Source organism: Pecten maximus, chromosome 1 (genome assembly GCF_902652985.1).
Source record: "Pecten maximus chromosome 1, xPecMax1.1, whole genome shotgun sequence".
Lineage (NCBI taxonomy): Eukaryota > Metazoa > Mollusca > Bivalvia > Pectinida > Pectinidae > Pecten > Pecten maximus.
The window spans coordinates 53,817,349-53,961,527 of record NC_047015.1 but is presented as its reverse complement, the minus strand read 5'-3'; the positions used below and the strand labels follow the sequence as shown (position 1 = coordinate 53,961,527).

At 34.3% G+C, this 144,179-nt stretch overlaps 3 protein-coding genes and 1 non-coding gene across 5 annotated transcripts in view; 2 read left to right on the top strand and 2 right to left on the bottom strand.

The window, feature by feature from the left end:
• LOC117337971 (alpha-(1,3)-fucosyltransferase C-like) overlaps positions 1-10,313 on the top strand; it is a 12,567-nt gene extending 2,254 nt beyond the window's left edge. Inside the window, exons 1-2 of one of the 2 annotated variants that reach the window (XM_033899133.1) lie at positions 3,613-3,969; positions 8,949-10,313. In XM_033899133.1, coding sequence (XP_033755024.1) covers positions 3,920-3,969; positions 8,949-10,038 — 1,140 coding nt within the window. In that variant the 5' untranslated portion in view covers positions 3,613-3,919 and the 3' untranslated portion in view covers positions 10,039-10,313. Of the gene's footprint in view, positions 1-3,612; positions 3,970-8,948 lie in introns of those variants that run through there. The other variant, XM_033899141.1, reaches the window with a different exon arrangement.
• Positions 10,314-43,035: 32,722 nt separating this feature from the next.
• On the bottom strand, positions 43,036-80,351 carry LOC117337962 (cadherin-23-like). Its single transcript, XM_033899123.1, is given in 42 exon segments — positions 43,036-44,217; positions 44,623-44,651; positions 45,000-45,025; positions 46,682-46,687; positions 47,884-48,008; positions 48,495-48,645; positions 49,194-49,301; positions 49,997-50,085; positions 50,221-50,456; positions 50,890-51,138; positions 51,617-51,746; positions 52,393-52,503; positions 53,392-53,586; positions 53,964-54,184; positions 54,580-54,766; positions 55,588-55,716; positions 56,167-56,316; positions 57,181-57,338; positions 58,750-58,947; positions 59,089-59,110; positions 59,112-59,222; positions 60,080-60,222; positions 60,625-60,751; positions 61,217-61,401; positions 62,112-62,184; positions 62,729-62,798; positions 63,315-63,725; positions 66,219-66,292; positions 66,706-66,870; positions 67,636-67,794; positions 67,998-68,198; positions 69,230-69,348; positions 69,613-69,694; positions 70,360-70,473; positions 71,016-71,150; positions 72,451-72,567; positions 73,738-73,827; positions 74,221-74,283; positions 75,581-75,711; positions 76,911-76,991; positions 77,668-77,741; positions 80,260-80,351. Coding segments are annotated over 41 exon segments (5,562 nt in total). The 5' UTR covers positions 77,723-77,741; positions 80,260-80,351; the 3' UTR covers positions 43,036-43,881.
• Trnas-aga lies at positions 79,468-79,540 on the bottom strand. The gene has a single exon. It is a non-coding gene; the product is annotated as a tRNA-Ser (tRNA).
• Positions 80,352-80,737: 386 nt separating the features above from the next.
• On the top strand, positions 80,738-143,813 carry LOC117318875 (protocadherin Fat 4-like). Its single transcript, XM_033873834.1, has 45 exons — positions 80,738-80,894; positions 81,310-81,382; positions 82,242-82,268; positions 83,749-83,841; positions 84,260-84,405; positions 85,145-85,201; positions 86,274-86,366; positions 88,300-88,410; positions 88,983-89,129; positions 91,629-91,769; positions 92,952-93,027; positions 95,966-95,977; positions 100,863-100,990; positions 102,262-102,456; positions 103,058-103,075; positions 103,528-103,692; positions 104,169-104,330; positions 104,841-104,908; positions 105,724-105,970; positions 106,770-106,915; positions 107,295-107,373; positions 107,884-107,956; positions 109,106-109,284; positions 109,589-109,715; positions 110,417-110,541; positions 111,091-111,223; positions 111,678-111,905; positions 113,365-113,525; positions 113,999-114,145; positions 114,722-114,733; positions 116,636-116,647; positions 122,648-122,776; positions 123,008-123,188; positions 123,834-124,066; positions 124,430-124,606; positions 125,334-125,453; positions 125,926-125,974; positions 126,370-126,603; positions 129,760-130,040; positions 130,718-130,809; positions 131,946-132,032; positions 133,181-133,298; positions 135,871-136,001; positions 138,773-138,804; positions 139,553-143,813. The coding sequence occupies exons 2-45, from the start codon at positions 81,349-81,351 to the stop codon at positions 139,564-139,566; spliced, it is 5,220 nt and encodes a 1,739-aa protein (XP_033729725.1). The 5' UTR covers positions 80,738-80,894; positions 81,310-81,348; the 3' UTR covers positions 139,567-143,813.
• The last annotated feature ends 366 nt before the right edge of the window (positions 143,814-144,179 follow it).

The window sequence follows — 144,179 nt, the reverse complement described above, 5'->3', positions numbered from 1 at the left end:
ATACAGCTGTTTTGTCCTCTTTTATGACTCGTCAGTGGTACTAGGGACATCATACAGCAGTGTCGTCCTTAGGATTCGTCAGTGATTCTAGAAACACCATGCAACTTGTTAGTCCCTGTAAGAACCGTTAGTGGTGCTAGGGACAGCATGCAGCTGTTTCTTCCTTCTAGATGACTTGCCAGTGATGCTAGCGACCGAAAAGTGTGGAATTCAATATTGGTATAAAAGGTGAAAGGGGGCGGGCAAGCGTAATCCCATGATCTAATATGTTTGGTATTTTTGGGTTCCCCCCCCCCCCCCCCCCCCCCTTTATTACGTCAACCATTTTTTAAGTTGCAATGTCGTTCCCGCCAGTAAAACATATTACAAGCTTTACTTTTGGAAATGATTAAGAAAGACAAGCTGGCTTACAGTTCTATTTTAAACTGGTTGAATATTGAGTCAAAGACTCGTATCGCATATGATCAACAGCAAAACAGCATCTAGGATACAATGACATGGAGTTAAATTATGATAGACAACAGGTCATAATTGTATTGGGAAATCCATAACAGAAGTTCCCCCAAACGTCCCCAATATATACCAATTTTCATCGAAATCGAACAATATTTTAATTTCGACCAGTCAGAAGCCGTCGTGTGGTTGCCATGGCAACAAAACCCACTTGATTGAATTGGCAGTCCCTTCCCATATATACCGATTTTCATCGAAATCGAACACAATCTAAATTTTGACCAATCAGAAGTCTCCGCCTGGTTGCTATGGCAATGAAACTCATGCAGTACTTAAATCCTTTTAGCTGTTTTTTTATGTGTGTTTTCTATGCAAATTATTAAACTTTTGACTGCTTATTATCATTATTTAATCTCAAATAAAAAATACTAATGCGTTACATTGCTTCCAATATACATTAAAGAAGAAGAAGAACGGAACAAAAACAATATGCCTCAACTAATTAAATCCTACAGCGACATACTACTGGTCATTTCTGAAGATGATGTCCCTCCGATTCCGAAAGACATTCATTAGAAGCAGAATGGAAGCTGTACTTCCGTTGACGCAGATCCGGAAGGTGTCCGTTGACCATTGTTACATCCCAAGTCAATAGAGGCCTGGTTAGCTTGACTAACACAAATGTTTAAAAAAAAAAGTACCCTTTGAATTCGAACTATGTGTATCATCGTCAAAGACCCACTGTTGATTGCTTCTTATGAGTACTTGAATTCAAATGACCTATTTGAACACATATTATATATGTGTATTTCCACAGACGAATTTAGATATCTTTTGATATACGTCTTGTGTATAACCATTTTTACTAATTAAGCTTTGGAAACAAAGGTTTTAGCTAGCAAAGCCGTTTCCTGTTTAAACTGGCATCGCGTCTTTTCAGTAGATTCTGAGATTCATTCAGAAATAGCTGTAGTAGACAATTCTGGCCGTTTGATTCCTATACACACGGCGATAGTGATGTTAGACACAATTTTTCACGTTCGCTCAGATTTATTTATGAAAATGTAGATGTAGAATGGTAATCAGTTCTGTTTTGTAATATATCTTAGTAACCCTAATCTCTTAAGAAACGTTAAGAATATAGAATAAATGTAAACTTAGATTGCCATAAAATACACTTAAGTCTTGATCAATAACGGGAAAGCGAGGCGACAAACCATACAGACTAGGGCGTATCTCACTGGCGGAGACGTCGCCGCGATTGCGGCGACTGTGTGGCGACTCGGGAGAAAAAAATGTCGTGCACTCTCACCAAGACGACATCAAGGCGACTTCCGAGAAGTTGACGATCAATTTGCACGAAAAGTCGCCGGGATGTCGCGGAAACGTCGCTGAGACGTCTCCTTAGTCGCGGCAGTATCGGCGATGTGAGCTTGGGGTGTGTCACGTGGTCTCTGAAATACGTCAAGCAGCGTCGCGGACACGTTGCGGAGACGTCGCGAAGATGTCGCGGCAACGTCGCCGCAACGTCTCCTCAGTCTTATTAGTCTTTATTAGGTCTCGGAGACGTCGCGGAGACGTATCCGCAACGTCGCGAAAACGTCTCTCTAGTCGCGGACAAAATTAATCTCCATCAGTTGCGGCGACGTTGCAGGCCCGTCTCGGAGACGTTGCCGAGACTTGCTGGAGACCTAATGGAGACTAAAAAAGTCTCCTAAAAAATCGAACATGTTCGATTCTCCTTCGACTCCACGGAGACTCGGTTAGTCTCCTGGAGACGTCGCAGCGACGACGCCGCGACTAGCGGAGACTCGAGTCGCCAGTAGGTCGCCAGTTAGTCTCCAGGCCAGTGAGATACGCCCTATGTGAAGTGTTCCTGGACAAACTTTCTATATAGTTACCACATCCATTTTTGTTTTGTTTGTATGTTGTTGTTTTTTTGTTTGTTTGTTTTTTTGTTTTTTTTTTATAATTCAATCCCTATCGCAGAGACCTGTGTGTTTTTGAGCAGACAGTTACAAATTTTCAGGTCCCTCTGGTCCCAACCGATATGTATATAAAGGCAATGTGCCATTAATTCCGTCTTCAATTTTGGTAAGAGTTCTTCCCCTATAAAATATATATATGAAATGGTGCGTCCTTGTAGTAATAGATTTATTGTATATAAGATTACACACATAACCCACAGTCCATTTATATATCTATATATGGACAATGGGTCTGGGAATTCGTGCCAAACCCCTGTGGGAAACTCAACGCTATGCGCATAACCATGGCAATAAACCGCGGCTGACCGATTCCTACCGCCGTGGATAGGGAAAATTCCTTTAGTTCATTCGATATGGCATCAGACTACGAGTAAACCAGATCGATGAACATGATTCAATCCCTAGCAGAGATAGTAAAAATAGATACCCAACCAGAATATTATATGAGGCAGTGTGCAGGATAAAAAAGCAAGAAAACCATAAGAAAATTCAAGGTCGCTGGCTGGTTCGTAAAGACAGAAGAAACCATGCAACTATATGCGATACCTACAATGTAATTGTAATTATAACGTGGTAAATGCAATGCAGAAATAACTTTAGATTCCGTTAAAACAAATCTATTTCCTAATTTCAATTCCACTCATTATCAGATTCTGTCTAGAAATTGACTCGAGATGTGCGTTCCATTCAGCTGAAAACATCGACATTGCCAGGGTTTTCCGTAACGAAACATGTGTACATATCATTTAGTGGTCACAAGTGGCCGGCTTACACCAAAATTACAATATTGCTACTTCGTCTGGTTGGAATATACTCCACACAGATAGGCCAAATGCTGACCAGCAAAATGTAATAAATCCATTATATATTTCAAAAAGATGTGCAGGGTATATATATATGTCTCAGTCTGTCCAGTTAATTTCTTAACTGATCATAATGATAATGAACGCCTTCGCTATCCCCACCCCCAACTATATCACACGAAAACACAGAATGTCCAGATGAAGCCAGAAGGGTAAATCCACTTATGAATAATTGATATGCCCGACTGGCGGCTGTAGGGCTCACTGCAGCAGAAACACGGTGCCACATTGATCATAAAACCTCCAATGCATCACTACACGTGTATTTTTTTTATTTTAGGATTCACCCATCATACAGAAATCGTTTAAGATTGGAAAATCAACGCGAGGATTGGAATGCTCATCAGTGAACACATTTCCTGTATCGGGAAGTTGTCACATTGATGGTTTTGTAAATATATACTGGATGTATGTTAACTAAATATATGTACACGAGTTTTTATATCTCGACCTTCCCTGACGTGAATCAATTAAGATTGCTGCAGTGTGCTCGGCAGCGAGCAAGGGTTCCGTGTGCGGAGAATTAGCTTTATATAAAACAATAGCCACATTGGTTGATGGCTACCTAAGGTGCTTCTAGTATAAAAATGTGCTTTGTTTCATTCGAGGAGAAATATGACTACAGTACCAACGGAAGGAATACAAAGAACTTACGAAATCCACAGGTAAACGACTTTCTTACTTTTAAGGTCAAAGGGTCAGGATGTGGCCACCATCTCTAAATTGCCTCAAATGATCATGACATAAGTCTTGGCAATGTGTTGTTATTTTTAAGTTATCTGAAATCCAATAAGGCAACAAATTTCAAAACTCTTCTCGGGTTCTTCATGTTGGAAACAGGTCGAACTTGCCTAAAATGATTCTGAGATGGTTTTGACCAAAAGTTATTTTTTTGGGTTAAATTATAGAGTATTGCATAATCCCCACTATTGTCAGCACCAATATAAAGTGTACTGAGTATATGTAAACTACAATAGTACTGAGGTCTGTATATGTCAGATGACCATTAAGGCCCATGAGCCTCTTGTTTAACAATTTCTCATATTTATATGAAGGTATTTGTATCAAATTTAATCAGTATCAGATGTACTGGACACAATGTATTTCTGAATGGGTATATATAACGATATATTTGAGAGAAAAAAAATGATTTTCATGCCCTGTCGTGTTAACCTTGCTTAGCCATATTGGTTATAAAGAAACCCAACATTTTATATTCGTACGGGGACACACAAATATATATATAGATCCCTCATGTATATAAGTTTGGTTAAAAGAAACCCAACATTCTATATTGATAAAGCCAGAGTCTATTTTGCTTGACATGCTATTAAAGACGTGCCAGGTTTTTCGAGGTGGAGCAAAGCCAGAGTACCACCGGCCTACAGTCAGTACCTGGAAACTGCCTCATATGGGCTTATAACTCGCTACCCAGAGGTGGAGGGCTAGTGATATAGTGTCAAGACACCTTAATCCGTATGTATATCATAGATTAAAAAGAGAAAAAAAAAACAATAGATAAAAAAGCAAAACAACAAAACAAAAAACACACAAACACAAACAATTGCGGATAAAGAACCCCATGTAAGCTACTTGATACACTACATCATATTGTGAGCATATACGGAAAAGTCACATCCGTTTAAGCCTTCCTAGCACTTGTTTTATAGTTCCGGTACTGACCGTATCTACAGCGACCATATACAGACCCTAGGTGATGGGGAGTCGTGTCAAATCCCTATCACTATAGCTACTAAAGCCACAAAATCATTAAAAAAAATGCTTTCACAAAATATCTGATTGTTACAGGAAACCTAAGTGAGTGAAATCGATAACGAAATAACTTGTCAATGTGATGTATTAACCTGTTGTAATTGTATTGTAAAAGAGGTGAATAAAAAGTCGCCTTCAAACTGACAGTGCAGGATTAAAAGCTTTTGAGACGTTTCCCTAACATAACGATACCTTCCGGTAAATGTATCTGTCTTGCTTGGTAAGGAGTATGGACATCCGTGGTTATCTATAATACTCAATACTAACTTTCTCGATTTCTTGACATTTTTTACATCCTGGTAGCAGAGTAACTAACTGGAGATGGCATTGATATTGTAATTATCAGAAAATTATGCAATATGAAAAACAAAAACAAACAATTGCACCAGGGCCGTGTTACAAAATATTAAATTTTACAAATGTAATATATTAAGTTATAGCCATTGAAATAATAATATAAGTAAAGACCATTTATACTAGCTCATGGTGGTATAGGAATTTTCCTCCAGCCTACGTAGTGGTAGAGTGTCCCTCAGAGAGCGAGAGATCGCTAGTCAGAGTCCTAGAACGGAACAGGGATTATTTTTTTATTCTTTCAATACATCACCGACGTAGTCCAGAAGGGAAATTATATTATACTATCGAAGATTGAAATATTGTTATGTATTTCATCGGTTGATTGTTTACAGGAAGTTAAACTTACTAATCCGATCAAAGAGCAGATTTTCCGACTCCGGATGAAACACAAGTAAATTATCATATCAGTTAGGTGTAATCATAGGTTTAAGTAAATTCGATAATTAATCAACTCTGCGTTCAAAATAAGCAGTAGTATACGGAAAGGAAAAAGAAACTTAAATAGATAATTTCCGGTTAAGTACGGGAAATAAACAGATTTTATAGAATGTAATCAAAAGATAGGGAACCACTTTGTCGTCCTTGAACTTACATTTTGGCGTTTAGGCTACCCCTGGTAGAGCCACTTGACTCGTTGATAAGAGACTGAATTTTATGGTACACTTTATTGCAATTTCATAAGACTTATCTTAAACACGGCTCATTGCGATTTCACATTAAGTATCGATAATATTCATTTACCGCGCTCTGTAGTTTTAAGTTTAGCACGGTTCAAAACCATTTAGTTTCTTGGTGACGACCGATAGAACGAAAGGTACCAAACTTCACAAGCACAGGCCTTAATATATTTCAGTATTTTCATCTACACTGTATATGTGTTTAAACATACATTTAGGCTAATTTTAATATCAACACTTTTGCCCCCAAACATTACTTACGAGCCCTAGAAATACAAACCAGCTGTATGGTGCCCCTAGCATAATTGACGATTTCTAGAAGGACGAAACAGTTGCATGGTGCCCCTAGCATCATTGACGAGTCCTAGAAGGACGAAACAGTTGTATGGTGCCCCTAGCATCATTGACGAATCCTAGAAGGACAAAACAGCTGTATGGTGCCCCTAGCAACATTGACGAGTCTTAAAATGACGAAACAGTTGTATGGTGCCCCAAGCATCATTGCCGAGTCCTAGAAGGACGAAACAGCTGTATGATAACCCTAGCATTACTGGAGAGCATTAAAAGGACGAAACAGTTGCATGGTGCCACGAATCATTCACTAGTCCTAAAAGAACGAACAAGTGTTTTCTCAATTTGGTAATTATTAAGAAATAATAAAATGGTAAATGGAACATGCGGACACTGCAACAGCTAAACTATTAAATCAGCAGAAATACCTCAAATAATCTATATTTACTCTAAGAAGAAATTTACTCTGCGAGTGTTAATCTAGCTCCCTAAAACATCTGAACGGGTGTAACACACAAGGATAATTCCAGATACACCTAGACTGTTATCAATTCTCAGGTCCCTGTGATACACACAACTAGGATTATAATTACAAATACACATGGACTGTTATCAATTCTCATGTCCCTGTGATACACACTTGAATTATTCTAAATACACTTTGACTGTAACCATTTAGGTTTTTGTGATACACACTAGGATGATTCCATATAGAACTAGATTGTAATAAATCCTCAAGTCCCTGTGATACATACTAGGATTAATATTCCAACTACATCTAGACTAGCAAATCTTCATGTCCCTTTGATACACATTAGGATTATTCCAAATACACATAGACTGTATCAAATTCATTTTTTCCTTAGATTTTGTATTTATATCACCATCAAAAACAGTAACTGACTTCATAATCATATTTGTACTTAACTGGATTATCATAATGACGTGTTATAAAAATGTCGAATGGTTTGCATTTTTTCGCATGCAAAATATAAGAGCTGTACAATATACACAAAAATGTGCTGCACCTACCGACTATGGAGTGTGAGATACCGCGGATATTGCCTTCTAGGAATCCATAAAAAATGTTGCGGAAATAAAAGATGTCTATTGATTGTACCAAAGACATTAGCACATTTTTTCAAAACAAATTTAGAGTTAGATGCAGTAGAGAAATCTGTATGGGGAATTGTGAAAGACCCATATGTCAATTGATTTCATGATCTTCTAAATTGGATTTCTAAAGAACGCGGCAAGTAGGTTGCGGCAAACATTGAGGAATATATCTACCAGCAGTGTCTGTCAGTCCTTTAACTTATTCATCATTTAATTACGTATATGGTGAGTTTTTATTATTGGACGTTTAAAAAACAAAATGAAAGTCGTATTTTCTGAACAGGCGCCAGTTTATACAAGAATTTAGACATGTGATTCTTTGTAGTTCTGGCACAATCCTTTAATCATAAATGGATGCATAGTAATGGATATATTTCGTCAAAACTAAGTACAAAGTGTAAACTACATCGGTCAAAGTCGTACTGTCTCCAGAAAAAAAAAAGAAAAAAACAAAAAAACAAAAACTAAAAAAAAAAAAAAAAAACAGAAACAAAAATGACAACATTAAAGAGGCTTACCCGCAGACGGACCGGTAAACGGCACATCTCCGATCACTAAATAAACTTCAGTACACGTTTCTATGTGACAAAATTAGAGGCTTTCCGACTTTATTTCTTGAAAACAATTACAGAATATGTATTTAAAAGACGTTTTAAAACTCAACCTGAGAGGGAAATGTATGGAATATAACGGCAAATCTTCTTTGTAAATCGCCGCTGCCTTTGAAGTTATCACTGTGCGGCACTGTGCACGTGCTTGTTTCTTTGATGTGTCAATCATAAATTAGACTCCACTTTATAGCGGGGACTTATCGCGGGTTGCGATTAAATAAATAATATTAAAAAATGAGGTTTTAATATCACTTTTCAGCGTTTTATAAGGAAAATAAAATGAAAAACTCAACAATTCCAACAATCTGTCATGTGTAAAAAATCTTTTTCTATTAGCCAATTTTTCTGATCTCTCTGCGGGCAAGCCTCTTTAATTAAAACGTCCGGAAATATGACCTTAGTTAGATAGATTTTTTTCCGGGATTCATCTACTTTAAAAAGATAAAACTAGGTCAAAATATACAACCTATTGTATGTTTTCAATCTAGCATAGTTACTCATTGTCATGCTGACAAATAGTAAGCATCATATTGGTTGATGATGATGATGATGTTCATGATGATGATGATGATGATGAAGACGACGACGACGACGAAGGTGAATTGAAATCAGAGTGAGTGAGGTCTGTGTGTATGTGAGGTCTGTGTGTGTATATGAGGTATGGGTGTGTATATGAGGTCTGTTTGTTTATTAGCTACCTTTTTCTATATTGTACGTAATTGTCTGTCATATATATACCGTATACATTTGTACTGATAAACCGTAAGGTTTAAGGTAATAAATGAATTTAATTATTACAACACACGTTTTCTGTTTTAGGTATGGTGCGGCTAACTTTTTCTACGTCACACTGTTCGGCGTGGTATTGATGACTGGCCTGATATTTATTTCGCCAAATCTTGGTCCTGCAGTCCCAATAAAAGTTGCGTACCATCGAATTAAAGTCTCGTTACAACGGCCAATACAGGTGCACTATTACAATCGTCCACCATGGGTCAAAATGGACATATTTTCTGAGTGTGATAACAACTGTTACCTGACAGCTGACGACTGGAATTTAAACGCTGACAGCGAAGTAGTCATATTTCACACTCCGTATGTCAAGGAAGTTCACCCTCGCAAGAAACAGGGACAGATTTGGGTGTTTCACTCTTTAGAACCGCCTTGGCTGCATTGGTGTAAATTAAAAAACTGGACACGTGAGTTTAATTGGACAATGAGCTACAGAAGAGATTCAGATATTTTGTACACATATGCAGATTTTCAAACGCAAGAAATGAGCGAAAGCACTTGGGAAACCGAAACTAGAAAGCTAGGCAAAACATTGAGAAAGAAATCTACCGATATAGCATGGATGGTTTCTCATTGCGGAACGCCTGGGAAACGTGATGATTATGTGAATATACTTAAAAAGATGATACCGGTGGATGTGTACGGCAAGTGTGGAGATAAGAACTGCGATCGGTGGAAAGGTGCAGCGTGTCTAGAGCTTTATAAATTTTATCTGTCGTTTGAAAACCAATTGTGTGAGGATTATATCACGGAAAAGAGCTTCAGTCTTTACTACCCCTCGTTCAGTTCAATACCAATAACACGAGGTGGTTCTAATTATTCTATGTTCCTTCCCCCCGGATCTTATATAGACTCGTCCGAATTCCAACATATTTCTCATCTTAAAAATTACATTGATTCTGTGTCAAAGAACATCACAAAAATGATGGAATATATGAGATGGAGAAAACATTATCAGCTTATAGAGGATCACGCCAAACCCTTCTGTGAACTTTGTCGTCGACTTCATTTAAAGGATACAGAAAAATATAGACGGGTGTATCGGGACATTGGGGAGTGGCAAAGAAGAGACAAGACGGAACGAAAAATCTGTAAAGACCCTCACGACTTATCATAGATAGATAAATTATTTAAGGATATTGAAGCATGGCACTGATTTAATTATGTAAAAACGAAAGAACAATCCAGACACTGTAGGCGATGTCCATTAAGCAATTCCTTGTGTGTATCAATAAAATTTCCAGTCCGAAATAAATTATGTTACCGGGATCGAAAAAAAAAACGTTTCCGGATTTAATGAAATCAAGTAAAAAGTATGCATTCAATGCTTTTTAACAAGGTATCTCTACCGGTACGAATTCCCTTCAACATTGGCCATTACACAATAAAAGCTGGTAAGCATTGTCTAATCACAATGTCGACCAAAAAAAAATACAGTCAAACCTGTTATGTGACCTTCCAATGGAGGCAATAGAAAATGTCACATTTGACAGGTGGTCTCTTTATCCAGGTTCAGGTAACTAGTATAGTAAATAACGTTTAGAGGGGAAATACGGTTGCATTTGAGAGGAAGTCACTTAATTCAGGTGGTCGCTCAGACAGGTTTGACTACTACTAAATAAAGTATCGTAACAAGAGATGACAGTTGCGTACGAATTTGAAGTATAGGATAACATACAATGTATATCCGATATTTAAAGAAGACAAGAGAAGGACAATTAAAATCTATTTATAGTAATAGTGAGTACAGACGTTTTAGGACAATCAGATATATCTGATAAGGTGGTAGAGTGAGGACATCGATCGTCTATGTATTACGTAGCAGACTAGCAGCCTAAGAAGAGGCCTCAATTTTGACCACAGCATATTTAAACCCGAATTTGCCCAAAATGTGGCGGTGATGAGCAAGTCTATGTATTTCTAGGGACATGAGAAACGTGATGAAGTTGGTAGAGCTAGGAAATATATTTATAGTAACAGTGACCTCAATTTTAACACAGGGTGGGTGAAATCAGAACTCGTACACGAGATACTGGCTGTAATTTTGTGAAGTTTTTGATCAGGGCATCGAGTCATTAATGAAGGATGTTTGATTTAAAAAAAAACGTATTTATAGTAACGGTGACCTCCATTTGACCCCAGGTGGAGGAAATGTAATTTTGTACAAGCGATATTTGTATGTTACAAAATGTATTTGCATCCACTATGAGTTCTTGATGAACGTTTAAAGGTATTACAATAACCTGACTATAAAGGTCACATGTCTGGGTCCTCTATGTTATACAATTCATAGTATACGAATCTAAATATAAAAAAACACCTCCTTTAAATCCTACTTCACTCTGGTCCTTCCAGTGGAATTCATATATTGATTTGACAGTGTATATATAACACATACATCGAAAAATCTATATACAGTTAACTGGTGAATGCTTCGGAAAAAAAACCTCTTACAGGAACAATGGAATTTTGCCCACGAACTAATTTGACCAGAACCAGGTGTTATATTTATAACAACCCTATATGAGGTATGATTGGGTCTGTACTGTGGCCTAATTAGTGTTGCCCACCTGAGGTGTACGACAGGGGTCACTTTTTTTTATCCAAAACCCTGCAAATCACGAGCTTAAATATATGGGTTAGTATTACACAATGAATATGTAACACAATCCTAACGATAAAAAATGTTCTATTCTTGAGGCACATGTCAATATTTTACGGAAGATTTTTATCTTATTTTATATTTATTTATTTTTTTATAGCTGCATCGAAGTGTATTTAAATTGGGGTAATTACACAGTGCTTGTTGGGCGAAAGCTTACATGTTAAATATGTGCTTCGACGCAGCTACAAAAAAAACAAAACCAATCCTTATCTGTACACTTGATCACTGATATTTGTTGCAATGAAAAAAATCACCTCATACACATAATTGGAACAACCGCTTGCCTGATTGACAGCCAAATAATCGGAAAACACTACATGGCGCTACATGGCACGACATAAAGCAACCTTTCGGAAAGAAAACAATGCAATCAACGTTTTGCAAGATCTATTTAAATCTTAAGACATTGCCTTTTATTTTTGTGAATTGACAATTCATCATCAATGTATATTTCTTTGATCCTATTGCATACAATCATAATTTACCACTGCGCAGTTATACTTTGTCAAGTGCGTAACGTGGCCGCCCGATATCGATGCGCAAGCCTAATCACCATGCGTAATTGAAGAAAATTGATAATATTGGGCTTAATAAGCTTCATCTAGTGACAATGCAATGTAATTGTAAACATAGAGCAATGATGATCGATTAAATTTGTCATCTAAACGTTAAAATGTGGGAAGGTCTTTTTTTAAATACAATAATTGCAGTACTATGCTCATGTTTAATAATTAAACACATAAGCCATAGTTATTGTTTTCCAGATATGTTTGTAAAGTAAACATTTATGGTCGATGTATTTTTTTTAGCTTAACTATATAGCTAGATATTTCAAAACAAGCATGCGGGGTATTGCTAACGCAAAACATTCTTTTGTTGTTTTTCAGCAAAGTCTAATATTAAAATATAACACATACACTCGCACATGAAATCATTATTACATCACATGTATGGTATCTACATCATCATCATCATCATCATCATCATCATCAGCCACACTTGATATGTCCCCATTTTCATGATATACATTCAGATACATGCACTAATTAATAGTCTCACATTGTGGCCTGCGATGAAGATCGGTTTGCTGGTGGGTTAAGTGGTGTTTTCTGTTAAAACATTTCAGATATCATGGTTTTAAACTGTGTATTTCCTGTGTGGCGCAATCTCAGGATATCAGTACTTACTACAACGTATATTACATATATATGTTTTGTATTTATACTACATAACGTCGAGGCCATACAAAAGTGACACGTTTACAACGGGATACCACAGGCGTATGCATTGGTTAGTATTTTTAGAAAAAAAATATTAGCCCCTACTCTACTATATAGTAGGTGTAGGGGATGATATATATCTTTTATAAATACTAAACAGATGTAGACGCCAGTTGTACCACAGGTATTCGCCTAATCTGTCAGCACACACTATATATGATAGACTATCAGGTGCCGATCGATACTGTTTACATCCGAAATAAAAATGGTATATTTACCGGTACAAGACTATTTGACAAAGGTCACAATATCAATGTTATTTTGAAATGTAACTTAACATGTATTATGAAATATCATGTTTGATTTGTTGTCAGTGTGTTTGTACTGAACACATCGATCCATGCAGCTGTATAAAAAGGTACCACCATTGAGATGGCATCTTTATCAGTTCATATCACACTTACTCCATACCTATATATAGCCCCTTCTGCTTATATTCCCATCAGAGTTTTACCACCATTGAGATGGCATCTTTATCAGTTCATATCACACTTACTCCATACCTATATATAGCCCCTTCTGCTTATATTCCAATCAGAGTTTTACCACCATTGAGATGGCATCTTTATCAGTTTATATCACACTTACTCCATACCTATATATAGCCCCTTCTGCTTATATTCCCATCAGAGTTTTACCACCATTGAGATGGCATCTTTATCAGTTTATATCACACTTACTCCATACCTATATGTAGCCCCTTCTGCTTACATTCCCATCAGAGGTTTTACTCATCCAGTCATGCTAAAAGGCCAAATTGTCGTATATTTATATATAGATATTTAAACTTTATGATTACTGGTGATTATGACGGACAGGATGATATACTGCATATGATATACCAGCCGATTATGTTTCCTGATAGTGAAACCTGTCTATTAAGATCACCTTCCTGGGCCTGACTAAACGTATACCTATAATCTGATGTTACAAGAAATCCATGAGAAGGAATTAAAAAATAAAAAAGAATTAAATGCAGTTATATTTTTTGCGTAAAAAAATGATCTCGACCTAATATATTGAAGGTCAAAGAGGTCAAAGAGGTCAAATTTGTTCAAACTTTAAATGACTTCCTCTAATTAACCAACATGCTTAGAATAGTTATATGTGGCTGGTACTGGTTTCTTGGATGGAGCCAACAAAGTTAACATAACAAAAATACCTGGAACCATATTCGAGATAACAGAGGTCAAATTCATTAAATAAAAGACATCTGATTAACTGAAAAGCCTAGAATCAAGTTCGAATTCTATTGATTGGTAGAGAATCATCAAACAAATGAATACCAGCTGAATGAAGCAGGCCCAATGGGCCTCTTGTGATTACAGCTTCTATTATTTCCTATGAAATGCAGGAGGCATTATATGTACCGTAATGTCCACGGACTCTATGTTGTATAACATTAGAAAATGCCTTCTGCAGGTTATTTGATGAAGCGGTTTAACTATGACAAAATGTTCTCCAAAAAAACTTATAAAAACTGTGAGCTATACGATACTGGTCGAATCCGAGTTAACTTTTTTTGTTTTCTTGATGTACTATCAGGTTCCGATATTGTTGTTTACGTCCGAAATATGAATGGTACATTCACATGTACCTGTGCCTGGTAACGTCAAGTAAATACGTCTCCCGTTCTCTAGTCCGGGCGCGCAGTACATGTCTCAAATGGGAGAGCTAAACACACGTAGGGAGGGGTTTCTCCCATACTGATTAGTGAACTCTTTTTCAATGACATATAGATAACCAACCGCCGGACATTTCACCGGAGTGGACTATATGTCTGCAGATTTTGAATTATAGAACCATTATTTTTGCTTGTGCGGGCAATCTAACAGAGCCGGTGATACATGAGAAATTACGGTAATATGTTATTTTTACCTTTTTTCAGTGCTGATTTTCACACGATCATGTACCAGTCGCCATGTTGGCTGGGAGTATGGCTCCTGGTGGGTCTTCATGCAGGTAGGAAAAAATTGTGGATTGAAATCTCCATTTTACAAACTTGAATATATAATATTGAGCCATATTCGAGGATTAAAAAAAATACAACTTACTTGATAGTAAGGAGAAATTCAAATCAAGTCAGTTCGTCTTTAATTAATAAAGGTCTGATAAATTTAAGTGGGGGAAAATTTGAGGGCGGTAAGGGCTGCAATGCTCTAATAGCCTCCATAGCCATTGTAAATGACAGAGCTTGGTAAACATAATGATGCCTGATAGAACACAATGTCGTATTCATATACTAATAAGCCCTTGTCAACAAATAAGCCCCCTAATGTTTAAACAGCAAATGAATTATAAGTTTTCAAGGGAAGAAAGATGTTTGTTGAAAGCGACACTTTCTAGGTTAAAATGAAAATCAACTCATAGTAATTGTGTCTGCAGATTGCTTTCAATTTAAGAAGAAATGATAAAAAATTACAAAATAGGCCTAGAACTGCATACAGTCCTACTGAAAGTCATTCCTATAATATTTTCATGAAAACTTTTTTCTAGTTTGGGGACAACGTCGAGGAAAATTACATTTCATGCGGATATGAATAACTTTGGTATCAAAGAAAATGTGGACCCCGCATGTAAGTACATGTATCATAACATTATATATTACTTTTCTATATTCGATGGTAGAATTAGGTAGAGCCGATTTTGTATAAACAGTGGGTCTGACGCCCATGGGTCTGAGGGGCAAAGTTTATTACGGGAAATAAAGCACACTCTTTACAATTCTTTTTCTATAGAAATAACAAGATTTGATCTGTATTTTGTCTGAAGCATCGTTTAGTGAAGGGAAACCAATTTTGTATAAACAGTGGGTTTGACCCCCTGGGGGCTGAAAATTGGGGCCCGATAGGGGAAATATAGCAATTTGTTTGAAATCCATCTTTTGTAGAAAGTGTTTTGTCATAATCATTGCAATGTCCATGATTGAGAGACACAGGTTTTATGGGCCTCTTTTCGAAGTTTGAGATACGCTTTCTATCTTTAGTATGTAAATATGAAAATGGTTGTCGACATATTATTAGCTCACCTGCCCGAAGAGGCTCTAGATGTTACCTATAACCCGTCAGTCTTCCCTGTGGATGCCACATCATTCAATGTATTTTCTCTATGAAATTAAGATTCATGATTAAGTAAATATAACCGCCAAAGCCTTGATGTCACAAACTACATGTCATACATATCATTTTTACAATTATTGATTTGCTATTATTGTATACACATATCGATATATTTTTCCAGCTGAGGGAAACAATATTTGTATCTTAACTTTTTAACGTCAGGGTGCCTTTGGCACCTGCCGTTATAGGCGTGGTGGGGAAAATGTTGTTACTGACAGATCTGTTCCGGCTAACTATTCCTCTTTTCTGTCATACAAATGATATACATCCGAAGCCTAATTTAGTTCCTATTTTGATAGCAATTATTGACACAATTTAAGTGATGTAAACCGTGTTTACTGCAATTATTTAAAATGAAATGTGAATGTTTGGTTCTCTAGACTATTTTAGAGTATAAATATTAACCTTTCTCCTCGTCAGTATATGCAATTTTTTTTTGGCGTAGGATTACGTAGTTCTGTCTCGATACTACCTTGAAAACGAAAGTAGAAGAATCAGTTTGATCATCGTGGAAATCTACGTGCATTCACAGAGAAACTATCCACATCTATTCATCCTGAGTTCATATGCAGGAACATTTGATAGCTTAAAATCAATCCTATTTACTTATCACTAGTCAGCCAAAATGGCGGTTATGTCTACTGTAAGTAAACTAACGACCGTTCGCAGTTTCATATTCATTTGTATGTCGCTAGAATACGCAAGAAATATGACCAGCAATTGAGGGCAAGTTGTAACAAACTACATTGCCGTTTTTCGTGAGGATTTTATTAAATAAGGTTATTATTTGTTGTTTGAAAAGAATCTAATGATTATGATCCGTGACTGATTATGATGTACTGGCGTCGATGTCAAAACTAGATATGTCTCATCGGACAACGCGACCGCAGTTTTCTATCGGAGTGAAAATGTGTTACTACGGGTCATAAAATAGATGTTTGATAGGCCTTATTAATAACTTATAGTATAAATAAAATTTAAAAAACTTCGGCTGTGTACATCTTGGATTTTATCTTTAGTTGTAGTTACTTGAACAACGTGTTCTGTTAATAGACCGATTTGTCGTTCAGTTGATTCTTTTTTCAAAGTTTACAAGCAGCTTTACTGATTCAGGAGTACATCAATAATCTCCCACAAGCAAATGGGGAAAGAACTATACTCATCTATTGTAAAGTTGTCAGCTGATATATATATATGTTATACATGTTTTCCTGAATATATAGAACAGGAATACCAGGGCCAGATGAAGACATTTCATCTGATACAAATGTAACTGTCTGACTATAAAATCCAATTTTAAATTTCTTATAATATGACCTCAGATCCATGACGTTTCTCGGGGCCTTTGGCCCTTTGATTTTTTATTAATTTTCACTCTTTTTAAGTCAAATTTTGCAATGGTTGGCTTCTTATAGGACAATCTATGGATATGTGGGTTTATATCTGAGCATGCTTATTATCCAGCAAATATGGGGAAATCTTCATTAAATATTTTGTTGCTATGGAATATCAATATTCCAATCATATTCTGGTGTTTTAACATTAACAAAATTTCTGATGATTTTTGAATATGTGTTGAGACCTACACAAGAAAAACTCCTCACATTTAAGATGTTTGCTCCAGATCTATATATTTAAAGCACATATAAAGATTTTGCATTTAGAGTAGAATACACTTGTTTATGAGGCTGCTAAATGCATAAAAATGCTCTTGATAATTATTCAGGTGGCAATGAGGGGCAACGAATTTTTCATGAACAAAACAACTGGTGAGCTATCCCTGTCCAACACGCTGGACCGTGAGAGTAAAGCATCGTCTTCCTCGATGTCAACAATTTCAGCGACTACAGCGTCATTACCAATCGTCGACGTGCTGCCGATCCTAGCATTGTTATCGTGAAAATCCTTGTAGGCGACACCAAAGACGCTAAATCTACGTTCACCAAAGTCTTGTATAGCGGCTCTAAGTATATACCTTAATTCTCACTCGATTTTCAGTTATTTTCTTTATAACAATTTAAATGCTGTTCATGAGTATTATTTGGAGAACACTACATTTAGTCTGTTGTACCTGTTGTTTAATATCCATGTATAATTCCATCTGGTACAATACAATTTTTTTAAATGGAATAAAATGAAAAATAAGGAAATATTTGTAAAAAAAAATAATAACCTAGCTTTTTGTAATCCATACTTTTCATATAGTATTGTATAACATCAATAACTTGCAGCGACATTCTGTTAGAACTATCAATATAATATACTCCTATATTTGCAGTTTGCTCATACAATTACATACTTGTTTTCAATAACAGGAGATGCAGATTTAGATTCATGATCAGCTGTCACTTTGAATGGTAGGAGCCTCTTGATTGTTCTAATTGTAAATTTAATTACAGCACATCATTAACATTTATTTTTGAAAGTGTTAAATTATATAATAAAATAAAACGTTGATTGTAATATCATTTTTAGCACATGCCATATGCATTACACTGGTTTCTATATAAGATTTTAAATACAGACCAGGACTCGAGCCTCTACACTGATTTGCCTGTATCTTAAAAAATAAAACAATATGTATGCTAGCCAAAGGTAGACTAGACCTATTTCAGCAAGAAATCATTAAAAAGTTTTACACCAACAAACTCCGAGACATGATCAGCTGAGGTAAAGTAATTTTGCTCTTCATTAAACATTCATAGGAACTACAGGGCAATTTAACTTCCTTTGAACAGTTAGTAGTTATCCTTTCATCAGAGACGTGTATATAACTGACTATGGGCACTGTAATGAACAGGTTGCAAAAACGAACTGTTAGATGTTATAATGAAAACGAAATTTTAAAAAGTAAACTCGACGATGCAGACTGGGGAGATTTATTCTTTACTATCAATACTATACCACATCTTGTAATAATAACTGAGATCTTGTAATGACAGACGTAGATAAAGCATATAGCCTATACTAAATGATTACCTTGTTTCCATTTCTACTATTGACGATACAAACATCGACGAGCCAAGTGTCGGACGCTGATATACCAGACATACAATTTGAACTCAATGACATCATCGACATGCTTAATTCTGTATCTATATACAAAGCTGTAGGTCATGATGGAATTAGTCACAGTATGTTAAAAATATTGCAGTATCTGTTGCTTATCCTTTATCATTAACATTTAGATACTCGTTGGATACTGGTGTCTTTCCAGAATATTGGAAATAAGCAATAGTTATGCCATTATTTAAAAAGGGGGATAAACATGTTTCTTCAAATTAAAGTCTTATATCATTACTCCGTACTATTGGTAAAGTTTTTGAGCGCTTAGTTGCGATTTTTTTTGATAATTATTTTCTTGAAAACTCACTTATATATACATACCAGCATTGTCACTCTTACCGTTCATCAAATGATAGAAATTTGTCATACTGTTTGTGAAAATTTTGAAAAAAAAGCAACCGACGTGTTTTTTTAGTCTTCAACATATTTTATTCAATCAAGCATTTGAATTAATTTACATACAATATTTCATAATAGAGATAGATGATTTTAGATATAAAAATGGATTGGACAACAGGCTAAGCCTATACAGGTCCTTTCCGTACTTCCGTTATCATAAATATCATAAATATCATAAATATTTTTGTGGTATAGTTGTATTTCTAATTATTTAACGATATAGTAAAATGGAATACTTATTATTAATTAATGGAGGAAAAGAAATAATTGAGAGGAAAGTTTTGCTTTATAATAGAGAAGATAATTCATTGAAGAGAAAGTCTAACGGAGAAGAGAAAAGGCCAATAAAAAACAAATAAAAAGCAAACCGACGTGTCTAGTACTTTGTGATATCTCCAAAGCGTTCGATCGCGTGTGGCACAAGGGACTGAATGTAAAATTAGCAAATTATGGAATAAATGGAAAACTTTTAAAATGGTTAAAAATTATATCAGTAACCGGAATCAACAAGATTTTGTGGGAATTAGTAAATCTTCCGTCAGAACTACTAATGCTGGCGTTCCGCAAGGGTCAGTATTCATTTGACCAATATTTCATTTTTCCTGATATCATTCCACTTTGGAACCAACTAGATTTAGAAACTAGGCAAAGTAACTCATACTCAGTATTTAAAAATCTATCTTTAATATAACAAAAGTAACCTATTATTACTGTTGGAACAGAGACGTGTATATCAGAGAGATCAGTAGCATAAGTAAGTCTCGTTACATATCGCATGCCCCTATTATTATCTGGAGCGGAAGCTTTGTATCGTGTGATTTGGCTTTGCGCCTGCGACTAACACTGAACCTATTGTTTGATCAAGGCTCAGATCGTCCACTGACACAGTGACAGGCCGTAAATGATGTAAATGATATTAATTACTACTGTCATGTTCAGATAATTTTTTCCTAAAATCGCCGTGTATAACAAAACAAAAAAGAAAAGTTTTGACTGTCATAGTTTAAGACGTTTAAACAGTTTCCGGACAGATAATATTTTTACTATGACAAAGTTAAGAGGATATTTTTTAAGTGTGTCTTATCTAAATATCACACAGATGTACATACATTAATCGATCGTAGGATCTTTCTCCTAGTATTTATTTTCAATGCATATTATTCCTGGTTTTGATTTTCCTGAAAATTTAACATTTTATATTTCGTAATGATTACTTAATAAAGGGACATATAAGATATGTATGTCCTTGCTTGATAATACCGCTGATAATTGGCTACAGACAATTAAACAAATATCAGATTATTAGGAACATATGTGAATTTGCTTGTGTACTCATCACAGTTTGTCAACATGTCACTCGATCACAGCTAGGTAAGTTGTGAATTTTATCACAGGTATTTGCAAGGTCATTTGAACTGCAGCCAGAGAATCTACAGTCCTACCTGTACTGATATTGAAATTGCCCGTTATCTAATATAAAATAAAGCATTTTTTAAATGTCTGACTGATATGAAATTAAGAACAACAATGTATGAAATGTCATAGAAAATATAGCATTCAACATATAAAACTTTATTTCACTAGAAAAAATAAGAGTATCCTGGACCGTATGGGTAATTTTGACCCACAGCTTTATTAACATACTAATTAGTTTTGTGTCTCCCTCATCACGCGGAAGTGCCCTTTTCTAATATAGAATAATATGTTTCCTAAACGCCTGACCCATTTGAAAATAAGATCAACAATGTATGAAATGTCAAAGAAAATATATCATTCATCAGGTAAGATTTCACTTCACTAGGAAAAATAAAGTATTCTAGACCGTTTGGGTAATTTTGACCCACAGCTTTTTCAGAAATGCTCATACTGTGTAAATTACATAGTATTCAAAGAGAGATCATGCATAAAAATGAGGACTGGCAACTGAAGACAAGAGGGTTTAAGCATGTGATGTCATCTGCAAGTGTCACCACATATGTTTACATTGTTTATGGTATCGCGTAATCCTGGATATACCTGACAACATTTCCTCCCTGAAAGCAAAAATGTTATTGATTAAGTTTACTCTTTCAGCCATTAACAAAGAGGACAATATACATGAGAGTGACCAATTTGTCAGTTGGCATATTAAACAATTAATCGCAGTTACCTTCTTCGGTGTACCTGTGCCTGCCATGTTGGCCCATTTCAAAACAAACACCGCGGCGTAATATCTTCTGTGACCCCAACTCTGAGGTCAGCAGATGGAAGTACATAAGACGTTGACATTGGTGAATGTAACAGAGCGCGAGTAACCCTGGGAGGGATAGAGCCATGCTTAAAACATGTGCAGAAAACAATCAAAGGTATGTATATCATTTCCATACTATTGTATTTTCCTGTTTTATGTATAGTGTGTCGTTTTACCTGTTACCTGACATCTAAATTGCTTTGCATATGTTACAGAACTGTCTAATCTATCACTTGTTCACCACCAGTTCCAGTCCCATTCATTCAGACAAAACGATATCTTGTTGCGAAATAAAATGTTCTGTACAGTACAGTTATAAACGTCTTTGAAACACAAAATTCAACAAAATGCTATAAACAAAATTATTCTTTCTGTTGTAAAATTTTGAATTTGATAAAATAACTTTTAAAAAGTGTAAAGAAACATACCGTTAATTTTAAGTATTGCGTAAACAGATATTTATCTATATAGCATTGCTATAGAATTAATAAACCATATTTCACTTCGATGGTTGGGTCACAGGGATTCGGAGATTCGATTTTCTCCCAAAATATTCCTCGCACAGTCTATTGTGTGATTTGTTTTGCGATTGTTGTCGGCTAGACGTAAACTACTTCTGATTTAATCAATGATTAACTTAGTTATTTTACTTCTGAATGTGACTAATCGATCGTAACTTTCTTTGATCAATCATAGCTTGTTTATAGCAAGGAAACTTTCATGTGATTTGAGGTTAACAGTAGGCATAAAAGTGAGTAAACAAACAAAATGAACGATTTTGATGTAATCAAAATACATAAAAACAGTCATTAAAACACAGTTAGATCACATGCACTCGCCTCATATGTAAATACATCCATTAAACATAGGGTGCATTTGCAGACAAGGCGCGTGCCTGTGGCTAAATTAAATATGTACTCCAGAATATATTCATGACCTACCAAGACATCTGATATTTGTTAAAGGGTTGTGTTAAAAATACGAATTCAGTAATATTATCTGTAGAAGATAATGATGAATCATACAGTTTTTTTCCGTCCTTATATAACTCGTCAGTGATTCCAGGGACACTATACAGCTGTTTTGTCCTTGTATGACTCTTCAGTGGTGTTAGGGACATCAAACAGCCGTGTCGTCCTTTGGATTCGTCAGTGATGTTAGGGACATCACACAGCCGTGTCGTCCTTTGGATTCGTCAGTGATGTTGGGGACATCAAACAGCCGTGTCGTCCTTTGGATTCGTCAGTGGTGTTAGGGACATCAAACAGCCGTGTCGTCCTTAGGATTCGTCAGTGATGTTAGGGACATCACACAGACGTGTCGTCCTTTGGATTCGTCAGTGGTGTTAGGGACATCAAACAGCCGTGTCGTCCTTTGGATTCGTCAGTGATGTTGGGGACATCAAACAGCCGTGTCGTCCTTTGGATTCGTCAGTGGTGTTAGGGACATCAAACAGCCGTGTCGTCCTTGGGATTCGTCAGTGATGTTAGGGACATCACACAGACGTGTCGTCCTTTGGATTCGTCAGTGGTGTTAGGGACATCAAACAGCCGTGTCGTCCTTTGGATTCGTCAGTGATGTTAGGGACATAACATGTTTTGTGCAGATTATACAAGCCCGGAAATACTCAAATAACGCTTGTAACGAGTAACATTACGCTCCTATACGTTTAAACGTTTAAATGTTCTATTACTGCTGGCACAAACAAAAGAAAAGGATGAACCGTTAACGACGTCAAAAATGAAATTTCGAATGTCAGTGCAATTTGGAATATGTAAGTAAACTGAATCATTTCCAAGCCGCCTTTGCTAATATGTAAAGCCAAATATTTGATATCAGTATTCGGTTTAATTATGCGACCAGCGATTCAAAAACGACAGTATACTTATATCTTCCCGGAAAATGTCCATTAACGACATATAGCGCAAAAAAATATCTTAGCACAATCAATACGTAACAGTGCTTGTCGGTTTAACTGTAACGTTACTGTCCAGTATCTGTGCGCACATTAATATTGGTTTGTAGTAGACCGATTGATTAAGTTGAATTCTATAAATTCGTATGTAAAATAAAAAGCGAAACATCATTGAACTGCAGAAAGGAAAACAAATATAACTTTCTTTTAAATTTTCATCTGTAGTATCTCAGATGTGCGGATTTTCCGGACACGCAAACCTGTTACCGGAATTGACTTAGCACAATATTGCGTTGATCGCATTATAATAAAATTTACGTTTAATGAAAATCAAACCCATTTCAACTGTCCAAGGATAGTAATCACATATATTTGCAATTTCAAACAAACAAATTACGATGATTAATAACCTACGCACCTAAGGGGTTTCGATAAATGTAAGGATATTTTTGTTAACAGGATAAAGGAATACGGTTCTCTTCTCTAACATCAAAACAGCGTCTCAATTAATATAAAGGGAAGCGGTGCGAAGAATCTCGGAAAAGAAAACGAAGAGAGTATTATCAAAACGAAAAGAAACACATTAAAAAGGAGCACATAAATGTATCGGATTTGGCGCTGATAAAACGAAAGCAGCGGGCAAATTACAAGGAACAAGAAGAAAAAAAACAGAATAACAAAGCTGAAAACTAAAAAAACGCGTACGGAGATATAGGGAAATTAAAATGAAAGCACCTTTAAGTGACGATGAAAACAAAATGTGCAAATGTAGATCTTTGAAGAGATTAAAAAAGAACTTGCCTCAAACTCCGGTGAAAAGAAGTTCGTTAATAACTGCATATTTAGATTCTAACTCCCCTACGGTAAAATATCTTCGAAAAGAGAAAAAATCACATCGCCTGTAGATATAGAAAACACTAAATATGCTCACTGTGTCTTTAGTGACATGAAACTGGCTATAGACAGTTGCAAGAACAAACTCTCAAATGATGCTAGATTATTTATAAATATATTGTGCGCATCTGCCAATGGACCAAATTCATCAGTAAAGACAATTCAAAACAAAATACACGTAAACTTGGTTTACCAGTACGCCGTCTTTCTAAAGGAAAACGTATACGTCATAAAATGCTGACACCTGAAAATTTCCTTGGTCCGAAACCTGTCGCAAACACACATTCCGACAAAATATTGGACTCTGACAGAGAGAACGCGTACACTGCCTAAACATCAAATGAAACAGATTTAAAACGTGTAAGAATTGGTCCGAAGTTGTACTCAAGTCACATGAAACACGGTCTGGAAAAGACAGAAACTGCAGTTTACCTCGATTTTAAAACAAGCTATCCTGAAATTAAAATGTGCCAAAGAACATTTGAAAGATGCAAACCATATTATGTTTACCAATGAGACCAAAGAACCGGAACACATGCTGTTGCCGATAACATGTTGAAACGAGATTTCTGTTTAATAGATTTGTAAAATAGACACTTTTAAGGGAACACTTATAATCCCCACAGGAACTGTTTTCATTAATATTTATTTATATTTTCTTTGTAAATTACATATAAAAACTAAATCTTGGGGCTCTTTGCAACAATATGAAAGTATAAAAATATAATCTACTTCCATTCAGCACCAGATCAAGTGTGCTGTATACAGAAAATCATGTAAACTATTTTGACATATCCAGTAAGCTCACCCAAATTATAAACAATAATATAATTCACTCCATATCTAATTTTTACTAAATATGTTACAATGTAGTACTAAACAGCACTTAGTTGAATATCCAAGAATAGTTGAACTCAGTAGAGTAATTGTAGACCATAACTAGAAGCTATAGTCCAAGATTCCTGTAACTTAATAATTAACTGTACTCAAGACATTTCGTTACAAACAGTATCCCACAGTGACTCATTTAATATACATGTGCAGCGGCACAAAATTAAACTGTAGCTTCATTTTTTTTTTTTAATTTGGACATTTGAATTTAATGTGGCCAGATTCTCTGCATGAACTGCAGTACCTTTCCTCTTTTTTTCTTTTATAATTTTCTAGCAACACAATTCTCTTTTGTTCTTCCATGACATGTTATAGTGCATCGCATCCCTTATGACTACTTTCTCGGAATTACAGTGACATCATTTAGTTTTTCAAAACCCTGCTTCCTATAAGATACTAGCTTTCCATGGAGCCTTATCAAATCTGCAACATGGTATTTCAATAAATGAATGTAAGGAGTTATGTCCATTGTTTGAAATGTCGTAGCATACAGATCAAACTATTCTTTTGCCATATTTTCAACATCATTAGCATTTAGTTTTTCAAGCTTAATGAGCTCATTCATTTCTTTTCTTTGAAAGCATCCTACAAATCGCAACCATATTATTCCCTAGCTTTACTGAAAACTTTCAGCTTTTCTGGACCAATTAATTCCCTAAATTCTAGCTTCATGGTTTCTCTATTGATATGAAGCTCAAAACTTATACCTAGCCTTTGTAGATATCTTTCTAGAAATCAGTGTGTTCATGTCTAGTTGTCTTAAGCTCTGATTTTCTTTATTCTCACTTTCATAGATATGAAGTACTTCTTTTTTCCCATACCTGGATACTAACGCAGATACCGTTTTAACATTTTCCTTTTCCAAGACACTTTGATGTACAAGCTGCTGCATCCGACTTTCTTATTATTGACTGGTATGCATGGATGCAGTCTTCAAATGCTTTTCTTTTCGTAGGATATATTTGGTTTTCTAAGTCACAGCTCTAGTTTTGTTAACCCCTTTTCTGCCATTTTTGACATAATTATATTTTTTCTTCCAGTGCGCTTATCTTTTCTTAGCATTTCCATTTCTTCTTTTGTTTTTGCAATAAAATTTCACATTCATGTCTTTCAATTGGTACATTCCAAGAATTCAGTTCAATATTTTTTTCAAAAACTTACAAAATTGAGACCCTTCTTTGCCTTTGGCTCTAAGACCTCTTCTGTTCAGTCTAAATAACTCTGCTCTCAATTGGTTCAAACATTTAGCATCAGTTATAAATGACAGTGAACATTGATCTTCTAAAATATTTTGGAATTTTGACATGTTTTCACAACTCAGTTCTGTATGCCAAAAGTGCTTTTACAATATATCGAAAAGAATTCCACAAGATTTTACCACTATGATTCCGCTGAGGCTCTACCTGTTCAGGATTAGTTCAAACTTCACAAGTGTGAATCATTCAGGAAAGCCTAGAGCATAGCTCTGTTTCTTGGAATTTTAACGAAACTGAACACTAGTTCAGTTCTTTGCTGGGTGTTAACTTCTAGTAAATGGTCTGGACACATAACAAATTCTGTTTTGTGTTTTTTTTTCTCTTTTTGCCAGAATCTTGCTGTCTCTGTCTCAATTTAGTGATTATCTCCTAGCTTGTTCTGAACAAGGTAGTCCCATCCGACTCCCAGTAGAATTTCTAGAGAATGTCTGTTATTGGTTTCATCAAAATTTAAGACGAGGCAGGTGAATTGAATTCAAAGTGAGATGTATTGTGTGTGTGTGTGTGTGTGTGGGGGGGGGGGGGGGGGGGGGGGGGGTATGGGTGTGTGTGTGTGGGTGTCTGGATGTGTGTGTGTGTGTGTGTGTGTGTGTGTGTGTGTGTGTACGAGGTCTGTGTTTATTAGCTACCTTTTGTCTATATTGTCTGTAATTATCTGTCATACATATACCGCACATATTTGTACTGATAAACCGCAAGGCTCAAGGTAATCAATGAATCGAATTAATTATTACAACACACGTTTTCTGTTTTAGGCATATGCGGCTAACTTCTTCTACGTCTCACTGTTCGGCGTGGTATTGATGACTGGCCTGACGTGGATTTCGCCAAATCTTGGTCCTGCAGTCCCGATAAAAGTTGCGTACCATCGAATTAAAGTCTCGTTTCAACGACCAATACAGGTGCACTATTACAATCGTCCGCCATGGGTCAAAATGAACATATTTTCCGAGTGTGATTACAACTGTTATATGACAACTGGCGATTGGAATTTAAACGCTGACAGCGACGTAGTGATATTTCACACTCCGTATGTCAAGGAAGTTCACCCTCGCAAGAAACAGGGGCAGATTTGGGTGTTTCACTCTTTAGAACCGCCTTGGCTGCATTGGTGTAAATTTAAAAGCTGGACACATGAGTTTAATTGGACAATGAGCTACAGAAGAGATTAAGATATTTTGTACACATATGCAGATTTGCAAATGCAAGAAATGAACGAAAGCACTTGGGAAACCGCAACTAGAAAGCTAGGCGAAACATTGAGAAAGAAATCTACAGATATAGCATGGATGGTTTCTCATTGCGGAACGCCTGGGAAACGTGATGATTACGTGAATATACTTAAAAAGATGATACCGGTGGATGTGTACGGCAAGTGTGGAGATAAGAACTGCGATCGGTTGAAAGGTGCGAAGTGTCTAGAGCTTTATAAATTTTATCTGTCCTTTGAAAACCAATTGTGTGAGGATTACATCACGGAGAAGAGCTTCAATTTTTACAATCACTCGTTCAGTTCAATACCAATAACACGAGGTGGTTCTAATTATTCCATGTTCCTTCCCCCCGGATCTTATATAGACTCGTCCGAATTCCAACATATTTCTCATCTTAAGAATTACATTGATTCTGTGTCAAAGAACATCGCAAAAATGATGGAATATATGAGATGGAGAAAACATTATCAGCTTATAGAGGATCACGCCAAACCCTTCTGTGAACTTTGTCGTCGACTTCATTTAAAGGATACAGAAAAATATAGACGGGTGTATAGGGACATTGGGGAGTGGCAAAGAAGAGACAAGACGGAACGAAAAATCTGTAAAGACCCTCACGACTTATCATAGATAGATAAATTATTTAAGGACATTGAAGCATGGCACTGATTTAATTATGTAAAAGCGAAAGAACACTCCAGACACTGTAGGCGATGTCCATTAAGCAATTCCTTGTGTGTATCAATAAAATTTCCAGTCCGAACTAAATTATGTTACCGGGATCGAAAAAAAAACGTTTCCGGATTTAATGAAATCAAGTAAAAAGTATGCATTCAATGCTTTTTAACAAGGTATCTCTACCGGATACGAATTCCCTTCAACATTGGCCATTACACAATAAAAGCTGGTAAGCATTGTCTAATCCGATGTCGACCAGAAAAATACAGTCAAACCTATCATGTGACCTTTCCAATGGAGGCAATAGAAAATGTCACATTTGACAGGTGGTCTCTTAATCCAGGTTCAGGTAACTAGTACAGTAAATAACGTTTAGAGGGGAAATACGGTTGCATTTGAGAGGAAGTCACTTAATTCAGGTGGTCGCTCAGACAGGTTTGCCTACTACTAAATAAACTATCGTAACAAGAGATGATAGTTGCGTGCGAATTTGAAGTATAGGATAACACCCAATGTATATCCGATATTTAAAGAAGACAAGAGAAGGACAATCGAAATCTATTTATAGTAAGAGTGAGTACAGACGTTTTAGGACAATCAGATATATCTGATAAGGCGGTAGAGTGAGGACATCGATCGTCTATGTATTACGCAGCAGACTAGCAGCTAGAAGAGGCCTCAATTTTGACCACAGGATATTCAAACCCGAATTTGCCCAAAATGTGGCGGTGATGAGCAAGTCTATGTAATTCTGAGGGCTATGAGAAAACGTGATGAAGTTGGTAGAGCTAGGACATATATTTATAGTAACAATGACCTCTGTTCATGCTATGATCGTTTTGAGTAAATGTATGAAATTTCAGGGAAGTCGGGTCATTATTGATATCGATGAAGCAAGGACGTCGAAAATATTTTTATAGTAACACTGACCCTATTCTTAACCCCATCCTAGATAGCACTACATTGTTGGGCCAACGGCGCAATCGCGACGGTCCTATGCCGACATTGGCCCAATAGTAAAATTAAGCTGTGTCGCATCTCGCCGTTGGACCATCGTCAACCCACCGTCGGAGGAAAAATGATATCAAACCACAACGCAGCATCCGGGTCTCTAGCCCCTTTTTGAATGCAGCTGGCAGCGAGGAAGGACAGGCTGTGTAGCAGACGCTCACGTAAGTTATTTCATTATCTATCGATATAATCTACAAGAAGGAAAACGCATGTGTAAATGTTTAAGTCAAATATAAGATATATCGATTGTTTCAATTCAATGAATACTTGACACTTCAATTTGTTTGGACCATCGGTTTAGCTAGGCTAGTGGCAGAGGTCAAACGCTTTTGCATTATTCATAATAATCAATTATTTCGATAAAAGAAGGTAAAGGAGGACACTATATGAAAAAAAGTCTTCACAGAATAATTCACACTCGTCTTCATTTTCGTCAGTTCATATTACCGCGCTTCTCAAATGTGTCTTGTAAATCTTTTGTGTGTAGGGCTGTTAAGGGGAGGTTACTCTAGTGTTGTAAGTAGATCTAAGTCTAGGGGAAGGGGGCTTTGTATTGCCTACTCTAGTAATGACAGCAGATATATATGAACAATGGACGATGAGGAAAAAGAGTAAGTTATTTTCTGCTAGAAATAATGATTCAATCAAAAATGCTGTAATGCTTTCAGAACAATTGAGCAATATTAGTTTTAAAGGTATAAATGCATAAAATAATAAATGTAATTTAATATATGAAATGTTATTTTTACTTATTGATTACGAAAATCTATAATTGACAGTACATGTATTTGTTTTATTGATATTATTATCTTTAATATATAGATCACATGTTATATTAGATTTTAAACATAGTTTAAAAACAAATGCATTTACTGTCATATTTGGTTTGCAGAGACGGAAGAGTATTTTAGACGGATGACACCATCGTTGGGACTGGATTCTGTTTCTGATTTTGATTAATTCAATAAAGAATTTTGACGATTGAAACAGTTAATTTCCATGGATTTAGGAGAAACCTTATATATATAATTAATATCGTTGGATCATAGAGAAAAAAACATACAATAAACAGCTAGAACGTACAAGACGAAATTTAAGTACAGGAGACCCATTTACAGAACAATGTGGCCCTCTAATAAAACAGAGGTGAAATCATTTGTTCTAGGTGGATAAGCATATCCTAGCTGTTTCCAAATACAGTTACTTTTATATATCCCAGCAATAACGGAGCATTAGTATTTTCAGACGATGGCCCAGCGTTGGGCCAACAGTATATTTTCCCACCAGTAGTCCAACATCGAGCAAACTGCAATTCCCTGCCAGTGGCCCAACGTTGCTTACCAAAAGGACTATGGTAATTTGACAACCGGTGTAACCTACCTGCGCATTGCTCGTTTTTAGTACCCTACTGGTGAAACCAGGGGGACTATAGGTTTCCTCCCCGTTCGTCCGTCTGTCTGTCTGTCAGTCTGTCCACTCAGTTTTCCGTATTTTTCTCAGCCATACTTCAAGGTATGTTGGTGAAAGTCGGAATGTAACTTCAGCATGAGGAGCGTTACAGGTCAAGTTGAAATTTCAGGATTTTTTGGGTCAAGGTTTAGGTCAAGGTCATTGTTACAATTGATAGCTGGGCCGGTAGAGGACATATATTGCTTAAACAATACCTAGCACGCTTGTTCTTTCTTCAAAAGCCTTGATGATGAGGATCTGCCTCGTTCATGTTGGATTCCTAAACTTTATTGCTGTTCTTTCGTAGACTATGTTAGCACTTTCATAGGGATATTCAGTATGGCTTCTCTATGTGACACCCAGCGTTTATTAACGCTTCACGTCTCAATAGCGAGTAATAACTAATAATGTATCGGAGTGATATGGTACCTTAAAGTTAAAACATTTTGAATTATGTACATATGTGGTTAATAGCGAACTCCTACAAGAGATGATGGTTGCGAGTACGTTTATGAAGTTTCAGGGAAATTGGATCACATTTGGTTATGTGCGTATTTGTATGTTATGTGCATCCACTACGAGTTCTAGATGGACATTACAAGGTATTGCTAGAACTTGTCTACAAAGGTCACATATCTGGGCCCTATATGTTACACAATTCAAGGTATACGAATCTAAATATAAAAGACACCTCCTTTAAATCCTACTTCACTCTGGTCCTTCCAGTGGAATTCATATATTGATTTGACAGTGTATATATAACACATACATCGAAAAATCTATATACAGTTAACAGGTGGATACTTCGGAAAAATACCTCTTACAGAAACAATGAAATTGATGAATTTGTTGATATGTCAGAAAGTTTTTATATCTTTCTTTTCCTAAGTAGGTTCCCCATCCCCATGTTATAAAATGATTAATATGAAGAGAGGAAAGAAGGGGAAAGTAGAAAGCTAAATAACATCGATTTTTTGGGGATGGTAATTTTGAAAATTACATTTCTTTAAATTTTGTTATGGACTACCAATTACAGAATTATTATTGACAGATGACATGATATTGATTATAATGAACTGCCCACACTGTAACAGTCAGCAAGTTAGTGACGAATTCCATCACTTCCTTGAACGTCCGTCCCAGTCTAATGTAAATAGGTTATATGAATTAATAAATACTAATGACAATGAAGAAAATTAGTACTTTTTATCAGAATAATTGATAAAAGATATTTCTTCTCTTTGATAGAAATATGAATTTTATTATGGAAAGTATTGTGTACTATCGACTACGAACACTACGTATTGCTTATTATATTGTAAATATGTCGAAGTCCTCTATACATTGTATAATTGTAGTGAAAAACACATTATCCATATGGTAATACATCTAACGGATAGCATCATACAGCTGTTTATTCCTTCTATGACTTGTTAGTTATACTATGGGCTGGGCCAAAGTTATAGAATTAGGAACTTAACGGATGTTGAATATAAAAGGGGAGAAAGGGGAGGATGTTAACCCAATATTACTTCGTCCTCGGTTGATAGTAATTATTCCAGGTTAATAAAACCAGAATTTATCAAAAGGTTATAGTTGTATATATCATCAATGAGGTATTTTTGGATACTGAATTAGGTCATCAGAACATTTGGTGCGTGGAAGGGACAGTTTTAAGTTTCAATGCGATTCTGAAATAGCTTCCAAATCATCAATTTCTCTTCATTTCTGTTGGTGCCAAAACCTTTGTATGTGAGATATTTTGTTGGCATTTTTCACTTCCCGGCTCCAGTTTTTTTAACACTATAGTCAACATATGTAATACAGTACTTGTATTCACATGCAAGAAAGTAATGCTCAAAGGATCTTTTCTGTTAACTACAATATGCTTTGATAATATATAATCAATAAACATCAAAGTTTCGTGACACTGTGTATTTGACTATTCATATGATACTTAAGAATGTAAGTATGCCAGTTTCGTAGTCAAGGGCTTTATAAGTATGACAGTCATTTTTCATTAGTACCTGTTCAACATCGATGTCGCTCTAATTTTTTTTTTTTTTTTTTTTTTTTTTAACGAATATTTCGGCCAACATTAACAAGTTGTTAAATCAAGTTGATATTTCAGTAATGTGAAAGATTGGACACTGCATGCAGATCAACCAGAGTTTCTTCCCTTCGATGGAGGTTATTGGCTAATGATTGGACGAAAACACATAACCAAACAGTGCAAGAGACAATATTGACAAAACAAAGAACAAGGAGCTGCAAAACGTGAAATTATCCCCCACGCCCAACTGCTGGTATGAAAACCCTAATATGATATATTTATATTACATAGTAACACAACTGACGAAGGAAGACAACTTTATGACTCGTGCCCTGACCTCGAACTCACGATCTACTGCACCCAGTCGCCTAGCCAGAAATACCAACAGCTTATACCACTGCGCCACATCGGCGTTCTTAAAGTATAGTAAGAGTTTATATCTTTGTGAAGATCCTAAATAACTAGAGCACTAACCTTATATATACAGACAATTTTGTTAAGTTGAGTGGGACGACTTTGAAGTTACAGAATACAGATCACTGCTACAAAGAAGGAGCCCAATTTAATATACATGTCCTGGTAAAGGTTTATTTAAAAGATAAAACAAAGTCTTAATCAATACAAAATATTTAATATGATTTATCATCAGACAGATTGATAAAAAAAATCTTCAATAAGCTTAATACGTGTAGCTGACCCACGGGTTATAAGTGTAGCGGAGCATTAGATATGTAATCGGCCATGGGTATCTGACGAAGTTGCTAAGATTCAAGTCTTAAGGTCGGCTTTATTGAAAAAGGCAATCATCGTAAACGTTGAAAATTATGTTTTCCCACATCTTTATCTAAAGTCCAATCTTCACGTGACGTTTGCGGTCTTTTCGTTTCTTGTCCTTTCTCGCCTTTTCTTTAGCATTGACCTTCACCTTGGCTCTGACCTTGGCCTCTAACCTGAGGCGTTCTTGTCGTTCCTCTCCTTGTTGTATGGCCAGCACCACCTCCAGCTTCCTCCGAGCGACTTTCATATTTTCCAGCGTGATAAATGTGATGTTCCCGATGGTTGCGGCCGCCTCGTTTTCCTTGACAGGGGTCAAGGTTGGGACAGCCTTCGCCATTTTTGCGTTAATTGGTAAACCATCATCATAATTGACGTCAACAATGGTTCTGTCACCAAGTTTGGATCGCCACAACATCGGTGTAACTTTTGAACTTTCGGTGCATGATGAAGATCGGTCTGTTTTCTTCACCACGCGATATTTATTATAGAGGGCGCGTTTGTCAACTTTAGATGCGTTGGTGACGTCCGTGTTTGGTGTGGTCTCGGTTTCACTCGGCAGCTTGCGTTTACGTGGAGCGCCACCTGGTGTCTCATTTGTTGGCGTAAGAGTTTTACTCCTCTGTAAATAAAAAAAAGTCATTCATACACTATATAACAAACAGAATTAATTCGGTAAAGAAGTTATCGCTTATAGTCGGCATGTTACGCATTTATTGAAATGACCATAGACATCATCCCGAAATATGTATCGGTCAAACTAATATTACATATGAAGTTTTCTTGAAGATCTAAATAATGTTTTACCTGTGATTGACAACTTTGGTTTTGGTGACACTCGCAACACAGGAGCCTGTTGTTCCATGTTCCCGGTCCATTAATTGGGACATTGCCATGAGCGGTGTCACAAGATAAAGCGTCGTGTCCCTGTGCTGGTTTTGCGATTCTCTGTCCTTTCCTGTTGTCTGCCCATGTTGTATTGCCGTAATACCCCATTTCATTTCTCCAATAGTTTGAACTGTTTGTCCATGTTACGTTGACATGATGGCTGGTACCCTTTACTGCTGTCGAGGTGAGTGTCGGGTACGATCCATCACAGCGTCCATTGGTATTGTTAACGTCATAAATAGTTTGGTACGACGGACCAGTCCGGTTCCGGTTGTAATTTTTGTCGTCGACTGATGTTTGGTTGTACATATACCATCCTAACTCGCCGTTCTGACCGTCGGCGACATTGGTCTCTCTTACGTACCACGGGTATGCTGTCCCCACTCCGGCGGCTAAGTCATGGTCTGGCGATTGCTTCCGACCGTTGTTGTTTTGAAGGTACTGGTCAGTTCCTGTTCCAAAGTTGTATCCGTGGGTGTTAGAGAACTGCTGGTCAGTTCCAGTATTTGTGTTATAGTATGTGGTTCCGACTGTTCCGCTGTTGCTTCCTCCATCGGACACCGCTCGCCCCCCTCTGGCGTGAACGTCACGAGACTGACTGGCTGGATGACGAGGAATCTGCTGTTGAAAGAAACAAAGGCTTAATGATATTTCTTTGAAGGCAAACAAGAATTACACGTAATTATATGTCTCGACTGTCCCGCGTTGTCTGTATAGGTTTTAAAAAAAAACTCGTTAATTAACTAAAGGAGGTGGTGCATGGCGGCCCACGGCCGAATCTTATTTTATGTATGATATTATGATAGACTTTTACCAAATACATGTCATTTTAGACACTAAAACGAAAATTGGCAAATGCTGTATACGCAGCGCCACCTAACATGATTTCTGTAAAAAATGTGTGCCCTCCCTTTTAAATTCAATATATTTCTCGTACAAAAGTACTTGATAAATTTCATATTGCATTGATAGTCTCATGTGATGTTATATTTTATAAAAACATGTGTGTTTAGTATGAATTTGTATAATAGAAAGTGTAATTACAGGTTTTTTAACAATATTATCAGTTATTATCAGTTAAAAATTTACCTTCTTGAAATTTTTTTTTATTTGTAAAGTAGATAAAATGTAATAATCGTTGGAGTACTATCAAATTTTGCATATTAATCTTAATACACAACCAAAAAAAAATCATCAAAAATTACTGGATAACAAAAGATTTTTGCATACAAAGAAAGGTCATGAAGTAAATTGTATTAAAAAACAAAGGGTTAAAAAGGAGCACCCTGTCTGACACAAGCAGTAAAGTCTGATTGCATTGTTATTTTTGTTGGATTTTTAGCATTTGCCTCTATTGTTCAGTACTTACGGTACTTTGATATGTTGTCCAAAATTGAGGGTGTATGCATTTAACATAATAAAATCTTGGCATATCCAGTAATTCACCAAATAAATTTGTTTCATTAAATGTTTATGAATATCCATAGATTATTTCTAACCGGAAATTTTGATAGTACTCAATCAATAACTTTGTGGTATTAGACTTTAAATGAAAAGTTAAAAACAATGATTTTCACAAAGAAGACATCAAATTAGGCTGAAATTTAATTTTAGTGTCACGGAGCGTGATGATTCATATACAAAATTAAACCTTAAACAAATGGGGTGAATTTGTTTCACAAATAGGAAATAAAAATGTGTTTTATAATAATTTGTGGTCAAAACATTAGCTTCTTATACAGTATGATGGGGAAATAATGAAATCACCAAAAAAAGAATATATACGTTGAGGATTGGAAATTAATTCCTCCCACATAATCGGAGATATTATGCTTATGACAAAAATATGTTTCCGGGAAAAAAATCGCTGTGGGCCGATTAAGCCCTCCTATGCACCACCTCCTTTCTGTATCCCCCCTAGTGGGTCTATGTATATTACTGCAAAATCATTTATTTTCACGGGAAAAAATTCGCGGTTGACTTCGTGTGTTTACAATACCAGGGCCGTTTTCGTTTTTGCGGTCCAAACGGTTAGACCACTTGAGCCGGTGTTGTTCGTTTATGAAATAAAAACGGACCTGGTGATTTTATATTATTATAATAATAATATCTTTTATTTATCCAGGGTTACATATTTAGACAATGTCTAGTTTAAAACATGGCTTTCAGGCGAGCCTTGAAAAAGACTTCCAAGGCCTGTAGTAACAATTGCAGGTCCGTCAAGATATAAGTATTATGTTTGAAATATAACATTTAAAAATTGACGGACCAGTTTGTCCGCATACACGAACAGGCCCCAGTTCATTAAGATGTTAGATTTTCGCGGGAAATTTCTTTTCCTGTCATTATTTCGACATGATTCAGGTATTCAGAATCCTTAATGGGATGGATGTGACTTCAGAGGATATATTACAAATAACTGGAGAAGGCAGGACAATAGGACACAATAAGAAACTGGCAAAACCACACACAAGGCTAAGCATCAGAAAAAAATCATTCCCAGCCAGTGTTGTCGATGACTGGAACAGTTTACCATCGTCAGTTGTCAATTCACCATCAATCAACTCATTTAAAAGCAACCTCAACAAGCACTGGACTAATAAGGAGATCAAGTTCCACCCATCCTGCTACGTGTACTAGTTAAACAACGACCCGCCAAAATATTCTGTATAACACCTACTACCTATACAGTCTATACATGTATATATAGATAGTGACCGTAGATACAGATGGTGTGTTAATAGTCTAAATATGAAGCTGAGCACCAATTCGTTTTTTATGAATATTTGATGACCGTATTGAGGAAATTTGAACTACATTGTACCATATTTTAAATGATGAATCTACTATACTTGATACATGATTGAACATGCGTACTGTAAATAGAATAATAAAAACAGTAGGTTAAGAAGCGGACACGCTTGTAAGAAGACCGATGACTGCTATTGCTATTGCTATACTATAAATGCGTCGACCTATGAGTTTGTTCAATAAACATACACGAAAAGCTATGAATGTACAGTATGTAAAGAATATATATTTAATACATGTATGTCCCTATTATATCAAAATGGAATATCTTAACAACAACATGGTTAATATGTTTTAAAAGATTCAAATGGACAGGTTCAGCAATGATCGTATAACTGATACATACCTCGTCCATTGTGATACTGTAAAGATGTATTTATATCTACTAAGTAATTTAGGTAGTTTTCTTTTAAAGAATTCCCTTCTAATTCTTTGACAGATGACGATTTTCTTCAGTTGTTTGTTGCTCCGAAAAAGCGCGCTGCAAGAAGTTACACTAGTTGCCGATGTAACTATGCATGACGTCACAGTTACTAAGTCACCAGACTGCGTTATGACGTCATGCATTTGTTTCTCATTCCCCCTACAGACTGCATTTCGGTTCCTTCCCATAAGAGGACCGATACGAATTTACGTCAACGTTTACGGTGAAGTAAAAGTCAGTTCAGGGAATGTTAATTCATAACTTAATATTTACATTTGCTCCGCATTTCCCCATTGACACAATGCTGCTAAGAGGAAGTTGCCACCATACGCCTATAGCACCCAGTGTCTCAGGCTATAACACCCAGTGGGTCCTGTGACATTAAAAAAGGTGGGATTTTTATTTTATTTTTTTTGTTGGTTTAGTTTTTTTTTAAAGTTGACGAAAATTGTAAGACAATGTAAATATAAGTATTGAACAGCGGTTTTAATGTTGTTATAGTCGATATGACAGCAAGATGTATAGACATTTACCTACGCTACCGCGACGATTGATAGTTTTTTTTGGGGGGGGGGGGGGGGGGGGGGGGGGGGGGGGGGGGCTAGTTATGTCGGCTTCATTTCTTTTTTTTCTTCTTGATAATAGTTCCCGAACTTGCGGTTCCGGGTGCAGGGAGTTAAAATCAGCTTCATATTTACAGTATTAGAGCTGTTACTCTGTTACTGGGGCTGTGTGTTATAGTATTCAGTCTTACATTCCTTTTGTATAGTTTCTCGGCATAGCCGTATAATATTCTTTTGGTCCCGGATATGACGCGACAGGTGGCGTTACTGGTCAAGATGAAGTTTGTGATTGGTCATTGTAGCGGTAAATGCAAAATGCAGATATGCAGTTAAAAACGAAAGTTAGATTGAATGCAAGCTGAATAAGTGGATGTATCTTTTCAAATGACACATTAATAAAATTATATTCATGATTCAAATGCTATCACCAAAATGATTCAAACTGATATAGTTTTGTTTTCCGTGCTGGAACGCATTATATCTAGTACGTTATTTTTTTCACCGGCATTTTAACATTATAACCAACAGCATTAAAACTATGCCGTTTATCTTTTTTAAAGATATTTCTTGTTAACTGTGTCCTCTGGTAAGGCTTCCAGATATTTTGAGCATGTCTGCTGAGTTGACAGTGTCTATTCCATTCATATATAAGCTTGAAGTTGATCCGCCCTTAGCCTTCTACACTCTAATGTTGGAAGTCCTAAGGTTTTCAGTCTTTCATCGCATGGTAGGTTTGCTATTTTCATCTCACGTTTGGTTGCCCGACGCTGAACATTTTCAATTGAGATCTTGTATTTGGTTAGCGTTGGAGACCAGATGACACTACAGTACTCAAGAGCACAGGCGCTTGCATAGAAAATATGACTTTCAATTTTTTTTTGATATGACAGTGGTATGTGTAATCTGTTAAGTACAGATTACACATACCACTGTCAAAAAAAAAAAATGAAAATAAAATTTTTTATGCAAGCGCCTGTGCTCAAGATGGGGTCTTACGAGAGTTTTGTATATTTGAACAAATGTTCTGACGATGTTACCTAGTATCTGTTTTGCCTTTTTACAGATATGCTAACATGCTAACTGAATTTTAATTTTGAGTCAAAGGTCACTCCTATGACTTTTTCTGTGGTCACCTTTTCCCAGACATTTCCCTCATTCATCGGTAGTGTGTAGCTAGTAATTTTTGTTGAGTTTCCAATTTCCATGTGTTTACACTTATTCAAGTTTAATGACATTTTCCATTCTTCGGTCAATTCACAGATTTTAGTTGCATTTGTTTGTAGTTTGTGTTGGTCTTCCATATCAGCTATGTTAAGGTATAATTTGGTGTCATCTGCAAAGAGTCTAATTTCTCTGGCATGTCGTTGCCATAGATGAGGAACAGTATCGGGCCTAAGACACTTCCTTGTGGCACTCCACTGGTGACTTCTACTGGTTTCGACGATGTTCCATTTATCACCGCTCGTTGAGAGGAGCCTAGCAGGTAATTTCTTTTCCAGTTGTGGACTTTACCGGTGATGCCGTACTTGGATAGTTTATATTTAACAGGAGTTGATGCTACTCCGACAATGTTAGAGGTTTTACACTGCGAGATACTTTTGACAGGAGCCGTGTAACAGTCGGCAAAATCATATCCGATCAGCCGCCTCTTATGTTATAGGAGTAGATAGAGTTGATGCGAGACTTTATCAAGTGCTTTAGAAAAATCTAAATAAATTATGTCAACAGTGTGTCCTTTTCCCAGTGCTTGTGACCAGTCTTCTTTTACTTATAGTAGCTGTGTTGCACAGGATTTACCACTCCTGAATCCGTGTTGACAGATAGTAAATAGGTTGTTTATTTCCAAATGGTCAATGCTATTGTCCCTGATTATTCTCTGGATGATTTTACAGGGTACCGAGGTCAAACTTATAGGCCTATAATTTCCGGGTTCCTTTTTTTATCCTTTTTTTGTGTGGATTTACTCATGTATTCAGAACACCCATTGTTTCCCATCAAAGGTAGATATTTTTGTCTCTGCTGAGTGATTTTACTCGCCATCGTCATAGGTACGATGGTATCTTGAGAAGATTGGACAACCTAATCCAGGACAATATTAAAATTTTCGCACACAGCACATTAATTTTTTTTTCATTTTCACTCTAATTTCCTGTATGTATTAAACGGCATGGTATCAGCGTCATTTTGATTCTTCTCGTTTTGGTGTTGAAGGAAAAGTATGCTTTTGTTGGACATGAATGGTGTTGTAGGACGTGTATGCTGTTGTTGGACATGTATGCTGTTGTTGTTGTAGATGTATGCTGTTGTTGCTGTACATGTATGCTGTTTTAGGACGTGTATGCTGTTGTTGGACGTGTATGCTGTTGTAGGAAATGTATGCTGTTGTTGTACATGTATGCTGTTTTAGGACATGTATGCTGTTGTTGTACATGTATGCTGTTGTTGGAAATGTATGCTGTTGTTGGACGTTTATGCTGTTGTAGGACATGTATGCCGTTTTAGGACATGTATGCTGTTGTTGTACATGTATGCTGTTTTAGGACGTGTTTGCTGTTGTTGTACATGTATGCTGTTTTAGGACATGTATGCTGTTGTTGGACGTTTATGCTGTTGTTGTACATGTATGCTGTTGTTGTACATGTATGCTGTTTTAGGACGTGTATGCTGTTGTTGGACGTTATGCTGTTGTTGTACATGTATGCTGTTTTAGGACGTGTATGCTGTTGTTGGAAATGTATGCTGTTGTTGGACATGTATGCTGTTGTTTGACATGTATGCTGTTTTAGGACATGTATGTTGTTGTTGGAGGTGTATGCTGTTGTTGGACATGTATTATGATGTTTTATGACGTGTATGCTGTTGTTGGATGTTTGTGCTGTTTAAGGACATGTATGCTGTTTTAGGACATGTATGCTGTTGTTGTACATGTATGCTGTTTTAGGACGTGTTTGCTGTTGTTGTACATGTATGCTGTTTTAGGACATGTATGCTGTTGTTGTACGTTTATGCTGTTGTTGTACATGTATGCTGTTGTTGTACATGTATGCTGTTTTAGGACGTGTATGCTGTTGTTGGACGTTATGCTATTGTTGTACATGTATGCTGTTTTAGGACGTGTATGCTGTTGTTGGAAATGTATGCTGTTGTTGGACATGTATGCTGTTGTTGGACGTTATGCTGTTGTTGTACATGTATGCTGTTGTTGTACATGTATGCTGTTGTTGTACATGTATGCTGTTTTAGGACGTGTATGTTGTTGTTGGAGGTGTATGCTGTTGTTGGACATGTATGCTGTTGTTGGACATGTATGCTATTTTAGGACGTGTATGTTGTTGTTGGAGGTGTATGCTGTTGTTGGACATGTATTATGATGTTTTATGACGTGTATGCTGTTGTTGGATGTTTGTGCTGTTTAAGGACATGTATGCTGTTTAAGGACATGTATGCTGTTTAAGGACATGTATGCTGTTTTAGGACATGCATGCTGTTGTTGGACGTGTATGCTGTTGTAGGATATATGTATGCTGTTGTACGATGTGTATGCTGTCATGGACCATGTATGCTATTGTGGGTCATGTATTTTGTTGAGCATTTTAGAGTAGCAGCGAATATACATTGTAGATATAACCATATAGACAGAGGAAGGGAAAATATCATGTGAATTATGATTTAAAGTTTACGAGCTATAAGAATGAAAGAAAAACAAATAAATAAAGAAGAGATGAATGTATTTCAATTTATTTTATTTAATATAAAATTATTATTGATTTTTTACATATATATCTTATGTACTCTGTACATACAAAATATGAAAGCGTATATAGTTTCTATAAACACAGGTATCAAAATGTATAATGTTGGATTGGAATGCCATATATAATATTAACAAGTATACTTTGGAGACATTCTGTGGAACGATAATATACATTGTTTGAAAAGCACACACAGGTGAAATAGTAATTGAATCTCAGACGCTCTCAACCCACTGTACAAACTAAAAATACAATATTTCAAGTGTCTTTTTCCACAAGTATGGATTTTCACAGAAATGTAACAAATCAAAAACTATCGTATTTTATTTAAATGAATCACACCTCAAATATGCTAATTTTCTTTTAAGATAGGTTATTTTTAATTTGTTCCTGTAATCCAATATTATAATAGCGTTATTTTAGGTTCTAACATGTCCCCTGAAAAACATGAAAATGACGAGAGATTCAAAAACATCAATATCACTCATTACTGATATTGGGTAGATGTACCAGCCTAAATTATTACTATCACAAAAGCTGATAATATTCTTATAATAATTGTGTCACATGTCCCCCCCCCCCCCCCCCCCCCCCTCCCCCTCCCAACCCCCTCTTTCTCCCTTACACAAGCAAGACTCTCCTCTTCCGTCCACCAATCATCTCAGAAGAGACATTTCCCCAACCCCCTTACACACCAAAACACACACAAGAACAATACATTTTCTATTGTATAAAAAAGACAGTAATGAGCAATGTAAGTTTAATGGGCCCAGAAGTCTGTGTATAATTATACACAAATCCTTGGCAAGATTAATTCACTAATAAAGTAACTGTATTTCTACACAAGTATACACATTCAAAAGCACTCATTCAATTGTGATAAAAAAAAAAAAAAAAAAAACGAAGAAAAAAAACCCAAAAACAAAAAGTAGAGCACTTCTTGGAAAAAACAATTATATGATGGGATTTTCAAAAAACAATTCCAAACCATGTAAAATATTGATAAAAACTTTTTATCAAGCCAATTTTTCCAACTAGAATTTGTTTGTAAAACATTCAAATGTATATTGACCCTCGCATTTATTAGTGTACAAAATTCTGGAAAAAAGTCAGTGATGCCAGAAAGTAGGTCACAGTGATCTAAATCTAATTTACACTTTATCAACAGATGATGATATTCTTTTATAAATTTCACAAGAATATAAGTGAAAAAGTGAATAATGATAAGCGATCTGGATTGTTACATTGACATTGCATATATTCTCTAATATCACAAACTACATCATTCTTTCAAAGATAAAGAAAATTTATTCATGGAAGAAATTAAAATGTCCTTTTTCTCCATTCTGGAGTAGGCAGCTTCGTTGACAATGACTTTAGGACAATTGCATTCAAAGATTTATCAGGTAATATTTCATCAAACAAAAGTTCAGGTCAATATTACAACCTGCTTAAACATTTTTAAATGACGTTTTACAAAATTTTATTCAAATTCAATTTGCAGTGTAATTATTCTGATAGCACTAATAATTTATTCTTCAGTAAAATCTAATTTTCAATTTTGAAATTTCATAAAAAAATATTTGAGACTGTTTTTTCTTCTCTAAATTCTTTTTTCTTGGAAAAATCTAATAGGATGTTTCTATCCGATACCCGGCTGGTTCCTCGGGAGACGCTCTACCGCCGTCATTATCATCGATAGTAGTCTCGATCCTCATTTCACTTGGAATTTCAGACGATCGTGGAGAAGGATCCTGTGGCACATATTCTGTAGTTAAAACTTCGTCGACGATGATCGGTTCAGGTTCTTCAATGTATTCCGGTTGGAACTCCAACTGAAGCTCAGGTTCAGGGTATTTAGGTCGCTCAGGTTCTTGGTGTTTTTTCACGACCTTGGCGTAGGTGACTGTTTCTGGTTGATACGCATAGTTATCGTACATAGGGTTCACATTTTGTTGAGGAGGCTAAAAAAAAAAAAAAAAAAAAATTCAACAAAATTGAAAGATAGCCTTCATCAAGGTTATTATAGAAATTCATTAATTAATATATAACAATCATGACATCTTTTAAATTTTATCTCATTTTTTTTTAAAGATCATTTGATCAATGACATTTTCAACTATCACAATTTTTCCAGTATCATCAATTTTTAAAAAGTAAGCTGAAAGGTTGTTCACAAATAAGCCCATACAAAACTTTAATATAAATGTTTACACTAGGGGAGGGGCAGATCTTTGAAAAAGAACTAAAATATAAATTCATAAGTTCTGTGATTAAAGAAAGAATAATCAGGAAAAATAAACAAATATTTTTTACCAACTAGATACAATGATAATTATGTTAATCTCATTAGAGATGAATTTACTTACCTGTTCGAATCGCTCCTCGGTTCTGGTTTCTGTAAGAATAAACCAACATCATATTAATCTGTTCCTCCGACAAACATACTTAATGCAAATACATGTATATCTTAATCATCTATGATAGATAAAAGATTTTTAAAAAAAAGATTTCTAAGTTCTTAATCATCTTTGAAAGATAAAAGATTTCACAAAATTGACTTTTTGAAATATTACTGAGTTTGTTATCAAATATACCAATCCCTTCATCCAGACAAAAAATATTGACTTTTAAAATTTAATATGACTGATTTTTGTTATCAAATTTAAAAAAAAAAATCAGTTTAATTACATCCTTTGATACCTAGCATCTTCTTTACCCAATTATTTTACATAGTTTTACTTACCAAGCAAAGCAGTCTTTTGCTCATTGCTGTAAAATAAGATAAAATATATACAACCTCATTCCAGAATTCAATTTCATTCCCATCATACATTGCAACACATGCTCAAATATTTTGGTCCTTCTGACATAACCCTTTAATTATAAAATTTCAATTATGTCTCAAATATAATCATCAATCTTAATAAATGTAGAGTAATACAGCCCCCAATGAAATTTTGTCTTATTACGTTAATGTTCAGTTTATATTACAATAAATTTCATACACGGGATAACACTACATGTACATTATGATATTGCATGTACATGTGCAAGTACCTGTATTACAACAAATATTTTGTAATTCAATTTTTTTTTTCAAATTCCTTTCAAAATGAAGCGAGTGCATTGAATATAAGCATAGCATGCAGTCAAATGTAATTAAAAGATATCTAATTTTGATTTAGTTTCTGATTGAAGACTTGTAATGAAAATCCAATCGTTTTCATGTCACATTTCAAAGGCAAACTTCAGTACATCAATCAAAATCAAAATTTTATCTCATTATTTTTCTTTAATGCTTGAAATCATTATGACCAATAAATTAGAAAGAGAAAAAAAAATAAAAGTTAAAGTGAAGATCTCCTCCCAAAAAAATGAACAAAGGGCCATAACTCTGACAAATCATTTCTTTACAGCACTTACAATAAATCCAAATGGCACATGTACCTAAGTAATCAATTTCTATAACTGATTTATGTAATTTGCTATTGATAATATTGTTGTACATAATACAAGGGATTTATATGCAGGAAATATTTCTATGTCTGGGAATGTAGATATTTGTACAAATGTACATGAATATACATGTGTGAAGAACATTATGATCATTAGAATAGTTATGTAGCATTTGGTAAAAAAAGGCATCTGGTGCTAGAAGCTAATAACGACAATTATTTAAATATTTGATAAAAGTAAAAAATAATTTCACATGTTCAGGTGAATATTTGTAATATTAGGTGCAGAATTATTGCTTGGCCTTATCTATGTGTACATTATTTGGTTACATTGTCATTTTTTGGTCATTGCAGTATCCATGGAAACGTTTATGCTGCTATAAATGAAAATTTATTTGAAAAAATGCTGTGACATTGCTTCCTGTTTATCGGTCATCTATTAACAGAAACAATTAAAATAACATCATAACTCTTTAACTTAGTACAAAAAGTATTCTTCATCTTAAAAGTGCTGAGATTAATTTGAAGCAGTTGTTAACTGAGTATGCAAAAAATATCAAAGTGCTTAAAAATAATTTCAATTAATCTTTTTTTTTTTTGAATACTTTTGTTTTGTCTTTGAACTTTTGAATATTATTTTATTATTTATATATTTTATTATTTATTGGTAAAATTAATCAATTTATTTCATTGAAATAGCTACATCAACAAATGTGTGGGATTTTTTTTTTTTTTTTTTTGAAAATAGTTATTTGCCAGAATATTTTTATACAATTGGGGCGGGAATATGATATATCAATTTTTCTAGTAACAAAATGAAAATTTATAAATATTTTTACTTATACAATTTTAATATGTTTATTTTATATGTACACCATGTATTTAGCAACAAGCTTAAATAATGTATATATATAGCATAAACAATGATATAATGCTGCAATATAACTATATCTCAATGACGGGAACTCACCTGGTGCTGAAAAGTTTTAATGAGAAAATATTGAATCAAGAATAATTTTCATTGTCTGATTAAAAAAAGCAGAGCCAAAAGGCTTGGAGCTCGGCGACAGCTGCAGACGAAGCCTCATATCATTTTAGATAGTCTTTAATCAAATTAATATGACCTCCTGAATATAGGACACACCTCGATGATTCTTCTCAAAAGTTTAATTTTTCCATTTTTTTTAAAATTTAATTAAAGAGAAAATTAAATAATCAGAATCGAGTATGTATACATCATTTATCCAATCAAAATGTTTCATTATAACTAAGAAGGATGTTATCTATTTACTCTTCTGGTACATCTATTGATAAATAATACCGACCAAAATTCCTTTTTCGATTTAGAGTTGTATAATACATGAAAAAATATTTTTAAGAATATTGTTAAAAAGCATTTGAGCCTTTTTGTAACATAACTTCAGATTATAGAAGCTAAAATAGCCATATTATCACAGGCAGAAGAGCTTTATATGAACACAAAATGTAACACGATTGTTCTATTGCCATAACAAACCTCTGGATTACATATCAAGCTATATAAAGCAATTTTCATCAATGTATTGTACTGTATTTTAAGCCTCTTCCTTAATTTTAGCAGAATCATTGATGTTGGAATAGTAAACTATAAGTGGTTCAGAAATATGCCGTCTGCTGACTTGAATACTAAAATTTTACTTCAGAATAAATGCAAAATGTGACCCCTTTTGGTTCTCTGTTTGCATAATTTATAGTCTTAATTATTTCTTTTCAAAAATCAATAATACACAAAATAATCTTAATCTTAATATTTTACTTCAGTTTTCCCTCAAGAGTTAAAACCTATTGATGAAATTAAAATCTGATTTTTTTTTTTATGTATTATATACAACTGTTGCTATGATAAATAATGACTAAACATTTCAAAGAAATTATTGGAAATTTAAGGCCGACCTTGACAGTTAAAGAAACAGGAAAGTGGCTAAAATCTAAAATCATTCAAATGTTTCCAAATAACTGAAACAAGGTTTTAAAGTTACATATTGTAATTAATACACAAACTTCTGCTTCTTTAACAAAGAAAACTTTATTTTAAAGGTATATTTGTCCATTTGATGTAAATATTTCTTGCACAACTCACTTTTAAGTAAAAAAAATCAGGATGTTTTGACAATATCTGCATAGACTACTTACGATTTCCTGATGCAGTAACATGCGATAATAAGGAAGATGAGGCCAACGACGAGAAGGACGATGATAAGAATCATGACAACGAGTGTAGGAGTACGATCAAATTGGTCTTCTTTGTCTGTGGCCAACTGGAAAAAAAGTACAACCTATCAAGCTACCAGTCTCATTTTTTATAGTATCAAATATAAAAAATCTTTTAATTTCCAGAATCTGCAGTCTGTCAATAAACTATTACTGTGTGTCCAGATTCAATTATACATAAATTCATGTTCATCATTAATGCAATTTATCATTCAACGTACAAAATAAATTGAACAGTTAATCCTGGTTTTGTACATTTAGAACTTCAAGTATCAAGGTTTGCATTATGAAAATCAAGAAATGCAAACATAACCTTGACCTAATCAATGGAAATGGGGAAAAAAATGTGTCAATTCTGAAGTGACCTTGACCTTCAATGTGACGAAAATGGATGAGGCTTTATCATTTTAAATAGTTTGCCTGGTCCAGAACACATAGAGAAAAGTCAAAATCATCAATGTTTGTGGGATATTCACACAATAACCATTAGATATATGACCTCGACTTGATAGTAACCTTGACCTTAATCTTACCTTAAGATCATTAATGTAGAGAAGGTCAAAACCGTCGCTGTTTTGACTCTGCAAGATCTGGAGTTGATACAGGAGTTGGGAGCCACTGTAGACACCAGCACCACCGTTGAAGCCGCATGTGGCGCACCCCGTGGAGATCACGGCATCAGCCCTGCAGAACATAATCATTTCCCATCAGGATAATCCTTCGGATAACTTGTATTGTCGCAATTGTTTGTCCAAGCATAAAATTTATTTAAAAACAATTGCAAAACAAGTTAAATCAATTTATATTTATCACTTGATATTGTTGGCCCAGATAAAGGTGCACGAAAGGTGTAGTTTTATCGTGGAATGTAACCGAAGTACCTGCATAGTCAGATGACTCCAGTACCATTTCCATTTCACACTAAGCTTTGTCTACTAACGATTATGAAAGATACTCTTCAAAATTCATTTTTTGCTTGCATTCAGAATATATAGCAAACAAAGAATATTTTCTGACTTAATTACCTCCCTTGTCAAGCTATTCATCTTTCATATGGATGCCTTGAAATAATTTGGACGATATTTCTGAAATTTTCTTCATCTACAGAAATTACAAACTTTTTCTTGTTTAGGTTTAGAACTTCATCAAATATTGATGATTATGACAATGCTGTAAAACAGTAGAAAATTACATATTTTGAGTTTGTTATAGACAAGTCAAAATGTACATACCATTGGCTAGAAGTATCTCCAGACGAGAGCACATGGTCACTTATACTATTGAAACACACGAAGGTGAAGATCGGCTGGTTGTTTGCATCTGTGAAACTCTCTAGTAACCTGAAACCAAAAAGAGAAATGAAATGATGACTTCTTCAATAAAATACAGTGAAGTGAGCAGGGCTCACATACATATACCCTCTACATCCCCTCATCAATAAAAATAAATCTATTTTGAAAGTGGTCAATTGCGACCTTCAACCTTTTATTTTGAAAGTGGTCAATTGTGACCTTCAACCTTGCATAACCTGATGGTGTGAATGTGAGCTAAATTTCTTCACAGGTTTATACGAGATATCTTGCTAATCTGATATTGGTCCAGTGTGACCTTCAAACTTGACTGATGACCACCAAAATCTAATCAAGTGTAAAACTTGATGGTTTGTTGTGGTGTGACTATGACCTAAACCTGTTCATGATTTAATGACATATTTTGCACAATTTTTTTTTTTAGTTATTTTTAAACTGGTCCAATGCAACCTTTGAACTTTAACCTGGACTGATAAGGACCAAATTTAATCAATGGCAATGGTATAATGCAAGGATTTGAATATGAACTTAATCTGTTCCAGTGTTCATGAGATATCTTATATACACTCAGGCTTTTTTTTATTTTGAAAGTCTTCAAGTGTGATCTTTGACCTGCAATCTTGACTGATGAACACCAAAATCTAACTTGATGGAGTAAAGCTAGAGGCTTTTTATTCTAAAAAGTAAATAGTTTCACATCTATAATATAGTCGGAGCTTGCTTACTTCTGTATCTGTTCCTTGAACAGTCTCACTTCTGATGCTGGTTGAGTGATGACAAGTGTCACTCCATTTTCAGGCTGTGTCACAAAAATCTATCAAAAAAAATTTTTTTTTTAAATGTAGAATTTTCTTTGCAAAGAATTTAAGAAAATTATGTACAATTCAGATAAGTTCCTATTGAATATTTAAAATATGATTACTAATGATTGTTTCTCCAAACTAATCACCTGTACATTGGCGTTATCTTGTAGGTTACTATCCCGCGCCTGGACTTGCAGGTTATACACCTGGTTGTTGGTATTCGACATCAGTACTCTGTTGGAGATGATGCCGGTGATCTCATCGATGACGAACAGTGCCTCGGAATTGCCGGTGGTGATACTGTATTTTATATCGGTTGAATCAACGTCGATAGCCTGCACCTTGATAATACTCTGACCAATCGCAGATCGGGTAGAAACACCTTTAGATATGAAACATATATCCAGTTATTCTCAAAAACAATCATTTCTTTATATATGATTTCTAAATGTCCTATCAATAGTTTAGAAATACACTTTTAGACTTTTGGACAAAATTAAGTAATTTCTTTAAAAATTAAAAAAGTTAAACAACTAAATTAAAACCTATCACAGGTTTAAGTAATCTTTTAACTGGATGTCTCCAAAAACTCTGAGAGATTAAATTTTTTTATACAAATGTAAATGTATAAAACCTTGTTTTAGTGTTAGAAACATTTCACCAAATTATAATTATGTTAAGTGCAGTCAATATATATTATTTCCTAAGCAAATTTAACCTTGCTCTAATCAGTTTAAATTCAGGTGTGGACTAAAATTTGAATGCCCCAATAAAATAAATGTTTACAGTATATTAAACGGTAGGTATAGACTTACAGCCGCTGTACAAGACTTTGGTGAACGTAGGTTTAGCGTCGTTGGTGTCGCCTACAAGGATTTTCACTGTAACAATGCTAGGATCGGCCGCACGTCGTCGACGATTGGTAATGACGCTGTAGTCACTGACGTTGTTGGTGGCTTGGATATCGAGGAGAAAGATGCTCTTTGTCTCACGGTCCAGTGGGTTGGACAAGAATAACTCACCAGTTGTCTTGTTCAAGAAAAATTTGTTGCCCTCGTTGCCACCTGAAAAATTTTCAACGGCATATTTATGCATTAAGAATTGAACAACTGTATTCTCCTCTAAATGCATTTTTTTTTTTAAATGTGCCTGATTTATATAGATTTGAGGATAACAACTTAAATCTAAGGGATTTTTCATTGTTCCTAAGCTCTATGCTGTGTAGATCTCAACACATATTCTAAAATCATCAGAAATCTTCTGATGTTAAAATATCTACAAACTTTCTTTGAATTACCAAATTTTTATTTCTTTCAAAAAACGTTAAACAAAATTTTTCAACAAATCATAAAAATTAATTTACCAAAATGTTTTCTGTGTTATGCCCCTCCCTTTCCCCCACAGTTTAAAAAAATAGTATTGAGATTTGGTGAGTACTTGTTTGTGAACTACTTTTAGCTTATTCTAACAAAGATTGTTCTGCAGAAACGAAGAGGGCTTATAAGATAAATAGTTCACAATGAATCAGTCAAATAAACTCACTTATAATGTAATAGTAAATTTTAACAGCTTCTGCTTCGAAGTCGCGGTCTGTAGCCAACAGTCGTGTTATCAGTGTTCCGATGTTTGCATTCTCTGGGACTTGGACCTCGATATCGATTGTCTCCCCTAGCTACAATTCGATAAAAATTCATTTAATGAAGTATTAGGTAGCAAATACAGACATTCAATGTTAATTATCATCTTACAAAAAAGTACAAATTTAGAAAATGACTGGAATATTGATATTCCATAGCAACAAAATATTTTAGTGCAGATTTCCCCATATTTGCTGGATAATAAGCATGCTCAGATATAAACCCACCTATCCATACATTGTCCTGTAATACGCCAATCACTGCCATAATTTGACTTAAAGTGAAAATTCATATTTTTTTTATGGTACAAATTTTTACTCCCCCAGCTGGAAAAAGATATTAATGTGTGTATAAGATAATAGCAAAACAATGACTGTGAAAAAAATCCTCTTAACTTAATTGAAGGATATGTAGTTTGTGACATCAAGGTTTGGGCAGTTATAATTACTTAATGTTACTACATCACCGACACAATGTCAATATGATCGATTGAAAACAAGAATAGGCCACTATATAATTTGATACAATACCAAAAGTTACAAACTTTGTGATATTACCACCTTTCAAAAGTTTCAGCTTCCCTTTTTATTTTTTTATTTTCAATTGAAAAAATAATTATTTGCGTCCCAAATCTTAATTTTATAGAGAAAATACATTGAATTTTGTGGAAATGTCACTTACTGCATCCACAGGGAAGACTGGTGGGTTATCGTTAACATCTAGAATTACAACAGTCAGGAAACGAGTTGATTCCAGGGAAGGAGTTCCCCTATCCTTAGCCGAGAGCAGCAACTGAAGGGAGACAACTCACATTTTATAAACCATATATACATATATTATTTCAACATATAGAAAACTCATATGTATAGAAAATATTTTTATGTGAATTATGTCAATACTGCAGAAAACCGAACAATAAACTAAAAATCTAGACAAATATCATAATATATTTAAATTTTGAGTTTTTTTTTGTTTTTTTTGTTTGTAGATTGTATAGTCTTCCAAAATTAAAAACATCAACCAGATCATTTTTTTATCAAGGAAGTCAAGATTGCAGTTGTGAAACAGGAAGCTAAAAACAGAAAAAAAAATCCTGTCCAACACTTCTTCATCCATATTATTGAAACATGTAGATGAAGCCATTTTCCGAAATGTTTCTGTAGCATTCACTTGAACGATTTTAGTAAGACTACACAGCAATGCATTGATGTGTTTAATCACAAAAAAAAAAAAAAAAAAAATCAAATTATCTTATCAACTTATGACTTTAAATGTAATTCTTGTAATTAAATTCTCAAAAAACTTTTTGACCAATCCCTTGTACCTTGAGACTGAAACAAAACTTCCAAACACTTTGTGGTAGGAGGGGCTTTTACAAAACTTAGTTGAAATACAAGGAATGGTAGTAGAGACTATCAGGAGAGATGTGACCAATACATTGTCCAATCAAAACTGAAAGGAATAAAAAAAAAAAAAAAAAATACAAAAAATACAAAAATATGAATGCAGGAAAATAGCACTTTTTACTATTAACCTAGTTACTAACCATTTTTGGAGGATGTGGTTCAAATAGCATTTCTATTGTCCACTTTTTATATAGTGTTAAAATAAGGAAAGGTATAATAAATACAACTATTGAATTCATTCCTATCCGATTAATGTTGCACCAAACACACTTACCACGTAACGGTCAACTTCCTCACGATCGTACACTCTCTGGGCTCGGATGACACCAGTGATGGAGTTGATCATGAACTCTGGTGTAGCGGTCGTGTATACACCGTTGTGATAGAAACCATAATCGACCATACCGTTTACTCCTCGGTCTGAGTCGGAAGCATGAACGTCGTAAACCAGCATTCCAAGGTACTGGCTCTATAAAATAAATACTGTTTCAGTTTTCAAATTTTGAATTACAAACATTTCATTTTCATTTTTAAAGTTTTAACATTTAAATTTCATTTTTAAGATCATAGCATTTAACCAAATATTTTCTCTTTCTAAATTTTATTTTTAATTTCAATTGGCTGCATTATTAATTTCATTAACATATTTTTATATTTCATTTCAGACACCATGCAGGATACACCACCTGGTCACATACTGATAACAGGCCAGTAGGTACACATCTTATTCCCTACCTGAAGGGCATTGTACATTAAATCCTTTCACTGTTTGTTTAATTAATTCAGTTTTAAATCCTTTCATTGTGTGTTTAATTAATTCAGTTTGACAATGTTTCTAAAAATTACCTCGAGGACATTGATGCTCATATTGGCAAAAGGAGGTGTCCTCCATTCCGGGTACGAATTGGTTGCCTGCAAAACCGTAATCTTCACGCCCGCCATAGCAGTAAATGGACCATTGCCATCCATGTCTGTGGCTGTTACGTTGAATGTATACACTCCTGAGTTACGCAGTAGACTTTGCTGGATCTCTATGGCACCAGATCGTCTACTGACACGGAATAATTCTGCAAAAAAGGACAGAAAATATTTTGATCTATATCATACAAATGAAAACGATCTAATCTGACACGCTTAGGGTTACAACAACATTATCCAAATAGAAGACCATGTCCAATTATAATATATACTGATGTTACTCTCTTGTCCTGAAATGAAAAAGTGTTTTTTTCTCCGGGTACTCTGGCTTTCCTCCACCTCCAAAACCTGGTACGTCCTTAAATGACTCTGGCTATTAATAGGACGTTAAACAAAACAAACCAAACAAATCAATCCTGAAATGACTTAAATTGCAATCTAGAAAATTCATAAATTGCCCAAAACCTTGAAAAATATATATATTTCTGTTTGTTTTAAATTGGAATTTTCTCTTCAATCTAATTAAGAAATTTACAATACATACCATTAATATCACCACTGCCAGGAATCTTTTCAAAGGCGATAAGGGCATTCAAACCAAGGTCAAGGTCACTGGCTCGCACTTGTAAGATACTGGTTCCCATCGGAATGGTTTCCACAATCGTGGTGGAGTATTGAGCTTGACTAAACCGTGGCTTGTTGTCGTTGATGTCATCCAGATAAACATACACCTGGGCATCAAAAAATGTTGACAATGAAATGACAGACAACAATTTTAAATGAAATTTTAATTCTTTCATTTTCATAGGTATCCGCTATTTTATTGGCCATTTTGGGGGTTTGGGTGGGGCTGGAGGTGGTTGGTATGGAAAGGAGATTGAGAGAAGTCAAACGGGGTGATGATGGGGAGAGGGTGACTACGAGGGAGAAGGGAGAGTTGGAGGATGGGGAGAGGAAGGATTTAAAGTGAGTCAGAGGAAAGAAGAGGCTGATGGGGATTGGGAGGAGCTTGAGGGAAGGGAGGGGAGAGGTTGATGGGGAGGGGAAGAATCTCGAGAGAGGGTCTGAGGGAGGGGAGGGGGTGATGGGGAGAGGGAGGAGCTCAAGAGACAGTCTGAGAAAGGGAAGACGATGTTGGGGAGGGGGTGATGAGGAGAGGGAGGAGCTCAAGAAACGATCTGAGGAAGGGAGAGGGGGTGATGGGGAGGGGGTGATGAGGAGGAGCTCTAGAAAGTGTCTGAGAGAGGGGAGGGGTTGATGAGGTGATTAGAAGGGGAAAGAGCCCAAGAGAGGGTCTGAAGGATGGAAGGGGCCGATTGGGAGGGGATGATGAGGAGGGTACAAAGCTCCAGAGAGAGAATCTAGGGAGGGGAGGGAGATGAGGAGGGGGAGGATCTCAAGAGAGGTTCTGAGGAAGGGGAGGGGGTGATGGGGGGAAAAGGAGGAGGAGCTTGAGAAAGGGGGTCTGAAAAAGAGTAGGGAGAAGGAGGTGAAGAAAGGGGAGTTCAAGGCAGCCTGAGGGACAAAACACCTAAATTAAAACTGTACTTACTGTGGTAGTGGCGAACCTTCTGATACTGATGTCCGGAGTATTGGGACTGTCGTAAGCTGTAACCTGTATGTTAACATCCCCGATGGTTTCTCGATCCAAATTAGCACCAGCTTTGACATTTATGTCACCCTGACAACCAAACCAATACTCATCAACGAAAACAATTTTAAAAGTTATCCTGACAACCAAATCATTACTCATCATCGAAAACAATTTTAAATGTGAAGTTCTGTATAATTTATGTTTCAGTTTCATTTGAAGAAATTGAAATCCATAGTAAACATTACAAAAAATTCTATCATATGTCTTGAACTATTTTTTTTCCCTTTTTTTTTTGTTAAAAAAAAATAAAAAAATACTGTCACCATGAAACAAAATGTTATTCCCTCTTAGACCTTATACCCAATTTATATCTAAGTTATAAGTCTTATTTATTAAAACTTAAAAATTTAAATAAAATAAAAATAAACATTATTATCTTGAAAACCAAAGAAGCCTTCAAAATCAATCAAGTATATATTTCAGTAAAATTTAATAGATTTATGAATGGTAATTGAAAATGATGTCAAATTTTTTTACCGTGATATTGTCAATTTCAAAGTAGGAGCTAGGTTCCCCTAAAGTGTATCGCACCACTCCGTAGTCTCCTTTGTCAATATCTGTGGCACTGACTTGTATCACAAAAGTCCCTGGAAGTGAATGTTCAGGAATTCTTGTTATGTAAGACGACTGAAAAAAAAGGGAAAAAAATATGTAAAATTATCATTTTTAACTATCAAATATCTTTCAGATATGCATACCTCTCTTCCTCTACAAAGATGTGTCCCCTTCAGAAAGAGTCGAAGCTGACCTATAACCTTCAATTGACCAATGGCCATTAAAGGTGATTAGGTGTTAAGAAATGGATGTTATGATACTTTTGTGTAAATATGTACCAAATATGTTGAGGGTTTCCAAAGATATTTTTGATAACAGGTTATGAATGAAATGGACAGGACGGAACAGGACGGAACAGGACAGGGCAAACATGGGTAACACAATCCCTATCCCTCCCATAAAATGACACAGGGAGAAAAACCATTCATTATACTCATGATAGATTTCATATATTTTTAATCAATTATGATGGAGAGTGTTAATCAAAACAATAAATTATTACGAAAAATATGTCAACTCCGTCTTAAAGGTGGTGTTGTGATCCTTCTTACAAATTCATTCTGATCTCATTTTTTCACTCATTTTCTAAAATATCTTATAAAATAGTTATAGATATCTCCAAAATTGCCATAATTTTGTGTGAAAAATTTGAGTGCTTTCGAAAATTTCAATTCTGATACACTGAAAAATCACATTAAAATTTATCATATTCTTCGAAATGTCTGAAAATTGTCATTGCCTTTATTTGCTTTTTTGTTAACCTCTTGAGTTTTTACAAATATGATTCAAATCATTAATTTTGTTTATGGCTAACAATAGTAGTTACTTTGTGCTACACTTGTCAGAAACATATCATCAGATGTTAATCAGATTGAGTTTGAAGTAACCTTGTTGTCAAATCGTGTAGAAAATTTTCACTAATTATGTCTCACCTACCTGTTGAAATTTCGGAGAGTTGTCGTTGATGTTGTTTATGGTGAAATAGACTGTCGTTGATGCACTAAGCCTAGGTATTCCAGTGTCGAACACCATGGCAGTGAAATATGTTGATTCTATCACCTCAAAATCTATCCTTCTTGCTATGCTCACAGTTCCTGTGAAGTACAAACAGAAACATCTTGATTTATAACATGATCACATTTCACAAAAAAAAAAGGCCATGTTTTAAATCATTTAAATAGTGATATGGTTCAGAATATAAACAAGTGCTTGACTTCAATTTCAAATAATTTTATTGACAAAAATACAATTGTCAAAGGGATTAGACATCAGGCATTGCCTATATAAGTCTTCTCCCTAAGAACAACACAGTGGTACAAAATACAGACATTCATTAACAGTACACATACTCAACACACAACAAAACAATAGTCATCTAAATTAAAATGTAAACAATTGAAGGGAGATAACTCCAATATGATTATCATAATTAAATGGGATTTAAATTGTGTAAGAAAATAAATATATAATTCAAATTTTTCATTAACATAATAATTTGAATAAAATAGTTGGTGATTATATTTTGCAAATATGTAGTGAAATTGTGGCCCCCTCCAAATACAGATACAGGCCAAGGACTGTCCATTAAAGTGCTTGACTTGATTTTGTAATACACCAAATACTGAAAATTATGAAATTTATAGAATTATTCGGTTGCTGCACAACACAATCCAGATTTTCACATTTCTTTGGCCAATTTAAAAACATATTTTTAGTTTCCTCCGTCGGCTCCTAGCTATCCACATTATCACTGACGAGTCCTACAAGCTGTATGATGTCCCTAACATCACTGACGAGTCCTACAAACTGTATGATGTCCCTAACATCACTGACGAGTCCTACAAGCTGTATGATGTCCCTAACATCACTGACGAGTCTAACAAGCTGTATGATGTCCCTAACATCACTGACGAGTCTAACAAGCTGTATGATGTCCCTAACATCACTGACGAGTCTAACAAGCTGTATGATGCAGATTAATTCATCTTTGGCTCGACTGTACCTTACTCTCATTTTTTTTCCAAAAACTGAAAGCAGCTATTTCAGGCACCCTTACCATAACCCTAACCCTAACATGCAGTGGATGACTCTGAACAGCCAAGAAAAGGAGTTCTATAAAAATGGCATTGAGGCCCTTAAACATCGCTGCAAAAGTGTATAGATATTGATCAATTCCTGTGTATTACCCACAATAGTTTATAGCCTGCAGGATGCTGAATAAGGCATTTTTAAAAGCAGATTGTATAATTAATTTCAGATAAGATTCAGGTAATACAATAATGAAATTTGTTTACATGCATACATATATTTTATGAACAAATCAGTGTTGCATTTTCACTATAGACTGGTTTTTTGGGTTTTTTTTTGCCATTTTCTTAACAAGGATATAAATCATACAAATTATTTAATATTTTCTTAAACAAACCCCAGATAGGACACAAAAAATATCCCCAAATATAAAAATAATTGTAGAGTTTTCTCAGAAAGACAACACTTTGTCATTACCTGTTTGAAAATTGATATCAAAGAACTGGTTTGGGTTGTCGATGATTTGATATTCGGCGATGGCATCATCTTGATCACGAGCCTGAAGCACCATAACAAATGTCCCGAATGGCTGTTCCTCATCAATTGTCTGATTGGTGAAAGGCAGAAAGTATGGAGCTTGGTCGTTGTATTCCAAAACGGTAATAATCAGTGTTCCTGTGAAAAGGGGGCAACAGAATAATGTAATAAGATTTCAGGATCAAACTTGAAACATGTCTGTATGAAATATATTTGGAATATGATTTCAAATTATTTCTTCTTCATAGAGGTGGCCACTTTTTGGCGGTTTTGTCTTACCTGAGCCAGTCTGCGGAGGACTTTGCGCTGACGTCCACCACAATTAGGCTGTAGGTCAAAACTGAGGTAAGATCTCGGTCGAGCGAACTGTTGGTCCGGACAATTCCAGTTGATTGCTCAACTCTAAACAGATTCTGTAAACATAATAGATTAGTGTTGAGCATGTTATTAAGGGCATAAACTGTTGATCCAAATTTATTTTTCTATACAAAACTCTGATATCTTTGTTTGGTAAAATTGAATTGCTCAGCTGTGAAGTCTGTGCTGTTTGACAGCAATTTTAATTCGTTTTGCGAGAATGAGTTTGATATAACTGATGTTAGGACCTTGACATCTTGTTAAAATACTGTATAATCCCTATTGAGGGAGCCGCGAACAAGTACTTAGCTCAGATGGGGCACCGTTATTTGAGACCATTTTTTCGATAATTTTTTCTGAAACAGACTATAGTCACTTTTCATTTTTTTGAAATTTTCTTGTTTTTCTGAAACAAACTACCAGTATAGTCTGAAAATTTGTTTACGTCACGTTATCAATGGTAAATTTTCTTGTTTTTCTGAAACAAACTACCAGTATAGTCTGAAAATTTGTTTACGTCACGTTATCAATGGTAAATTCGCAAAAGAAAAAGGCAATGTAGATAGGCTGCAAAATAGTTCAGATTTGACAGAAAATCTGCTTGTGTAGTGATGGAACAAGACAGTGAAATTGCAAGCAAACTTGAGAGTGACATGTAGGAAGTCTTGGACTATGATAGTCTAGACCATTAATCTTGTCTGTGTACCTTTTATCCTGTTTTATAAACTGTGCAAATATAATGTGATTAATACGTTTTGAAGGTATATGAGAATTTTCTTGAAAAAAATGGAAAATTAAATTCTCACAAGGTTAGCATCTGTCTCTATTTTTTGCAAATTGTGTTAAAATTTATCCGCGAAAAAGGTAGGAGCGCCCTTATTAGAGGCAATCTTGATGACTTAATTACACTCACTGTGAAATCGTAGACATTCCTGTCGACATTGTTACCAAGGGGACTGAAAGCCGTTTTTGGTTCCACGAAAAAGTAGTTGAGTACAGCATTTGCATCAGGGTCTCTACCGACAACGGTGATGACGGAATAACCAATCACAACGTCTGAAACATCCAAAATTGCATGAAACAACGAAACACGAAAAATCAATTACAGAATGATTTTATCATTAAAAGCAAAAAAATGATGCATTTCATTGAAGTTATGATATGAATCATATAATTTACTTTATATTTTCAAGATAATAATTAGAAAAATTATATTTTTGTTACATTTGTTTCAATTCGGGGAGAGAAAAAAATCAAGAAAAAATGAATTGATGTTTTTTTTTTTTATTTAAGTTATGAAAACTCCAAATGTTTGGGTTTTTAGTTTTAATTTTCTGTATCATAATTAGAATTATTTTTTATTTCATCAAAGAAACCATTTGGGGTGTAGTTACTAGTTCAATTGTCTCACATTATTGAAAATAGATATAGAATACAATTTTATCAAGCTTGACTTACTTTCATACACTTCAGCCTGCATAGTGGACTGTACAAAATATGGATCCTTATTATTGACGTCTCGAATGTTTACAAAAACTTGCTTGGTGGAGTTTAGTGGTGGGGTACCGCGATCACGTGCCAATACCTGTCAATCAGAAAAAAAAAAAAAAAATGAAAATGCGATTTAGTTTGTGACATTTACTGCCTGTAAACAATCCAGAGTCATTTTGAGAGAGTATCTCATTGTAGCAGCTGGTGGCTACCTGTCTAAACAAAGTAAGCAAAACCCATCAAATGCTATCTAGAACAATTGAGGTCATGTCTTGCCTGATTCAAGGATATGACTGTGACGGTATGTGTTCTTGACTTTCTTACAAAATACAATTAATACCTGGTTGGGTTAAAACCAAAGACTATAGTTTTTATGCTTTAATTAGTGAGCAAAAGCATCCCCTATTTTCACAGATATGTTAGAAATAATGTTAATCTCCTTCTAATAGATCCGAGGAATCAATCGTAGTAATACATCAACTCTTCGATGATGTAATTTTTAGATGATTTTGTTGTTTTTACAATTTTTTGTTAAACCATTGTCCTGTCAATAACTCACCAGTAAAACATATCGTTTTTTAACATCGTAATCAAAAGTGGAATCTGGTGTAGTTGTGATCAAACCAGTTGTTCGAGTGATGATGAATTTTCCATCAGTACCGGAAAGGACAGTGTAATCAATCACACCATTATCGGTTGTTGGTGAATCTCCGTCAGTGGCACTCACTGTTATCACAGATGTACCTATCAAATTAAAAAAAAAAACATGGATTATACAACTTCAAGTTTATTAAAAGTAATTGGAGGAATTATTCCAACTTTCAATTTTATTGAAAATAACTGGAAGAATTAAATAATTGGAAGAATTATTTCAATTTTCAAGTTTATGGAAAACAATTGGAAGAATTATATCAATTTTCAAGTTTATGGAAAATAATTGGAAGAATTATTCCTACTTTCAAGTTTATGGAAAATAATTGTAAGAATTTTTCCTACTTTTAAGCTTATGGAAAATAATTGTAAGAATTATTCCAATTTTCAAGTTAATGGAAAATAATCGGAGGAATTATTCCAACTTTAAAGTTTATGAAAAATAATTTTGAGGAATTATTCCTACTTTTGAGTTTATGAAAAATAATTTTGAGGAATTATTCCAACTTGAAAGTTTATGAAAAATAATTTTGAGGAATTATTCCTACTTTCAAGCTTATGGAAAATAATCGGAAGAATTATTCCAATTTTCAAGTTTTCAGAAAATAACTGAAAGAATTCTTCCTGGAATATTAAACTTTATGTAGGACTTGTTTGTAAACCAACTTTTTAACTTACTATCTTAATATTTATGATTCTGCAAAAATGAGAAGAGGGCTTATTTGTGGACAGGAGCTGATTTGAGGGTAAATATGGTATTACACTGAGCTTGTACTGAAAGGATTAAATCAACTTTATCTTACCTCCTGGTGTGCTCTCACTTATCGTTGTTTCATATATTGCAGGTGGGAACAGTGGTGTGTTATCATTTATGTCCTGTGAACAAAACAAATGTCTTAAATTTTCTTAAATATTTCTAAATTTTGAAACTTGATAAACAAAATGAACAATAATATGTCATTAACAAAAGGCTGAAAAATGTCACCACCAAGTAATTTGTCTAATTTTTCTCGATATTAGTTTGTTTTCCAATTATTTACATATGTACATTAAATAATATGTATATTACAGAAACAGCATAAGAGGAATTTTGCTGTCTCAAGAGTTATCTCCCTTGTCAAAGTATCCATCCTTCATTTTCATGCTGTACATTTTCACTTTCTGGACATCAACATTGGCGTCATGTATGTTCGGCACTGGAAAGGCTAAATCCCAGTAGTTTTATATTATGCTTGCCTTTACTACTTTTTAAATACCCACACTTCAAATTATTTTTATTTTGTAATCAATATTTATCTATGAAACACAAAGTGAAAATTCAATTTCATCACAGAGACAAATGGCATTAAACTGAACAATATTTTTCAGATTATAAAAAACTAATTTTTCAAGTGAAAAAAAGCAAGAAAAGCAAACTTACGACAACGAAGATCTTGACATTAGAAACAGGTGAAAATACTCCGTCGGTAACCTGTACTTGGAAGACGAAACTGAAACATGAAAAAATAAACAAACACTGTAATATTCTTATATCGCAAAGACTATGGAACGGTATGGCCAGTTTTCTAATAGAACATTTTGAAACAAAACAGCTGCCTTCAGACTTCAGCATGTTTTGTTTTGGTTTAGTATGTACTGTTTAATATAAAATGAAGACAAGAAATGAGAAAATATTGCTGGTTTAGTTTTAACAGTTAAGCTTTATATACCTGTAATATAGTTTTTTTCTAAAGTAGTCAAGCATGACATTTGACCTTTTACCCTGGGTTGACTAATGACCACCAAATTCTGATCAGGTGTAGAACTTGGGTGTTCTTTTACAATGGCGTGAATATCAGCAAAACTTGTCCAGGGGTTCACATGATATCTTAAATTAATACTTCTAAAGTAGTTAGGTGTGAATTTTGACCCTTTAACCTTGACCTATATTCTGACCAATAGGTAGTAGTTTTACATACAACTAGATAATCTTAAATACATAAACATATTGCAAAAAGGACACTTACAATCCCACATTTCCTGGGGTGTCGGTGTATATGACATCACGGTTAGCGTAGATGTAACCCGATGAATTCACGGCCCATATTCCAGTCTGGTCCGCAATAACACTATAAGCAAGTGTTCCGCCCACAGTGTCCTTGTCCAGGGCAGACACAATTACCTCGGGGTTGGGTTTTCTCTTGTTCTCCTCAATGTAACTGGTGTAATTCTGATTGACAAACACTGGTGCGTTGTCGTTGACGTCGAGAATGTTGATTGTCAGCGTTGTGGTTCCGGCTCGTCCACGTCCATTCTCATCCCGAGCTGTGACCGTCAAAACATACTGACGTTTCTTGTCAAAGTCAATACAGTTTCCACTTCCTGGAGTTGAACAATCTGCTACGGTTACCAGGCCTGATCTAGCATCCAACTGGAATCTGAGGGGAAAAACAAAAACAAAATGAATAAAATTTAAGTATATATATATGTATAATCATACCTTGAAAACAGGAGTATAACTATCATGTCAGAGCAAAGTCTAAAAGTTTAAAAGAAATTGGTTGAAAACGGAGGGTGACGATCTACAAAGTTAAACAATTTGAGGCAAAACATTTTTGACACTCAGAAAAACACCATTATCTATATCGATTATAAAGCCTGTTAAGTTTTAAAAAGATCTGGGAGATCTCCTGACAAGATCCAAACTAATACAAGAGGCCCATGGGGCCTGTATCGCTCACCTGGTTGGATTAGACCAAATGTCAAAATAATGTTCATGTTCAATTCGTTTTATTTGTCAATCTCAAACAGTGCTATATATGGTTATGGTGTGGGGATCCTAACTGCTTTAAAGAAATAATGAAGTCAAGACTCTTTTAGAGTCTGAAAGACCTCAAGAATTGCTTTTAGAACATCCATTCATAACTTTATTACTAGTAGCGCCTTTAAGAATGACCTCCATTTCCACTATGGGCCCCGCCCCTTTGGCCCCTCAGGGGTCAGAAACACCATTTATGCAAAATCTGTTCCTCTTCCCCCAATGATGTTTCTGACCAAATTTGGTTCAAATCCATTGATAACTTTATGACTAGTAGCAATTTGAAGGAATTACCTCTATTTCCCATATGGGGCTCTGCCCCTTTGGCCCCTCGCGGGTCAGTGTCACCATTTATTCAAAATCTGTTCCCTTCCCCCAATGATGTTTCTGACCAAATTGGGTTCAAATCCTTTCATAACTTTATGACTAGTAGCAATTTGAAGGATTTACCTCTATTTCCCCTATGGGGCCCTGTCCATTTGGCCCCTCAGGGGTCAGAGTCACCATTTACGCAAAATCTGTTCCCTTCCCCCAAGGATGTTTCTCACTAAATTGGGTTCAAATCCATTGATAACTTTATGACTAGTAGCAATTTGAAGGAATTACTTCTTTTTCCCATATGGCGCCCCGTCCATTTGGCCCCCCGGGGGTCAGAGTCACCATTTACGCAAAATCTCTTCCCTTCCCTCAAGGATGTTTCCCACTAAATTGGGTTCAAATCCATCGATAACTTTATGACTAGTAGCAATTTGAAGGAATTACCTCTTTTTCCCATATGGGGCCCCGTCCATTTGGCCCCCGGGGGGTCAGAGTAAACATTTATGCAAAATCTGTTACCCTTCCCCAAATGATGTTTCTGACCAAATTGGGTTCAAATCCTTTCATAACTTTATGACTAGTAGCGATTTGAAGGAATTACCTCTATTTCCCCATTAGGCCCCGCCCCTTGGGGGTCAGAGTCACCATTTATGCAAAATCTGTTCCCTTCCCCAAATGATGTTTCTGACCAAATTGGGTTCAAATCCTTTCATAACTTTGTGACTAGTAAAGATTTGAAGGAATTACCTCTATTTCCCCATTAGGCCCTGCCCCTTTGGCCCCTTGGGGGGTCAGAGTCACCATTTTTGCAAAATCTGTTCCCCTTCCCCCAAGAATGTTTCTGACCCAATTGGGTTCAAATCCATTCATAACTTTATAACTAGTAGCAATTTGAAGGAATTACCTCTATTTCCCCACTAGGCCCCGCCCCTTTGGCCCCTTGGGGGTCAGAGTCACCATTTATGCAAAATCTGTTCCCCTTCCCCCAAGAATGTTTCTGACCAAATTAGGTTCAAATCCATTCATAACTTTATGACTAGTAGCGATTTAAAGGAATTGCCTCAATTTCCCTTATTGGGCCCCGCCCCTCAGGCCCCTTGGGGGTCAGAGTCACCATTTATGCAAAATCTGATCCCCTTCTGCCAAGGATGTTTCTGACCAAATTTGATAAAAATCCAATAAGAACTTTTTGACTAGTAGCGACCTTCGGTCCAGGTGAGCTAATAACAATGGGCAATATTTTTTGTGAAACTAGTACAATCAAATTGCTGTACAGGACAACACAACTCCACAACATGATGATAAAGCCTGTCAATTTCAAGGAGAATGGCTGAAAAATGTCGAAGAACTCCGGACAAAAAATTCAAAAAAATGAAATAAACAACGGGCAATAACTTTTGCAAAACTTGTCACAACGCTGCACACAACCATATAGCATGAGGATAAAATCTACCACGTTTCAAAGAGATCGGCTGGAAAAAGAAGGAGAGATCTCCGGACAAACAAATGTTTACGCTGATAGACAGATGGAAAAACAGATGACATCATACGATAATACTCCCATCTAATCTTAATCGGTGTATAAAAATCAAATTAACACATACGGTACCCTGGTAATATCAAGATTAAATCTAGGGGTATGCATGTGTGCAAATTAATTGTTTTGTCGGACACAAAAAAAAATTCATAATTACATTGGAAATTTGTTAGTTAGGTTTGGATTTTATTTTCTAATTAAGATATAAATTTATTCAATTTTTATGCTTTTATGCTTTCTTTCTCAAAGGAAACTTACAAGTTCTTGCCGTCGCCTGTCATTCCATACACGATACCAGTTTTGCCCAGGTCTCCCGAGTCTGGATCTGTGGCCTAAAATGGGAACAGAATTAATGTTTTCATAAAAAAAAAAAACATGAAAATTTAAAATCTGATATAAAATAAGCTTACTGGGTATTGCTTAAGCACATGAACTTGACCCTAAATCCCTGAATCTCAAACCTGTCTAAATTTAGCGATCATTTCATCCATCTATTCATGTGATCACTCAGTAAAAATGGCGCCTATTGGACACAGGCTTCACACAAAGATCTGGCTAGTGTGACATTTGTCACTAAAATATCTACCAACATCAACTAAGGGCAAAATGTTCACATACTTTAGCTCTGTTTGTTTACAGATTTAAATTAATGTCACTGGTTTCTTCATATTCTATTTATCACAATCTTTAGTTCATATAATTTCTGTCTAGTCAATTCTACAGTATCGTATAGTTTTATACTTACACTAATTGTTTCAATCGAAAATCCTGGCGGAGAAGTTTCCAGAATACTTTTGACATAAGTGGACTGAATGAATTTAGGACTGTTGTCATTGACATCGATTATGTTGACAATGACTTTTGTCTCACTCCTGTACCTTTCTGCTGTCAAAAACTCTTGTGCTTGAAGCTGAAACATGGGAATGAGAGAAAATTACTATGTTATATTTACACTGTATGAAATAAAACTTAAATAATTAAAAAATGAAAAAAAAAAAAAAATTTTGTTTAAAGAAACTGCTTCATCTGAAATATCCAGCATTAATGGTACCATCAGATTAGACAGGATGTACATAAGTGTCAGATAAGACAGAATTATTTGACAGATAATGGTAGGAATTTTTAGGGGTCACATAAGACAGACTGTCGGAATGCTCAGGGGTCTGATTAGACAGGATGTACACATGTGTCAGATAAGACAGAATTATTTGACTCCGGGGTAGATAATAGTAGGAATACTTAAGGGTCATATTGGACAGGCTGTCAGAATGCTCATGGGTCTGATTAGACAGGACATATACAAGTGTCAGATAAGACAGAATTATTTGACTCCGGGGGACAGATAACAGTAGGAATACTTAGGCGTCATATTGGACAGGCTATCAGAATGCCAAGGGGTCTGATTAGAAAGGATGTTGGAATACTGAGGTCATATAAGACAAGATGTTGGGAAATTGTATATTTCTAATGCAAAAATGTCCTATAGCGACGAGTGATTGTAGAATTAAAATGGAGCCATCTTACGCTGCTTAATATCACATCCCTGTTCTGAGGAATGGATTCTAAAATCATAGATACTTACTTTTAATAATTTCACCAAAATATTGTTATTTGCAGTTTTAGCATGTATACCATGCTGTTGTTTGTATCCTACCTCCAATCAGTTCATACTTACGAAGAAGACATATTGTTTCTGAGCCTCTTCGTAATCTATCAGGGATGTGTCCTTGACACGGATTTGCGCAAATGCCGACTCTGATTGGTTTCCTGGGTCAGACAGTTTGAACTCCGCATTGTAGGCGCTCAGTGTAAAAATGAAGTTGTTGTTTATTCCCTGAAAGTAAAAGTATTTTAGTCTGAAACATGGATTTTCCTGAACCAAAGATTTAAGTGTGCATGCTAAAAAAAATATACCCAGAATTGTTGAAAATTATGTGCAGCTGAAATTCCTGGCTTATTTTCATGTCTCTTTTCAAATATATTGTTCAAAAGACAATTCTGAAAATATTTGGTGACAGAACTTCATACGAAACTAACCTGATCTGGGTCCCGACATGGGATGAGCAGATTGAGCGGAGTATCGTTAGGCGCATCTTCACGAAGACTTGTAATGTATTCGTCCTGTTCAAACTGAGGTTTATTGTCGTTAATATCCTCTACGGTAATTCGGATCTGTGTCGTTGTTGAGTTGATTGTTGCGTCACCGAGCTCTCCGGTCAATGGATCGCGTTCTCTAGCCTGTAAAAAGATATATTTATCTATTTTTTAAAACTATAACCTTTATTTACTTTTTTAATAGTTGCAAAACAAGTTATATAAACTTATTCTAAATTATTGTTGGCCTGGTTGCGAGTGTGCCAGGGGTCTCAGTGTGGGAGAAAACCCATGTGGTCGGGCAGGTGACCCCATCACTACCTTTCCACACTGGATTGGGGAATCAACCCTGGTCACCATGGTATCTAGTTGGGGAAGGGCAAGTGTATTACCTACTACCGAATCAACTTGACTATATTGTTTACCAGTTTATACCATATCATGCAAACTAAATATGTCAAAACTTACTATAAAGCTCTGGGTCATCACAATTTTTATACACAAATTAAGATTTTATGCTCAAGCTTTTCATACTCAAATTAAGATTTTATGCTCAAGCTTTTCATACTCAAATTAAGATTTTATGCTCAAGCTTTTCATACTCAAATTAAGATTTTATGCTCAAGCTTTCATACTCAAATTAAGATTTTATGCTCAAGCTTAATTCTAAGTTCAGAAAATGGATACTTGCTAAAGTGAGACCGCACGTTTGTGGAACATGTGTGGCTCACGATCGACTAAGATAAATCCACGTAAGGAATTAAACATCTAAATAACTATTTATTTCCTTGATTATTTGTTCAGTATTTACTTACTTAATGCTTTATATATCTAAGTATTAAATCATAATCCTACAGTCGAGGGAAACGACTACAAATCTTACATCACATTCATGACGGAGGCTTGTTTCTGCATATAGTGTGCATTTGATTTTTTCAATTGTCAATATTTGAAAAAAAGTGTGGACTATACACAAATTTTTACAGTAATTCAAAAGATTTTATTTGGAGATTTGGAGAAAATCTACAGATGCTTGAAGTCTGAAATAATGTTTTCATTGTCTGGATTAAAGAAAATTGTATAATTTGCTAACAGGAATCTAGCTTGAGCTTGAGAATATCTTTTTCCAGTTTATTTGAAGTTGATATTTGTTACTTAGTTTGAATTTAACTTACACGTATGTTTAAGTCTACATAACCTTGGAGAAAATTTGGACTCTCCCGATCCACCACTACGGTGTTAAAGATCTGTCCGGTCCCGTTGTCGATCCTAAAAAGTGTGTGTCCGATGCCAACTACAAAAAGAATTACAAAATTACACATTGGTTTTAACTATTGTACCCGAGACTACTCGATATACTGTATTAATCCAGCAATGGACAGATTTGTTGTCAATAAGCCCTCAAATGTTTATTGCAGTTTTTGGAGTTATTTTACGGTTAAATGTTCTCGCAACAGCCAGAGTCATATGAGGACAAGCGATTGCAGTTAACTGTTACAAATATTTTTATCTATTGTCTTGCAGAATTTGCAGATGTAGTAAAATAAAGAATATATACCAGTGTCGATGATTTCATAAAAGATTGGACGTCGTTCTTCTACATCTCCATCAATGGCCAACACATCGCCAATTAATGTTCCCTATAGAAAGAAAATGCAAAAATTCTTTTATTATACATTTGATAATCAATATGATTAATAATAAAATGATTTCAAGTTTTCTTCTTATTTCACTTCAGTACTGCAGCATCATTTTTTTATTTTCACAAAGGGAGACAAGCCAATAACTGCTTGTATTTAAACAATTTTCAAAGAACAGAAATTTATAAATTACAACATTCTACATCACATTACAACATTCTACATTATATTTCAACATTCTACGTTATATTTGATCATTCTACATTATATTTGATCATTCTACATTATATTACATCATTCCACATTATGTTACATTCAACATTCTACATTATATTATTACATTCTACATTATATTATTACATTCTACATTATATTACAACATTCTACATATTACATCATGTACATTATATTATTATATTCTACATTGTATTACTATATTCTACATTGTATTACTATATTCTACATATTACATCATGTACATTATATTATTATATTCTACATTGTATTACTATATTCTACATTGTATTACTATATTCTACATTGTATTACTATATTCTACATTACATTACTATATTCTGTATTATATTACATCATGTACATTGTATTACATTCTTCATTGTATTACAACATTCTACATTATACTGACAAGGTGTATCATTACTTACCACAACTTTTTCCTCGATAACTGTGATGTCCTGTGCCTTTATCCACCGTGGGGGAGTATCCTGAATGTTGATTACTGTGATTTCTACTGTATTAAGAGGATTATTCTCTCCATCCTAAAAATATTATCAAGTTAGATCACATTATTTGACTCGCATACCACCTCAGAACCGGTGATTTCATATACAATCCCCAAAACTGGTGAATTCATATACATTCCTGAAACTTATGAATTTATGAACATTCACCGAACTTATGAATTCATGTACATTCCCAAAACTTGTGAATTCATGCATATTCATGACCACGAAACTTGTGAATTCACGCCTATTCATGACTACCAATCTTGTGAATTCATGTACATTCCCCAAACTGGTGTATTCATGTACATTTCTCAAACTTTTGAGTTCATGCATGCTCATTAAACTTGAAAATTAATGTACATTCCTGAAACTTGAAAATTCATGTGCAATATCTTTCAGTTACATGTAACATACAGTATGATTAATACCATGATAAGTTATAAAATAACTGTTCATACAGTATAATATATATAATGAAGTTCCTTTTACAAATACTTCAATATTTTTAATTACAACACATGGACAACATATAAACAACATAATTAGGGAGATTTTATCTGACGATGAAAACTTACAAATGCAACGATGGGGACCTGGAACTGAGATCGGACTTCGTAGTCGATGGGCTGGATGAGGACAAGCCATCCATACCAGTAATTGTTACTTCTATTGAAGCCAACGAGTTCGAAGAAGTTGCAGGCGTCTGTATGCTGCCAAAATAAATACAGGATAACTTCATGTTAAAAAACTCACTCAAATTTTAAATATTTTCATTCATCTTAAAACAAGGAATATGTTTGTAAAACTGATAATGTCACTGCTACCCCTGCTCCCACTTTAAAATCTAAAGTCCTGTTTAGTCCAAAACATTACAAACCTAAAAAAAAAAAGTAAATTTCCAATTTCATTGTACAGTATTGATGTTTATTGCTAATAACTTTAAAAGTAAAATATTAGCATCATATCAAATATCCCTATCATTATTAAGTTTTTCAAGGTATGGAAATCTTTTATAAAGGAGGAGAAAATGTCATAAGGCAGCATACATCTTTATGTCTTAATTCATATCACAGTAATTCTAAGGTAGCATTAAATATTGACCTTAAGTCTTCATGTTACAATTATGTAGCATACACCCTTAAGTCATAATGCTACAGTAATATAACAATGCTAAGTCTTCTTGCCACAGTAAGGTACCATACACCCTTAAGTCATCATGTTACAGTTATATAACAATGCTAAGTCTCCATGCCACAGTAAGGTACCATACACCCTTAAGTCATCATGATATAGTTATATAAATAATGCTAAGTCTTTGTGTCACTGACATATAGCATACACCTTTAAGTCATCATGTTACAGTTATATAATAATGCTTAGTCTCCATGCCACAGTAAGGTAACATACACCCTTAAGTCATCATGATACAGTTATATGATAATGCTAAGTCTCCTTGCCACAGTAAGGTACCATACTCCCTTATCACCATGTTACTGTTATGTAACAATGCTAAGTCTCTGTGTCACTGACATATAGCATACACCTTTAAGTCATCATGTTACAGTAATATAAATAACGCTAAATCTATGTGTCACTGACATATAGGATACACCCTTAAGTCACCATGTTACAGTTATATCAATGCTAAGTCTCTGTAACACTGACATATAGGATACACCCTTAAGTCACCATGTTACAGTTATATCAATGCTAAGTCTTCATGTGTCACTGACATATAGGATACACCCTTAAGTCATCATGTTACAGCTATGTAATAATGCTGAGTCTCTGTGTCACTGACATATAGGATACACCCTTAAGTCATCATGTTACAGTTATATAATAATGCTAAGTCTTCATGTCACTGACATATAGGATACACCCTTAAGTCATCATGTTACAGCTATATAAATAATGGTAAGTCTCTATGTCACTGACATATAGGATACACCCTTAAGTCTCCATGCCACGGATATATAGCATAAACCATTAATAAGAATTCTGTGTTACCTGGGCAGCAGCTCTGCTGGGATCACACGTGACCGTGAGGACCTTGTTAACACCGTCAACGTCCTCAATATAGAATTTATCTTTAGGGCTGAGTACTGTCGTTCCAACTGGTGTATTCTGTCAAAAAAGTTTTGCCAATCAGTTGCCAGAAAATTGTAGCCATAATCATTGCCATCCCTTAGTGATATTAGGTTAAAATTTGACTGAAATTCTATCAAGCATTTAGGAGAAGTAGCATTTTGAAGCAAAATTTCAACTATATTCCCCATTTGGGACCCCACCCTGTTGGCCCCAAGGGTCAAACATCTTCATTTGAAGAAATAACTATCTTCCCTGATGACATTTCAAGCAAAATTTGATTGAAATGCTCTTAGGAGAAAAAAAGGGCCAGATCACATAAAAATTGTTAAACTCATAAATTAATGACACAAGATAAAATATGCCTCCCTGCTGAACATCAATGTCAAATTTGAACAATTTCAATAGATGATCTTATTAATAGATAATATTAATGCATGAATTACCGTCCAATCCTAGAAATTCATTAATCAAATTTCAAATATCTTTTAAAAGATTATGATTTTCTGCTTCTCAGACAAGAACTGTTTGGAGAATATCTCACAATACCATGGCAAATACCAGATATTTGTATGATTTGCATCATATGCAGGGATTGACACTAACTTAATCACCTTGACAGACTGCAGGGCTGCCAGATTTTGGAATGAGGCAGCCCGGCTGCCAAAAGTGATGCCCCTCTTCGGGGATTATATTAGGGGGCATTGTCCCTCCAACCCTCACCTCAACACTGAGAGAAAAATTGAATATTCTAGATGCAGTTTCCTGCATTCTAGTTCATTTTGAGCACAAAATATAAGATCTTACACCAAAGGGTTTCATGAAAAATGTTTTGAAAATAAAATTATTGAAGTAAATGAAGAAAACTTTAGCTGGACATAACACATTTGACTGAAAATCGTTGGCAGCCAACATTGCCTCTAGTCTGGACATTCCTGAGGCCCAACCAGACTCCAGGCTGCTTGGCTGATGTTAGTGTCGATCCCTGATGATATGGTACTTATATTAATTATAACTCATATACAGCTGTACATTCAAATTGTATATATAAGTGGCACACAAGAGAAACACAAGTAGTTGGCATAAGAAAGCTAACTGGCTGTATGATATAATACAAAAATTCATCATCCAAAGATATAAATTCATTGTGAGAACTATTGAAACATATTTAGAGGTTGAGAAGAAAAACAAACTACAAAATGTACTTACCTCAGGCAAGCTTTTACTGTAGGTATCCGATGCAAATTTTGGATCGTTATCATTGGCATCCAAAATGATCACACGGATCTCTCTACTCAGCTGTTTTAATGTAAAATATGTGAACATTATTACTTGGAAAATCAAAACAAGAGTATAATCCTCCTTTTGTTAACAGTTATTAAAAATATTTCAATTATTAAAATAAAGCAGAGCAATAGAAATTCTCTCACACCAGACACTACAATCGGAGATCTAATGAGGTGCATATGGTATTTTTGAAGTCGCAATTGAGACATACTAGACCATTGGTACTAGGCTTAATTCGGGTTATTGTGAATAGTCACAACTCAAACTCACTAATGATAAGATGGTAGTTATTTGATAATACTGGGTCTCTCAATCATTTTTTCTTTTAATTTGCTTTTTTTTTATTGAATGCAGATTCTAATTTTAAGTGTATATTCATTTTTAAGTGGCATGGGTAAAACGTACCTCAGTATTTCTTCTCTCGTTCCTTGCAACAACTGTCGCTGTTACTTCTCTGTCCAAAATATTCTGGAAAACAAATGGAAAGATAGATAAATTGTCTTTTGACCACACAGGAAACATTGAAAAAATCTTGCATAGTGATAATTCTTGCTACTGTTTGTGTTCAATACTTATTAAAAAGTAAATTTTGAGATTATAGATGGCTTTTGTTTTTCAATATCAATCATGATTAACACAAAATGAAATATGCATTGACCAACACAATGTGGGTAGGTGGTACGGTTCTATCTCAAAACTTTCCTCTGCACCTGTCATAACCTTGAAATAATCTCTACATGTACCAATCCCTTGTCATGCCAAATGTCTTTAAAAATCAGAGGCCAATACTTATTTGATATCCCTAATTCGCCTAAATATCAAATTGAGTTGAAATAAAGCAGTATTTAAATTTCAACCAAGAACAAATTTTGTCAAAATCAGCCAATAATTAAATTCAGGTCAATCAAAGCCACTTTTGTGCTTTATAGCTTGGTAGCCATGGCAACAAAACCTATACAGTGATGTTCAGCATCCCCTTATTCCTCTGCATAACAAATTTGGTCAAAATCAGCCAATATCTAAATTTTGACCAATCAGAAGCCAGGATTGCATTACCATGGTAATAGTTTTACAAATCTAATATATTGGCTTATAGGCTTTGTTTATACATTTGCCAAGGCTGAATAAAATTGGCCAAATGACTGGAGAGTTATATATATGACCCTTTATCGGAAAACCTGTCTACAGTGACCAGTTACCATGGCAACCAAATTTGAGGGGAAAAAAATCACATGCACATCTATATTATATGGTCTTTAGTATTTATGTGATATTTCACATGTTTAGGAGGAGTTCTCCAGAAAACATTTGACGATGGCAGATAAGACAGACAGACATGGAGATTCCAGTATAACAACAACAACCTCCCCCCCCCCCCCCCCCCGTATTTTTTTTTTTTCTGCTCTCTGACACAAAAGAGTTCCATATTATAGATCCAGTGGAGGCAACAGATTAACATTGAAATAGAGTGCAAGATGTGGCTGCCTTTTTTAATAGATAGAATAGGCTGCAATGTGTAGAAGACTTTAACGTTTGAATAGCAGGCAAAATTATGACTCTCTAATGTTTACAACCTATATAGTCATGATATATATTGTGTTGATTTATATAATTTCCTCACTAAAAGACCAGTTTTTCCAGAAGGGTAGACAGTTATATGTATCTTCTGCTTCATCATTTGACACATACAACATTCATTTTCTGTAGCATATTTTCATGAAATTTAAACAGTATCTACTTTATGATTTTATATAATTTTACTCACCTCGTAGTCAAGGGTTTTAATCAGATAAACCTTGCCATCCCATGACCTTTTCAACTCAAAGGTGTTGGAGTTTAAGATTGCATAGGTTATTTCATCTCCATTAGAGGTGGCATTCAGTGTGTACACAGAAACTGTAAAAAAAAAAGAAATGTATGAAAGAAGAGCATCAACTCCAGAGTCCAGGTTTGAAAAAAAAAGAGTTAATCTGGACTAAACTGTATACAGTACCTAAAAACAGTAATTTTACCTCAAACTTCGACAAAAAGGCCCAGACGACCTGTATCTCTCACATGAATATTGTAATGATTATGACAAAACACTTTACATTTCTGCAGAAGATGGATTGCTATATTTCCCCTATTGGGCCCCCAATCTTCAGGCCCCTGGAGGTCACACCCACTGTTTATACAAAATCGGTTCCCCTTCACCAAACGATGCTTCAGACCAAATACAGATAAAATCCTTTTATTCCAATAGAAGAAGAAAAGAATGTAAAAGAATTTTTTTTTCCCATAATGGACCTCGCCCCATTAGGCCCAATGAGGGGCCAGGCTCACTGTTTATACAAAATTGCTTCCCCTTTACCCAAGGATGCTTCAGACCAAATCCTTTCTTTCCCACAGAATATGCTGCATGGCTATAGCCAGTGAGACAAAATATTAATCTAGCAAAAGGTGGAAAACATGTACTATTCCTACAGAAGATGAGGACATTTTTAAAGGTAGTAATGGGGGGAGGGGGGTTGAGACCCACCATATATACAAAATTGGCTCCCCGCATTAGCTTCACTTAAGGATGCTTAAGACCAAACCTGGTCCATGATGTCCTTTATGACTTGAGCAATGAATGATTTACCATGTAAAAGGACCTGAAGTCTATGTCCCCTACCTGGCCGGCCAGAGTCACGATTTATGCAAAATTTTTTCTCCTTTATCAAGCTTAAGGATGTTTCTGACGTAACTTGGTCAAAATTCAATCATCCATTCATGACTAGTAGTGATTTAGAGGCCAAAATATTGTAATCATAGTGCTAAATACTATAACCATACTCATGCCAAAATATTTCAATCATACAGCCAAAATGTTGTAATCATAAATAACGGGGCCTGAACTACCGAGCCCTAAGGGGCCGCGGTGGCCGAGTGGTGAAGGTGTCCCGACACTTTATCACTAGCCCTCCACCTCTGGGTTGCGAGTTCGAAACCTACGTGGGGCAGTTGCCAGGTACTGACCGTAGGCCGGTGGTTTTTCTCCGGGTACTCCGGCTTTCCTCCACTTCGAAAACCTTTTCTACCACCGGAAAATACAATGATAAGATACATGTACTTACTTGAGGGGTCAACATCTTCTTTAATACCAAAGTTATTCATGTCAGCATGAAATGTTATTTCTCCTAGCCGTTGTCCACAAACTAGAAAAAAAGTTTTGTACAAAATATTTAATTTTCATGAAAATTTTGTAGAATTGACTTTCAGTAGGACTGCATACAGTTCTAGGCCTATTTTGTAAATGTTTACCGATTTTTTTTTTTTTTTTTTATAATTCAAATCAATTGCAATCTGCAGACAAACAATAAATTATAATGAGTTGATTTTCATTAAATACAGTATTTTTAAAGAAGTTTTAACCTAGAAAATGTCACTTTAAACAAACATCTCTCTTCCCTTATAAACTTATAATTTATTTGCGGTTTAAACATGAGGGGGCTTATTTGTTGACAAGGGCTTATTAGTGGATAAATATGACATTGTGTTCTAGCAGGCAGCATGATATTTACCAATCTCATTTATAATGTCTATGAATGGCATTAGAACATTGCAGTCCTTACCTCCTTCAATTCCCCCACTAACATTTATCAAACTTTTATTTAGACGAACTGACTTAATTGGAGTTTCTTTTCACTATAAAGTTAAAACATTTTAAAATCCTTGAAAATGGCTCAACCTTATACATGCATTGTTTGTTTATAATCCTATATCAAAGTTCAGAAGTAATCAATTTTTTTTCACAGGTCCTGAAGAATCTGTACCATGTTATAAACAAGTTTTAATGTAAAATGGAGATTTCAGTCCAAAATTTTTTCTTACCTGCATGAAGGCCCACCAGGAGCCATACTCCCAGCCAACATGCCGACTGGTACATGATCGTACGAAAATCAGCACTGAAAAAAAGGTAAAAATAACATATTACCGTAATTTCCTGTGTGTCACCTACTCAGAGTGTTCGAATTTCCCGACAAGCAAAAATAATGGTTTTATAATTACGAAGGTTTCCTATGTTGATCCTAAGTCACATTTGAAGGTTGGATAAAAAAAAAATCATTTTTTTTTTGGCCCTGGGGTGGGGATTTGGTGGGATAGGGTCAGAAACATTGTAAATGACACCCCCTGTGTCCTCTTATCATATCTTCACAATTTCAGATTAATAAAGTCCAAATTAAAGATTTTTGATAGGGGGGGGGGGGGGTACTTTTTATGCAGGAGAATAAAAAGTATCCGGGGGTACATTTTATGCTGGAGAATAAAAAGTATCCGGGGGTTGGGGAAGTTGCAAGATGTCTTATATATATATGCATATGAAGGTTTCCTATGTTGATCCTTAGTCATATTTGAAGGTTGGATAAAAAAGAAAGAAAATCATTTTTTTAGGCCCTGGGGTGGGGATTTGGTGGGGTGGGGTCAGAAACATTGTAAGTGACACCCTCCTATTTTGTTAATTGATATCTTCACTATTTTAGATTGACAAAGTTAAACACAAAGATTTTTGGTCAGAGGGGGTACTTTTATGCAAGGGGGTTACATTTTATGAAGGAATAAAAAGTCTCCGGATATCTTTTGGTAGGGGGGGTACATATTATGCATGACACCAGACAAGAGAACGGGAGACATATTTCTAGATATACATGTGAGTTGTTTTTACATGACATGTAAATGTACCATTCATATTTCGAACATGAACAACAATATCGGCACCTGATAGTACATCAAGGAAACAAAAAAAGTTAACTCGGATTCGACTAGTATCGTATAGCCCACAGTTTTTTTGTTTTTTTTTTGGAAAACATTTTGTCATATTTAACCCGCTTCATCACATAACCTGCAGAAGGCATTTTCTAATGTTATAGAACATACAGCTCATGGACAATATAAAAAAAAATACGGTACACATAATATGCCTCCTGTAAGCTGTAATCACAAGAGGCCCATTGGCCTGCTTCACAAAGCTCACCAGCCAAATATCATGATTCTAAGCATTATGGTTAATTAGAAAAAGTCATTTAAATATTTTAATAAATTTGACCCCTTTGACCTTAAATATAGTTCAAGGTCATTTTTCTTCACAAACTTTGTCAGGCTTCATGATAACAACTAATAAGCCAAATATCATGCTTCTAGGCCTTTTGATTAACCAAATAACCAGACTTACCAGAAGATATAATTTATCTAATGATATATAAACATGATTTTATACTCATGAACAATGGATGTGTAAGTTTGTAAAAATCATCAAAAAAAAACAGAAACTTGAATCGACAAACAAACGTTGTTCATGATAACCAAAAGATGTGAGAAAATCTTGGTAGCAAATTAAAGATCATGTTTTACAGTCGCATAAAATCATAAAACATTCATATAAATAGTCTAAAAAACAGAACTGTCTCTAATTGACTTTCTCTGGGATCTCTTAAAACCTCAGATTATAGGTGTACTTTTACCAAGGCCCAGGAAAGTGATCTTAATAGACAGGTTTCACTGTCAGGGCAAATATAATCGGCTGGTATATCATATGCAGTATATCATCCTGTCCGTCATAATCACCAGTAATAATTAAAGTTTACATATATGTATATATACAATGTATATGTAACAGGAGAGGAGAAAATGTAGCAGCCAGACCGGGGTTCGAACCCGGGACCCTCCGAACTCTAGACGGATGCTCTACCAATTGAGCTACCTGGTCACCGATGATTGACCCTAGAGTCCAGTCCCGCTACATATATATATAAACATTTTGACCTTTTAGCATGAATGGGTGAGAAAAACTCTGATGAGAAGATAAGCAGAAGGGGGTACATAGAGTGATTGTGATATAAACTAATAAAGATGCCATCTCAAATGGTGGTACCTATTTATACAGCTGCATGGATGTGTATACGTACAGTACAAACACATTGACAACAAAATCAAACATCAGATTTCCTAATACATGTTAAGTGACATTTCAATATAACATTGACATTGTGAACCTTGTCAAATAGTCATATATTTCATTGTTATTATATAAAATCGTCAAGTCCAACTCATTTAGGTTATATGCACCCTCACAACTATATTTCTGAAAGGCCTACTGAATGTTGATCTGGAGACCCACAGATATCGGTACATATCTCCAGCATGTTATTTCTAGCCTAATTTTCAGGCCATGACCACAGCACAAACTTTGATTACAAAACGTGTAAGCAAAACAATCGAATATAAATGACATGAGTTTCAGGTCGTCTTCCATTTCGTCCTGTTTACAAAATTGCATGTCAATAAAACACAACATTTAAACAAACATGACAATAAATCGGTACCGTCTAAATATTCATTAACATCGTACCAGTGACAAAATAACAATGACTCGATTCTAGAAATACACACTGACAGAAAGTTAGATTAATCGGGCATCTTTCTTACCTCTTCGAAGCTGCTGTACGCCCTGCCTGAGACCAACATTCAATCCAGGCTGTTTCTATTCATAACTTCCAAGACCGGTTTTGGTGGGCGTGTCGGACAGCGCGAGGGTGGGACTTCGTTCCGCTTCTTTGCACTTTGGCGGCCATTTTACTTGTGTTGGTACAAAACCGAATGACCCAAAACAAACTAAACAGACTGATAATCCATTATTTTAAAACTTTTAAGGAAGCTGATTAAAAGTATAGCAATATGATTTTTATCATTTCGATGACACAGAAGAATTGTGATATATCTCTTTGAATCTCTAAAAAAATAAAAGCTAATGTGATTTCTTCTCGTTAAAACTTGTTCACCTTAATTTACAACGACCAGAGAAAATTAGAGGTGGAGCATTCAACAATGCAACTAAAAATAAACAACCTGCAAAACCGGTTTTCGTTAATCAATAGACTCGGTCATGCTATTTTCAATACCAGAATATACACACATATAGGGTGTGCATATACAACATCAACTGGTTCGTAGGGAGATATTCAAGAACCGATCGAATGGCATTGGAAAAATAATATCTTTCGGAGATCGAAATTCTTATATCTCACCTGTATAGAAACACCGTCGGACGTCGCACCTGTCAGGTAAGGTGTTAATTGAGTGTGATGCTGTTTGCTGTCGTTCTATATGTATCAGTTGAAGGAGACGTTCATCAAGTGAGGAGGGGTGCATGATATTGTTATTGTGTATCGATATAAGCTCTAATTGTACGGAAATATTTGACATTAAATTAAAAATACAGACTTGTTTATATTCTTCTGGACGGTCGGTTTTTTGTGTACCATTTATATATATATATGATTCCATTCATTAACTCATGTTCAACACAAGTCCTGTTTTTATAATTGCTGTCACTTAAGTCTGTAAAAACACGATACTGATCTGTAAATTTATACATGTACACCGATAGCTATGACAGTCACACCATCAAATAATCACCTAGCTGTCATCATAATATACATAGTCCAATTATAAATTGGTGGTATATTTTTTTCACAGGTCTGAAGTGTATGAGTGACTCTTAGGAAATTCTTAAAGATGAGGTGTACCTTGTTACTGCTGATATCAGCAGGTAAGTAAAGTTAAACTGCAAACTTCACACCACAATTTATTTTAAAGCTGTATATAGAATTAAAATCATCTTCAAAATTTGAGTCGAGTAGCAGTTCTGTCCTCGATCAATATTGTTGAATACTCAAGTCTGTACACAGACCACTTCAATTGCAGTCTGGTAATAGTTTGATGTTACCTTATTATATAGATTCTCTTATTTATATAAATAAGCATTTAAATTAATATAAATGTTCAACTTAATTCTTTGTATCATTTTGAAATCTTAGCTTCTCCATACAAAATTATCAGTTTTGAACCATCATGGAAAAAACTGACCTCTTCTGATTTATATATAATATATAATAGCTGCACTTTTCAAAAGAATGAATATAATTGCCTTAGGAAATTAAAAATTCACTGCCCCTGTTCTCACTTTGAGAACACGAGGAAAATTGACCTATATTTGCATTGCTATTGCTAAGAGGAAGATGTATTACCTTCCTAACCATGCATTTGTTTATTTACCAATTATATATATAAAATAATTGGTCATATTTCACTTTTGATACTACAGCTAGACTCTAAATGACACCATTAAACTAAGTATCAAAACAAATACATAAAAGTCAAACTTCTATTTTGTTAGCATGTTTGTTCGTATTCTACTGATTTTCCCAACACAATAAGATTATATAACATGAAAGTTTCAAAACTTTGAATAATTTATATAAAGTTTATATATACATGTATTACATTTAGGTTCATTTATAGATATTTTTCCAAGGGACCTATGCATTATTGACATGTCTCTTTGTAAGCATGAGCACTTTTGACAATTGTATTTTATAGTTAACAAATTGCACTTTATATATTTTTAGTTTTTCTGGCTCCTGTGATTGGAATAGGTATGTATATTCTATATCCAGATGTATTATAAGTTTCTATTTGAACTAAGGTTTCCTCTCTGTATGAAAGGTGTAATGACCATAATATGGGTTAAGGTCAAGGTCATTTTTACTATTTTAAGCGGGGACATGTAAGTGACATGTATAGTTATACATGTACATGTAATAGCTAGTTATGCATATGTCACTCACTGCTTTAATATATATGGAGCATTTTTTATTGGCTACGGCAATCAGAAATTGATTTTGACATCTTAATATGGACAATGATGTGACATCATTTATTGTGAATGGCGCAACCAAATGGCTGTCTCTGTTTGATAATGTCCTGCACATTTCGACTCAAAAACCTGTAAAAGCTAAGCTTTCTGAGTTTTGTCCAAAAAATATTTTCATTTCATATGAGGTTTTATGAAACAAGTCCGAGAAGTTTTTATTTTTTTTGTGAGCCATGCAGGCAAGCAAAAAAAATTCTGAGATAATATAATTATATACTGTAAATCACTTGTATTTCGCATGGGATTTATTTTCACGTTAATTCGCGAGGAGAGTCAAACGCGAATTCAAATCCCTCACGAATATTTATATAAGAATGACAAGAATAAGTGGCGTCCATTTTGAATCTATCATAATCTTTAGTTGGTGAACAGTCATCGCCAGTAAAGTAATAATAGAATGATAGATTATATACTTATATCAGAGTGTAATTTTATATCACAAAACACCAAAATTTCACACCAAAAACCCGCTGAACACTAATATTGTAGTTGAACTCGGACTAAAATACCTTCTAGACGACGATTTAGTTAATTTAAGCGCAGTAGGTCCGATCCCGAGGATCCCAGATGGTCACCCAGAAGTCGTCATACTTTATTACCAGCGCTGTTGTTTATGTAAGCTTACATGTATGTCGTACTTCACATCGCTTGATTCTACATATTTGTTCACTGTTTCCATAATTGGGACTGGCAAATTATCTTTGGTTACTATTTTGTTCAATTGGAGATGTGTGGCGTGGTCAAGTCGGTGAAATAATGCAGAAAAACTATATATGAACGGGCGTGACACTTGTATATAGCCTAGAGGCGTATACAGGTACGGTACATACAATTCAGTATAGACAGACATCGATATCACATGACTTTTATTGTACCGTCACATCACTCTCATAAACAAAATAGCTACCAACATGGAAATATCGCCGACCTGTTAACTTCATTCACGAATTTGAAAGTCATTTTGAGGTGATCAGAATTAGCGAAATTATGTATTCGCGAATAAGTCGAATGAGGTGAGTTCGCAAAATTAAGTACTCGCGAAATATAAGTGATTTACAGTATACATATACAATATTTTTATATAATATTTATTTTATTTATGAGTTTAGATAATTAAGATAATTATTTTTTCTTTAATTTTCTTTCTTTTCATAAGTAATCTCCTAAATTAACCTTCTAAATCTTTAATTTTTTGATTACAGAAATCACTTTTCCTGATTTTGATGTAACTGGAGTAGACGGCAACTTAAAAGAAAAAATAACACGTCAGGGTATTTTGGAAAATACACCAGAAGGTGAGCTTTTTCAAATGATTACATGTAACTGAATTCGATCATGAATGTATATACATGTACATACATAATATATATAATCTGACACCATGCATACTTACAGTATTTTGAGATTCAACTCATTTGTTTTTCAACATTCTTGGTGAATTTGAGTATTAATTTTGCATTCAAACTTTCGAGTTTTCCAACATTCATGGTAAATTTGAGTTTTAATTGATGACAAAGATTAAAATTTTGCAATATTCCTGGTAAATTGAGTTTTGAATGGTCGTACATTCAAGTTTTCCAACATTCTTGGTAATTTGAGTTTTAATTGATGACAAAGATTAAAATTTTGCAATATTCCTGGTGAATTGAGTTTTGAATGGTCGTACATTCAAGTTTTCCAACATTCTTGGTAATTTGAGTTTTGTGTTTGAAGATACCTTCATTGGCCAGCTAATTGCTTATGTGGATGGACAACCCAACACTGGAATCGTGTATAGTAAAGGTGAAGCAGGAGGAGACAACTCCTTCAAAGTATCATCATCAGGCGTTGTTACAACTGGCGCTCCTCTCGACAGAGAGGTAGGTCTCGAAAGATTTTAAAATTCCAAAACATGGATACATGTTATGAAGCTGTCAGATTTTTTTTGATTGGTGACAAATCCCAGAATGCACTTGTAAATATGACTGACATATTAGAATATGAAATTATATCATATAATACAGCTGGCAATGTATCAACATTGTTATATCTGTCTTGTATCAATTAACATCAGAACTCCAGACTTCTGCAACCTACAAGAAATAAGCAAGCAAGACCTCAGGGTCACTATTCAAATGGTAAAGAACTAGACATAATTTTCACACAAATGACCATAATTATGGATTGACATAAAACATCAGAAGAATTAGGATGGATTTTGAGATTTTTTTCTTATCCAGTCTATTTAATCCTTTGTCTTTTTTGGCATAGCTGTATAATATTCTTTTGGCCCCGGATGTGACGCGACAGGTGGCGTTACTGGTAAAGATGAAGTATGTGATTGGTCAATGTAGCGGCAAATGCAAGATGCAAATAAGCAGTTAAAAATGAAACAAAGTTCAGATTGAATGCAAGCTGAATAAGTGGATGTATATTTTTCAAATAACACATTAATAAGCGTATATTCCTGATTCAAATGCAGTCTTATTATCACCAAAATTTTAAAAAGTTTTACATCATAACCACCAGCATTAAACTATGCCGTTTATCTTGTTTAAAGATATTTCTTGTTTAAAGATATTTCTTGTTTAAAGATATTTCTTGTTTCTTCTGTTTTAGACTGCAAATGCCAATGACTTGGTAGTAACTTTTATTGCAACCCTTGGGACTGTATCAGTAAGTATATTACCATAATTTTTATCGGTCAATAAGCCTATGTCCAGTAGTAAGACTGTATTTGGTAATAATCCTGTGTCTGGTAATTAGCCCATATCCAGTAATAAGCCCATATCTGGTGATAATCCCATTTCTGGTAATAAGCCCATTTCTGGTGATAAGCCCATTTCTGGTAATAATCCCATGTCTGGTAATAAGCCCATATCCTGTAATTAGCCCATATCCAGTAATAAGCCCATATCTGGTGATAAGTCCATATCTGGTGATAAGTGGTATAACAAGTCCATTTCTGGTAATAAGTCTATGTCTGGTAATAATTCCATGTCTGGTAATAAGCCCATTTCTGGTAATAAGCCCATTTCTGGTGATAAGCCCATTTCTGGTAATAAATCCATTTCTGGTAATAAGTCCATTTCTGATAATAAGTCCATTTCTGATAATAAGTCCATTTCTGATAATAAGCCCATGTTTGGTAATAAGACCATATTTGGTAATAAGCCCATGTCTGGTAATTAACCCACCTCCAGAAATAAGCCCATGTTTGATAATAAGCCCATACCCAGTAATAAGCGCATACATATGGTAATAAGTCTATCTTTTGTTATAAGCCTATTTCTGGTAGGTAATAAGCCAACAATAAGCCAATGTTCAGTAATAAGCCCATGTCCTGGTATAAGACCACTCATATTTGTTGATGTCCAGTAGAATTGCTAACCAATTACTCATGCCATTGTCCTTTAATGAGCCCATCCCTGACTATTATTTTTAAAAGTTTTACAAGAGTTATGCCCCTTTTATTGATATATTCTTATATGCAGTTGTTGGAGTAAAGATAGCAATTTGCCTTTATAATTACAGCTAATTTAAGCCCACCATCATCAATTGATGTTTTTCTGATTCAGTAAATGGCCGAGGGCTCTTTCTAAAATTACGCTTGTGGTCCCCATGGTTTTGTAGTTATGTATTATATACTAGCATTGCTGTTGGAAATGATAGAAAACCATAAGATGGCCACACTAGTGTATTAACATACAGTACTTTTTAATACAACATGTTTATTCCAATTTTACAGACCAGTGATCCGATCAAGGTTTCAGTGTTGGATAAAAATGACAATGCCCCAATTTTTGAGAGGAATTTAGGATATGGTATTCAGGTTTCTGAGGTAAGTAATTTTAGTCCCCTACCGGTGAAACCGGGGGGACTATAGGTTTTGCCTGCATCCGCTCGTCTGTCTGTCTGTCAGTCCGTCCGTCCGTCCGGTTAAAGTTTTGGTTAAAGTTTTATAATGGCACATCATTCACTTAATAATGGTATTAGGATGCTGATTCTTTGCATAGAGGTTCTTTGGGTATGTGGCATTACTTTTGTATGGTTAAAACTGAAAAAATTATTTTCATTTTTTGAAATTTTTGCCATATTATGAACTTAACTTTTTTCTCTGTATTCTTCAGGTTAAAGTTTTGGTTAAAGTTTTATAATGGCACACCATTCACTTAATTATGGTATTAGGATGCTGATTCTTTGCATAGAGGTTCTTTGGGTGTGTGGCATTACTTTTGTACAGTTGAAAATGAAAAAAAATATTTTCATTTTTTGAATTTTTTTCCATAATATGGACTTAACTGTTTTCTCTGTATTGAATGCTTCACTGATGTGAGATTCTTTTGGAATAAAATCAGTGTACTACTATGCTGTGCTATGCAGAATCATGTTTATACAAATATGTATTTCAATCCAAGGCTGTTATTACACATTTCAATTTAAATTCACTTTAGATTCTTTTACTCTGTAGAGTACACATACCGAAAGAATACCTACCAGAATATCTTTTATGGGCATGAAACATTGTTTATTCACCCCAATAGAGTTGAATTTACACATTGTTTGGAATGAACTTATTTTTCATAAAATCATCATATTTCAGTTGTGGCTAAACTTTTTTTACTCAAATTTGGCTAAAGTTTTAACTTGGGGGCACCGGTAGGGGACATGTATTGGTTTAGCAATACTCACAGAATGCTTGTTCATATTAAAACTCAAAGGGTTTGAGCTAATTATGCCACTGTGCAGTATCCATCCAGTGTCAACTTTTCCCTTTCACAATTTCTCAATAATCAGGAGGCTTAGGTCATGCTGGGATGAATGGATTCAATTGCACAACCTTAACTGGCTTTCAAGGTCACAGATGTCAAATGTGTAAAAACCTTGAAAGGATTTCTCAAAATCCATAAGGTCAAGAGGTCAAAGGTTGTAAAACCAGCATTGGGCCAGTAGCATACTGAGTTAAGGGTTACAAAGTTTGTTCAAATGAATTATCTTTACATATTTGCAAGGTCACTGGGGTCAAATATATATTTGATATGAAATTATTTTTTCGGAAGAAGTGAGAATGCCAGGGTCATGATATTGAGCCCAAAGCATGCTTGGATGAAAGACTTCAAAATGTGTTCAAATAAATAATGAATCGCTCAGTCTACTGTTGTATTGAAAATAAGTGGTAATCAACTTAATAGTATCCACATTAATTTAATGAACTTAATCAACTTTAAAGTTGCAATAAGTAGCAGGTAAGAAAATAAGCAATTGCATCAGACCCATTTGTCCTCTTGGAAAATGGTCTGTGGGTTTTTTATGAAAAATTGTGAATCCCCAAATTACTGATGTTTCCTGATAATTTGTAAGTAGCAGGTATTGGGTAATTAGTCTTCTGAGTCTAGTTTCACAAAAAAATCAAAAGCCATCTTAAGAATGTTCTCTCAATGATTTAGGATGGTCTTACATATACTTAACAGGATTGGTTAGACCAACAATGATTTTGATTGGTTCATTCTGTACTGACAATGATTTTGATTGGTCCGATACATACAAAACAGGATTGATTAGACCAACAATGAAGTTGATCGGTTCAATCTATCTTGACAGCAGGATTGATTAGTTAGATGTAATAAAAATGATTTTAGTTGGTTCAATCTGTATCAACAATAATTTGGTTGGTTCAATCTTTGCTGACAATGATTTTGATTGGTCAGACCTGTACTAACTATAATTTTGATTGGTTAGACCTGTACTAACAATCATTTTGATTGGTTCTTTAGAATGTCCAGATAGGAACCACCATCTTCAGTGATATCATTGTCTCAGATATTGACGTTGGTTGGAATGCTCAATTAACACTGAGCTGCTTATCAGTGGTGAATAATACAAAGGTAAGACGATCAAAGGTCAAGGACATCATAAATATTATCGATTCATAAATGTTATTAATTTAGTAAGTAGTCTTAACCTATTGCCTTCCAGGCAAGAATTATTGATGTCTTCTGTATTGTAGATTTTTCTGTAAAAAAAAAGGATGATTTAAGATGTTGAAAGTTTAGTGCTGGAATGATTTTTGCTTGAACTGAAAAAAAGATATCATGTCCCGTATTGATTGGCTCTCAATCAGATAATTGCTTGTAATTGTTCATAATCGATCATCATATTTCCCATTATCTTTCGAACCAATAAATTTCACAGCTTATACTTTAATGCATAGTAAAAATGTTAATTGTTGACACATTTCGTTAATTCATTCGTATGCGAATTCTAGGTAAGTTGGATTGATTTTTGAGTTAAATGAATGAATACGACCGATAATGTAGATTTTTGAGGATTTGAATTTGTATGTATCCAATTTTGAAAGATGGCCTTTCCAGTTATGATCAGTAATCTATTATGGATTTGCAACTCTTGTCATATCACTCAGAGTTTTGATTGGAAAAGAATGTTTTTTCTGTTACAGAGTATTGAGGCTTGTGATACATTTGGACTGACAGAAGAAAATTTCGTCCTAGGCGACAATGTACAAAGGTACAGGGCTTACATTTACGTAAAAAAGGTTCTGGATTACGAAACACAGAAAGCTTATACCATGACAGTCCTAGCAAAGGTGAGCACACATGGTCAGAAACACTTCGTATCAGTTTTAAAAAAAATAGAATTAACTATGAATATTATCAGATTTCAGGTAAATACGGTTTTTATATCAAATGGTTAGGCCACACCAAATTAATGAGTTGTTCTTGGGAAAATTGGAAAAATAAAAGGGAGCAAGCAAGCGAAAAAAAAAAAATTTCCCGGAAATTTCATTTAGAGATTTTAAGAGGCGAAGGGTCCTGATGTCGTTTGAGCGATAGTTTTTTTTTTTGTTTTTTTTTAAACTTAACTTGTATATTAATCCAGATTTCAAGCACAAATAACGAAAAAAAAAATTGCATTTTTAAAAATCCAACAACTATTTATGGACATACTTTTTCTGGATAAAATTATGCTTGTGTCATTTATAAAAAAAATAAATAAATAAATAACATAAAAATACCATATAAAAAAGCAGAATATTGGGGAAAGAGAGAAATGTTTTTGAAGAATTCACAACAAATGTGAAGTATTAAATAGTTGACTCAAACAACCCATTTTCCATCCACCCCACAATGATTACTTATATGAAATAGCCATAACGAAATATCATCGAGCTACATTTTTCAATCATGTAATGCAGTGAAATGTACATAATGAGTAATCTCTTACCTAAACAGAACAGAGGAAGTAAATGAATTATAATAATTACTCTGGACCACATTACAATAAATTGCAATACTACGGCTAGATCTCAAAGCGAAATTGTATACATCCTGGAAGATAGACCGAAAACAATACTGATTATTATATTACAACAAATTTACATTTCAACTCTGCACACTCAGACAGAGCAATGGTTTTATAAGATATTTCTATCGATTCAAGTAGCTGATAAATTAATCTTCCCAGATTATCGAATGGCATGTAGGATGCTGCGCTGCTTGATGAATAAATCGCAAAACGTTTCATCATCGTTGGCATAGATGGCCGTGTTAGACATTTGTGTAGCTGCGCCCCTATGTACACTTACTATCAAAACACCCATATTAATTCTAAAAGTACGCCCAAAGTCGGTTTGTTGTTTTATTTATTTAGTTGTGGACCTATATCTCGTCTTCCCTCACGGTTTCTGTCATCCATTTTTAGCTCACCTGGACCAAAGGTCCGGTGGGCTTATGTCATGGCGCATCGTCCGTCCGTCGTCCGTCAACATTTGCTTCAAATCGCTACTAGTCAAAAAGTTCTTATTGGATTTTGACCAAATTTGGCCAGAAACATCCTTGGCAGAAGGGGAACTGATTTTGCATAAATGGTGACTCTGACCCCTAAGGGGCCGGAGGGGCATGGCCCAATAGGGGAAATTAATGCAATTCCTTTAAATCGCTACTAGTCATAAAGTTATGAATGGATTTGATCCCAATTTAGTCAGGAACATCCTTGGGGGAAGGGGAAAAAATTTTGCATAAATGGTGACTCTTACCCCCAAGGGGCCAAAGTGGCGGGGCCTAATACGGGAAATAGAGATAATTCCTTTCAAATCGCTACTAGTCATAAAGTTATGAATGGATTTGAACCCAATTTGGTCAGAAGCATTCTTGGGGGAAGGGGAACAGATTTTGCATAAATGGTGTCTCTAAACAAATGGGTGGGGCCCAGTAGGGGAAATAGAGGAAATTTCTTTAAATCGCTATTAGTCATAAAGTTATGAAAGGATTTGAACCCAATTTAGTCAGAAGCATCATTGAGGGAAGGGGAACAGATTTTGCATAAATGGTGACTCTGACCCCTGAGGGGCCAAAGGGGTGGGGCCCCATAGGGGAAATAGAGGTAATTCCTTTCAATCGCTACTAGTCATAAAGTTATGAATGGATTTGAACCCAATTTGGTCAGAAACATCATTGGGGGAAGGGTAACAGATTTTGCATAAATGGTGACTCTTACCCTTGAGGGGCCAAAGGGGCGGGGCCCCATAGGGGAAATAGAGGTAATTCTTTTAAATAGCTACTAGTAATAAAGTTATAAATGGATGTTCTAAAAACAATTCTTGAGGTCTTTCAGACCCTTAGAGAGTCTGGACTTCGTTACTTCTTTAAAGCAGTTCGGATTCCCACACTATAACTACATATAGCATTGTTTGAGATTGACAAATAAAACGAATTGAACATGAACATGAACATTATTTTGACATTTGGTCTAATCCAACCAGGTGAGCGATACAGGCCCCATGGGCCTCTTGTTATAAAATTTAAAAAAATTAAGTGGATTATGAAATTGTAAATGATTGACACATTGATGAATAAGGACGCCGGCAGTGTAAGTTTATAAGGTCAAACCTGTCAAAAAACAGCAACATGCTCTGTTTGAAATGAAGGTCTGTCACAAGCAGCGCTGAAATGTGGTCAAACGCAGGACGTCCAAACTCTCTACGGACAGTCTAACCAATTGAGCTGTCTGATCTCTAAGTTGTATTGGTACCCAATGTGACTACATAATTGTAGACTTCTGTAAATGTAATAATGTTTATTTGCAGGACAACCCAACCGGAAAGCAAGATGGAGCTAGTAATGAGGTGACAGTCAACGTTGCTATTGATGTCTACGACGAGCAGGATTCACCACCCGTCTTTGGCACCAGTTCTCTGAAAGTGTTTGCATTTGAAGGCTCAGATATAGTATGTTAATTTAGATTCTATTGCTGATGATGTTAACTTGAGTTTTGAATGAGTGAGTTTTAATGAGTTTTAAAATGTAATTGATGAAGTCAAGGTTAGTGATTACTGATGGTATCAATAAATACATGTACTAGGTCTGTGAGTCACAACTGTTTTCGTGCAATCCTAAATCTGAGTCATTAATCAAATATTAGCTAACCAGTCCTCAGTAAGAATGATTAAGTCAAATATTAGCCATCCAGTCCTAAATCTGAGTCAATGAGTAAAATATATGTCATTCCATCCTATATCTGAGTCAATGAGTAAAACAATAAGCCATCCAATCGTTAGTCATCCTGAATCTCAAATCTGAGTCAACAAGTCAAAAATAAACCATCCAATATTGAGTCATTAGGTCAAATAATTCTTGTCTGAGTCATGTGCTCTTAAGTTTGTTAATGTTGAATAAAATCTGAGTTTGTTCAGGATGCCTTAAATCTGAGTCACTGACTCGCTTATTTAATCATAACCCAGTAAATCTTATGAAATTATTGGAGGAAACTCTAACTCTGTTCGAGTCATTCATTATCATGAAGCCTCAACCGGAATAAATCAATCCCATTGTGAAGTCAAGTTTTGTTAGAATTTGTTGATAAAATCTGTTAAATAATGATGAAGCGTTGATGAAAATATATATCTATTTTCACTTTTAGCTAACATACAATTGTGAGGTTTTCTTTTTTTTTTTTTTTTTTTACACACAAACATTTAATTCCCCAGAACATGTAAACATTGGAAGGCTGCCAAGGTTGGGGCCGCACAGGGGGGCTCTCACTCGCCACACAACTGACACATGATACACATCTCATTTTCTCACACTTATATTACCACATGACAATAACACAGACTATTCCAATAGATTATAACTAGCAGAAGTTTTTCTAAAAAATATATACTTATTTTTTTAATACAATCAACTTTAATAGTTTTTTTTTTTATAATTTCATTCCTTATCATCTCTTTCTTTCTTTCTTTCTTTTAAAGTCTTTCTTTCTGTCTTTCTTTCTTTCCTTTTTTTCCCGTTCTTTCTTTCTAATTATCTTTTGTTTTATTATTAATACAATAATTATAAGGTAACATCAATTGTAAAACATAATACTATAACGTTTGAGTAGCTATGAAAAAAAAATATTCATTTTACAGGGCAAGCGTCTGTCAGCGGTAACCGTGAGGGACGGTGATGAAGGGAATCCACGTCTACTCAACATCTCGATCATAGGTAGGCTTGATGTACATTTCTCAATTTGATTGACAGTTTTGGAAGTAGATTTCTCAATTTGAGTGAAGTTTTATCAAGACGTTTGATATGGTTAAATAATACAAATGCATTTTGCTGTTGTCTTTTGTCTGCTTCTCCAGTAGACATGATTTTGGTTTACAATTTACTGTGATGGTTGATGTAATTTGCAAAGTAGATGTTGCTTATCGGTAGTGGTGAGTGATTTTCTGAAATGTGACCATGATCCACAAAATTGATATCCTTACCCTAATTCTGTGTTACCATCCCCAACATCTAAACCAATATGGCGGCCAGAAATATAATTTTGGATGACATTTCCGGTAGGGCTGTAACTTGAGTTTATCAAATTGTCCATTGCGTTATACTGATATTTTCTTCATGATGATAATATAGACATCTAAAAACCATGAATATTCATAATCAAACTCAGACATTGATATTCAGTGTTTTATTCAAATTCAATTGAGGATGAAATGCTTACATCCAAATTCATGTTAAGCTTGAAAATGTAAAAGTATATAATTAAGCATACAGTTAATTACTATTTCAGACAAGTTTTTTTTTCAGGAAGGAAACAGTTTTTAAACCAATTATTCTATATATATATATTTACAATTTTTGTTTCGCTTTATAGAATTTGGTATAATGCTTTTTTATTAAGTTTTGCTAAAATATCTAAACAGCAAAATAGCTTTTTAGAATTTCAGGGAAATGTTTATGTAGCTAAATTAAATATAACACAAATTATATCAAATCAGTTTGGCCTTCTTTATTTCCACATTGATAGAAATACGTTATATATAAATGTAACATGAGTTATATCTAGCTTACCTTGGCAAATAATGTCCATACAGTTTGTAATAATAGTTCTATTTTCTGCACATCTATGTATGTACATGTTTCATGTGGGACATCAATGTAGGTCACCCATGTGGGGCATCAATATGTAGGTCACCTATGTGGGGCATCAATATGTAGGTCACCCATGTGAGACATCAATATGTAGGTCACCTATGTGGGGCATCAATATGTAGGTCACCCATGTGGGACATCAATATGTAGGTCACCTATGTGGGGCATCAATATGTAGGTCACCCATGTGGGACATCAATATGTAGGTCACCCATATGGGACATCAATGTAGGTCACTGGGTCATCAATGTGGGATGTCCATTGGGACATTAATGTAGGTCACCCATATGGGACATTAATGTAGGTCACCCATATGGGACATTAATGTAGGTCACCCATATGGGACATTAATGTAGGTCACCCATATGGGACATCAATGTGGGATGTCCATTGGGGACATTAATGTAGGTCACCCATATGGGACATTAATGTAGGTCACCCATATGGGACATTAATGTAGGTCACCCATATGGGACATTAATGTAGGTCACCCATATGGGACATTAATGTAGGTCACCCATATGGGACATCAATGTAGGTCACTGTGGGTCATCAATGTGGGACGTCCATGTGGGACATTAATGTAGGTCACCCATATGGGACATTAATGTAGGTCACCCATATGTGGGACATTAATGTAGGTCACCTATGTGGGACATCAATGTGGGACTCCCATGGGGGACACATAGATGAGATCATAATTCTATTCAGGGATCAGAACTTTTAGACAAGAGTTCATGTTCTTACCCAGGATCTGAACTTTCCAGAAGAACTTCCTGCATGATAGACTTTAGATATCTGTTCCTTTTAATAACATTTATATATATTTAAACAAATGAAAATCCACTGATGATATAAGTATTCATTTTTCATAATTACTCACCTTCTATATATATCAGAAACTCTTTAATTATTGAGTTTCATGTTACCTGGTAAGGTATTTTAACATACTCAACTTAATGTGTCATTAATAATTAATTTTCTTTGTAAATTACTTGCAAACACCATGTTATTCTAGTAAATACTCATGTTTCAGTTTTGATAATGTTTTTTTTTCATTTTTCTGGTATTTCTCCTATTAGCAAGATATGAGGCATATTTACAATTTGAAAACATGTAAATATTTCATTTGCTTGAAATCTACTTCTTTTTCAAAAATGAAGTCTCGATAGCAATATGATCTAGAAATATCATTGAACGTTTCTTAAAAATAGTTTTGAAATATTTTTTGTCTTGAAATATCTTTTAAAAGGATTTTTGTAACCTGTCGCGCTAAAATTGTCTTGAAATAAAGGTAACATTCAAAAGTTGGGGTACCATTTATTTAATCTGTATCTATAAAAAGTAATACCTACAAAAATATTATATTCATCAATTTAATCATAAATATCATATGCTACTTAATTATTTCGGCAAGAATTTAATAATTGATTACACCATATTTTCCATACAACAAATTGCAATTTGACATGTTAATGATACAACAAAAGTATATATATACAGTATATAAATAGTATTGTCAATCACAAGTTGAAATGAAAGAATTTTACAGTCATGTACTGTGAAAGTTTTATCCAGCAATTAGCTCAAGCTTGTCAATAACATTATCCCCATCCAAAACAGTTTAATGATAACCAACCATCCAATGTCCTATGCTAAAAGGGGCCGAGGTGGTCGAGTGGTTAAGGTGTCCCGACACTTTATCACTAGCCCTCCACCTCTGGGTTGCGAGTTCGAAACACACATGGGGCAGTTGCCAGGTACTGACCATAGGTTGGTGATTTTTCTCCGGGCACTCAGGCTTTCTTCCACTTCCAAAACCGGGCACGCCCTTAAATGACCCTGGCTGTCAATAGGATATTATAAGTGCACCCTCAAATGGGAGTCAGAAGTATCAGTTATGTGTAAGCCCTCTGAGCTTATTGCTGGATAAATATATTAGGAAGAGTATAATATTCTGTTTCTCATCTAATTAACTAATGTTTTTGATCCCTCCGCTACCTAGATGTATCGGGCAGTAAGTATCGACAGAGGTCAAGGTCATATTGATTACATGTTGTGTGAGACTGCTTTATATTGCATGCCGAAATCCGCCATTACCTTTATATATATATATATTTACATACGTCCATATTTGGTCTGCATGTGTATTGTTAATCATGCATCCCATTCATGTGCATGCAGACACTGGCTCTCTGCCATGAACTGAATTTGCATGTCATTTTAAAATGAGAATTACTAATTAACTTGTATCATCATGTTAAGTAAAACCGCATCATTGAAATTTACATTTTCTGATATCATGACGTCATGCTTCAAAAGATTTAGGATACTTGAGCTGGTATTTAGAATTCATTAGAAAAAAACCATTGAAATTTACATTTTCCGACATCATGCTTCAAAAGATTTAGGATATTAGTGCTGGTATTGAGAATTAATTAGAAAAAAACATGGAAATTTACATTTTCCGACATCATGCTTCAAAAGATTTAGGATATTAGTGCTGGTATTGAGAATTAATTTGAAAAAAACATGGAAATTTACATTTTCCGACAACATGCTTCAAAAGATTTAGGATACTAGCACTGCAGGTATTGAGAAATCATTGGCTTTTGTTGTTTACGATGGGTCAAAGTGAAATTTGGAAATTTTGAGACCGAAATGAAGACCTTGGTCACCTTATTGGCAAAATTGTGTTGCAAGCATCAATCACTTGAATTTCTTGTTAATTTTTAATATTTTTTTTGTACAGCTATACTGTAATTTCATTTTGATGTCATTTTGGTACAACTACAGAAAGTACCTATTTTTATAGGGCCCGAAGAAAAAAGGGGGCCAAGGAAAAATCATTTCCAAATTCATATTATAGTCATGATAAGTGACAATATGGAATTTAGAATTTTAGTTTTTTTTCTAAGTTAGTGTTGTTTTTTTTTTAATTTTCTAATTCAATTTATTCTTGTTTTTTTTTCCATTTATTTTTTGTTGATTTTTTTCCCTTTTGAATCATCATTGGTTATTTATTTCATCATTTTTTTTTCAATTTTATTTTATTTTATTTATATTTATTCTCTTTTATTTGTTTCAATATTTTCATTTGTTTTTTTCATTTATATTGATATTTTCATTTATTTTCAGTTCTGCTTCTGTTTTTTTTTTATTCATCAAAATGAATTGCGACTTTGACCCAATATAGCATCATTCGGTGTTGTGTAAATATTTTTAAAAATCAGAGTTTAAATTGAAGGTGTGTTAGGTGTATACTCAAGTTCTCCTACAATTTGACATTATGTTTCATTCAAATGATCTGGAAAAAACAGGTCTTAAAATTTATGCTTTCTTGTTACCAGAATATTGAATTTCTCAAATTTTATTACAAGTACTGTGACAGATTTGATTTAAATTTAAAATAAAAATTTATGTAAATTGTAAGAGGGCTGCAGATTTATTTTGTTAGTTGTTTAAAATTAAATGTAAAATCATCATATCATCCAGTATCTGCTTTGAGGACCAGAGAGAGGCTATAGGTGGTTGCCATAGCAACTAAATATAGGAGTAAATTTAGAAGAGAAAGCTAGTTGTAGATACTGTTTTGATAAAATTAGAGAATTTTCAGAAATTTTGTAAATAGTACATGTAGTTGAAAACTTAATCAAATTGTCTTTAATTGAGAAATAATGTCCTTGTTGATACAGAGAAAGCGAATTTTATTTACTGTTAAACTATTTTAAGATTTTCTTTAAAATGTTCAATATATGATCAATTACATCCTTAATTTTTTGCAAAGTTTTTGTGAAATTTTTGATACAAGTGTTTTGTTTTATGATAAAATAGTTATAATTCTCATCTAAATCTCAAAAGAATGAAGCTAATTATCATGCAGAACTTAATTTCATAATTTGAAATGGGTTTATATAAACCAAGTATTTGACTTCTTCTGGGAAATGGACAAATCTCAAAACCCTGAGTTTCATTAAAAAGTTCTTAATTTCAGAAAATTTCTTTTGGTTAATTTTCAATAAGAAAACATTGTGTTTAATGCACAAAAATTAATGTGTTTTCATATGGAGATTTTCTATTGAGAGTTTTCTTAATTAAGAAACACTTACTTGTCTGTGGTCTGTATTCGATCTTTTGGTACCTCTTCCATTTCATATATTGTATAATTTTCCCTTAGTATCTGTTTGAAGAAAATCTAGATCTAATTGTATCTTTAGATAATAAAACAAGTTTGCTTTTTTATTGGTGAAATTGGGAAGTTTCTATGAACTTGAAGTATCTACAGACGTCGGACAAAAGTATTCGTAGGATAACGTTATTTCTAACCCATTTGATCGTCCGAATACTTTTGTCCTGGCTCTGTACATGTATTTTCTTGGTACAGGTGTTTGTGGAACATTCTCTATTCTCGGTTTTACCTACATATATACCAGTTTATTTGTTTTCTACTGATATCTGTTTTGATAGGTATTATTGCATTGTTTAATATATGTATTGTGAAGATCTGTATCAGGCATGCATGACATTTGCATGTGCGTTGTGTGTGTTGGCCTGTCGCTGATAAGATAGTCGATATGCTTTAAACAGTGTTATTGTAACTGGTAATTTTGCATACTGTAAAAATGTTCATCGCATTAGTGATATATCAGTTGAAATTTTGAAGACCTACCATATCCTCTGAATTTTTGTGTAGGACAATTTTTTGAGCTATGAACTAAATAGTAAAATCTGAAGAAAAAAATGATAAATTTTCTAAATATGTTTATTACATTATAGCAAAAAAAAAATTCAAAACCAAACATTAAATTTCATTTATTAGTTTTTATATATTTTTTCCCAAGGAGAATTAATAACCATTTTGAATATGCGGCAAAACTTGAAATTTTACACAATTCATATACATGTACATGTATTTGTGATTAATACATATATTGCTGTTAATTATATTCTATGCCAAATCTTTGGCATTTGGTAAAATAATTAAAAAATAAGTTTGGTTCATAGTTTAATATTTAAATTACCACATATCATAATTCAAATAAAAGAGTAAAGCAGTATTCTGCATATTGAAAATTTCAAGATATGCTAAAACATTTTTACAGTTTAACATGCATGTGAAAGTCTTAAAATCAGAATTTGAAATGCATGGTCTTGTAACACATGAGTTCATGGTTCAATAATTTTTAATATGCGTGTGATACAGTCTATATGTTGTTTGATGCTTTACCTAAAATAATATAATAATCATGTATTTGTATTGCAGTTCCTGCTTCTAATTATTAAAAATATTTCTGCGAACTAAAAAAACATGGAAGTAATGCTGTGTGTACTACAAGTTATAATGTAAAATTAACTGATGTCCATGAAAAGTTTTGGTGAACTGGTACATGTTACTTCATTGATTATCCATTCTGCAACAATCTGCTTGAACCAAATAAACATTTAAAAGAAAAGGCTAAAATAACTTTATTTTTCATTTTGTCAATGTTTGTAAATGTATGTGATGCTAATGTTGCAGAGCAAGTAAGTACTAAGAAACTAATAAGGAAGCTTGAAGAATGTTCTTGATATACTGCTATACTGTTAAGTAAAACGCTCGTTAGCTGTTCTCTGTCACAGTCAAATGTTGTTATCATAAAATCTCAATTTTTCATCGTCTATCTATATAAGAGTAAATCATAAGATAAATTTTCAATTTTGTTTTTTTTCAAATTTTCATTCATCAATATGATTTTTTCATTTAATTAAAGACAAAACATTCCTATAAAAAATACCTGTTTAGATAAAAATGTAGATTTTTCAATTATCTCAAAATCATGGAAAGGCATTTTGGAAAATATGCTTCAAGGGGAAAAATAACACTCCTTTCAAAATTTGGATACTTGGAAAAATCAATCTCAGATTAGGCTGTCCGTTCCCGATGATAATTTTATAAAATACCTCAATTTCATCTTAATCTAGAGCATAGATTTTCTTGCCATTATATTCTATTTTGATATTTTTCACACAATAAATCAAAATTAATTTCATTTTTTTTCTCGTCTAAAAGTCTTCATCTTTACAATGATTGACTGTTATGAGAAATGCTGGTTTTGGTAAAAGAGCTTTTTCCTATGTGACTAGCATCGTCATTAAGCTCGTTGTGTTTTACATTCATTTTTCAACCACATCTTAATGTTTAAAATCATACCATTGAATTAAAAAAATTATACTTACATGTTTCTGCTATTTGTGTTGGGCTAAAAAGGATTTTAAAAATTATAAACAAATATAATCCTGTCTATTGCTTTTAAAATCTCTCCTCTGTAATCCAGGTGTCCTCCGCTAGACTCCCTCACTCTTTGAATCCTTTTGATAAAAGTATTTTTAACTTTATTTGAGATACATACGGTATGTGAAACTAATTATCAGCAAAAAATTACATTTAAGTGTTCAATTTAAAAAAAAAAAAAAAAAAAAATATTTTTTTTGTTTTTGGCATAATAGGATGGAAAGAGATAAGTTCAAAAAAATTTAGCAGTATGTATTTTAGGTTGGAATATAAGAATCATCAGAAAAATAACTCATTTTCTGGAAAATAATGTTTAATGTAAAAAAAGACAGTTGAGTACCTCACATACAAATATTTATTTTAACTAGAATTATTCACAAATTTTGTTTCCTTAGAGATTTTATTTTTCAAAATAAAAACAAATCCACATATTATTATTGAAAATACACTTATAGATTTCTATTGAATAACCTTTTCGGAATCATGAGAAAATTTTTCTTTTTTTCTTTTTTTTTGCATTGATAAAATTTAATCAGTGTAGTCTCAAATAAAGTTAAAAATATAATTGCCGAAGGGATATTGATGTCCAATCTGTTGACCAAAGGTCATTTTGTGTGATTTTGTGTTACAGACTCAGCTAACCTGTTTGAACTGGACATCTCGATGGAGAATGAAACGAGAATCTACACTGTAGTCATTGTGGTCAAGAATGTAATTGACCGAGAGGCCTACGTTGATGGTCACAAGTTCTATATAACGGTTAGTTGGACTGGTCATATTTGCCTTTCTCACTAATTCTATATACTATTTTTTAACTATTGATGAATTCAGATTATTCACTGTGTTTTTCTGTGTATATGCTAGATGATGTATGTTTGTGTTTATAGGTCTATAATTAATTTTTCTTTGTTTTCATGGTAAATACTCAAATGTGATTGGTCGAAAAATTCGTTTCATTCTTCTATGAAAGAAATTCCGAGAATGGCGCGAAAAATGTGACGTCACAATACGACAATTGACGTTGCATAATGATTTGAGAAAAAGAATCCCATTTAAAACCAGTAAAATTATACATAAAACATGTTTTAAATTAGAAAATCATTTTCAAAATTAATTATAAGCGTTTTGTTTGCAAACTTCTGTAAGAATCCGCTACGATGAAACTAAAAAAAAATGACATCAATGCTTCAATGTTTTTTATAGAATATAAATGTCTTCAAAATTTTTTTTTTTTTTAATAATAAATATAAAACTTTATAAAAATCAAATTTGATAATGATCCTTTATTAGCCTTTCTTCATTATAGTCAGTATAAGCTGCTCTGTCACGTCAACACGAACAAAAAAAATATAATAAACATCTAAAATTTACACGTGAACCAGCCTTGCACGAGTTATATCCCTGGATGATAAACAGAGCATCATATGTTAGTAAACTGTTTTTTTTGTCACATTTAACCTCTCTTTATTTTGTGTCTCACACACTCATATTGACTCCGTAAATCGTTGATTTTTTTGAGATTTTACTCAATTTTTTTTTTTTTTGACCTCGTGGCAGCAACTAGTACGAGTCAACTATAGTCAATTTTTAAGAATTTTTAATTGCAGTAATAAAGAACAATGGCCTATGGAAAAAAAAAAAGAAAAAAAAAAATTCCCCATCTTGGCCTATGGAAAAAAAAATTTGCCCATCTTGGCCTATGGAAAAAAAATTAAAAAAATTTGCCCATCTTGGCCTATGGAAATTTTTTTTAAAAAATATTGCCCGTCTTGGCCTATGGAAAAAAAAGAAAAAAAATATTCCCCGTCTTTTTCCCTCTGTCCACACTCTATCATGCATTTTTGTCCTTGTACAATTATCGTACTCTCAACAGCAATGACTTAGGATATGACCTTAGCTGTTGATAGGACGTTAAACAAATAAAACCAAACCAAACTTGGGATATATCCTGTATGTATTATGAATCTCTATTGCCTTCTGCTGTTTGTAAATATTTTTTGAAAACCATTTTGCCTACATTTGTTTTACAGGCAGTCGAGATCGATAACACCACAGGACTTTTAACCAATTCGGAGGCAAATGTTACAGTTGACGTAACCATTTTGGACGTCAACGACAATCCACCGAGATTTACTCAAAGCACATACAATGTTGATATCATCGAACCCACAATCAACGACGCTATAGTACCAGGGGTCACCATAGAGGTCACGGATATAGATGTGGTAAGTATCCAATGAAATCGCAGTAGCTTGGGCCACCAAAGGTCACAATGAATTAGAATAATGGTTATTGTGAAATAAAAAAAAGTGGATGATAAGAATTTTACTTTTTCTGTCAAGAAAACTAGCCCAGTACTTTGTCAGATTTTACAGTTATACCAATTTACCCTATAAGGGCTTTTCCAGTAAAACCTCTACCCCAACCCAGGACTCCAGGTTTTGTTAAGGGGTACCACCTATAGAATTTATTTAATAAATTACATAGAAGTAATAGGAAGGAAATCCAACCATGGATAGAAGTGATTTTTTGTGGAGTCCTGGGGTCAGGTAGATATTTTAAAGGAATAGCCCTAATAAGCCCAGTAGGGGATACATAAACTTCGGGACAAATAAAATTTAGGCTTGTTGCAAGACAATGAAATGACAGTTGATGGCACTGATCTGAATTAGACAGGCTTATTACCTGGCGTGGGCTTTGGTAATACCAACATCAACCTATATATATTTAGCAAAAGTTCAGCTCCTTTCTCATCTATGCAAAATTGTTTTTCCAAGTTATATATACATACATATAGATCTAATTGTCCTTTCTCTTTATTTTCAGACGAGAACTGCTGAGGGGGTAAATATGTTGTTTATTTATTTACTTTGTCCAAAATCAATATTCATTCACAAGAATTTGACATTGTTTCAAAATGGTCTCTATGTACAACAAATACATACATATATTCTCTATGTTGCTGTATATACTGATAACTTCTGAGATGACTTTATAATCTTCTTCTTTAAAACTACAAAGCTTTGGATTTGAATATTTAGCATGACTCCTGCTGGATCTAGATAAGAAAAGCTACAAGCGCTGAATAAATAAATAACGTTGACCTACATTAGAATCACATGTACAGTGGACTCGACCCAATCTATATCTTTGTCGAAACAAGTCAAATAATTTGATCCTGTTGAAAAAAATCTACCGTATGTACAAAAAAAAAGTTTAAATTGATAGGTCATTGTTATTTGCTTAATTACTATCCAGGAATTTAAAAAAAAAAATATTTTTATTTTTTATTGCAGTTAAGTTATTCCACATTCAACGTAAGCATTATCTCACAAAGCAGTCCGCCAGCTTTCAGTCTGAACAACGATGCTGGAACTCGCAAGGCCAGTTTCAACCTTGTCATCGATAACTACATGAACCTTGACTATGAAGTTCCAGCTTACAGATCCCGTGTAGTATTGGTAAAATTTCTAAATTAAAATTTTCAAGATTATACTTTAAGCCTACATTAAAATTATAGCAGTACTCTTATTTTAGTATTTTACATTCTGGAAGCCTTTTATAATTGTGAATTATACTTTATTTATACCGTTTCTATAGAAAATAATTATGTAGTGTACCAATTTTCATTTGATAGTATTTGTGATTATTTTGTAATGCGCCAAATTTGAGTTCACCAAAATCAGTGCATTTACAGTTCCATAATGTTAAATATCTCAATTTTCATTAAGATATGATTTTTCTAATTATTCTTAAAATTTATATTTTCAACTGACAAGCAATCATCTTGAAAGAGCTCTTAGACTTGTCCATGTGTATATTGAAGTCTTTGTTTAAGATGGAAGTAGTTTATTTCAATGACATTTTTTTTATTATTTATTTTGAAAGAGCTTTTTGTCCATCTGTATTTGAAAGGTTTGTTTTGTTTTTGTTTTAGATTGAAGCTGTTGACTTCAACGACAATAGCCTATCATCCACAGCTACCGTCAGCATAAACATCTTGGATACGAATGACAATGCCCCGGTGTTCCAACAGTCCGAATACACTATCCAAGTGTCTGAAATTGAACAGCCACCAAAATCCCTTCTGACAATTCAGGTAGATTTAATTCAGTTTGATTAAACTCAAACTATTTCTACATTTTTTTTTTTAAAACCTTGGAATCGTTGCACTTCAAATCAGTTATAAGTGAATTTTCAACTAATAATAAATTTGAGTTAAAATGTCTTTAGAACCTCAAATAAAAGAAAAAAAATCCACCTCTATGATTGGCTAAAAGTAAAAGGTTATTAGAACATGACCTCTTATGTGATTGGCTAAAAGAAAAATATTGTTATAACTAAGGTCATTATAACACTTTGAATGCTGTAGATATTTATAATAATCTGATATTTCTAGTTTTTCATTCCATATTCACAAATGAAAAAGGACAATAAGCTTTTGATTTATTTCAGCTTGAAAACAATAGAAATTATGCACACATTATTGTATTACAATAAAACTTTCTGTTAAAAATGATATGATTATATCATGATTGAAGCACAATTATTATTCTTTTGCAATAATAAGAAACAAGTAATAATAAAAGTGAATTGTCTCCCTTTACAGGCCATGGACAGAGATAGCGGAAGCAATGCAGCTGTTACATACGCTTTCATAGATCCTAATATTGTAAAGTAAGTTGTGTACCATGTGTTAGGAATTATCTCCCTTGACAGTAACTCTTTAGTAGCTGCAATGAGATCCTCTCCCTTGGAAGTCGAGAAAATGTTGTATTTATCCTTCATTTCATCGACTGGGTGCTAGTTCTTGTGATATTGTTAATTTCTCTCCCTCATTTGACATAAAAATCTCGATACAGATATAGGTATTTCAATAAGAAAATGTCAAAAATAAATGTTTGCTTGTCTCCCCATTGAATTCCTATAGATTCTTCTTCTTCAGATTCTGGTTCAAATTCCTTGCTTCTCCTAATAAAAATTGTCCAGAAAAAGGGTATTGGTTATTATAATCCAACAGTATTAATTTCACCCATTTTTTTATATATGTGTCTGTATGATGTAGTCAAGGCCAGACTTTTACCTAAATTCTTTCCTTCCACTACGTGGCCGCGGTGGCCGAGTGGTTATGGTGTCCCGGCACTTTATTACTAGCCCTCCACCTTTTGGTTGCGAGGTCGAAACCTAAGTGGGGCAGTAATGCTAGGTACTGACCATAGGCCGGTGGTTTTTCTTCGGGTGCTTTCCTCCACCTCACAAACCTGGCACGTCCCTAAATGACCCTGGCTGTTAATAGGACGTTAAACAAAAAACAAACAAAACAAAAAAATCCTTCCACTACTGCACTATACTACATGTAGGTGAAAGTTTTTCAGCAAGTTTTGTGGGCATCAAAATAAAGTGGGAAATAGGGGCCTTCATGTGATGCAAACAAATTTCTAGCTTAGATATGATTTTCTTTTGAGATAATAAATGATTGTTTGTATTTTCAGTTTTAACCTTGACCCAAACACAGGGGTCGTGACCTTGGCCCAATCATTGGACTACGATAACGGAGCCATTCAATATGAAATGACTGTCATTGCATCAGACGGTGGAAATCCCATCGAAACAGCTTCTGCCACCATTCTTGTTACCGTGCTGAACTATAATGATCTACCACCTGTCTTCCAGCTGTTGTCGTACAGATCGACCATTACAGAATCCTCGACAGTATTTCTTATCCCTGTAACGGTACAGGTAGGTTACAGATTTGACATTTGTGCATTTATCAGAAAAAAAACCTGTGTAATTTACACACTTCTTTGGGCTATAAAATTGTGATCGTAGTTGGGGGAGCGTAGATTACATTGGTACAGAGATTTTCTAAAAAAAAATTCTCCATATTGGCGTCTGTCGCCATGACAGTTTACAATGGTGTATTTTTCCGCAATTTAAGATGATTTTCGGGGTGCATAAATTACATTTTTGCGTGAATTACACGTACAGATTGTTACGGTAATTGTAGACTCAGTTTTGTCCTGTGAAGTCTTCTGTAATTCTCAGTTTTGTTATTACAGTGTCCCAAAATTATGACATTTTTACATGTAATATTTAATAAGGGAAGTTTCGGCAACAAATTACTGTAAATGTACTTTGTTTGGCTCACTCAAATGTAAGCTCTTTTTTCGAATTTTAACAGATTAAATGAACATTGGAGTGCCAAAATGATTTTATATCTAAACATTATATAGAATGTGCAGTTAATGCAATCATAATTTACCGTAAAGTTTCCTGTGCGAAAAGCACTAAACTAAGACTATACCACTAAAATGTTTAGGTTTGAAGTATATCAAATAGTCAAAATTCATCATTGCGAAATGAATATGTAACAGTTGAGTAATAATACAGGAAGGCAATAAGATTCAAAGATGAAATTATATTACAAAGAGGAATAACTCTACCATGATTAAAGATTTAACCATTAAAATTCCTCCATATGAAATAAATATCATTAATAATTTTTTCTCACTTTTCCTCTTTTTTTTCGTCCTACCAGGCATCAGACCCTGATGGATTTGCTGTGAGATATGACATTGTCGCGGGCAACACAGCCAACAATGCCTTCCAGATCGACCCTAGCCTGGGGACGCTTTCACTCAACACAATCGTCAACTACATGGACACACCTGGTCAAAATGGATTGTAAGTCACATGACCAGTAATTGTGATTTTCTGATTTATGATTTATTTTTTAGTCACATGACCTGTGATAATAATTCATAAGTCACATGATCAATGATGGTAATTTATAAGTCACTTGATCAATGATGGTAATTTATAAGTCACATGATCAATGATTTTTGAAGTCATTTGATATAGTGATGATTAATTTTCAGTCTCAAAATATTTATGATTTTCCTGAAACTATGTAATTCAGAGAGTGTTGATTTCACTTTGTATTTAACCAAGATGCTTTTGTTTTTTTTAGAAATATTGATCAGAAAGAACCTCTTCCCACAGAATCTATCTTATTTCAACTAAAAACAGGCAAAATTTTGTAAAATATTTTTTTATTTTTCAGTTTTTACCTGAATGTATCTGCAACCGACGCTGGAGTCCCAAGTCAGGTGTCCTATGTGACTATTACAGTTGAAGTCAGGGTAAGTTGTTGCTATGGTTACATAGATATCAAGTTTAGACATTTTTTTAACCTCCAAATTTAGAGAGCTATCGGTGCTTATGTATAAATCTTGCATTAAATGATGGAGATATTCTTCATATTAAAAACATTGTTAACTAAATATGTTTGTTTACCATCTGCTTGCTTCATGAAAAAAGTAATAATTGATGTTTATGTTTTTGTTGTATAAAATTTGTTTTCAATTGTTATTCAGTCTAGATCTTTTATAAATATCTTATCATGTAATGACATCTTACTATTGTTTGCCAAAAAAATATTTTCATTTTTTTTTCCTGAAATAAAATGTTAGATAGATCCTTGTTTTTGATTGGCCAATATGTAGCTAAAAAATTGTTTTTCAACCAATCAGAGACCATGTATTATTTGCATCAGTATTATTGAGAAAACAAAGTTGGAATTAACTGTAACTTACTTAGAAAATTTAAGATAAAATAATGACACTTTCTATAATTTAATTTCCTGTTTTTAGGATGAAAACAATGCCAATCCAACGTTTCCTAGTCCCAACTACAATGCTACTATCAGCGAAGCCATTGCCAGAGGTGAGAATAAAAAGTTACCTCCCTTTGCAGGAAATCTTTTTGTGCTATTTAATGAAAAGTTTATCAGGTGTTTTAATGCCAAAAAACATCAGATATCCCTTTTTCAGGTTTATTGTTATTCCATTATTAAAAAAAAATTAACATGAATATGTATTTCATGTTATGGAGATATACAGAGTGTCCGCTAAATAAGTTGTAAAAAAATCGTAATAAAAAAAAAAACTTTGTTGTAGTTCCATAATATAAGAAATATATTCAAGATAATTCTTATAATTTAATTTACTATACGAAATTCCTGTGGAAATCTGCTTTTATTGATGGACTCTTTTCTCTTGGAAATTACAATGCTGTTGTATCAGTAAACCCAAAGCGATGTTATAAACACCAATGTCATTTTATTACATTATGGGCTGATTTTTCAGCCAATGAAAATGATTGTTTCAAGCAAGATGAAATCATTAATTTTTTTTTTTTTTAAATCCCTTCTTACTTTTACATTATTTACATTCAAAACAAATAAAAGATGAATTTAACGTAACTTGGTGGATGGTGAAATAAAAATTATCCTTCTGAAGACTGTATAGCAACCTTTCACTCTCTAAGTGGACGATCCTACTTCAAGGTTAAAGAGAAATTTTGGCAGCCTGAGCTAGTAAGGTGATCTATATATATTCAGTTTTACATAGACAATGCAGTTTCACTGGTTGATAGTAATGGTATGTAATTAAAAGTTCAGGATTAAATGTAAAAATGTTGGTAGCTTAACAAGTGAACAAATGGTTTTGGTTGAACGAGCGCTGACTAGTTCGACGCTCCCTACATCTGTCAGTTTGTTTCTTGTGAAGATGGGAAATCGGGCCGGTCTGTGATATCGTGGTTGTGTCCTTGGGCAAGACACTTAACTCTAATTGCTCTGGATGGCAAGCAGTGGGCCTCCTGTATGTTGTTCATTGAGGTAGTCACCAACTACTACAAAGAGACCCCGCCCCAAAATGACCCTGGCTGTTCATTGGGCGATAAATCCAGCAAACAAACAAATCGTGACATTATAATGTGATTTTAATTTAAGTTGCACCTTCAACATGTACACATCTAAATTGGTTGGTATTTTGAATTTTACATTTTAAGTTTTGCTTGTCACTCTTTCAGGCTCCACAGTTCTGCAGGTTATAGCTACAGACACTGATTCAGGAACGAATGGTGAAATCACATACTCCATCACTTTTGGGGCCAAGGACGATTTTAAAATCAACGCAGACTCTGGAATCATTTTCGTGGGATCTAGTGCTGCTCTGGACTACGATACCACTTCCCTGTATAATATCACGGTATACCCTCAACATTGTCATTAAATCAGATTGAATTGTTTAATAATTGATCATTCTAGTCCAAATTCTACATTAAAAGTTCTGCATAGCTTCAGTTCATTAGATTCTAAATTAGGTCCACAATTAAAAATAGTTGTATGGATGTAGAAAAGGCTTTATTTTCAGTTATTTCACTTCTAATTCACTGATTTTGAAATTAAAATTAGATTAGAGAATTTTTTTATTTTTTATTTTTTATTTTTTTTTTCTTGTTTGTTTGGGTTTTTTTTTTAAGAATCTTTTGTTTTTCTAATGCTACATTTAGGTGGAAGCTGTTGACCATGGCAGTCCCCCGAGAACCGGAATAACCACTGTCCAGATCACAATAGAGGACGCCAACAACAAAAACCCAACATTTGACAAACCACTGTACGCACAGACTCTCAATGAATGTAGGTCACATTTTTAATTTAGTCCACTGTCATTTTGGGGGGTTGCAGTTCTTGAGATAATTAGTCTCCCAATAGAACAGGGAAAACAGGGAGGCAGAAATAATGTAGGATTATGCTCTTCAAGAATGTGTATCAAAATATTTTCTTCATAGTTGGAATGGACTGATAAAAGTGTTTATTGTAATATCATACAAGAGTGGGTCGCTTTACTTTCTGTTTTAAAGTATGTCAGAAAAAAAATTGTACTCATTTTTCGTAATTCCGTAAATTCAAATTAAACATGAACCAAAGTACTTGTACGCTGGATATTAAGGTAGGGAGGCAGGGTTTTGCCTTTGCAGACATGTACGTCATTTCTTGTTCCTGGATGACTATAGCCGATGTCTGAAATAAGTAAATGTATTACTGCTGTATTTAAAATTGTTGTGGATCGCGGCAATTGTAGTACTTTGTACATACTGTAATAGGCAAAGAGCACAACTTTATATTAAGGTTCCGTTCGCTGTAGACATATGATCAGTATGTTACTACCCAGAATTAACTTCTGATAACTTGAACACCTAGTTATAATTTCTTGAACTGTTGACCTGGTCCCTAGAGTTCAAGTTTTACTGTATTTCAAACATCAAATTATGTTCCAAGGAAATAGAGTTGAACAAATGCCAATTTTTGTTATGAATTTTCATAAATGTTCCTTGCAGCTCAACCTGTCGGAACATTCGTATTACGTATGAACGCCACTGATCCGGATTCCACCAGTTCCCTGCGGTACTCGATCCTATATTACCAGTCCAGCGGTCAAGGTGTCCCGAGCTTCAACTACAGGGTAAAGTCATACCACAATATCTATAATCCTTTATCTTCAGGTTAGGTAAATCTAGCGATCCTAAAGTGTATAGAGACAGAAACACACTAGAACTTTGTACTATCATAAACAAATTGAACCACTGCAAAAACATCTTTACGGAAAAAAAATCTCATATTTGAAAATAAAGTACTTGAGACAAGCTATACATAGCATATGTCAGTTATATAGAAGTAGGCTATAATTTATTGAATAAAATTTCACAAATAAATTTCCCTTCTTAAAAAATATATAAAAAAAATACCCTGAAATTGAATTTTTTTTTTTATATATATCTTTATTTATAAAACTGGCATATCTAGTCTAAAGTACTTTTTTAAATATTAGGTTTTTTTGTTAGATTTTTTGTATAAATTTTATCTCACTAAATCATTTCACAGAAATGATGAAACAGATCAATAGTTGAAAGTACTGCATCATGAAATTGAGATATACTGTTTCATAAGAAGCAACAAACTGAATCTAAATCCACAGGAAAAAAAGTTACAAAAATATGTTTTCGTTTTGCAGAACTCTTTCCGTATCGACAGTGCCTCTGGCGCCATCTTTACCAATACAACAATGGACTTTGATGTAACGTCACAAATCCAATTTGTAGTAGAGGCTCGTGACGTGAATGCAAGTACACTTCAGACAGCCACAGGTAAGTTGGCAAAGTCACAATACAATTCACGGGTGATGGGAATCGGTTTCACTTTCAGAAGCGATAATCAGAAGTAAAAATATTGATCGATTATCAATTATAATCGGTTTTCTAAATTTAGCAGAATTGACATTTTGTTGAAAATTTATGTACATCTCAAGTATATTTATTAAATATCTTAGCTTTTGTTATCAATATTTTTAATTCGTATCACAAGCGAATGACTTTCGATTATCGGCCCACCACTACAATTCATATGATTAAAATACATGGATTTGCCTTGCAGTGTTGAGAAATCCCATTCCTGCCAATTGATCCTGTTAAGCACTTTCATTTTCTATACATAATTTATTATTTATCAATATTCACAATTCCTTTCTCCTGTTCTGTATTATCAAAGGTGGCTGTCACCATACTCATTGAAGTTTATCCTAAATGGTTTTTTTCTCTTCAGCAACCGTTCTGATATACATTCTACAAGACGTGGATAATACTCCCGACTTTAATGAGCCTTGGACGGATGCAAACCCAACATACAACCACGTTATTCCGGAGGCCAAGACAAACTTCACATACATAACTCTAATAGCTTTCATTCCCAGCACGAGGGAACAAATTCGGGATTACCAGGAGGTGTTGGGCACGGACCCCGATGATTATTTTACCGTAGAAAGAACCACAGGTTTGCTACTGTTGAATATAAGTGTAGTATATTTGTTAGCAATGAGAGAGTTACCTCAAGATTTTGGGTTGTGATGTTGATAGCACAACTGCATTTAACAAAGGTGATTGCCATATCAGACGGAACCGCACAAACTTTTCTTGGGTACTCTGGCTTCCTCCTGTAGTAAAACTCCCTGCGTGCTGCCATCTTCGCCAACATCATTATTTGCTTGATAAAAAAAAACCCATAATTTCGAATTTATATAAGAAGTTCAATTTTCAATGTCTATATGTGAAGGATTGTTCATAATGATGCAAGAACATACAGGTTTGAGACAATTATTTCAAAATAAATATGCTTATATCATTGTCAGTAACCCATGCTCGGGGACAGCTGTGTTCATGAAAATCTAATCAGGATTTTTCTGGCAAAGGGACAATCCCAGCTTAACAAACACTGTATTTATCTGCAAATAAAAGATACCTTCAAATAAGCCCCTTCTTTATTTCTGCAGAATCATTAAGTTTAAAATAGTAAGTTAAAAGTGGTTCAAAGATCAGCCCTCCCAAAACTTAAATACTAAACTTTTACACTTAAGGAAGGGGGCTAATTTAAGGATAAATACAGTACAGAATTTTTTCACTAATGGAGGGGGCTAATTTTATAATAAATACAGTACTAAACTTTTACACTAGGAGAGGGGGTTTATATGGGGATAATTATGTACTAAACTTTTACATTAAGGGGATCAGCGGGGGTAATTTGAGGATAAATACAGTACTAAACATTTATATTAAGGAGATGGGGTACTTTGAGCATAAATACAGTCCTAAACTTTTCCATTAAGGGGAGGGGGTAATTTGAGGATAAATACAGTACTAAACATTTATATTAAGGGGAGGGCGTAATTTGAGGATAAATACAGTACTAAACATTTATATTAAGGATATGGGGTACTTTGAGCATAAATACAGTCCTAAACTTTTCCATTAAGGGGAGGGGGTAATTTGAGGATAAATACAGTACTAAACTTTTACATTAAGGAGATGGGGTACTTTGAGGATAAATACAGTACTAAACTTTTACACTAGGAGAGGGGGTTTATATGGGGATAATTATGGTACTAAACTTTTACATTAAGGGGAGAGGGTAATTTGAGGATAAATACAGTACTAAACTTTTCCATTAAGGGCAGGGGAGTAATGTGAGAATAAATAAAGTACTAAACTTTTACATTAAGGGGATGGGGTACTTTGAGGATAAATAATTAGAGAAAGATATAAGAGATGTTAAAATACAATTTTTTGCTCTTAACAATACTAATTTCACTGAAATGAACCTTTTAGTTGATACTGATTTGATAAGGATGTTTTACTTTTGGCTCAGATTTACTGATTCAATTTAGGAATACAGAAGAGGCTTGACTTCAGGCACTCGTGGAAAAAAACTTCATCTGAGTTACATATATGTTTTTCAGGAAGAGTGCGTGCAAACAGAGAGATAGATTATGAAACATTGGACAGAAAGATTCTTACGCTGACAGTGAAAGCAACATCTCCCGAGGGATTATCGTCAACAGCCAATATCGTCTTCCAGATTCAAGACATCAATGACAATGCTCCACAATTTTCACAATCTGTAAGTTTTGAACTTAAGCTAACAAACAAAATATAAGTGTGTGTCCATCCGACTGTTAGGCGTAAAAGTTTGGTGTTCAATTTTCCAACAATAAGCAAATCAAGTTGTCCTTATATTTTGATGGTTCCGGTGGTCATTGTTTAAGTTTAAAGGGACAACCGTCACATTTGACAACTTTGAAATAAAAGGCTTTAAATGTATGAGATATCTTATGAACCCCTCAACAGATTTAACTGATTTTGTGGTCATAATATTATATCATTGAGTTCTACTCCTGGCTGAATTTTGGTGGTCATTGATAAGGTCAAACGTTGTACTTGACCACTTTCAAAGTAAAAAGTTTGTGCATAAGATATTAGTTATTGGCCAAGTTTGAATGAGGAATTGAAGATTTGTCTATATGAGCCCCCTCTCATTTCGGCTTAATTCAAATTTAAAAATGTTTATAATTTATTGGGTTTTGTTTTTTACAGAGCTATACATTTACGGTTTCCGAGGGTAAACAGTATCCAGAAGAAATCGGTAACATTGTCGCCACCGACGCAGACAGCACCAGCAATGCCAATGTCTCTTTCAGCATAACTGGAACTAACGCCAGCCATTTCACCATCTTTATGGTGGTAAGTGTCGCTCTACATTAAACATTTTATATGACTAAGATAAGTTTAAGGGAAACAACTGTCTAATCAAGGGAGATAACTTTAATGGGAAACAACTGTCTAATCAAGGGAGATAACTTTAAAGGGAAACAACTGTCTAAACAAGGGAGATAACTTTAAAGGGAAACAACTGTCTAAACAAGGGAAATGATTTAAGGGGAAATAACTTTTATATGCTATGTATAGGATACAGATATTCTGTGCTTGACATCAGATGCAATGATATGAAAGTTACTTTTCACAAAAGAATTGATGAGATTTTATTCACAAACATTTTTTTGTACTATTTTGTTTTGAAAATAATCCTTTTTAAGACAAAGTATTCTGAAAAGACCTTTTCTGACTTTTGTTTTATTGAAAAACATACTGTTGGTTGTATGTTCAAAGTTTACCACAAATCGTCAATAATAATTGATGTTAGACTGTGATTTCTGGAGTTTGAAGCAAACCATGATATATGAAAATTTTGTCTTTACATGTTGACAACTTAATTTTTCTATTAAAATTTGTCTTAATTTGTAATTGTATATTTTCCAGGGAAACAATATGGTAAGTAAAGTTTATATCTACGTCTGGAATTCATTGTAATTTGAAAAGTATTTGTGTGCCATATTCGGCATTAATGTTTTACTCTTCTCTGATTGGTGTGTTTGTGGCTGTGGTATGCTCCGCAAACTTTCTCACGCTTAAAGTCAGTAATTTTCTGTAACAGTAGAGGATTTTTTTCCATTTGTGTGTATATTATATACATATTGTATGTAAATTTAACAAGTTTGAATTTTCTATATCAGGAATAGGTGTTTTTGTAGAATTAACTGATTACAACACAGCTAATATTTTAGCTAAATTAGATGTGTATCACTTACTGAACTCTAAATAGCTCAGAATTTTACAATACAAGAGCTAATGTTTTAGCTAAATCAGATATGTATCACCTGCAGAACTCTAAATTGCTCAGAATTTTACAATACAAGAGCTAATGTTTTAGCTAAATAAGATGCGGATCACCTACAGGATTCTAAATAGCACAATCAAAATTGTATCCATTTTATGGTCCTGGGCTCGAAACTGAATCATAATAGATGTAGCCAAATTAAACAAGAGTGCGACATTTCAAGTTACCCTGTAGGAATTATTTTCCCCACAATTTGTTAAAGTCATCAAATTGAAGAAAGAGATCTGATCTTATTTTCAGTCTTTATAAAGATTATTCACAAATTCAAAAAACATTTTTTTATCTGAGTGAAGTTTTTTGGCTCAAATGTTTTTTGCCCAGTTTTGAAAAACACATGTTCATAAAGAGTCAAAATGACATTACTATAATTTTAAGACAATTCATCTAAAAGTAAGACACTTGCTGCCATTGGACGTCCCAGTAATTATTTTCCAGATTGAGTATACTCTGGTTCAAGTTCTGCCATGCTCCATGCTTTATGGCCAACTGGGGCTCACATAATTCAATAGATATCAAATTTAAATTAAAGATATGATTTATTTGATAATTAACTTTAAATCTAGATTACGAAAATTGTCACTCATTCGTTGACATATCACCTTTTGACTTTCACCTACTCGCCTTTGGAGGAGATATTTTAGATCACTGGTCGAAAAGACGGACACATAATTTTTTGGACACATCTGCTTCTTGTTCCATGGAACTGCATAGCAAAATGAAAAGTTTACACCAAGTAGATCTCTTTACACTCGTAATTTCATTTTAAAAGTTTGTCCATTTTTGCACTAGATTAATCTAGAATTTTTTTAGAGATTTTCTATTGCTTGTCTCGTTCTTGTATTTTGTTTCTCTGCTAAGAAAAATGAGCCTGCTATAGATAATTATAATTCTCATATATTCCAAAAAGTAATAGGATGCATGTCTGCATGAATTCATATCCTGATCTTTTTTTAAAATTTTGGGACATTTTGAGCATTGCATGATTAGCAAAAACAGAGTAGGTACATGTATATATATATATGTAAACTTTTTGAATTTGAAAGTACAGTGTACTTTCAGATTAAGTACAAAAAATTCATTAATGATAAAGTTAATACCAAATATGGTATGTTTATGTCTTTTGTCCGTGTATGTTATGTTTGTGTCAAGTATATCCAAATATTATAATTTGTGTATTGTATTGACCATATATGGTATATTGTGCATTGTGACCATATATGGTATGTTTGTATATTATATCTATATACGGTATGATTGTGGTTTGTACAAATACGGTAGTAGATCCATATATGGTATGTTTGATGTAACAACACATTTGCATAGTGTAAATCTGTATATATTCCATATGTGGTGTGACACAACTTCGGACCTCTCTTCTGTCCAGGGCTATTTACACACAACCTGTGACACCTAGCATCTGGTTTCTATGGGAACTGTGTCTCGACAGCACGTAACATTCTGCTTATTCTTTTTTTCGTTTTTCTCCGTTCTTTTAGCGAAGTGCCACAGTAAGTACTGCTACGTGATTTTTGTTTTGACCTTCACCTTCCTTGGCTTTCATTACCGGCATTTTTATTTTTGATGCATGAGCTTTTTCCTAGCTTAGATATCTTAATGTTCAGAAAATTCAATTAAAAATGAAATTTTCTTTGCAGGTATTTATTACAATATGTGTATTGCGAAGGAGAAAAAAAACACATTGATTATATCAGATTTTAATTATCCTTAAATTTTGTTATACTTTACTTGTTGAATTTGCAGGAATAAGCTTTAAATTAGCTTTTCAATAAAGTTATTAGAATAGAGAGGATCAAGGTCACGGCGGTTAAGGGATTACAGGGCTAATGGCATTTAATTTTGCATGGTGAAATGAGAATTTTGCATGAAATCGGGACAGGATTTAAATATCATTGACTAGGTAATTTAATTCAATTTGAATTCTGAATTAAATTAAGTAACAAAAAAAAAGATAAAATTATTTTCTCTTAATTCAAAACTCGTTTTTTCAAATGTCTTTGATGCATAATTGTTCATTACCATTTGCATGACCTTGACCTTTGAATATGGTGAACTTTGAACTTTGACCTTGTTTCTGCCCTATGACTTCATAATCATCATCTCCATATTTATATTGTATATTAGATTTATATTTCATATTGTAGTAGTCTCCCCTTTGAATCACAAAACTAAAATGTCTTGTTTAGTCGTAAAATGTGTATCCTTTAGATCTAGTTCACTTGTTAGTCAGTTATTTTAGGCAATATCCACAGATTTTAGTCACATTTTTATTCAAAGAAATTTTGATGGATATTCAATATCAGAATTAATTGTTTTTAAATAATATTTTTAATTATGGTTGGACTAACAATTTACTGATGAATAATCTATGTACATTAAATCTTAAACAATTTGTTCCCACCCTTTTAACGCTTTAGAAAATTGAATGTTTTGTTGTAATTTTGCCCCTAACCCTGCACAATTATAAAAGGCTTTCATAATCACAAAATGCAAAATTGAAAATTTTATAAAATTTGTTCTGAGAGTTTCAGTTGAGTAAGATATTTCCTTGTGGTTTATATTTTGTATTAATTCTGCTTGATAATGAAATTGAAATGATGCCGCTTAATTATTAATTCAGATTTTATTATCCGTTATCATGCCTTTAAAAAAGAAAATATTTTAATTTGATTTTATTGATTTGCTTGAATTGACAAAATCTATATGTGAGTGGTTGAGTGATATATTTGATTGAATAAGCTTGCTGTTGTAAATTAATTAATAACTTAATTAACATTTTCAAAATGTCAATAATAGAAATTTTTGCACAAATATATATCTTTTTATGATACAATATGTTTAGGCTATTAGAGGTCTTAATCAGTGTACCTTAAAACTATTCCTGCCTAAGATTTAGTCGTTATTTAGTCGTTACTATGTGTACCCAAGCTAAGATTTAGTCGTTAAGATTTAGTCGTTATTATGTGTACCCAAGCTAAGATTTAGTCGTTATTATGTGTACCCAAGCTAAGATTTAGTCGTTACTACGTGTACCCAAGCTAAGATTTAGTCGTTATTACGTGTACCCAAGCTAAGATTTAGTCGTGACTATGTGTACCCAAGCTAAGATTTAGTCGTTATTACGTGTACCCAAGCTAAGATTTAGTCGTGACTAACCAAGCTAAGATTTAGTCGTTACATGTACCCAAGCTAAGATTTAGTCGTTACTTCGTGTACCCAAGCTAAGATTTAGTCGTGACTAACCAAGCTAAGATTTAGTCGTTACATGTACCCAAGCTAAGATTTAGTCGTTACTACATGTACCCAAGCTTAGATTTAATTGTTACTTCGTGTACCCAAGCTAAGATTTAGTCGTTATTACGTGTACCCAAGCTAAGATTTAGTCGTTATTACGTGTACCCAAGCTAAGATTTAGTCGTGACTAACCAAGCTAAGATTTAGTCGTTACATGTACCCAAGCTAAGATTTAGTCGTTACTTCATGTACCCAAGCTTAGATTTAATTGTTACTTCGTGTACCCAAGCTTAGATTTAGTCGTTACTATGTGTACCCAAGCTAAGATTTAGTCGTTACTATGTGTACCCAAGCTAAGATTTAGTCGTTATTATGTGTACCCAAGCTAAGATTTAGTCGTTACTATGTGTACCCAAGCTTAGATTTAGTCGTTATTATGTGTACCCAAGCTAAGATTTAGTCGTTACTACGTGTACCCAAGCTAAGATTTAGTCGTTACTACGTGTACCCAAGCTAAGATTTAGTCGTTATTACGTGTACCCAAGCTAATATTTAGTCGTTATTTAGTCGTTATTACGTGTACCCAAGCTAAGATTTAGTCGTTACTAACCAAGCCTAGATTTAGTCGTTATTACGTGTACCCAAGCTAAGATTTAGTCGTTATTCTGTGTACTCAATCTAAGATTTAGTCGTTATTATGTGTACCCAAGCTAAGATTTAGTCGTTACTACATGCAACCCAAGCTAAGATTTAGTCGTTAAGATTTAGTCGTTACTACATGCAACCCAAGCTAAGATTTAGTCGTTACTATGTGTACCCAAGCTAAGATTTAGTCGTTACTACGCGTACCCAAGCTAAGATTTAGTCGTTACTAACCAAGCTTAGATTTAGTCGTTACTTCGTGTACCCAAGCTAAGATTTAGTCGTTACTATGTGTACCCAAGCTAAGATTTAGTCGTTACTATGTGTACCCAAGCTAAGATTTAGTCGTGACTAACCAAGCTTAGATTTAGTCGTTACTTCATGTTCCCAAGCTAAGATTTAGTCGTGACTAACCAAGCTTAGATTTAGTCGTTACTTCGTGTACCCAAGCTAAGATTTAGTCGTTACTTCGTGTACCCAAGCTAAGATTTAGTCGTTACTTCGTGTACCCAAGCTAAGATTTAGTCGTTACTTCGTGTACCCAAGCTAAGATTTAGTCGTTACTATGTGTACCCAAGCTAAGATTTAGTCGTTACTACGCGTACCCAAGCTAAGATTTAGTCGTTACTACGTGTACCCAAGCTAAGATTTAGTCGTTACTATGTGTACCCAAGCTAAGATTTAGTCGTTACTACGCGTACCCAAGCTAAGATTTAGTCGTTACTACGTGTACCCAAGCTAAGATTTAGTCGTTATTATGTGTACCTAAGCTAAAATTTAGTCGTTATTATGTGTACCCAAGCTAAGATTAAGTCGTTACTATGTGTATCCAAGCTAAGATTTAGTCGTTACTACGTGTACCCAAGCTAAGATTTAGTCGTTACTACGCGTACCCAAGCTAAGATTTAGTCGTTACTACGTGTACCCAAGCTAAGATTTAGTCGTTACTACGCGTACCCAGGCTAAGATTTAGTCGTTACTACGTGTACCCAAGCTAAGATTTAGTCGTTACTACGTGTACCCAAGCTAAGATTTAGTCGTTACTACGTGTACCCAAGCTAAGATTTAGTCGTTACTTCGTGTACCCAAGCTAAGATTTAGTCGTTACTATGTGTACCCAAGCTAAGATTTAGTCGTTACTACGCGTACCCAAGCTAAGATTTAGTCGTTACTACGTGTACCCAAGCTAAGATTTAGTCGTTACTACGTGTACCCAAGCTAAGATTTCGTCGTTATTATGTGTACCCAAGCTAAGATTTCGTCGTTATTATGTGTACCCAAGCTAAGATTTAGTCGTTATTACGTGTACCCAAGCTAAGATTTAGTCGTTACTATGTGTACCCAAGCTAAGATTTAGTCGTTATTACGTGTATTCAAGCTAAGATTTAGTCGTTACTACGTGTACCCAAGCTAAGATTTAGTCGTTACTACGTGTACCCAAGCTAAGATTTAGTCGTTATTACGTGTACCCAAGCTAAGATTTAGTCGTTACTATGTGTACCCAAGCTAAGATTTAGTCGTTAAGATTTAGTCGTTACTATGTGTACCCAAGCTAAGATTTAGTCGTTACTATGTGTACCCAAGCTAAGATTTAGTCGTTATTACGTGTACCCAAGCTAAGATTTAGTCGTTACTATGTGTACCCAAGCTAAGATTTAGTCGTTACTATGTGTACTCAAGCTAAGATTTAGTCGTTACTATGTGTACCCAAGCTAAGATTTAGTCGTTATTTAGTCGTTACTACGCGTACCCAAGCTAAGATTTAGTCGTTACTACGTGTACCCAAGCTAAGATTTAGTCATTATTATGTGTACCCAAGCTAGGATTTAGTCGTTATTTAGTCGTTACTACGCGTACCCAAGCTAAGATTTAGTCGTTACTACGTGTACCCAAGCTAAGATTTAGTCATTATTATGTGTACCCAAGCTAGGATTTAGTCGTTACTTCGTGTACCCAAGCTAAGATTTAGTCGTTGCTATTTTATTAGTTTGTGTTTCAACCATTGTGTTTCAACCACTTTGGTTCAAATATGAGGTCACTGTTACTATAAATAGATTATCAATGTCTTCTCTCTATGGACTTCCTTAATTATCCAATTGTTTCTGTCATTATGTACACTTAAACACTTCCATCATCTCTTCTACTAGTTTTCATTTCAATCAACTTGGGTCAAAAAAGAGGTCATTTTTACTATAACTAGATTTTTGATGTCTTCACACTATGACTTCATTGAAATGATGATTGATCCAGTTTTTCTGAAATTGTATACACTTTCTTACAACTACCACATCTCTTGTTAGGATTTCATTCCAACCACCTAGGGTCAAATTGAGGTCACTGCTTCCATAAAAAGATTTTTGAAGTCTATGCCAAACAGATTTCATTAATTACCTGATTTTCATGATCAGAAACTTTACACTAACAACCATCATTTCTGGTACCAGTTCAGGTTTTTCTCACCCGGGCCAAAATTGAGGCCACTGTTACTATAAATAGATTTCCAATGTCCTTGCTCTACCAACTTCTGTAGTTAATCATTAATTTTCTGATAGCTGTAGAATTCCATATACTTACTCATCACCATCACTTTTGGGCTAATTTGGGTTTCAGTCTCCTTTGGTCAAAATCACTACAATCTTTTAGTCTGTTACTATAAATAGATGTCCAGCATCCTCACTCTACTAACTTCATTAATTATATACTTACAACTTTGATCTCTTGAAGGAATTTCGGTGGCATCCAAATTTAGGTCATTCTTACTATAAATAGATTTTCATCCTCTTTCCTCTACCAACTTGGTTAGTTATCAGATACATATAGTTCTATTACTTCAAACTCTTACGACTATTGTCTATTGTTATGATAATTAGTAGTGTTTACGACTATTATCTATTGTTATGATAATTAGCAGTGTTTACGACTATTATCTATTGTTATGATAATTAGCAGTGTTTACGACTATTATCTATTGTTATGATAATTAGCAGTGTTTACGACTATCTATTGTTATGATAATTAGCAGTGTTTACGACTATTATCTATTGTTAGGATAATTAGCAGTGTTTACGACTATTATCTATTGTTATGATAATTAGCAGTGTTTACGACTATTATCTATTGTTATGATAATTAGCAGTGTTTACGACTATTATCTATTGTTATGATAATTAGCAGTGTTTTCCTGAGCGACATTGTGATTACCGTAGACAATTACCATCTTTTGTTGCGTATTGGTCAGTATTGGTCAGTATTGGTCAGTGAATAGCGGGGGATATGTATCGCTTGAGATGCCTTTTTGAACTTTAAAGTAAAATTGAGTCCTATCCACTTTCTGTAAAAATTATTGAAGGTCAATTTCTTACTTTGTACATGAAAAATAATATTTTAATTTTCGAAATGTTCATAATCAACAACAAAAGAAAATCTTATTTGTAAACAAAAAAAGCATTAAATATCACCTACAAATTAATGAATGAACAAAAATTTGAAAAAAAAAATATATATATATACGAATAAATATATTGTAAGAGAAATTTGAACTTGTGATGGTAACTTCTATATGTATAATATATGAAGAAACAGTGTTTGAACTTGGTCTGTCTGCATTTCCACAGGGAAAGATCGTGGTATCACAAAATGTTGTCCTTGACTACGAGACGACTCCTCAATATAATCTCGTCCTTAATGCTCGAGACAATCCTGACATCAATCGGTTTGATGTGTACAAGGAGACTTCCGTCAAGGTACTTTTTTATTTTAATTCCATAATTTGTGAATTTTTGTTTTTTTTGCATTTCTTGGTTTGTTGCCCAAGACTTGAAAAACAAAAAATTAAAAACTTAAAACATAAATCAAATATGATGAAAAGATCCTGACCGATTCTCTTAATATGATATTTATAGTAAATTTCATCATAAATATCATTAATCAGTTTAAATGCATTTCTTGACACTTTTTTTTTTCATTTGTTTCAGTTAACCATCAAACTGAGGGATATAAATGACCAGAAACCTGTTTTCGACAAAGACAATTATTATTTCTTCACAGTCGAAACATTTGGTGGGACAAACCAGATAGGTCAAGTGTCAGCATTTGATTCAGATAGCGGTAGTAACGGTCAAGTGTCGTACGCATTCGTCAACCCAGAAGAAAAAGGTACAATCTCTGTCTGATAAAATTGGTATATAATCCTGTAATTATTGTTTTTATCTGGTAATATGATTAACCCATGCTAAGTGTTAAGCTGGCTGTACGTTTTAGTTATTAAAATAACAAAAAAATGTTGAACTTTCATCCTGAAATAAGCTGACTTCTTGTGAGCAGGTTATTGTCCCAGTTCATTGTTTTACATGAAAGTTTTACAGAATTGAAGACTATAGGTTGCTTGAAATACAACTTCATAATTTACACAAGGCTTGCTCACTATTTATCAGGCAGGCTATGCTATCAACAAAATATATACTGTATATAGCATAGTAACACAAATGACAAAAAAAGACAGTTTTATGACTGGTGTTCTGGCCTTGCCTCCAACTCACATTTTACAGCATCTAGCCAAAACTACCTGCAGCTTACACCACTACACCAAATCCACACTTGATATTTTATACATATGTATATATATATACAACCCTTAAATGTGTCGATTAAAATTTTACTGATTTTCATGATTCATCAGACTGCATCGTCAAGCCAAATACACATTCAACCTGTACATTGGTTAATTAAATTCAATATTTATTTATGGACATGTTCATTTCATCTAACTAATCAGCTCTGTTACTTCTTTCTTCCACAAAGTGACACGTTATTTCTACATTTCCTCCAATTCCGGAACTGTCTTCACGAAGTCGTCATTGGACGGAGCATCGGTCATCGGTTCGTTTTATGTCCAAGTCATGGCAAGGGATAACGGAAATCCGTTTGAATTCTCGTATGCCAATGTTTACATCAATGTCAGTAGTGGACAACTGGACAATGGTCAGCCTGTCTGGTTCAGCCCAGCGATTGGAGAATCTATTAACATTGTAGAGGTAAGTCTCGAACATAATACATATTTTGTTTTCAAAACCCTAGATTATTTTTTTTGGGGGGGGGGGGGGGGGGGGGGACGACATTTTAAAAATTTCAGTCTATCCTTATCAGTCATCTTTTATGATGCAGGCAATTTTTCGGATACTTCAGAAATTATGTCTTTGTATAGCTTGAAGATTTTCTTTAATCCAAAGGATTTGTCATGTCCAAAGTGTATCGGATTAAAAGTTTCACAGTATAAAATTGATAATCCTACCAAGAGGACAAAAGCCACTTGTGAATAAACAAGCTACATTTCTGATATTTTAATTCATATTCAAGTTTGAATGTTCTTATTTTGATATTTGGTTTATCTGTTTCAGCATTTACCACTTCAAACGTCCATATTTAACGCGTCAGCATCGCCCCGCACGCCAGGAGCTGGGATCACTTTCAGCTTTTTGTCCAATAGTCAAGACCTTAATAAATTTGCCATTTCACCGAGTGGGAATATCAGGGTGATTGGTGATATTGACCGTGAAGTCAAGGCCGTTTATGATGTAAGTTGAAGGTCACATTTCTCATGTGTAAGGTCAAGGTCACATTTCTCAATTCACTTGTATTTTTATGATGTCATGAGTGAAAATCATTTAATTTTTTTTTCTTTTTAAATATTTATGCAAAAGTATCTTGTTAGTTGTCACAGTCAAAACCCCCCAAAACAGAAAACATAATTTAACTTTAGTTAGAAAAATGATAGAATTCCTACCATATTTATCTACTTATAAGCCCATGCCAGACAAGAAATCTAACTGATGTACATAGATCAGTTCCAGCGATTGCTTTTACTTTACTTTTTCCTTGCAACCCAACCCCCATCTAAGTTTATGATTTCGCCTTTCTGTCTTCTAACAGGTTAAATGAAACAAGATTTTTTGGGAATTATAAATCCGCAGTTTTAAATGTCATTCAATTTCTTTATTAATCTCCTCTGAGAGGGACTATAGGTTTCGTCTTCGTCCATCTTGTACATATGTAGGTACTTAATACCAAAGTTTGTCGGTACTGTAATGGTTTCATTCCTGGAGGGGTTTTCATCAAACTTCACATTATGATAAAAGAGTGTAATATCTCGGACAAATTTGAGTTTCAGGGTTTTTGATTGGAGGTCACTGTTACTATTTTTAGCGGGGACCAGTAGTGCATATGTATTACTTTGTTTAACATTTTGTAATTCAGATATTTTTATTTTCGCTGTTAAATAAAATGTGGTTCTTTTGTGAACAGCTGATTATTCTGGCCACTGATACGCTGAATACGACCCTTCAAGGAACGCGACGTCTGACCGTGAGGGTACTGGACATCAACGACAACGAACCGTCCTTCAGGGACTGTCCAGATCAAACAGTAAACACATTTATCTGACCATATAGTCTGATTCTTAAAATATCAGAGGTGCTCGCTGTAGAAAAACAGATGTTGGCTCATCTTTCAATAAACTATTTATTATTAAATGTATGATAAAGGGTTTCGGAAATTCAGTCATTTTCCGATCCTTTTTTTATGTTTGAACTTTTCAAAGTCTGAGAATCTAAACAGAGACAGACATTTAATTAACTCCACAGATTTCTTGTCATAAAATGAGGTTCTCATTGGAACTAGTTTGAGATTCTGTTTATCATATTAATATATAAACAGCTCTAGTTGTATAACTTATTGAACTATTACATGATATTTTTTTTTCAGTAACTAAAACGATTGATAATTCAGTAATGGATCAAGTTTCTCATGGGAACTAGTTTGAGATTCTGTTCATCATATAAATATATAAACAGCTTTACGGTATCACTTATGGAAATATTACGTGATATTTTTTCAGTACCTGGATGTGGTGACTGTAAATGTTCGGGAGAATCAACTTCCCCCCTGTAAATGTTTACCATGCCCAAGCATGCGATTTAGATGTCACACCGAAACAACTTAATCACGTACAGCTTCTCCTACGAAGATAGCACATGTAAGTTTGGTATTGTTTGCTTAGACAGGGTTAAAAATAATCTGAAATTTCAAAATTTTAACTAAACAATGGTAAAAAATATGTTGGAGCATTTTTTTATCTATTCATGATGTCATCAATTCATATGTGTCCAATCTTGGAAAATTTCCATTGAAAGACTAAAAATGGCAGGATCACAAAAAAAATTACATTCAAGGAATATATTGAAACATTAGTCACTGTTAGTAATGTTTGAAAGTTAAAGAATTATATCGGAATGGATTTTATTTTTTGGTTTGTTTCAAAGTATTTCTCTTTAAATTTCAGGTTTCCCTAATGCCACTGGGCCATTCGATCTTAATCCAACAACAGGGGTTATCACAACAAATATGGCTCTAGATCGTGAGCTCATACCAATGTATCGCATTTGTGTCATAGCCAGACCAGCTTCATTCGGAAGAAGGAAACGTGCCACACCCGATAACATTCAAAAAGTAGACGTGGTCATTCTGGATAACAATGATAATGGCCCTGTTTTCCTTACCAGGGACATTTCCAAAGGTAAGCTTTTGATTGGTCAATACATCAGTTGTCATGGTAACAGTTGTTTTTCCATAAATAACTGGGTTTTTGTTGTTGTTTTTTTTGTTTTTAACTATTTTTGTTTAGAATTATTTTTTTAAATTTGATATTAATATTCAAATGATTAAATATTTGTAATAGTTATCTGTTAAATCAATATTGATGGAAGGTGTAGGTATTGCTAATTTAAAAAACACAGAAAACCCCAATACACACAAACCAATAGATTTTGGCGCCAAGAGTAACTGTACCCTTTGGACGATAAACAAAAAGAGATGATTTAAGCTTCGCTTTTCAAAATGACTTCTAGCAAATGGTGTTTAATGTGCTGATGACAACAACACTATTGACACTTGTTGCTTAGCGGAAGTAACCATCTTCATGATGATACAACAATATACACAATAAAAATTATAAAAATAATGAATAAAACTGAAAAGATTGTTTTCATCCGAAAAAAAAAGTTTTTCATTCCGTAAAAAAGATCAGGTTTTTTAAGGTCACCTGAGACGAAGTCTCAGTTGACCTATTGCAATCGCCTTTTGTCCGGCGTCGTGCGTCGTCCATCGTCCGTCGTCCGTCGTGCGTCGTAAACAATTTACATTTTCAACTTCTTCTTAAAAACTGCTGAACCAAATTCAATGAAATTTTACAGGAAGCTTTCATTGCTGAGGGTGAACCAAAATTGTGAATTATATGGTCCCCACCCCCCAGGGGCCTGAGGGGCGGGGCCAAAAAGGGTCAAATTGACTAAAACTTCAAAAATCTTCTTCTCTACTCTCAGATAAGGTGGAATCAAACACTCTTCATAGATGGAAGGGTCTTAAGGTGCTTTACCAAAATTGTGAATTTCATGACCCTGGGGTCTCATGTTTGCCCCTGGGGAGGGGGTAAACTTTGCTATAGTTTATATAGGGAAATCACATTTTTGACTATTATTTGTTGGATTTGTATTGGAATTCATTCTAACTTGTTTCAAATTATCAGCATGGGAAGACACTTTGATGGTATATACATGTTGGCCCTAGTTGACCCCCAGGGGCTGGTGGGCGGGGCCAAAAAGGGTCAAATTGACTAAAATTTCAAAAATCTTCTTCTCTACTCTCAGATATGGTAGAATCAAATACTCTACATAGATGGAATGATCTTAAGGTGCTTTACCAAAATTGTGAATTTCATGACCCTGGGGTCTCACGTTTGCCCCTGGGGAGGGGGTAAACTTTACTATAGTTTATATAGGGAAATCACATTTTTGACTATTATTTGTTGGATTTGTATTGGAATTCATTCTAACTTGGTTCAAATTATCAGCATGAGATGACAGTTGGATGGTATGTACATGTTGGCCCTAGTTGACCCCCAGGGGCTGGTGGGCGGGGCCAAAAAGGGTCAAATTGACTAAAACTTCAAAAATCTTCTTCTTTACTCTCAGATATGTTAGAATCAAATACTCTACATAGATGGAAGGATCTTAAGATGCTTTACCAAAATTGTGAATTTCATGACCCTGGGGTCTCACGTTTGCCCCTGGGGAGGGGGTAAACTTTACTATAGTTTATATAGGGAAATCACATTTTTGACTATTATTTGTTGGATTTGCATTGGAATTCATTCTAACTTGTATCAAATTATCAGCATGGGATGACAGTTTGATGGTATGTACATGTTGGCCCTAGTTGACCCCCAGGGGCTGGTGGGCGGGGCCAAAAAGGGTCAAATTGACTAAAATTTCAAAAATCTTCTTCTCTACTCTCAGATATGGTAGAATCAAATACTCTACATAGATGGAAGGATCTTAAGGTGCTTTACCAAAATTGTGAATTTCATGACCCTGGGGTCTCACGTTTGCCCCTGGGGAGGGGGTAAACTTTACTATAGTTTATATAGGGAAATCACATTTTTGACTATATATTATTTGTTGGATTTGTATTGGAATTCATTCTAACTTGGTTCAAATTATCAGCATGAGATGACAGTTGGATGGTATGTACATGTTGGCCCTAGTTGACCCCCAGGGGCTGGTGGGCGGGGCCAAAAAGGATAAAATTTACAAAAATTTCAAAAATCTTCTGCTCTATACTCTCAGATATGTTAGAATCAAATACTCTTCATAGATGGAAGGATCTTAAGGTGCTTTACCAAAATTGTGAATTTCATGACCCTGGGGTCTCATGTTTGCCCCTGGGGAGGGGGTAAACTTTACTATAGTTTATATAGGGAAATCACATTTTTGACTATTATTTGTTGAATTTTTATTGGAATTCATTCTAACTTCGTTAACATTATCAGCTTGGGATGACAGTTTGATGGTATGTACATGTTGGCCCTGACTGACCCCCAGGGGCTGATGGGAGGGGCCAAAAAGGGTCAAATTAACAGAAATTTTAAAAATCTTCTTCTTACAGCCCATTTAAGGTAGAATTAAATACTCTTCACAGATCGAAGGGTCTTAAGGTGCTTTACCATAATTGTGAATTTCCTAGCCCTGGGGTCTCGCGTTTGCCCCATGGGAGGGGATAAACTTTACTATAGTTATAGGGAAATCACATTTTTGACTATCATTTGTTTTATTTGTTTTTAAATTCATTCTTTCATTCAAATTTACTGAAATATTTCAAAAATCAGGTGACCGTTAAGGCCCATGGGCCTCTTGTTTCATAAGAAGTCTGTTTTTTACAGAAAACAGAATCTAGATCTGGAATAATCAACTTGTTTTCACTACAGATGTTTTGTTCTATTTTATTATTATTATTTTCCATTGTGGATTAGACAGGGGGTGGGCTTATTCCCGAATATGAGCCTATGCAGAAAAAAGGTGAAAAATATGAGGGTGGGCTTATCCCTGAGCATGGGCTTATACCCGGTGAAATACGGTAATACATTATCTTCCATGCTCAGTGATTTCACTAACAAGTTGTTTTTTTTCTTCAAATGTGACAGATAGTTTCTATTTTTAGCATAGATTTTAACATCATGGAGTTTAATATTTTCAAAACTTATTAAATCTTTTGTTCCTAAAAATAGAAATAGAATAGTTAACCCCATTGGGCTGGTCTGGAATGGTAATTTTGTTTTTGAGCTTTTGAAACAAGAAATCATGGCTGCTTTTTCATTCAAACAATTATTTGGTTTCAGCCATATTTGAGCTCCCCACACAAGAAATGGTCTCACAGCTCCGAGCAGTCGACCCAGATTCAGCCTTCTTCAACAGGGTGCGTTATTCCATTACGGGGATTGTTTACGAAAAGCCTGGAAGACAGATAAATATCTACGGAGCTTTCAATATCAATCCCGACACCGGCCTTGTAACGGTCAACTTCCCGACATACAAGGCATTCACGAAGGGTTATTTCATCATCTCTGTTCGTGCTGAAGACAGTTACGACTCCACAATGTACGATACGACACAGATCAAGGTAAAGTACATTATTGGTCCCGTACCCGTGAAATCGAGGGGACTATAAGTTTCCACTCCGTCTGTTTTGTACATACGTATGTATGTAACGCCAAAATTTGTCATCGCTCTAACTGCTTCACTCCTTGAGATATTTTGATCAAACTTTACACAATGATACAGGACCATAATGTCTTGGACAAGCCGGAGTTTGAAGGGTTTTGGGGTCAAGGTCACTGTTACTATTATTAATTGGGCTCAGTATGTATTGTAATAAGAAATACCCAGTATGGTTGTTTCAATAATGTTTTATATGAAAATTTCTGAGATTATGTGTCGGTCCCAAGGCTTGGTGAAGATAAATAAGCCGAAAACTTGCTTGTTGAAAATAAGCTAAAAACTACTGCTTTAGAATACACATCTTCAAATTGACCCAGTTGTTTGATTGATTTTATTTTTTTTTCAATTTTCATGCTGTGGTTGTACAGCACAGATTTTTTATATTAATATTGAACACAGTTCGTATAAATATTGGGAAATAATATCCAAATGCTCCTGTTCATATTTTACTGTTAATATTGTATTATGGAGAAGATTCAGACATATGAAGAATGGAATTTAATGAATTTTCTCGGAGAAAAAAAAAAGATAATATTATATTAATTGTAACTTATTGAAATGGTGGTTTTTCTTTGACAGGTGTACATTGCTGAGGAAATCACTCAAATCCGTGTTGTAATAGATTCAAATGGAAATGTTGACATTGCTGACAAAGTTGCCAATATGATGAAGTAAGTGTGGGGAAAAAAAGAAGAAAGTTATTTTCTTTAATATGAGTTATTCCCCTTTGTACAATGTAGCCAGAAATGTGGATCATTTATTGATTTCATTATTCTCCTACATTCACAGATTTGTCTCCCTTGTTACATGGTCACCCTCTAGGATGTGATTTCTCTGTAGACCCCTAGGGTATCATAGATAGCATGTGCTGACAACAATATGATGACGTCATGTTGACAATTCAATCATGTCATGTGTTGCATTACAATATTTCTATGCCCTTGCCATGAAATGGGGGGCATATAGTGTTACCCATGTCCGTCCTGTCCCATCCCATCCCACATTGTCCTGTCCTTTCCCAATGCAATGTAACTAGGTAATCTCAGGAACTGCTGATGCGATCCTTACTTAACTGTGTTTCTGGGTTCAAGTGGCAGCGGGGGCATTTATGTCTTACAGATATTTTCTAGTTTGCAATATTTGAAAAACTGGACCCTGGGTTAATAAAATAGTAAGATGGGAGAAAAATTATCATCCTCTACCTTGAGGAAGTGACAGAGAATTGTCCGACCCTAATGGGGATAATTTTGATTGTCTATAACCTCCTCGGCAGAGCCTCAGGTTAGACAACCAAGAATACAACCCTCGGGTTGGAGATTTCTCTGTCACACCCCCAAGGTAGGAGAAGACTCTATGAATCATTGTCAGGGTGCATACAGTCTTAAACATAGTGATTACACTGTGAATATGGGGAAAATGACTGTCAATTCTAATTGATTTCAAGAAATTTGGTGAATAAGCACTGAAATCATGCATGAAAAGTGTAAAGTGTAAAGTATTAGACTGAAGTAAGATGCCTTTTATTCTGTGTAAAAAAATTAATTGTAATAAGAGGCCTTAAAAAGACCTTGAATTTGGATGTACTAGATCTGCATGTATGCACCATGTATGTGCATCAACTTAAACATCTTGTAGTATACATTCCACTTAATGTCATGTTTCTGTTAATATCATGTTTCTGTTAATATCATGTTTCTGTTAATATCATGCCAGGTAGTAAGAATAACCTAATGTGAATTCATATTGACGAATGCAAATAATGCTATATAATATTATCGATGAATGACCTATGAATTTTACATTTCAGTGACTTAAATGCAGCTGGGCTTGTCACATTCCAACAGACACAGATCCGGTATCACAAGGACTCATCGGGAGCAACAATATCTTCAAAGTATGTAGTTATTAAACTTCAGCATTTCTTAAGACAATCTGGAACTTAACCTTCTAGATTGCTTTGCATCTTAGGCCATAATAGATTGATTCAAGATTCTCATCCAAACATTTTTTTTAATTGGGGCGGGAGGGACAGATTTATTATTCAAATTTTATTTTTTTCTTGTAGAAAATGGTTAAAATAAATTATCCCTAAAAACATAATCTGGTAATTTTGGGTTGCCCCAATTTTGTTTTATTTGATCAAATTAAATCAGGGCGGAAGGTGATGAGAATCTAGGAATTAATTTATTTTGGCCTTACTTTAAAACTTTTGTCCCAGGGCCTATAATATAATACCATATTTGATAAAAATGACCCAGCTTCTACTTCATGTCATTAAATGGAATAATTTAAAAAAAAAAATCAATTCTTGCATCACTTACAATGGATGTCAAAAATGCTTTACCCCTTGGAAAAAAATTAATGTTTTGCATTTAGGTCTTGTATATTGGGCTGTATCTGACTAACTTCAAAAGGTAGAGCAGCCAAACTTAGATTGTAGGCGTGTCGTAGGATGTATCACATAGGCATTACATTCTTTACTAGCATTTCTATGTTTTTTGTATTTTTGGGGTAAAAACCCCAAATTTCTGAACTTAAAAGAAAATCAAAACCGTAGTCTTTTCAAATATATCCCTGAGTACCCATGTAAAATGCTTATGATATTGACAAAGCGGGACAGGCAACACATATAATTACTTGTAATTCCTGTGAATATATGTACATCAGACGTTAAATAGTGTAAAAACTTCCAGGTAAATCGACTAGCTATTCTACATTATACAAAAATTTCATTTCATTCCAAATGGACAGAAATTTCTTCCTGCTAAATTTTATTTTAAGGCCTTGTTATCTTCATAATATAAGTGATGTGTTAGACTAGCCATCATCCCCAACTTTTTGTAAAGAATTACCCAGCTGAATTATAATGCTAGATTATCTCCCCCTAGTTTGAATCCTGGAATCCGGCATATCGTAATCACAGAGACAAATGTTTTAAAGCTCTATTTATAATTTGATATTTAAGAGACAGGAGTAGTCTATTGATATGTATTTATGATTTTTTTTATTGCTTTTAATGATAAAATATTGGTCTATTTATAGAACGGACGTGTGTATGCTGGCCATCCAGAATGACCAGGTACTGGATGCTTATGACGGACAATCGATGCTGGAGACGAGGGATAGCATCATTCGTAATTATGGCTTTGGAGAGATTGGGGTAAGTTTTCATAGTCAAATATTTCTACAGAAAAGCATTAATTAGATAAAGTTAAAATGTAATTCATATTTATCTTAGTAAAGGTACATATATTGTAATGGTTGACATGGAAAATTATCCTGGAGGTTCAAGACTTTCTTTAACTTTAACTTAGATAGAGTCTGACTGGGGATTCGAACCCAGTCAGCCTAGGTGAAAGACAAATGTGTTACCCTGCACCAACCGACCACCCACAGGTTTTGAAGAAATACAATTTTCACTTATCATGTTATTAAGCTATTAACCTTTTGAAGAACTGAGCCCTGATTGATTACTTTTAATTAGATTACCGATTAAAAATACACCCTATTGTTTTCCATTGAATAGAAAATGGTTTGGGACAACATTGTCATGGTATAAGTATTCAAGATTATTTGAATAATGGTAAATTTTCATCGTCATATTCAACCATGCATGTTATCGTATTTGACGGGACCGGAAATTTAACAGAATATCCTATACCACCGTGATATGAATCTATTCAACTAATTGTCTGGCAGTAAAATACATTTTCAGTTCATTTATTTGTCACAAGTGTATTCTTATTTCACTTCCCAATCATGTTTTTAAATTCGACAAGCATAATGATATTATTGAAAATTGCTTCCGATATTATAAATTATCCTGTTTATATTTCTGCATGATCTCTTGAACCAATCATTGCTCTCGAAACCAATCAACTTCATTGTAACATGAACTATATGTCCATATTGATGTATACCGTATTTTGTCTGATGAGCGAATTTTTATTCAATGAACATTTTCTTTTCCAATAAAAAAAAAGAATTATCATTACAAATTTGTGCAGAATTTCTTTTCTAAAAAGACAAGAACTATCGTTACAATTTTTTGCAGAATTTTTCAGTTTAATTTATAATATATTAATATAGTGATAGATTTGTGTTCTATGAAAACAATGCTCATTCTTGTTTCTAGATACTTATAATGGCTCACTCATTTTCACCAGTTTCTCTTTTTTTTTTCTCCTTTTTTTTTTTTTTTTTACTTTTTATAGGTCACCTGAGGAAAAGTCGCAGTTGACCTATACATGTATTGCGATCATCTTTTGTTTACATTTTCAACTTTTCTCAATTATCATCAGGCCCAGAGACCTGATATTGGGTCTGTAGCATTCTGGGATGAAGAGCTACAAAGTTTGTTCAAATGGATGACCTTGACTTTCATTCAAGGTCACAGGAGTAAAATATGCTAATATCTTTAACAACTTCATATTGATAACCAAAAGGCCCAGAGTCCCAATATTAGGTCTGTAGCATGCTGGGATGAAGGGCTACCAAGTTTGTTCAAATGGATGACCTTGACCTTCATTCAATGTCACAGGGGCCAAATATGCTAAATATATCAAACCTCAGGTGACCGTTAAGGCCCATGGGCCTCTTGTTTATTGATCAGAAAAGGTGTGCTTATTGTCATTTCTCTGGTAAATTTCTCTGATCATTGCCTGGTGTATATCAGTTATTTGTTGATGTAAAATATCGGAAAATTGACTAAGGATATTTATTACAACGTAATTACTGTAATTCGTCTATCAGTTGAACAAACATCGCAAACCATTACTTATTGAGATATACTACAATAATCCATTTTGTCAAGGTCTTTTTCATTTGCGAGACATAGTGATTCCAGTAACCGATCCCACTGTGCCGAAATATATGTGTCTATGCATACATGTCTGCTAATTCTGCATGGTTACGGAAAGTCGGATTGGTCCGGAGATGATTATTTATTTTTTGCCATTATTGCCCTACAATTATTGTATCCTGGTGCCCATTTGTCCGGGATACGACTGTTTATCTGCCATCTGAAACCATTTCTCTAAATCAAAAATATATTTTCATATGAAATATCAGCCGTCTTATCATCAGTGCTTCCATATTAAAACCCATATTATATCCAGATTTTATTTATCTTTGTTGATTAGACTGGAATTATGATTGGCGGCTTTCTGCAAAATCAATTCCATATCCGAGATATGGTTTTCAAGTAATTTCCTCTTGATGGCTATCATTGAAAGGGAGATAACTCCTGCTGAATTCAAAATAATTTGACAATGTTGTTGAAAACTGTTTTAAATTTCATTGTCATTTGACTGTAATACTAAATAAAAAATATGAAATATAAATTATAAATAAAATTTTAAAAATGAGAAATGCTTTGACAAATATGGAGGTTTGTTATTCTTAATGAGTAACTTAATTAGTTTTCATGATCATGAGGTTAATTAAAAAAAAAAATCAGAAAATAGCCATTCTACTGACGTAAATTTTACATTTTCCCTTTATTTTACAGCCATACTAGTGACGTAAATTTTACGTTTTTTCCTTTATTATACAGCCATGCTACTGACGTAAATTTTACGTCTTTTCCTTTATTTTACAGCCATGCTACTGATGTAAATTTTACGTCTTTTCCTTTATTTTACAGCCATGCTACTGACGTAAATTTTACGTTTTTCCTTTATTTTACAGCCATGCTACTGATGTAAATTTTACGTTTTTCCTTTATTTTACAGCCATGCGAGCCCTCCACCACGAGTAACCTTGAAGGCTGGTCGGTGTTCTGGTGGGTCCTAGTGGCCTTTGCTATCTTCATGTTCATTCTCATCCTCATCCTGATGTATGCCATCTACGCTCTATATCGCAAGTAAGTATTGTACAAGATAATTCTATCCCCGTCCCATTTAGAAGGGAAGATGGTGATATGTAGTGATCACTTCAATTCTGTGTATCTGTATTTTGTGTCTGTGCATATAGCATGTGTTCACAATATCTCTTGAACCCCTGAACAGATTTAATCTCATGAACCCCTGAACAGATTTAATCTCTTGAACCCCTGAACAGATTTAATCTCATGAACCCCTGAACAGATTTAATATCATGAACCCCTGAACGGATTTAATCTCATGAACCCCTGAACAGATTTAATCTCATGAACCCCTGAACAGATTTAATCTCATGAACCCCTGAACAGATTTAATCTCATGAACCCCTGAACAGATTTAATCTCATGAACCCCTGAACAGATTTAATCTCATGAACCCCTGAACAGATTTAATCTCTTGAACCCCTGAACAGATTTAATCTCTTGAACCCCTGAACAGATTTAATCTCATGAACCCCTGAACAGATTTAATCTCATGAACCCCTGAACAGATTTAATCTCATGAACCCCTGAACAGATTTAATCTCATGAACCCCTGAACAGATTTAATATCATGAACTCTTTGACAGATTTAATCTCATGAACCTCTGAACAGATTTAATATCATGAACTCTTTGACAGATTTAGTTCATATTCACACCATAACAACACACCAGCAAGTTTTGCTGAACAGCAGTCAAGTTTAAGGTCATAGGTCACACTTGATGAGGGGGTTGGGTTGTATCGCTATGAGTTCCTTCTGACTTTGTTTTATTAGAGCAAAAAATGACAAAAATATGTCATTAACATTTTTCTCTCAAATTATTTCCTGGTTCAATCAATTTCTCTGAAGTACAGTTTTTAAGTTTTCACAGTAGCAGTCCTATAAGAGAGGTTCTTCCTTAATGATGGCCTCTATAGACAGTTTCCATAGTAGCAGTCCTACAAGACGTGTTCTTTAATGATGGCCTCTATAGACAGTTTCCATATCAGCAGTCCTACAAGACGGGTCTTCCTTAATGAGGGTCTCTATAGACAGTTTTGACAGTAGCAGTCCTACAAGAGAGGTTCTTCCTTAATGATGGTCTCTATAGACAGTTTTCACAATAGCAGTCATACAAGAGAGGTTCTTCCTTAATGATGGCCTCTATAGACAGTTTTCACAGTAGCAGTCCAACAAGAGAGGTCCTCTTTCCTTAATGATGGCCTCTATAGACAGTTTTTACAGTAGCAGTCCTGCAAGAGAGGTTCTTCCTTAATGATGGCCTCTATAGACAGTTTTCACAGTAGCAGTCCAACAAGAGAGGTCCTCTTTCCTTAATGATGGCCTCTATAGACAGTTTTTACAGTAGTAGTCCTACAAGAGAGGTTCTTCCTTAATGAGGGTCTCTATGGACAGTTTTCACAGTAGCAGTCATACAAGAGAGGTTCTTCCTTAATGATGGTCTCTATAGACAGTTTTCACAGTAGCAGTCCTACAATAGAGGTTCAACCTTAATAATGGCCTCTATAGACAGTTTTCACAGTAGCAGTCCTGCAAGAGAGGTTCTTCCTTAATGATGGTCTCTATAGACAGTTTTCACAGTACCAGTCCTACAAGAGAGGTTCTTCCTTAATTATGGTCTCTATAGACAGTTTTCACAGTAGTAGTCCTACAAGAGAGGTTCTTCTTTAATGATGGTCTCTATAGACAGTTTTCACAGTAGCAGTCCTACAAGACGGGTTCTTCTTTAATGATGGTCTCTATAGACAGTTTTCACAGTAGCAGTCCTACAGACTTGTACGATCAAGTATTGATAGTAGGTCTCTATAAACAGATTTCACTATAGTGATATACACTTTATTTTCTTTAGGATTGTCTCTGTGTTGGAAATTCTATCATTCTTGTCACCAGATACACTGCTCCTTAAACTTCTTATTTTCCAAATTAATGTACAATCGTCTCAGATATAGTTTTCTCTCTGACACTCAACACTGTTATAAACTCCTCTCCACTTTGACACTAAAGCACACTGGATTTGAATCTCTGCCTTGTGAGGTTTGTGATCACTTATCAGATAATGATGTGTAAAATGAGAAATATGCTTCCATTTGAATTCCTTTTATCTTCTAATTATAACCCTATATCTCCAAAGGAAGGCTCTTCGTCACTACTTGAAGTTTCATACAGCTATTTTTATAACTTTTGAATTTGAAATGTTCGACATTAATGAGTTTGTGAACGGATATCCTCTTGTCACTCGGCAAGATTTTATGTTTCCAAGATCTTTTAGAATGATAACATACTCTACGGTTGTCAGAAGATTTTGTTCTTGACATTCTGATGTATATTTCATAGTTTGGGACTGGCTTGTTCAAAATAAATGAAAATTTCAAATAAAAATAAGGATTCTGTGGACTGTATAATTGGTAATTTATAGTATATTTTTTGACAAAAATAAAAACTACATGAGTCATTTTTTTAAACTTGCCAATATCTAAGCTGCTGTTGACAAATATTTTTTATTCAGGAATACATTGTATTATGAAATTTTATCAGGGGAAATAACTCTAAGTCAAGGAAAGACAGACAAAACTGTAAAATTGTGTAATTTTTGTTGTTATTTTCAAATATTTGAATTATTCAAAATTGATAGATCATTTTCTTTATTTTGATTTTTCAAACAATCAGTTTTAGTAATGATTTGTAAATATTTGTAAATATCTATGATTAAAATTCATTGTTCATGTGTGAAGACTATTGATTGATTGATTTTATTTTAATTTCATTTCAGTTACAAAAGTTTTATGGATACAAGACAACAATGTAAGTATATAAATGTCAATAATAAAATAAAAGATAAATAAAGAAAAATTTAATGTGCAAATTTGTCTGAATTGGACAATGATATGTTTGTTAATGTTGGAATTACTAGTGGTTAAACACATAGACTATAAAATACTTATTTTAGAAACTTGTCAAGAAATATTGCCATATGTTTTTAGAACAATTTTCTTTTGAAATATATTTGTTTATAAATAAATTGTTTGAACCATAAAATCTTCTAAAATTATGAAAACAAATCCAGCCAAAATAACATTCTTTTGTCCACTTAAATACCCTATATAGAAACCATTTCATAAATCACATCATTAAATCTTATCATGAGTAGGATATAGTTGTAAAAACACCCCATTAAAATTGTAATGATGAAGTTTAATGAAGATTAATCCATTAAATATTTAATAGACATTAGATTAATGGGGTCAGTTATTCCAACAGGACTTTGTTATCTACACTTTCATCATGATCATTGCATCATTAAATGATATTACTGTATGCATCTGTATTCATCATTTTTTCTCTCTTTGCTTACTTCTTGCCAAAATAACAACTACAATTTTCTGTTGAAAATGAGTTTTGATTTTAATCATTATGAATATATTAAGGATCAAATTATGTCCAAACCTGTCATTAAATCTTAATGGAATTTTAATGGTAGAAATGATATTTCAGTATAGCCTGTTTCATAAATGTTAAGGTAATTACATGTACCTCCATTTTATCTTTCCAGATTTAGTGCAATAAGCAATGACGACCTTGAACTTTGCTGTCAGCATCATCGTATCCATGGTGATTAATTCGAGGCCACTGACCTAGTTTTCACAATAAAAAAATTCATGACTGCATGGTCAACTGTCGAAAACATTGTTTCCAATATGTGTGGATCTTCCTGGAATTTTGTTTGTTTTGGAAAATAACGGATAAATAATCGCAAAAATATCCAATTTTGATAACAATATGACACATTCGTAAATGTCTGTGTGGTCCATGGTTACAATATGGCAGAAACATTATCCGATAGATGTCAGTACATAGCAGGAATGTCTGTCTTGCCATTTGACATGAAGTGTGACATTCAGAGATCTACAAACAATGTGATACAAAGACAATTGACGTTTTGGACAAAAAATGTCTAGACGAATGGTCGTTTCTTTTAACTTAGACATCTGGCATTGAAGTTGAAGAGGGAAGGCCGACCTCACACCAGATTTGGTCGGAAGAAAGGCATAAGACATTGATAATGTGTGTGATTTACTGCGATTGTTTCAGACAAACTTCAACCTCTCTGATTCCTGAGAGTATTGATCTTAGTCTAGTTAAGATGTTAATGTACTGCGGTACTTTAGAAGTTTTAAAATATTAAAGAAAAGACAGCATTGTCTCAAAATGATATTTAAAAATTCATACAAGGCTGAAGAATTGAAATGTTAATTTGAAGTTGAAATATAGCGGAAATTCTCTTACAAGAATTCAAAGAACTTTTTTAGAATGGTTTTGAGTTTGCAATGACCCTGTCATCCCTAAAATCCGTCAATGGACTTGCCCATTTAGATCTTATGAGCTATGGTATGATGGATTATAGGGATGACATGATAAGATGCTTTTGTTGGACTTAATTATATCTTTTTGTACTGTAACCATATTTTACTTATGTTGATCCTGAGAGGGGAGGTGGGGGGGGGGGTTGATGGAGGGGTGGCCCATTAAAATCCCATTAAAAAATGGGCTAGCATATTATATGGATTAACAATAGTAAAATATGGTACATCACCTGTTTTGTTAATGTGTTTTTTGTCTTGCATATTATGATATTGTTTGTCGTATATAATTGTATACAAATTATGCAGGTTATTTTGTGATAAATACATCTTTCTGTCAACGAACCCAACCCTTGGAGGCATAATATACAAGAAGATAGTAGTGTATTCATCTGCCCACTGATTTAGTGCTTCTTACAATTTTTAATCCTTGTGGATATTCTTTACATATTTTTCCACTTATACATTGAAATATTTTCCAAGATGTGAATTTTGAAAGATTTTTAACTTCTTTGTTGATATTTCTTTACATAACACCCAAATAATTGAAAGTTTAACTTTCAAAATGTGACTTACTGCATGACATGAAATATTCGCGAGTACTATATCTGTTGTTTGGAGCTTTCAAATAATTTCATGGGTACAAACTTTCATAGTTAGCTCATGCAACAATTATATAGCAATTTTACATTTGCGTTTCCATAGCAATCATAAAAACAAAAAAAGCTTAATACATAACAAACGTTTCATGTTATGCAAAATTTGAACTTTGATTTAAAAAAAAAAAAAAAAAAAATCTTTTTTGTGACCTTGACCTCTTTTTGATATGAATAAACATATATGTCACGCTCTTTGATTGAAGAACATGTACTCAAGCACAAATTTCATATTCATATCCAGATTTCAAAATATTGACATACACATGCATTACAATGTTTCCAAGGTCTTTCATTTGACATTTTCAAGGTCAGGATATCAAATTAATTCATTTTGTCTAGAATGAGAATTAAAATAGATATCAATTTTGGCAGTTGTTGGATTTTGAAATGATTTTATTTATACTAAGATTATAGAGCATTGTATTTTCATAAATATTCATAAAATAAAATTGTATGCATTACAAAAATCTTAATTTGGTTATAAATTTTTTAAAAAAAGTGGAATTTTGGATGATGGAGATATTCCCAAGGTTATTTCTACTTGGCCATCAATTGGAAAGGAGATTTTAATGACAGGGGGGGTTAGTTATTTCAAAGTACTCTATATTTACTGGAGTTAATTTTTCCCTTAATGCTTACCTACGTGCTGTAGATGTGTATATATGTATTGGTATTTTTACATATATTTATATACCAAGATTGTTATGTAGTTAGTGTATGAAAGAAAGGCTTGAAACTATAATGTACATTTTCCATAAAACCGTCTTCTTATCTATCATGTTTCTGCATTCTTCTGTCTATCCAAGTTGTGAATCATAGTTTTTTTTTTATGAAATTAAACATAGCAGGAAAATATGACGTAAAATTTGAAATTCTAAAAACCAGATTGGAGGGTGATATGAGGTTGTCATATGAAGGATTTTAGGCTTGGCCTATTCTCTCACTATGTCAGTAAAAACGGAATTTATTATTCCTGCTCAAATTTTATTTTGACTTTTCAGTGTAAAATTTAATTGCAGCAAAAATTTAATTGCAGCAAAAATTTCAATGTAAATCCAGCTTTATACTTTGGTATCTAAGTGGATTTATCATTTTAAGTTCCACCGCTCTTTAGAGAATAAATAGCATATTGCTATATTATTCCCCATTGTTTTGCAACATAGATCTTTCAAAGTGCTTTTTTTCCATTCAGGGCAATAAACTTACGATTTATCATATTATGTTGTCTGAAAGGTCACACCTACCTATCAAAAGTACTTTACTTACACCATCCATTCAATCGGGCGAGAATTGAATTGACGACGACGTCTGTTGAAATTTGAATTAACAATTCAAATAATTTATTCAGCACCCGTGGAGGCACTTGATGCTAACTGAAGTCTCTTTACGGCAGCCGTTTCAATTAGTCAGCGTTTGCTGCTGTTTTCTGTCTGGGCTCCGAAGGGACGATTACACATCCATATCCTGGAGATGAAAACCGTCGCTATATATAAACAACAGCTTACTTAACAGTTTGACACCATGCCTTCAGGTTTTGCATCCTAAACGATATTTAGTTATTGTTTGTAGAAACATTTAAATTGCTGTTAGGGAAAAGGTCTATAAGTGTATTGTTAATTTGAATTTTAACACAAAATTTTGTTACAGCACTTTTTTGGAGACATTTAAATATGGTTTATAATATTGTTGGCCGGGAACTGGTTCCCTATGGTCTGAAACTGGACACAAGCTTTAAACATCTAGAGTTTTTTTCCCTTTTAGGTACAAAGCATTTCACTTTGATGATATCTTTGATGTTGTTGTTTAAAGGGTTAATTCTTAAACCAAAGTCTACATAAAGGCTGTGAAACCATTACGCTTCTTTTTGAAATTTCTGACCATGTAGTTAATTTTGTCAGGACTTTATACACCCAAACGGAGTAACAAGTCAAGTTAACGATAGTGAAAAGGATAAATGTCAAGTTTGAGACAATTTCAGCTGTCACAAAGAATGCTATAACTACAAAACATTATTTTGCGATAAGTGTTTTGCCGTGTTAGTTTGTTCAAAGATCAAATGAAATATTATGAATATTTAATCTGATAAATGTGGGTGGTCTTATTGTCGAATTTGGGTTTATTTATCACTGGTAGAGTACGAGACCTTGTTATCAATTTTGTGATGGTGTCTTGCTATTGAGGATGTATTTTAAAACTATTTATGTTCAAATGAAATACCCAATGAAAAAGTTGGGGGGGGGGGGTGGGGGGTTCTTATGCCGTGCATGGGCTTGTTTTGTCATAATTAGTAATATTAGAATCTGTTAATTCTGCTTTCCTTCAAATGTTAAACCGATGGAAGAAAGACGTTGGGCTTTTTGTGAGCATGGGCTGAGCAACTGATGAAATATTCTGCTTGTGTTTGAATGAAATGGTGAGAGAAATTTAAATATAGTTCAGCTTGTATACTATTCTTAATTATACACAAACTTATATTTATCTCACTTACCTAAGATGTGTGTAACATGCAATAATTAGTAAAACAATAAATCTGCTTTAAAACCCAAAAGCAAAATTGAACTGAATCTATGAGTATATATACATTTGTGATTTTTAGCCGGGCGGATGACAGTTAACTGTATGTTGTATGCAACCACTTCCATTTACGTGTATAATTGTCATGGAGTTTTGATGTACAACAACGATGTATATTACACATTCCGTAACATTTTCTGATTGGATGGTTTTATATCAATATGTAAAATATATATATATACAAAAACTGTACATTAAAAATAATTTTTTATATTTGTAATAGATTTCTTGGTTTCTTTGTTGAGATTTTGATATACAGTACGGATCAGTGACTCCACTCATTGGCCTACTTCATGTGCAGAAGTTCATTGAATTCCAGGAATTGATTTTAAATAATGATTTTATACACAGAAACTGGTGGAAAATTGTGTGCCATATCTAAATGTTATTTTTACAGGAAAAAAAGTATCTTAAAAACATTTTGCAGTTCACTGTTTTACTGGTGAAATATGAGAAACTTCAGATTGTCCTGATTTTCTTTTTTGACACAGAAACAGTCAAACTTAAAAAAAAAAATCTTTAAAAATATATTCCAGTTTATCCAAGCACTGAACTGGTATGGTGTATTAAGTCATGGTGCAGACTG

What these genes read in the sequence shown, in the direction of transcription:
- LOC117318875 (XM_033873834.1), top strand. Translation starts at nt 81,349, where the DNA reads ATGAGGTGTACCTTGTTACTGCTGATATCAGCAG. An exon ending in CAGTGGTGAATAATACAAAG is followed by an intron (nt 88,411 to 88,982) that starts GTAAGACGATCA and finishes TTTCTGTTACAG; the next exon opens with AGTATTGAGGCTTGTGATAC. An exon ending in AATCCCTTCTGACAATTCAG is followed by an intron (nt 104,331 to 104,840) that starts GTAGATTTAATT and finishes CTCCCTTTACAG; the next exon opens with GCCATGGACAGAGATAGCGG.